The 144,179-nt window shown below is 46.9% G+C and overlaps 2 long non-coding RNA genes and 12 other non-coding genes across 14 annotated transcripts; 9 read left to right on the top strand and 5 right to left on the bottom strand.

Annotated features, from left to right (window-relative positions):
- Window positions 1-8,527: 8,527 nt before the first annotated feature.
- Window positions 8,528-8,600, bottom strand: trnak-uuu (transfer RNA lysine (anticodon UUU)). The gene has a single exon. It is a non-coding gene; the product is annotated as a tRNA-Lys (tRNA).
- A 37,302-nt stretch (window positions 8,601-45,902) lies between these two features.
- On the top strand, window positions 45,903-45,976 carry trnan-auu (transfer RNA asparagine (anticodon AUU)). Its single transcript has one exon. It is a non-coding gene; the product is annotated as a tRNA-Asn (tRNA).
- A 6,694-nt stretch (window positions 45,977-52,670) lies between these two features.
- Window positions 52,671-52,742, top strand: trnap-agg (transfer RNA proline (anticodon AGG)). Its single transcript has one exon. It is a non-coding gene; the product is annotated as a tRNA-Pro (tRNA).
- Window positions 52,743-54,859: 2,117 nt separating this feature from the next.
- trnap-agg (transfer RNA proline (anticodon AGG)) lies at window positions 54,860-54,931 on the top strand. Its single transcript has one exon. It is a non-coding gene; the product is annotated as a tRNA-Pro (tRNA).
- A 15,054-nt stretch (window positions 54,932-69,985) lies between these two features.
- Window positions 69,986-70,058, top strand: trnaf-gaa (transfer RNA phenylalanine (anticodon GAA)). Its single transcript has one exon. It is a non-coding gene; the product is annotated as a tRNA-Phe (tRNA).
- Window positions 70,059-70,167: 109 nt separating this feature from the next.
- trnav-aac (transfer RNA valine (anticodon AAC)) lies at window positions 70,168-70,240 on the top strand. Its single transcript has one exon. It is a non-coding gene; the product is annotated as a tRNA-Val (tRNA).
- Window positions 70,241-71,582: 1,342 nt separating this feature from the next.
- Window positions 71,583-71,655, top strand: trnav-cac (transfer RNA valine (anticodon CAC)). Its single transcript has one exon. It is a non-coding gene; the product is annotated as a tRNA-Val (tRNA).
- A 1,719-nt stretch (window positions 71,656-73,374) lies between these two features.
- Window positions 73,375-73,447, top strand: trnaf-gaa (transfer RNA phenylalanine (anticodon GAA)). The gene has a single exon. It is a non-coding gene; the product is annotated as a tRNA-Phe (tRNA).
- Window positions 73,448-73,556: 109 nt separating this feature from the next.
- On the top strand, window positions 73,557-73,629 carry trnav-aac (transfer RNA valine (anticodon AAC)). The gene has a single exon. It is a non-coding gene; the product is annotated as a tRNA-Val (tRNA).
- Window positions 73,630-74,203: 574 nt separating this feature from the next.
- Window positions 74,204-74,275, bottom strand: trnah-gug (transfer RNA histidin (anticodon GUG)). Its single transcript has one exon. It is a non-coding gene; the product is annotated as a tRNA-His (tRNA).
- A 13,766-nt stretch (window positions 74,276-88,041) lies between these two features.
- On the bottom strand, window positions 88,042-93,431 carry LOC138243318 (uncharacterized). Its single transcript, XR_011192104.1, has 3 exons — window positions 93,109-93,431; window positions 90,294-90,527; window positions 88,042-88,116 (listed from the first exon to the last, which is right to left on the bottom strand). It is a non-coding gene; the product is annotated as an uncharacterized lncRNA (long non-coding RNA).
- On the bottom strand, window positions 90,121-90,203 carry trnal-uaa (transfer RNA leucine (anticodon UAA)). Its single transcript has one exon. It is a non-coding gene; the product is annotated as a tRNA-Leu (tRNA).
- Window positions 93,432-98,747: 5,316 nt separating the features above from the next.
- On the bottom strand, window positions 98,748-98,820 carry trnaf-gaa (transfer RNA phenylalanine (anticodon GAA)). The gene has a single exon. It is a non-coding gene; the product is annotated as a tRNA-Phe (tRNA).
- A 27,649-nt stretch (window positions 98,821-126,469) lies between these two features.
- Window positions 126,470-135,450, top strand: LOC138243245 (uncharacterized). The gene is made up of 6 exons (XR_011192066.1): window positions 126,470-126,556; window positions 128,286-128,359; window positions 129,209-129,279; window positions 133,794-134,847; window positions 135,175-135,230; window positions 135,436-135,450. It is a non-coding gene; the product is annotated as an uncharacterized lncRNA (long non-coding RNA).
- Window positions 135,451-144,179: the final 8,729 nt, after the last annotated feature.

Below are 144,179 nucleotides of genomic sequence, written 5' to 3'. Positions count from 1 at the left end.
CTTTGCTAGTTAAAGCCAACAGTGAGCATCAGCAGCGCACCATCGCAAGCCGCACAGCACAGCCTGGCACGGAGCCAGAGAGCGCGGATTGGACAGCAACAGCCTGCAACTGTTTCTTTGTGCCCGCAGGAGATCTGAATCCCCGGAAATTGGATGAGTATTTAACTTCAATGCATTACAGCTTGAGAATTCAATTGTTATCCCAACCAGTTGATATCAATTTAATTCCTAAGAGTTATGTACTTGTTTTGAGTATCTAATGTAGAAGTTATAACCAAGTTCATTTATGAAACGGTCTTAATGAATGATATATTGAACGTATGTCCTCTTGACATGTGTAACTCTTTGTAACTGACCGAATATACCTTTTGTATTCTGATAACCCTCTCGATAAGATCTGTTAGTTTTACATGCATATTCTATGTATTAATAAATGTATCCTCGTGTATTAGTACCTGTGTGTGTGAGTTGTTTGAGTTATGTCGCATGGTTAGATTCTAAAGCCATCAAAAGAATCAACTTTGTGATTTACTGCTACAATTAATAATTGTCTCAGTAAATGCCCAAACCCTACAGAACTGGTGCCTTCAGAGAGCCACTACATTTACATTTTGGCTATGATTACATATTTGGCGTCCCTGAGCCGGTTTTCTTACAGACGCGAAATGCTGAAATGATCTCTCAGCTCCTCGGTTGTCATTTCTGCTCCGTAAAGGAATCACAGCACGTGTCGGCTTGCAGCACGGTGGGTCGGGACACGATGCCGGGGGTCGGAGAGAGCGATGTCTTCCTCGTTAGTATAGGACCTGTCACGCGGACCTGTCACCTGTCCCCACCTGTCACGTGGGAGACCGGGGTACATCAGGACGCGCATTGAAGTGAAAGCAGGATGCGCTGCGACATGCACTGTGCAGATCCCGCCATACTAAGAGGTGAGTGGGTCTGTTGGATCACAGCGCTAGGCGAATCCCCAATCCCCTTTTGTGCGTGGCGACAAAAGAAGTCTGTTTCCACCCGCTTTCGAACCAGGGACCTGTCGCGTGTGAGGCAAACGTGATAACCACTACACTACGGAAACAGTGGTAAGACGTGCCTAGCGGCCCAGCGCTGAGCTTCACCAATGCGATTCAGCTGCTTCCAGTGCCTTTATTGGAGTGCGCTGATGGACCGTGCTCTCTCTCCAGAGACCAGCACGCCTGTCATGGACAGAGCAGGAAAGGCGGCGCCACATTCTACAGCCCTCTCCACGCAACCGACGAAATCGGGCTACTGAAGTGGAGAAAATCGCCTCTCCAGAAAGTGCAAATATCATCTTGGAGAGTATAAATCCTATTGCCAAAGGTCAGCCCTGTCTACCAGAGTAACCCTCCCACCTCCTGCAGCGATGATCAGCTCGTCTCACACGCGAGAAGTTTCGTCTGGAAACAAGCGCCCCCTCTTCTCGCACGTTTTGCACGTTCGAGTAGTTTTAATGGGGCTCCTTCGTACACGGTGCTGATCTTTTGGAAAGCAGGAGGCAAAACTGACACTTTCCCATACCAGGAGTCGAACCCAGGCCGCTTGGGTGAAAACCAGGAATCCTAACTGCTAGACCATATGGGAGCGCACAACCCCGCTGTTCTGGGCATCATGCAAGCAAACTACATAAATATGAGAAAACATGCAAGAGAGTTGTCACTCAGAGTGTCGAAGGGTCGATGTATACTGGGGCTCAGTTGAAATGCAACGTCAGGACTTTTCTGAATTATGTCACACGAAGAGAGCACAGCCTTTTCCGCCCTGCCACGTGTGTATCAGTAACTCGCCGTGATCGTATAGCGGTCAGTACTTTGTGTTGTGGCCGCAACAACTCCGGTTCGAATCTGGGTCACGGCAAAAAAAGGGCGTCTGCTTTTACTACTTGCACGAATGAAGGCAAAAAAAAGCCAATCGATGTGAACGAACGGCGCTTTACAGAGGAGTACTGCCTGACTGGATCGTTGATGAACGACAGAGGCCACTCCGACCTCTTCTCGGTTTTCTTCAATGACTTACTAAGGATCTTCTTCACATTCGCCCATGCAGGGGAAGCCAGTTACACCAAAGCAAACTCAGGAAAGTGCAATTCAAGCAGTGACCAGGAGGGACTTGTTTACACCGAGAGTGGTCGGAGAATGGAACAATGCGCGCAGCCCTGTTGCTGGAGCCGATTCTTGATGAGATCTTGGGCTCACAAAGAAGCCCCCGCTGGATGCTAATCTTTCTGTTGTTCTTGCAGGTCCTGCGCTGCTTTTGAGCCGACAGAGCTCGTCCTGGTCTGTCGGCACAGCCCAATTGCAAATGATCGGCTCCACGTACAGAAGGAACGTGCGTTTGGTACAAGAGTGCATGAAGGCACCGGAAATACATTGGGAACAAATGACCTGTCGCTCAATACCTCTGTGAAGTACAGGAGCGTGCAAAACGAGGCTGTTTCCGCCCGGTCTCGAACCGGGAACTTTTCGCGAGTTAGGTGAACGTGATAGCCGCTACACTACGGAAACCTGCAGGGACCGCTGCTGGTGTCTCGCTTGCGTTTCGGGCTGAGAAAGGGACGCGTCACTTTAGGCAGGGGGCGCTGGAGAGAGGAACAAAGGGCGCGATGAAACAAAATGCCGAAACCCGGGATCTTTAGATCTTCAGTTTAACGCTCTCCCAACTACGGAAACGGTAAGAATACAGGCCCAGTGGCAGTGAGTATTCAACCTCATTGCATGACTGCTCCCAACAAGTTGATATCAATTTAATTCCTAAGGGTTATGTACTTGGTTTGAGTATCTAATGTAGAAGTTGTAAACAAGTTCAATTACGATACAGTCTAAATGAATGATATACCGAACGTATGTCCTCTTGATGTGTGTAACTTTTTGTAACTGAATGAATTTATATCTTTTGTATTCTGATAACCCTTACGATAAGATCTGTTAGGTTTACATGCATATTCTATATATTAATAAATGTATCCTCATGTATTAGTACCTGTATGTGCGTTGTTTGAGTTATATCGCATGGTTGGATTCTAAGACCATTAAAAGAATCAATTTTGTGATTTACTGCCACAAAAATAATTGTTCCAGTAAATGCCCAAACCCCTACAGAACTGGTGCCTAGTGAGAGCACACTACAACAGTGTGTGATCTCATGTCCCAACCTGAGGAGCAGGCAGCGAGCCTGTCTCTCAATAATACTAATAATACAGTGTGTGATTCCCTGCCCCAGCCAGAGGAACAGACAGTGAGCCTGTCTCTCAATAATAATACAGTGTGTGATCCTCTGTCCCAGCCTGAGGAACAGACAGTGAGCCTGTCTCTCAATAATAATAATACAGTGTGTTATCTCCTGTCCCAGCCTGAGGAACAGTGAGCCTGTCAATCTATAATAATAATACAATATGTGATGTCCTGTCTCAGCCTGTGGAACAGAGAGCCAGACTCTGAGTAATAATAATAATAATAATAATAATAATAATAATAATAATAATAATACAGTGTGATCTACTGTCCCAGCATGAGGAACAGTGAGCCTGTCTCTCAATAATAATAATACAGTATGCGACCAACTGTCCTAGACTGAGGAAAAGACAGTGAGTCTGTCTCTCAATAATAATACAGTGTGATTTCCTGTCCCAGCCTGTGGAACATACAGTGAGCCTGTCTCTCTATAATAATAATATAATGTATGACCTCCTGTCCCAGCCTGGGGAACATACAGTGAGCCTGTCTCACTATAATAATAATACAGTGTCTGATCTCCTGTCCCAGTCTGAGGAACAGACAGTGAGCCTCTCTCTCAATAATAATAATACAGTGTGTGATTTCCTGTCCCGGCCTGAGGAACAAACAGTGAGTCTGTCTCTAAATAATAATAATACAGTGTGTGCTCTCCTGTCCCAGCCTGAGGAAAAGTGAGCAGTCCTAATAGTTACCGCTTTCCTGATTTAGCTCAGCAGCTTTTATTTCGCATGAAGCGCGTCTTCGTGTCGTAGCGCCGCAACGGTGTGTTTTCCTTCCTTCTCTTTTCAGCCCGGAAGAAACATTTTACTTGTTCCTTTTGTAGCCCATGCATGCTGACGCCTGTGTTATGTTGTGGATTTTCTCCTTCTTGAATTTGTACTCCTTCTCCCTCTCTCTACCTCTCCCTTTTCCCCTTCCTACCTCTCTCCCTACCTCTACCTCTCCCTCTCTCTACCTCTCCCTCTCTCCCTCGCCCTCCACCTCTCTCCCTCTCTCTACCTCTCTACCGCTCTACCTCTTTCTACCTCTCCCTACTCCTCTCTGCTCTCTCTCTCTCACTCTGGAGTTTATTTTCCAGACAGAAATCCGGCTCCCTCCCTCCTGTGGAAGATTGATGATGCAGGATGAGAGCCCCTAAGCGAGAGCACTGCAGCGGCAGGTTCTGTGGTCTGTTTTAAATCCGCCCGCGATGAGACACCGAGGAGAAATGAAGAGCCCCAGTCACGCTAGAAAATCACCCAGGAAAGAGACTTTCAATGTAGGAAAAAAAAGTCGTTAGTAACGGACATAATATGTTTGTTATGTTTTTTTAATCGCTGCGATGTGTGACTAAGCTCATACGACTAAGAGTTGCCCCCTTTGTCTAGATCTGGTAACCTGCTCGTCGCTGGTGGGCCGGATCGTGTCCCCCATCACTATACTGGGGCAATAGGACCCACACAGACCAAAAGGTGAGCGCCCCCTGCTGGCCCCACAGAGAGGTAGAGGTAGAGGTAGGGAGAGAGGTAGGGAGGGGAAAAGGGAGAGGTAGGGAGAGAGAGGAGGAGTACAAATTCAAGCAAAGGCCTGAGTGGAGCACTGTCGTATGGCCTTGACATCAATCCCTTAACTCTCTGCATAAAGCAGTGTCTTATGGCCATGACATCCCACCCCCACCACTCTCAGTGGAAAGCACTGTCGTATCCCACCTCCTCCTCTCTCTGCTAAAAGCAGTATCTTCAGGCCCTGATATCCCACCCCCGCCACTCTCTGTGTAAAGCAGTGTCGTATGGCCCTGACTCCCACCCCTCCACTCCCTGCGTTGAGCTGTGTTGTAACGCCCTGACATCCCACCCCCGCCACTCTCTGTGTAAAGCAGTTTCATATGGCCCTGACATCCCAACCCCGCCACTCTCTGTGTAAAGCAGTTTCATATGGCCCTGACATCCCACCCCCACCACTCTCTGTGTAAAGCACTGTCGTATGGCCCTGACATCACACCCCCACCACTCTCTGCAGAAAGCAGTGTCGTCTAGCCCTGACATCCCACTCCCGCCACTCTCTGCGTAAAGAAGTGTCGTATGGCCCTGACACCCACCCCTCCACTCTGTGCTTAAAGCAGTGACGTCAAGCTCTGACATTCCACCCCCTCCACTCTCTGCGTAAAGCACTGTTGTATGGCCCTGAACTTCCCACCCCCCGCACTCTCTGCGTAAAGCACTGTCGTATGGCCCTGACATCCCACCCCCGCCACTATCTGCGTAAAGCAGTATCTTCAGGCCCTGACATCCCATCCCTGCCACTCCCTGCGTAAAGAAGTGTCGTATGGCCCTGACACCCACCCTCCACTCTCTGCATTAAGCAGTGTCGTTAGGCCCTGACATCCAATCCCCGCCACTCTCTACGTAAAGAACTGTCGTCAGGCTCTAATATCCCACTTCCTCCGCTCTCTGTGTAAAGCAGTGTCGTACGACCCTGACACCCACCCCCACCACTCTCTGCATAAAGAAGTGTCGTATGGCCCTGACACCCACCCCTTCATTCTCTGCATAATGCAGTGTCGTCAAGCCCTGACATCCCACCCTTGCCACTCCCTGGGTAAAGAATTGTCGTACAACCCTGACATTCGTCCTCCACCACTCTCTGCGTAAAGCAATGTCGTATGGCCCTGACATCCCAACCCCACCTCTCTCTGTGTAAAGCAGTGTCTTATGGCCCTGACACCCACCCCTCCACTCTCTTCGTAAAGAAGTGTCGTATGGCCCTGACACCCACCCCTCCACTCTCTGCATAAAGCAGTGTCGTCAAGCCCTGACATCCCACCCCCGGCACACTCTGCGTAAAGCAGTATCGTCAGGCCCTGACATCCCACCCCTGCCACTCCCTGCGTAAAGAAGTGTTGTATGGCCCTGACACCCACCCATTGCGTTTAGGTTGCAGCTTTTCCTGGAGACCATTGTTTAAATCCCACTTCTGACAAAGGAGAAACGATAAAATCCCTAGGTAGAAAGCATCTCGCATTTCACGTGTTTAATGTTAATTGTCTCAGTGGTTGCCTCAGTGAATGATGGATCTTCTCTCTTGCAGGGTGACGGCAAACTTCTTCAGAGAGGGAGTCTCCCATTCACGGCTTTTCTTCATCAAGAGCAGAGACAAAAGAAACAGACTTCAAACTGAAATTAATTACTTTTTGAGCGTTTATGACCGTCTTTAAAAAGCTGAGAGCAGGCAAAAACGTCTTTCGAAATCAGGAAATGTCTGCTGACAGTAAACAGAGCTCTTCAGTACAGTGCTAAGTACCCCTGTTTGGTGCGTGGCAGAACGGGGTACGTTTCTGTGAAAGGGCCGTGGTTTATTTTTTTAAATTGTTGAATCAAATTGAAATGTTAAAGAACGGAGAGAAAATTGCTGTTGACCAGGATGGCTGAGTGGTTAAGGTGTTGGATTTAAGATCCAATAAACAAATGTCCTTGTGGGTTCAAACCCCACGCCTGGTATGTTCTTGTAAATATTCTGAAGTGAGAGAGAACTTTGAAGACTTACACTATTTAAATGTCATTTCACTTAATTTCAGTTCTCTTCACTCCCTGGGATAACTGAACTCACAATCGCATACTGAAGGCTTTACATGCATTATCTATGATACAGCTTCTAATAAGAATGGAATTAAAGTGTATTAATAATAAATGACATTGTTTTAAATAAACATGTATTGATAAACTTCATAATTAATAAAAGTGGTGTGACAGGAAAGCAAATTAAATATTACAATGATATTCCAAGCAACTGATGCGTAAATTCATTATGTCGCGACAATTTTATTCCCACTATAAAGGGTAATATTCTAATGTAGATCCAGTGTTCTGCTTAGTCTGCTTCTGAATTTCTTCATTTCAGTCTGTCCTCTATTTCAGTAACCTCAAAAGGGCGCAGAATTGGGTTCCTTGAAGTTAAGAACAGGTTAATTAAGGAGCTGTGGACTGATTTCTGCGGCCGAGTTCGTTGTTGTCTTAAGTTAAAGAATTCTTCGATTTTAAGAAAAAAGACAGGTATGTTTTGTGTCTCATGCCGATCCTGTTCTCGATCCAAATGAAAGGTTTAATATGATCCCTCGAGAAAGAAAAGAGTCAATTTCCGCCTGGAATGATTGATGCCCCACCAAACATTTTGTAATATCCCTGGAAGTGTATACAGTAGAATCCTGGTTCGTAGCTTAAATTCAAGGTAACCAAGACTAAGGAAAAGAGTTGGAAACTTGATGTCTTACTGGGATTTAAATAACCTGGAACATTTCACTACATTGGCCAGTGTGTGCGAGGAAACAGCTCCTGTTATCCCTTCAATAGCTCAGATGGTAGAGTGGAGGACTGTAGTAGGAACACCTGGAAATCCTTAGGTTGCTGGTTCGACTCTGGCTTGAAGAAAGGCAACTTTTGTGTACTTTAATCAAAGACAATAAATAACTATCACTCACAAGTTGATCAGAAGCTCAATAAACGACGAAGCAGAGGCTCCTGTTCCGAATTCCCCTCACGTCTGATGGTCTTGTTCTGACCGAGATCAATCTAAATTGGTGGAAGGGCTTTTAACTAATCTGTTCTTTGAATTCAGGGACTGCTCTGTCTGCTTTGTAATTCAAAAATAGATACATATGTCAAGTTTTTTGTAGATAAAGTGTTGTTTGTTTTCAAAAGTTAGGTACTTAATTGGCTTTATGATTTGGTTTTGATTTTGATTCGTTATATCAGGTTTGTGCTTTCTCTGTTTTTATCGTATTGTGAACTTATTTTTTAAAAATATGACGCAGATCTGTTCAAGACACTTGTAATCGCCTTAAAGAGAGTTTTCATGAAGACGTACGTCAGCTAGCTCTCCACTGTTAATTGACAGGACTTTTGAAGAAAGTGTTCTCATACAACCAACATATAATTTACACGTTAATAAACATGAAGAGAAATCTTTGCTGTGAATAACATAAAATTGTCACTACACATGATTGAGTCCTTGAGTCTGGCACCTAAAACCACTCAGCCCTCCTGACAAGTGGTGAAGGCTGGTGTGTTGAATGCGCCTGTTGGTTTGTTGAAGGATAATTAACTACTGCTGATCGTTCTTTTCCTCTTATTACAGAGATTTCTACATTGCAAGACAATTGACGATATAGATAGTATATCTATATAGAAGTAAAGTCTTGGTAAACAAAACAGGCATAGTTCGAACCCACGATCTTCAGTTTACGAGACTGACACCATAAAGATTTATAATGACATTCACAATAGACTTAAGAAAAGCACAACTGCCTGAACAGGGACTTGAACCCTGGATCCTCAGACTAAAAGCCTGATGCTCTACCAACTGAGCTATACAGGACCTTAAAGAAAATAGACACTGTCGAGATCCTCGCAAGTCACATGTCTCTTCTTGTGCCAAAGCGCAGACATACCTGACCCGTCTGGAATGACCACTGACAGACTTTATCCAGAAGCGACGGCACCACTCCCAGTAGAATGTGAGAGAAATACAGAACGACATGAGGAGTCAAGGGGCTCCCACAATCCATCTTTCCTCACATTACACATTTTTTCACTAACATTTTGACCTTTTCACAATCAGAGTTTTTCACATTTAATAAGATCTTTTAATCAACAACATTTAAGAAAGAAAACAAATTGAACATTTTTTGGAACAATAATAAAAAACTTTCAATGCCATGGTTTTATAAGTGTGCACAACCTTTATAAAGGGGGTTGTAACTGTGCAGAAATGTAACCAGTCACATTCCAGATCATGTACAAAGGTTATTTGCCTTCGCCAGACATCAATTGTATTGATTCTGATTAGTCCGATTTAGTATCAGCTGATCTCATATAACCAACCGATCTGGGAGAACAAACGTTCAAACTGCACAGCGGAACATGAAGAGAAATCCGTCTACTGATTGTCACTAAAGAATGACGTTACAAATTATCCGCCGAGCTGTTTTATGTATCCGCCCACCTCTTTCCTTCCTTCTTTACAGTGAGCACGATTCTTCCAGTTTCTTCTCTTGTATTTTCCTTGCTATTTTACTGTCCCTTCCCCCCATGTGGAGATGGATCCACAACCGAAACCCTGTTTTCACCCTGTGTTTCTGAAGCTTAAGTCTGTATGAGGAGAGTGAGCAGCACAGCTCCAGTTGTGCAATCGGTCTGCGTGCGGTACTTATACAGCCGTGCATTGCGGAGTCATGCTGAGGTTGTGAGTTTGAGCCTCACCTGGAGCAGGGTGGCAATTAGAGTGCTTTTAGGTATTTGCTGGAGATAAGGAAACAAGTAAAGGTTTATTCCGTATCACACCCAAAGAAGGTTCCACAGCCAAAACATTGTTTCCTACACATTTCAGCATGGAATAAACCTTTCCTCATTCTTTTGCAGCCCACACATGCAGACTCAGCTACTTACTTAAATTACTATCAGCTGTGGACCTCCAAATGACCTGAGAGATACCTACTTAGATGAGAGGAGCACGATGGAGTACTGAAAACTTGAAAAAGCTCTCGCAGTTAGATTCTGTATTTTTGTTGTTCCCCAGATATGTTTTTAGTGTTCTTTTTCTTTATGTTTTGAGGTTGTTTCATTTGTTCGTTTGTTTTTTTAGTTGTTAGACTACTAGAGGGATTTACCTAGGTTCCCGGAAGACTTCTCGTTTTGTGGTTGTTGTGTTAACTTTAGGTCTTTCATTCTACCTGAAATTACCTCAATAACTGCAACTCTTTTTTTCTATATTTAACTACAGTTGCTTTCCAGACACCACAACTATTCACGATGAATCTTATGAATGCGCGTCTTTATGAATAATAGTATTATTTATTAATAATTAACTTTAATGTATATCTTTGTTAGTAGCTGTATTACAGGTATGCATGTACAGCCTGTCGGAAAGTTTGACGAAAGGTGTCGCTCTATACTACTGACTATACTATACGCCTTCTCTCAGCTTTTTAAAGACTGTCATAAATGCTCAAGTAGTAATTAATTTCAGTTTGAAGTCCAACCATCCAACGCGTGTCTCTTATACTTAATTATATTTTATTTATTTTTCCTAGTTGATAAGAAAAAAAGTGAAATCATGTAATTAGAGAAATGTATTTTTTTCATGGGGAAAACTAGCACGAGCAAATGTAAAGTTTAGAGCAGTGCTCAATAAAATCGATCAGAAACTGAAAGCGCTTCTTATGCGGATCAGTATATTCCGATACCGCTGGTTCTGCAGAAGAAATAAGAAAAGCCGAACTCCTAACACTGTGTTGCCATTAAGGCTACTTAGTTAAAAAAATTGTTATCGTCGTTACAAATTATCCACCGAGCTGTTTTATGTATCTGGCCACCTCTTTCCTTCCTACTTTGCAGTGAGCACAATTCTTTCAGTTTCTTCTCTTGTATTTTCCTTGCTATTTTACTGTCCCTTTCCCCCATGTGGAGATGGATCCACAACCAAAACCCTATTTTCTTGCTGCGGCAGTCTGTATGAGGAGCGGGAGGTATACAGCTCCAGTGGTGCAATTGGTCTGCGCGCGGTGCTTATACAGCAGTGCACACTGTAGTCATGCTGAGGTTGTGGTTTTGAACCTCACCTGGAGCAGTATGGTCTGTGTCTTTAGCTACTGAAAGCAACTGACGAGTTTAGGTGCTGGAGATGAGGTTTAAATTAATTTGGAAGAAACAAATAAAGGTTTATTCTGTATCACACCCAAAGAAGGCTCCTCTGCTGTAATGTGTTTCCTTCTCGTTTCAGCATGGAATAAGTAGTTGCAAGAAAATCAGCCGCCTGAATAGGGACCCTGAGATGAGAAGTTCAATATTCTACTGACTGGACTATTCCCGTCTACTCAGTTTCTTTCTGAAACAGCGTTTTTCTAGAAATACTTACAATTTGTGAAATTTGAAATACAATCTTGCTTAAAAATGCAGATTATTTTTTTCCCAAAAACTGTAAATGGAGAAAACCAACCTGTTGGAGTCTCTGTGGTACAATTGCTTAGTGTGGTCAGGTCGGGACTAAAATTAAAGTAAGGTGCTGGTTCAAGCACAACCAGGTATGCCTTTCTCACTGATCCAACATGAACATCAGCTAGAGAAAAAGTGGCATGTAATGTTTAATACCTTATTGATAATTGGAGGGAATACATATGCTTTGCATGTATCGAATTACAGCACGTAACAACTGAGTACCTGAGTCGATATCACCGGGTAATTATTTTCTTAGAAAGATATTACCGAGATATCTTATTAGACGAGAGGAGCACGATGCAGTACCAAAAATTTGAAAAGGCTCTCACAGTTAGATTCTGTGTTTTTGTTGTTTCCCAGATATGTTTTTAATGTTCTTTTTCTTTATGTTTTCAAGTTTTTTGTTTGTTTTTATAGTTGTTCAACTACTACAGGGATTTACCTAGGTTCCCAGAATACTTCTCCTTTTGTGGTTGTTGTGATTTCAGGATACAATTATTTTTTTTTCTATTGAAAGGACCCCATGCATTACTGTGGCACTAGTTAACTTTAGTTCTTGCATTCTACCTGAAATTACCTCAATAACTACAACTCTTTTTTTCTATATTTAACTACAGTTGCTTTCCAGACACTACAGCTATTCATGATGAATCTTATGAATACATGTCTTTATGAATAATAGTATTATTTATTAATAATTAACTTTAATGGATATCTTTGTTAGTAGCTGTATTACAGGTAATGCATGTACAGCCTTTAATACGCGATAGTGAATTTGCAGGTATTTTGGGGAGGGAAGAGAACTGAAATTAAAGAAATACATATTTAAAGGGGATGCAAGTTACCCCTGTCACATCTGGGTGTTAACTGAATAGATTTGTGGTATTATTTATTGTGTTTTAACTCTATACTCGTGTTTCTCAGGAAACAGCAGAAATATTGGGGATTTGTGGCTACAGAAAATAGTGTAAACTTTATAGGCAAATGTAAGGCTACGTTAAAGAAAAAAAAAACTTAGTCACCTTTTTCAACGTGATTATTTAAGACAGTTGTTCGGAACAGTATGTCTTCTCATATCTGTGGCTGTGGTCCAACATTAACGGTGGTGAAACAGGCGGAATGAACTGGAGACTCATCCAGTCGATAGTAAGGTTGTGTAGGACCGCACACACTAGGTGACAGTGTTGAGTAGCGTGGTTTAAAAGCTTCACGAGCCAGGCAGGAATCGAACCTAAAAACTTCTGAGCTAGAATCAGACACAGTATCCATTGCGCCACTGTCCCTACTATCCTCTTACTCAACTGCACTACAGTGAGCTCAGAGCCGCTACTAGTAATACATCGCCCCGGTCCACATGTTCTCAATTATATTCACGTGTTTTGTACGTGTCTATAATTATTACGTCTTTCATTTTGTCTGGTTTAAAAAATGTCTCTTTTGTCTCTTCAGACAAAGGGTTTATGTGTCTCCCTGAAATTCACACACGAGGGAAGTCACAAGAGGAAGGAAAGATATCGCGTTCAGAAAGAATCCAGAGTAGAGACGCCGGCGATTGAAAACGACGCTTCATAGAGTACGTGCGCGCTACCACTGAACTAAGCTCCCGATGCCGAGTTTTTTCCGCAGGTCTTTAATTGTGTTAGGAAGAGTGAACAGTCAACAGTGCACATTTTAAAGGTCAAAGCAAGACAATCAGACGTGAGGATAGATCAGAACAGGAGCCTCTGCTTCTCTGTTTGCTGAGCGTTCGGTAAACGTAAACGTGAAAGACAAATTCGATATTCTCACATTTTAATTAAGGAACAAGAAAACACCATCCTTCGAACCGGATTCAAAACAGCGACATAACAATCGCCCGCTGCTCTTTGAAACAGTTTTACGCTGTAGCAACCAAGCTATGGAAAGGTCGACTCAAACGCCTACGTTTTGTCATACGCGTAGCCCAATGTAGTGTAGTGTTTCTGTCTATTTAAATCCCAGTTCGACATCAAAATACTCACTCCCATAGTCTCTTTTAGTAGAAGAAATAGACCTGGATTCTACTGTATATTCTACCAGAGATCTTACAAAACGTTTGAAGGGATATCAGTGCAGGCAGAAATTGACTCTTTTGCTAGTGGGATCAGGATCATAGAAAACCTTTCTTTTGGATTGAGAAGAGGATCATGGTGACACTCAAAACATCCCTGTCTTTGTTTCTTTCGAGGACTAATGGATTATTGAGGTGCAAACATCGGTTCAAATCAAAACTCCGCTACTGGAGTTGCTTCTTGGAGAGTTTCTTCAAATCTTTCAACTGAATGTCCATATCTTGAGATATTAATGATAATGTCATACAGATTGTGGTTTTCTTTTGATCGAACATTTTATTAAAATATGAGCCTCTTTTACCTTTGTCTTGGATGTTTCCCAAGGTATAATACTTTCCCTTGCATCCTCAGATAAACATTGTAAATACCACAAAGTTACAATATATGGAATAGCATTTACTTTTACATATATTTTAAAATTTACTCTTATTTAAAGCTACATTTAGTGCTAGGTAAAGATAATGTTGCTAATACCGATATAGTAGAAATGTAAGATTAATTGATAGCTTTATCTGGGGTAAAAAAAAGTCCTAAAACGCCTCCTGTTACAGGTAAGGACTCGTAGCAAGATTCAACTCCAAACGTTGCTATTGCATTGCGCATTATGTAAACATGACCTGTATCAGCTTCTGGTGAGTGCAGTTTTTCCAAATTGAAATTAACAAGAACATTTTTCAAGATGCACCATGTCCCAAAACCGTTCATCAGGACTACTATTAATATCAGGTGAAAGCAGTACAAAACATAAGTGTAACCTAAATATTAACAACAAGTAATAGGTTTATTCCATGCTGAAAAAAAGAAGAAAGAGAACACAACGTTTCGGCCGTGGAGCCTTCTTCAGGTGTCTTAAATATTAAGAGACTATTGTCTGTCAGCTACTGTTGTAAGCCATGTTCAGCCAACGCTAGAAATATTACTGCTCTACTACAGTAGCAAAAGTGCACAAACCCGACTTAGAAACGGATCACAAGTCAAAAGCTCAAGACGACAAGGATGGGATTCAATCCCATGCATGCAGAGCACAATGGATTAGCAATCCATCACCTTAACCACTCAGCCACCTCGTCGAGGAAGTCAGCCCCTTCGAACATGAGTTGGCGCGCTCAAGATCATCTTTCTTCTTGATGGTCATTTTCCTCTTCCACCTGCCATTTCACTATTTTGCTTGAATGATGTCAATCCACCAGGCGTGTCCTGTGCTTCAGTGGCGAGTATAGAGGACACCCTGTTGTACACGGAAAGCACATTGATCTCCTTGGATATGAAAATGGCCAGATAAAAGCCATTTCTCATCCTGTCTCTTAGTATCAAGGCTGCTAGTGCATGAAAAGGAGGCAACTTGCTCAGCGCATACCGCAGATGTCTCAGAGCGGTATGTCCACGCAGCTGTAAGCATAGTGCTCTGCCGGCGCCGTGGTTTAGCTGGTTAAAGCACCTGTTTAATAAAGAGGAAACTGTGCGTTCAAATTCTAGCGAAACCGTTCTTCCTGTCTTGTTTTACAGAACAGATCATTTGGGACACTCACAGAGGGCTTGATTTGGTTTAATGCATGTATTCATTTCCTTTGTGGAACTTTTTAAAATTTTATATCTTACGAAAGATGAAATGTGAGCGAATTTTGTGTTCACCAAAAGTATGTAAATGGCAAAAAGCGGCAGGTAAGCATTTGTTTGGCGTGTTCGGCTCTTACCCAACGTTGGGTGTTTTGAGCCCACCCAGGGACGCACTTCCTCCCATAGTGAACATCATCACCACAGATATTTAATTTGTCCGCAAAACCTTAACTATTTTGATATTTGCAGTAGTAAACAATTGAGGGTTGGTCAGAGGTAAAGACTGCGGTAGAGTCAACATTACCGGGAATTTCCAATAATTACCGACAAGGGAAACTTTAAAGCAGATAGTATTTACCCATGGAAATTTATGTCCCAATGTGTGGCGGGAAAATTCACTTATACTCCTGTTGCATCCTCAGCTAAAATAATTAAAAATACAATGCAAAATTATCTGAGAACTTGACAAGCAAAAACGACAGATCGCCGGAGTTATATTTTAATATTTTCGTATATTTACCTTAATTTGAATTCTAAATGTTAACCTAGTGCTGTTCAATATAATGTAATTTTGTTGTACTTTTAAAATATTTTAGCTGAGGATGCGAGGGAGGATATTACACCTTGCCAAACATCTATAATAACTGTAAAAGAGGCTGGCATTTTAATAAAACAGGTGATCAAAAGAAAGCTACAGATAGTATGGTATTATGCACAATATCCCTCGATATTGAAAGTCAGATGAGGAATTTGAAGATACTATCAAAGAAGCAACGGCAATAGCAGAGGATGTTGATTTTGAACCAATGTTTACACGTCAATAATCCAGCAGTCCTCGCTTGCCAGACTTCTTCAAGATATTCGAAAATCGAAAATAAAGCGCACATGCGGCAAAGGGGCGGTCCGAAGCAAAGACTGCGGTAGAGGAGGAAAAAGCTCCGCACGATGACTCGTATCTAATATTCGGCCCCTGAAAGGCATCATATTCGTTGAATTGCTTGTGAGCGTTTGATTTCGCAATGCCTGTGTACGGGCTTATAATTCCGGAATATCAATGGTCAGACGCTTACGATGAGTGATTGTGTTTTGTATTATTTAGATAATTGAAAATAAAACATTTTCAAATTTACAGCTCGAATGAAATAAAAAAGTTCATTTGTCTCTTTTTTGTAACAACATTGCCATAACTATTTTTTTTTTGCGCATCTTCGCCTACGATCAGGAATACCTTCCTGTTTTTCGCGTGTTTATTGTTTCTGCCTGTGATCTCGGAAAGAAAGACCCAGTAAATGTTCACCGAGTTTGCTGTGGTTTGAGAGGAGTGTATGAAGGTAATAAAGGAGGGAGGATGCGCGCATTCCGCATGGGGAGCGCAGAGTAATGAGCCGCACCTGCAGCTCGCTGAGTCTTTTCTCATACAGTGCCTTGCGAAAGTATTCGGCCCCCTTGAACTTTTCAACCTTTTGCCACATTTCAGGCTTCAAACATAAAGATATACATTTTTTATTTTATGTGAAGAATCACCAACAAGTGGGACACAATTGTGAAGTGGAACGAAATCTATTGGATTTTTGAAACTTTTTTAACAAATAAAAAATTGAAAGTGGGGCGTGCAAAATTATTCGGCCCCTTTACTTTCAGTGCAGCAAACTCACTCCAGAAGTTCAGCGAGGATCTCTGAATGATCCAATGTTGTCCTAAATGACTGATGGTGATAAATAGAATCCACCTGTGTGTAATCAAGTCTCTGTATAAATGCACCTGCTCTGTGATAGTCTCAAGGTTCTGTTGAAAGCGCAGAGAGCATCATGAAGACCAAGGAACACACCAGGCAGGTCCGTAATACTGTTGTGGAGAAGTTTAAAGCCGGATTTGGATACAAAAAGATTTCCCAAGCTTCAAACATCCCAAGGAGCACTGTGCAAGCGATCATCTTGAAATGGAAGGAGTATCAGACCACTGCAAATCTACCAAGACCTGGCCGTCCCTCTAAACTTTCAGCTCAGACAAGGAGAAGACTGATCAGAGATGCAGCCAAGAGGCCCATGATCACTCTGGATGAACTGCAGAGAACTACAGCTGAGGTGGGAGAGTCTGTCCATAGGACAACAATCAGTCTTACACTGCACAAATCTGGCCTTTATGGAAGAGTGGCAAGAAGAAAGCCATTTCTCAAAGATATCCATAAAAAGTCTCGTCTAAAGTTTGCCACAAGCCACCTGGGAGACACCCCAAACATGTGGAAGAAGGTGCTCTGGTCAGATGAAACCAAAATCGAACTTTTTGGCCACAATGCAAAACGATATGTTTGGCGTAAAAGCAACACAGCTCATCACCCTCAACACACCATCCCCACTGTCAAACATGGTGGTGGCAGCATCATGGTTTGGGCCTGCTTTTCTTCAGCAGGGACAGGGAAGATGGTTAAAATTGAGGGGAAGATGGATGCAGCCAAATACAGGACCATTCTGGATGAAAACCTGTTGGAGTCTGCAAAAGACCTGAAACTGGGACGGAGATTTATCTTCCAACAAGACAATGATCCCAAACATACAGCAAAATCTACAAAGGAATGGTTCACAAATAAACGTATCCAGGTGTTTGAATGGCCAAGTCAAAGTCCAGACCTGAATCCAATCGAGAATCTGTGGAAAGAGCTGAAAACTGCTGTTCACAAACGCTCTCCATCCAACCTCACTGAGCTCGAGCTGTTTTGCAAGGAAGAATGGGCAAGAATTTCAGTCTCTCGATGTGCAAAACTGATAGAGACATACCCCAAGCGACTTGCAGCTGTAATCGCAGCAAAAGGTGGCTCTACAAAGTATTAACGCAAGGGGGCCGAATAATTTTGCACGCCCCACTTTTCATTTTTTTATTAGTTAAAAAAGTTTCAAAAATCCAATAGATTTCGTTCCACTTCACAATTGTGTCCCACTTGTTGGTGATTCTTCACATAAAATAAAAAATTTATATCTTTATGTTTGAAGCCTGAAATGTGGCAAAAGGTTGAAAAGTTCAAGGGGGCCGAATACTTTCGCAAGGCACTGTATAACCGCTCAGCCTGGACACACAGCCCCTCCAGTCAGTGTTGGAGATTTGCAGTTCAGAAAACAGCTGTGTCGAGCAGAAACTGATCTTCCTGCTTTAGTTAAGGTTATTGGAATCGAGGGTTACTGTGGGGGTATAGCGCTTGTATCTCTCTTCTCTGGCTAAACACTATCTACTGTAAAATATAGAAATAGACAGAAGCTGAAATACAGCTACAAATACTTCAGTAAGGCCAGGCACATAGGAAAGTTTAATATAAATGTTCTACTCTGTTCGAGCTCTGATATACTGTTATCATCTCGGCTCTTGCCGCTGTCACTGGGAGAGTGACTGCATTCCGTAGGGCTACAGGTTGATTTCACAATGCCACATTTAGTGAAATACAGGAGAAACTGCAAGGAAAACAATGTTTTAATAAATCTTCTTCTGTTTTTTTTTTTATTATGGTCTCTCACATTTGAATGCATACCTTGCAGTAAATCTTTCCAGATTACAGGCAGCCCAAACAGTTCTTAAGGCAGAATTCGAAGCCTATTTGACTTTCTGCTGATCACGTTGAAGAGTTCACGAAGCATTTCCCTGCCTATCATGTGCCCGCAAACTGGTTTCTCCATTTTTTCCGTGTTAGCGAGCACAACAGTCGGAAAACATGCAAGATAGTAGCTGTAAGGAGTGGGATATGAACCCACCCGTCTATTCAGAGGACCGGGACACCCAAGCAAGGAAAGACAAAAGTTCTTAAATTTGGCACCTTAGACCACTCAGCCATCCTGACGAGCTAAATAAAACGGTCTGTTAAAAGCACCAGTAAAGTAAATGCTTTGCAGGAGAAGCGCCAAGTTCCCTGTTGGAGCCTAAACGGTTCGCGGAAATCAAATTTTCGGATCGATTCAGAGTGTGCTTTACAGCCTTTGTGTAATATTTTGATCTGCTAGGGTGCAGTTGTCTTCACAATCTGGATTATCTCATAAAGAGCGACGTCAGTGTAAAACAACTATCATTTTTAAGAACAGACATTGTTTTGCATTATTCTAATTGGTTTATTTTCCTGATTGCAATGTATTGTGAAGCATAAAAGCCAGCTGCATAAATCTCTAATTCGCGTCTTTGATGAAGGCGTTTCAAATAGCAGCCAGTGCAGGATTAACGCTTTTAGAGCATGTATTACATTGTATATAGTAATACATAAGCTTAAATTCGCACACTGTTATTTAGACAGTGCCAACCAGTCTGACCTCCTACAACTTTCTGTGCCGGCTGACTAGGTCTTACAGCAGCTGCAGCCAGAGTAGCCGTAATGGCAACACAGTGCTTGGAGTTCGGCTATTCTTATTTCTTCTGCAGAACCAGCGGTATCGGAATATATTGATCCGCATAAGAAGCGCTTTCGGTTTCTGATCGTTTTTATTGAGCGCTGCTCTAAACTTTACATTTGCTCGTACTAGTTTTCCCTATGAACAAAAGACATTTCCCTAATTACATGATTTCACTTTTTTCTTTTCAACAAGTAGAAAGAAATAAAACATAATTCCATATAAAAGCCCCAGGCAGGATGGTTGGTGGTCTAAGGCGTTGCATTCAGGTTGCAGTTTCTCCTTGAGGTGTTTGTTCAAATTCCACTTCTGACAAAGAAGTTAGAGTAGAAACGATAAAATCCCTAGGTAGAAAACATCTCTCATTTCACGTGTTTAATGTTAATTGTCTCAGTGGTTGCCTCGGTGATTGATGGATCTTCTCTCTTGCAGGGTGACGGCAAACGTCTTCAGAGAGGGAGTCTCACACGCACGGCTTTTCTTCATCAAGAGCGGAGACAACAGAAACAGACTTCAAACTGAAATGAATTACTTCTTGAGCGTTTATGACCGTCTATAAAAAGCTGAGAGCAGGTGAAAACGTCTTTTGAAATGAGGAAATGTCTGCTGACAGTAAACAGAGCTCACGCTGAGCTGAGGACAAGCGCTCCTCGTTAGTACAGTGCTGAGTACCCCCGCTTGTTGCGCGGGAGACCGGGGTATGATTCTGTGACAGGGCGTTGGTTTAATTTTTTAACAACCTGACTTCACTTAAAAAGTGTGTACTGTGTACTATGTTTCGGACTAGTTAGTGCGGTAGAATATGGAGATCATCTCCAGCTCTGAGCTCAAATGCAACAACAAGTCATGCTGAACAAAGTCAGAGCCCAGCTGAACGTGTGCTCAGTGTAGTGCTCAGGACTCAGGAGCATTGTTGAGTTCTAATTAGTATGAACTGCAGGGGTTCTGAATCAGAACATTTCAATTTATCTGATCAGTAAATTAAAATGCAGGACACTGTAAAATAGGATTATTACTGTGTCTCTGTCTCGTTTGTATATAACCGAATGTCCCTCACAGTTTAAAAGATACCAGTAAGGACACACAACTACTAATGTGATACTTATTGGAAATAGTTCCAAAACAAGCACGTCTGGCAGCTGGTAGACTCCTGTAATTTTGCAGTGACAGAACACTTAGAAGATTTGCAATCTATTTAAATATGAATTTACTAAATTTCAGTTCTCTTCACTCCCAGGCATAACTGAACTCTCACTGTCGCATACTAAAGGCTTTACATGCATTAGCTGTGATAAAGCTTCTAATAAACACATAATGAAACTTAGTTTTGTTCCTCATGGTGATCCTCTACTCGATCCAAATGAAATGTTTAATATGATCCCCCGAGAAAAAAAATGAGTCCATTTCCGCCTGGAATGATTGATGCCTCATCAAACATTTTGTAATATCCCTGGAAGTTTATACAGTAGAATCCTGGTTCGTGGGTTAAATTCAAGGTAAAAAAGACTAAGGAAACAAGTTGGAAACGATGTCGATCTGTGATTTAAATCATCCGGAACATTGCACAACATTGGGCAGTATGTGACAGAGAGCAGCACCTGACATTCCTTCGAAAGCTCAGCTGGTAGAGTGGAGGACTGTAGTGGAAACAGCTGGGAATCCTTAGATTTCTGGTTTGACTCCGTCTCGAAGGAAGGTACTTGAATCAAATAGTCAAAATAGCGAATCTGTTTCATTCAGACGTTGATCAAAAGCTCAATAAATGACGAAGCAAAGGCTCCTGTTCTGAAGTCAGCTCACGTCTGATTGTCTTGTTTTGGCCAAGATCTGGTCTTTGAATTAAGGGACTACTCTGTCTGCTTTGTAATTCAAAAATACATACAAATGTCAAGTTTTTTGTAGATATAAAGGTTTTCTCTGTTTTCAAAGGATAGCTACTTTTGTATCTTGTATCGATGTATTATTAAGTTTGTGCTTTCTGTGTTTTTATCGTATTGTGACCTTATTTTTTAAACAAATGCTTACAAAGGCAGACACGGCACACATCTGTTTATACCAGTGGTGAATTGTACATTTTTATTAAGTACAATCTACTGTGCACTTCTGGGAGTATAACAGGTTCGATATAAAGTGGCAAAAATATAAAAGGGAAAAATACCCCAGACTGCATGTAAAGGCCTCGTTGTGACTGTTTTATTTTTAGATAAAGATGGCGTACTGTGCACAAAATGTTGCAGAAACACAATCTGATATTTAAATAACTATTATTTTAATAATTTGATAAGTATGAGGCCCCAGACCCAAATCCTGATATTAGTCCTGATATTTTTAAAAATGATATCTTCCCTTCCTCTCGTGGAAGTCACACGATGTGAACAATTGTTTTTTTTTTCACGTGCGATCCAAAGAGCCTCAGACGCACAGTCAACAATAACCAAACCAGGATGGATTCTGCTGGGAGCCGGACTGAGCTCATTCTCACTCCCTGTGCTGAAAACAGAATTATCTCTTCCCCGAACATCGTCTACAGCTGCTAGATATTGCTCTGCGTCCTACTGCTCCAGCAATTCCTTTGACCAAAGACAGATCACTTGTGCGCTTTTAACCTTCTTGCAGCTACAGGCGAGACTGAAGCTGGAGATGTGAAGGCACCCACTGGTGCATGTTCTCCAAATTTCACAATCGCGACAGACTTCTCTTTTTTTTTTTAAAGTAGATATAGCCCTGAAAAAAGCATTAGCTTTATCAGTTTTTACATTTATCAAACATGATATTTTTATTGCATTTTACATAATAATAATATTAAACGTATATAGCACTTTTCTGGACACTCCACTCAAAGCGCTTTACAGGTAATGGGGACTCCCCTCCACCAATGTGCAGCCCCACCTGGATGATGCAACGGCAGCCATAGTGCGCTAGAACGCTCACCACACATCAGCTATTAGTGGGGAGGAGAGCAGAGTGATGAAGCCAGTTCAGAGATGGGGATTATTAGGAAGCCATGACTGGTAGGGTCAATGGGAAATTTGGCCAGGATGCCGGGGTTACACTACTACCCTACTCTTTCGAGAGACGGGATTTTTAATGACTACAGAGTCAGGACCTCGGTTTTACGTCTCAGCCAAAGGACGGCACCTGTTTACAGTCCAGTGTCCCCGTCATAATGCTGGGGCATTAGAACCCACACAGATCGCCCAGCGACAGAAACCAGACGGTACCGTGTGTCGGGCTCGGCTGCGAGCAGGACAATGACGTTACGGGGACAAAGTAGAGAAAATCAAAACGGTTCTGTAAAAGACATGTGTCAGCTGTCGGTTCGCAGTCTGGACTCTAAATCCACCGATCCGATTTCAAATCTCTCGAACACCTGAGCTGCGGCTTCTTTCGAGTAGTTATTCAGGAGAACATTATGTTGATCATATAGATGAAACGTTTAATATATTCAGGTATGTAGCTACGTCAGCATTCGTATCTGCAAAGGAACAAGTAATACTGTAGGTTTATTGCATGCTGAAAAGAGAAGAGAGAAAACAAACCTGAAGAAGGTTTCACAGCTGAAACGTTATGTTTTCTCTCTTCTCTTTTCAGCATGGAATAAACCTGTTCCCAGTGGGCAGTGATTCGTCGAATATACCTATATTCACTGCCAAAATACGGCTATACGTATATATACTTCGCCGCGACGTATTGTAACGCAACGGGGGCTCAGGCGGGCGCCCTTGCCGCATCTGGTCGGCCTCATCCTGACTGGAGGCTCGAACCCGGGACTTCCGCGTCTCTCTGCAGCGACCCAGCCCCGTGAGCTAAAGAGAGATCTCTCTACAGCCCAGTAGCTGTGGTCCTGCTATCACAGGGAAGGGCGGTGACGTCACCTGCTCTGGTACGCCGGCTCTTACACACAGTGCTTGTCGGCCATAAGCGTTACAGTATAATCAAAGTCGAATTGCAACCGTAAAATCGACGACATTAATAAACGCATATATAACGTCAAAAACACATCTAACGCAGTGCCTGAGGCTTTTTACTGTATATATCGTGTGTGCCGCAACTAGGAGTATACGGCACTCTGCATAGTGTACGAAGTAAATTTATTTTATTATTTTATTAATAAATATAATAAATAAATTAATTACTGCGAAAGTAATTTACTTCGTACACTGTGCAGAGTGCCGTATACTCCTAGTTTTAAAACTGACAAAAATGTAGAAAATACGTTTCTCACTTAGAAATTTAAGATGGGGGTGGGGTATTACTAGTAGCGGCGCAGAACTCACCATGGTGCAATTCACTTACATGACGGGCTAGTGGTTTAATGGATAACGCGTCTGATTTCGGTTTATAAGATTGTCGATTCGACTTCTACCGGGGTTGTGTGATTTAAATCAGGCTTTTTGTGCAGGGTGCCTTTTCTCTTGTCGTATTAAAGATTATTCGCTGCATAAGCTCCTGACTGGGTGTTCTGTACTGCTTTGTTATTTCATTCGGATTACCTAAGTGGTGTACAGATAAAACCTAACTGCGTGGTGTAGTTTCCAGGTTCGGCACAGCACAGCACCTGCTAACACCTGCTAACCTCGACGTGATTTGAACACGCAACCTACTGATCTGGAGTCAGACACGCTACCGTTGCGCCACAAGTTCACTGGCCACGAGTGCTTTTAATTCCCCCAAAGAGAACAATCAGCGTCCCTGAAAAAGATTTTTTTCATTCTCTCCTGTGAGGAGCGCCGCTCTTCCAACGAGGGTCTCTTCTTCCCAGACCACAGATTATTCTTTCTGCCCGGCTCTCTCACAGAGAGCAGACACACCGTCTCCACTAATGTGTTTACTACATCTATAGATCTGACCCCCTACAGCCCCGATATTCCTGGACAGGATATTTACCACCAGCCTCGTGAACTTCTCATCTTGACCTCTCCCAGGAGGAGCACAATTCACACAGAATCCTCTCTCCATTTAGCAAATAACACAAAACACTGTTTACCTGTCAAGACAGAAAACCAGGCTGCTCCAGGTGAGGCTTGAACTCACAACCTCGGCATGACTCCACTGATTATGTTATTTTACATAGCCTGAACCAGGAAAGCGACTGGAAGTCAAAAAGTTATGGCGTTGTTTTAATACTTGCCTACTCTTTCAATTTTTCGGTCAAATCTTTTATTTGGGAGTACTTTCAATGGATGTTAATCTTTGTCCCGATACACGATTCTGGGCCATGGTGCATGTTGAATAATGTTCTTATAGGCTTCAGTTTGGAAAAGTGCGCTCTTCAGAAGCTCCCGAAACCGCTAATGGTTACATAACACTTAATGCAAAAGGAACGTTCGGGTTTGAAAAAGAATATTACTTGCTATGAATACAAACACTGTTACAGGAGGCGTGTTAGGGCTATTTTAGCTTAGATCATCAACTCATCTTACATTTCTTCTCCATCTATATCAACAGCGTAATCGCTACTGAGCGCTAAAGGCAGGTCCTGGCAATACAATCTTCTTTAGAAAACGTTTTCAAAACTATTTCCACTACCATACATAAAGTAAAAGATACCGATTGCACGCAACTAATAAAATCTCTTTTCCAGGGACGTTGTAGCTAGATGCAAATTACAATTGGAAATTTATCAGCTTTAAAAATTTCTTTTGGATCCACAGGACGATCAGCACGAGACTCAAAATATACCTGTGCTTGACTGTACAGCATAGATTGTACGGCATTTATGTTTATATTTATGTTAAAATGAAGGTAAATATATCAGAATATCAACATCCAACTTCACAGTGCTAACGTAACAATGCTTGTCAAATTCTCAAACAAATCCACGTTGTATTTCGAAACTATTTTAGCAGAAGACGCAACAGGAGTATAAATGATGTCTCCCGCTGGCCCTTCAAAGATACTTTTCCATGGGTGAATATGGTTGTCTGGGGAGTTGCGGTGTTGATCACTATTGGACTTCCCCGGTCTCAAGTGTTGTTGTTGGACACGGGCAAAAGACTTGCATTTTCGGCAAATATAAAGAAGGTTAAGGTTTCGGCTTTAGCGGAGACAGTGTTTACATTGACAATAATAAGAAGCTCGTCCCTGGGTGGGCTTGAATCACCAACCTTTCAGTTAACAGCCGAACGCACTCACCGATTGCGCCACAGAGACTGATGAGAGAGGGTTGCTCCATTCGCACCTTTCCGGTAAAAAAATAAACATTGCTTGCATTTTCTTGCCAGTCGGCAATATTCCTACGGCTCTGATAGCCAAGAATTAAATTTCATTTTTCACAAGCTGTATGAATTTCTTGAAAAACAAGTTGTTGCAGAATGGAAATGCATTCATGCATTAAACTAAATCAAGCCCTATGCGGCTGTCCAAAATGGTAGTTTCGGCACAAAAATACAGGAAGAAAGGTACAGCTGGGATGTGGAGCCAGGATCTCCAGTTAACGAGACAGGTACTTAAACCAACTCAGCTACGGCGCCGGCAGAATTCTCCCATTTTCCCAGGGGGCAAAAGATGTATAATATATGTTTTTTAAACATATACCTTAGATGTATAAATGTGGTCTATAATTGGTCTAGAATGAAATTCTAATATACGTCTATTGTTATACGTCAATTATACGTCTATGATTATATGTTCATTATACTTAAATGGTTGGAGTTCTATTATACGGATAACTGTAGAGGACTATTATAGATATATGGTTAAAGATCTATTATGCATCAAAGATAGGTTTTACAGGTGTAGAAACTAGTAAATCAAGCCAATGATTTGGTTTAGAAATGTATTCTGAAAATTTACAATCATTCACACCTGAGAAATATGTAGTTCAAATTATACATTATATACAATATTGTAATCAACATATGGCTAATCATCATAAAAAAACATAACTTGTAAACTTCAGCTACAAATACTAGTGACATGGTGTAGCGGCGAGGCTTATTAATAAGGCAGAATTAAGTGTTTCTGAGCTTTCCCAAATTAGGCCTCATCTCTCTGTTCATCTCTGTGGTGCAGCCACAGAGAAACTATTCATGCAGGCTGATTTAAGGTTCCTTTGATAAGGACAGCTCCCAAAAGGGGATGCACTTAGCTAAGCCTGGCTATCATGATCAATGGTCATCCATTGGCGCCTATCTGTCTAGGGAGTGCCAGATGGACATCTGGACTACATTCCTAAGTGTCATGAGTAAGTGACTCATATCTCACCTTGATCAACCAATCAGGGACTGGTAGGGCCGAGTAACCCACGTGGGACTCTGATGCCCATGGAACTTTCAGCCAAAGAATGAGCTGAAGTTCCTCCAGGTAAAAACAGGCAACACAGAGAGCCTGGGAGATTCAGTAAGATTCAGGAGAATTCTGTGGACTGTTCTAAAGGGAATTCAAAGGAGAATTCCAGGGCAGGACGGCCCAGGAGCAGAAGGCTCCCAAGGCCAGGACATTCTCGCAGCGCACCTCCTGAGACTCAGCCCGGACAACCACAGAACGGCCAGTGTGTCCGAATGCCAGAACTTTCCTTTGTTCTTAGAGTCTAGAGCGGAGGTTGCCAGAGAGTAACCAGAGGATCCACCCGAGGTTAGCACCAGCAGCAGGCCTCGTGAACAGGTCGGAACTGTGGACAGCTGAATCACTATTCAGAACTAGCTCTTCATCAGGAACGAACCGGTCCTCTTCCTGACTTGCTGGGACCCACAGTCATCTTTTCTCCTGTGTGCAAACTTTGCTAGTTAAAGCCAACACTAACTAGCTGGTCAGTGAGCATCTGCAGCGCACCGTCGCAAGCCGCACAGCACAGCCTGGCACACAGCCAGAGAGCGCGGATTGGACAGCAACAGCCTGCAACTGTTTCTTTGAGCCCGCAGGAGATCTGAATCCCCAGAGATTGGATGAGTATTCAACTTCACTGCATTACTGCTCGAGAATTCAATTGTTATCCCAACCAGTTGATATCAATTTAATTCCTAAGAGTTATGTACTTGTTTTGAGTATCTAATGTAGAAGTTGTAACCAAGTTCATTTACGAAACGAATGACTGTACAGCATTCTTAATGAATGATATACTGAACGTATGTCCTCTTGATATATGTAACTTTTTGTAACTGACTGAATATATACCTTTTGTATTCTGATAACCCTCTCGATAAGATCTGTTAGGTTTACATGCATATTCTATGTATTAATAAATGTATCCTCGTGTATTAGTACCTGTGTGTGTGCGTTGTTTGAGTTATGTCGCATGGTTGGACTCTAAAGCCATCAAAAGAATCAACTTTGTGATTTACTGCTACAATTAATAATTGTTTCAGTAAATGCCCAAACCCTACAGAACTGGTGCCTTCAGAGAGCCACTACATTACATTTTGGCTATGGCAACATTACAATGGCAATATATATATATAAAGACAAACACAAACTAATTACATGAACACGCTAATATTTAACTCAAAAACACACTTCGATTCAAATATAAGTTTCAAAATTTACAAGTTCTATATCTTAAAGAAAAAAATATTACAATGTGAAGTTAAGATGATTTTTGCTGTTCACCATTTGAAAAGCCTTGTGTAATTGTCCTAACAGTTAGAACCAGCATTTTATCATCTTCAGTGTCCAGACTTCTAGGCCCCCTGCCTTGCATATGCATTGTGTGCTCCTTTATTTCTTTTTCTGTTGCTGTTGGATGGGACTTCAGCACCACAGCTAGGAGAAAATTTTAGAATATTAGTGCTCAGATAAATGATGATTAATCTCTTCTTGAATATAATCTCAAAAAAGAACCATTAAGGTTTACTAAGCTCAAAGCTTAATCAATGTATTAAGTTTAGCTCGCATCATAGTAATTGAGCAATTAAGTCTGTCCTAAGTAAAGAGTACCCAAAGTTTGAAAGTACAAGATAGAATAAGAGTACCTTAAATTGCTCTAGAAAGATTTGTGTCTCCCAGGCACCTCTTTTGTCATTGATCTTTCCGGCTTGTGCCAGCGAAGTTGAATTCCATCATCAGTTAATTTGTCATAAGTCTAAAAACCAAATTATCACTGAGCTTAGACATTTTTCAAGTAAGTTTCCACTCAATATTTATTTACTCAAATATTTAGGATCAAATGTACTACTGTAATCCTTATATTTTAAAAGAAAAGTTTGTAGTTTTACACCTTGCAAATTAAGTGGTTAACACATAGGTATCTATAAGCTAAATTTTGTGGATACTTAAACTTGATCAAAGTAAACATTTAATGTAAAAATATCTTAAAAATCAATAAGCTATACCTTGACAACACTGCAAACACACTCTGAGATCACTTCCACCTACTCTCCAAAGCTGGTTTATTTGGAAATAATATTATATTAGAAATAATATTAGAAGCTATTTTTACTACTGGGTCTTCATTAATCAACTAATCAGAGATACACATTACACATGACCATTCAATGGAATGGACACATTTTCACATATTAACTGCACTTTTCTGCAGTATTTGCTCAACCTTAGATTACAAAGTGACCACATGGAGCTTTTTTAAAACACTTTATTTTGGCATTAAAAGATAAGCAAGATTATACATTATAAACTAAAAAAAGAAAGTATGCCAGAGATGGATCATATTAATCAGATGTAGGCTGTCATATTATGACCTATTTGTAACCAAGAATACTAGTAGTGAATATTTTCTACACCACAGAGAGAATATAATATCATAAAAGCAGCAAGGACTCGCTTGCGTGTACAGAACTCTTCCACTGTGCTCAGCCTCTTGATGTGGAACTGGGAGTCCGATGGTTTTGTACACCTTCCCACATGCCTCAATTCATCTCTGATCTCTATAGGAGACTCAATACCCACTTCTGAAACTCTGAAATCATTCACATCTTGTATCAATATTTGAAAGGAATTTGGTCAGGATTTTCTTACACTATTGTTATATTAGCATTACTGTAGTGTTGCTAATGTGCTACATGTAATTTATAATCTTAAAAATTTTAAATTCCCACAGTTGTAGTTGATTTTGTGCCATTTATTGCTTATTAACATACTATTTTTCATTAAATTTATATTAAGTAAGACCTGATGCATTAAAATAGTATTATTATTATTTATACTTACTTGTGAAAAGAGGATTGCTGAGATTTTTGCAGATTTCTCCTTCGTTGAAAAACATGATAGTATTTAACCAAAATGGCGACCAACGAATATCAGCAATGCATTTTGGTATATAACTGGAAAAGATGCAGTGTTAGATATGTTTTCAATTTCAATAATATATGCATTTATTAATGTTGTCGATATTACGGTTGTAATTTAACATTGATAATACATTGTGGCAATGTGTCCCCTGCTATGTGCTGATGTACAAATTTAACGCATGCAGTTAGTAAGGAAATGGTCAGTGTTTTAAGGTATTCTATTATATATAATTACATTATGGAATAGGATGGGGACAGGCCCTCAGAACTGGGCAAAAGGATTTTTGAACACTTTCGCTGACTTAACTTGCAACCTAAAAAATAGTTGTACATTGTCAACGGTCAGTAAACACTAACTGACACTAACACTCGGACTGTTTGATATGCAGGAGGGCTATCTGTCCAGTATCTACAGATACACGATAACTAACATTAACACAAATACCACTCATATTACAACAGTAACACTATCACTAAGACATACACTATCATTATCACTAACACTGTCACAAACTACTTATAATAACAGTAATGCTATTATTAAAAATAACACTACTACTACTGTTAATACTCTAACAGTAACACTATAATTATAATTGATATTAACATGAATATGAACATTAAAACTAAACTATCAGTAGCGCTATCATCATTAATACTCACATGAACACTAGCATTAAAACTACCAGTTGTACTGAATGAAGTTGTATGAATACACTAGTATTAGTATTTGTTGCTACCTGTAATCATTCATAGCCGTTCAGGGACGCCAAATATGTAATCATAGCCACTCAGGGACGCCAAATATGTAACGTTGCCATAGCCAAAATGTAAATGTAGTGGCTCCCTGAAGGCACCAGTTCTGTAGGGTTTGGGCATTTACTGAGACAATTATTAATTGTAGCAGTAAATCACAAAGTTGATTCTTTTGATGGCTTTAGAGTCCAACCATGCGACATAACTCAAACAACGCACACACACAGGTACTAATAAACGAGGATACATTTATTAATACATAGAATATGCATGTAAACCTAACAGATCTTATCGAGAGGGTTATCAGAATACAAAAGGTATATATTCAGTCAGTTACAAAGTGTTACACATATCAAGAGGACATACGTTCAGTATATCATTCATTAAGACCGTTTCGTAAAGTGAACTTGGTTACAACTTCTACATTAGATACTCAAAACAAGTACATAACTCTTAGGAATTAAATTGATATCAACTGGTTTGGATAACAATTGAATTCTCAAGCTGTAATGCATTGAAGTTAAATACTCATCCAATCTCTGGGGATTCAGATCTCCTGCGGGCACAAAGAAACAGTTGCAGGCTGTTGCTGTCCAATCCGCGCTCTCTGGCTCCGTGCCAGGCTGTGCTGTGCGGCTTGCGACGGTGCGCTGCAGATGCTCACTGTTGGCTTTAACTAGCAAAGTTTGTGCACAGGAGAAAAGATGACTGTGGGTCCCAGCAAGTCAGGAAGAGGACCGGTTCGTTCCTGATGAAGAGCTAGTTCTGAATAGTGATTCAGCTGTCCACAGTTCCGACCTGTTTACGAGGCCTGCTGCTGGTGCTAACCTCGGGTGGATCCTCTGGTTATTCTCTGGCAACCTCCGCTCTAGACTCTTAGAACAAAGGAAAGTTCTGGCACCCGGACACACTGGCCGTTCCGTGGTTGTCCGGGCTGAGTCTCAGGATGGTCAGGAGACGCGCTGCGAGAATGTCCTGCCCTTGGGAGCCTTCTGCTCCTGGGCCATCCTGCCCTGGAATTCTCCTTTGAATTCCCTTTAGGATATTCCACAGAATTCTCCTGAATCTTAATACAGGCTCTCTGTGTTTCCTGTTTTTACCTGGAGGAACTCCCGTGGGTTACTCGGCCCTACCATTCCCTGATTGGTTGATCAAGGTGAGATATGAGTCACTTACTCCTGACACTTAGGAATGCAGTCCAGATGTCCATCTGGCACTCCCTAGACAGATAGGCGCCAATGGATGACCATTGATCATGATAGCCAGGCTCAGCTAAGTGCATTCCCTTTTGGGAGCTGTCCTTATCAAAGGAACCTTAAATCAGCCTGCATGAATAGTTTCTCTGTGGCTGCACCACAGAGATGAACAGAGAAATGAGGCCTAATTTGGGAAAGCTCAGAAACACTTAATTCTGCCTTATTAATAAGCCTCGCCGCTACATACCCATGACGTCACATCGCTCGTGGTTACCATACTTATGATTTATAAACACGGGAAAAACTGTTACAAACATTTATCAACTTGGAATATATATTTTTTTAGCTCTAGGATAGTTACCTAAATAATAATATGAATAATCATTGTTTAATTTCGGTTTTAACATTTTTTACACTAAACGCACTATGGTAATTGATCGATACAGTCTTTATTGACTGTTTTCTAGATATTTAAAACAGGGTCAAAAACAGAAAAAGAATCACTACTCACATATCGGTTAAGTTAATTGTTTATTCTACTGTTCTTCAGTTGAATTAATTGGTTTTCGATAGATAAATGATCAATAACTCTCCTCTGTGCGCTCAGCGTGCCTCCCGCGGTCTCGCGCTCTGATCCCGGCGCTCAGCTGGTGTCTGTGACGTCACAGCCCTCTTTCTGACAGAGCAGAGCGCGTCTCCGCTGAGGAGGCTCCTGTCCGGAGCCCGGGGGTCTTTTCTTACAGATATAACACCCCCCCCCCCCCAAAAAGAACACACCGGGCTGTGAAGACAAGCGAATCATAACAGTTGTAAAAGGAGAGCGACAAATCAAGGAATGAAATTCATTAAACACGAAAAAATAGTTAACTTCGCAGATTAATGTTACAAAGCGTACCCGTGTGGAGCAGTAGAGAACGAGCACAAGTCCCTGTAATAAGTGCTTTTAAATGTTTTAAATGAATCTTCAGAGTATAGAAGCCAGGCGGATCAAGAACCTGATCCTGGAGGTTAAAATGTGTATACTGGTTTTATTCCCAGCCTGCTCTCAGTTCCATAGGTAGTCTGATTATTTAAATTAACTGTATAACTGTTACAATAATTCATCTAATTGTAAATTTATAAGACTGTGAGACACTTGTGAGAGACCTATGAGAGCTGCTGATTCCCAGGGCTGGTGTGGAATCACACACAGACAGGTCTTCTTCTGTGTGATCTGAGTCCCACTGCACAGAGCTACAGACTGGTCAACTGGTCACTATTGTAGACACGGCCATTGGCCCATCGGCTACTAATAATCAATATACTGACCAGAGTGTCACTACTTGTGTTTATTACATAAATAGATAATTCCACACTCACTTGTGTTATAAAACATTTATAAAACATGTTTGGAGGCTGACATACAGTAAAGAAAGTAATACTGAAGGGCTGGAGGTCCTGGAAAGGGTTAATAGAAGCTTCTTGCTTCTGACCTGGAACAGAGTCCACAGCACCCAGATCAGTGACCTCTGAGCCCAGTTCACAGAGAGGAAAACCAGGAGCTCTTCTCTGTCACTAAGTGGCTGTGAGGAAGGAGAAAATGGGGAGATGTGACCTGAGTCCAGGCTGTTCTGTCTGATATTATTCATGTAACAGCAATGATTGTCTGAATGTCCTCTGGTTCTGGATTGACGGATAAAAAGAAGTATGGAGCTTCTGTCCAAGTGTGTCTGACCTGTGAATAATACATTATATACAGTATTGTAATCAACAAACGGCTAATCATCATAAAAAACACAACTAGTAAACTACAAATTCTAGTAACATGGCAATTTATATATAGTAATGACAAACACAAACTAATTACATGAACACGCTAATATTTAACTCAAAACCACATTTCGATTCAAATATAAATTCTAAAATTTACAACCTCTATATTTCCACGAAAATATTAATAATGTAGTACAAACGCTACTTTCTAATAAAGACAAAAATAAACTGTTTGTTTTGTGTCTCATGGCGATCCTCCTCCCGATCCTAATGAAATGTTTAATATGATCCCTCGAGGAAAAAAAGGAGTCAAGTTCCGCCTGGAATGATTGATGCCCCATCAAACATTTTGTAATATCCCCGGAAGTTTATATAGTAGAATCCTGGTTCATGGCTTATATTCAAGGTAAACAAGACTAAGGAAATGAGTTGGAAAGTTGATGTCGAACTGGGATTTAAATCACCCGGAACAGTTCACTACATTCGGCAGTATGTGCCAGAGAGCAACTCCTAACATCCCTTCGATAGCTCAGTTGGTAGAGGGGAGGATTGTAGTGGAAACAGCTGTGGGTCCTTAGGTCGATGGCTTGAAGAAAGGTGCTTTTTGTGTACTTTAATCAAAGAGTTAAAACAGCGAAACTTTTTCACTCAGACGTTGATCAAAAGCTCAATAAATTTTGATATTAGACATTTGATATAATTTTTATTGCATTTTACATAATAATTATAATAATAATAATAATTATTGCTTACACTTATACAGCACTTTTCTGGACACTACACTCAATGCGCTTTACAGGTAAGGGGAACTCCCCCTCCACCACCACCAATGTGCAGCATCCACCACAATTTACATTTGTAAAGGGAAACCTTGGCTCTTATAATCTGTTTTCCCAGTGGGTTGCTGTCACTGCCTCTGTGTCTACCAAACACTTGATGATGGAGATAAGCCCTCGGTGGGCACTGACCTACCGCTTGTATTATGATCAAGGGACAGGCTGTGGCTGGATTATTCGGGGTGAGATGGACTGAGATCACCCTCAGTCTGCTGGAACAGTGGAATGAAGGAACAGAACTCTAAAAGATCGACTAGACATCAGACTGAAGGAACGCCATGGAATGCGGGCTGGATCAAACAGAACTGTGTAATAGAGCCTGTTTGATATCATCACAAGCCAATCAACAAAACTTCCTGGAGGGATGAATTTGGCTAATGGATTGTTGAATTTGCTAATTCTCTATTGTAGTATTGTAGGTTGTTAATTGAAGTGGTGCATGGGGCTGGTGAACAGGTGCTGGACACTTGGAGACCTCCAGTAGAGGGAAGACACGACCTGATACCTGGCGAGTGGGTATGGTGAGGAAGATATACCCTGCCAGATGTTGCAACCCTGCTGGGAAGGACCATATCAAGTGCAACTGACTACCGACTCTGCCATCTGAGTGACAGGACGAGATCGCTGGATCTACGCATTGCGCCGACACCGAACCACTGCACCAGAGACTGAGTGAACATTAATTATTATATTGTAACTGTTTCTGTGTTTGTTGAGCTTCCTGAGGGGGGGCGACAGTGTACCTGTTAAGTGTAATGAGTTTTACTTTGATAAAATGGGGATATGGAATCAATACTTTATCAGTCAGCCACAAATAATAATCAGAGCTCATGTTGGGATTGTATTGCTATAGAAGATGCTCATGGGAGTAATCCCCTTTGATAGAGGTGATTATTTAGGTTTATTGGCATGGGTAAATAGCCCTGCTTTTAGTCTGAGTGTAACTCAGATATATTAAAATGGAAATAACTGTATGCTCCTCACTATAATCACAGTTTTAGGCCATTCTCTATTAGGGTGATAGACAGCTGTTTAGGTGAGCAAAGACTAAACAGTACTTGTATTCTAGACAATTATTAGCAAATGAATGACTTAGCAAAGCACATCTATGATGAAGAAAATATATATCATAATTATAATCCAGATAATTGGGGCATTGGTGCATGGCTACAGTCTGTGCTAGGAACCTGGAGAGGGTCTCTGGTTCAATACATATTTGTGTGTCTGGTATTATTCGTTATGATCATACTGTTAATATCCTGCTTGAAAAACATGTGGACTAAAGCTGCTGCTTCTGTGCTAATTGTACGCCCTGAAGGGATCATGAAGGTCAAAAAATGATTTCATGGGAAAGGTTCTCTTATCTAGTGGCAGAACCTGATGGGTAGAACAATATAGTTTTAAGGGGGGTTACCCTTGGGAGTGATTCCCATAGATGCACATTATTATTATGGTTTGTTTGTTTATAATAAGATGTTTTGCAGGAACGGACCAAAGAGAAATTTTACAACTTCAGCTAGAATTGTTCTGCAAAACGGCACAGCTGAGGCAGTGGAACAATGTGTAGATTTTTCTAAGAGTTATTACCCAGCTGTTGACCAATCTTGTAAAAAAAACCCTAAGAAAAATGCTGGGCTCCAGCCCACAGGGATTTACCTGTGCTGTAAGAACTAATGCGTGAATAAGGAGACTGGATTCTGGTGAAAGACAGGAAAAAGAGGTGGTGTTCGCTCAGGTGGAGGGGGCCGTGCCAGGTGCCCTGAATTCATGCTTCCCACTGTAAAAAGGTCACAAACGAACTGAGCAAAGAGCAGGAGTGATGTCTCCACAGGGATAGATGGGGATCACATGCTTGGGACTGATGTGCACAGCCTTTTTCCTTTTTATGTGGAAGCCTGTCACCACCCAGAAAGAGGAAGAATCTAAATGCGAAGCCTCTTTGTATACAAACTCGCTGAATGAAACTGATAATGAGGGGGATATGAGTAATTTGTGGTACAAATTTATAAATCATACTGTAAAGTTAAAGAAATTTAATGCATCTTGTTATGTATGTGCTTTAATGCCTCATTCTACAGCCTCACCCATGCAACTTTTCCCCCGACCAGTTGATAGTCACATTTCTGAATGCATAAGTCTAGTGGCAGGATTTCCAAAGCCAGATCCTAGATCTTTTCCCACCTTCACCATAACGTATTTGACCTACTCAAAGGGGCATCCATATGCAGCCGGCCTGAAGATAAATAAGTCTACTACAGTAGCATTAGGCTTCGTTTCTCCCAAGAGACCCAGCAGTGCATTTTGCTATTCACTTCAATGTTACCAGTAAAAAAGCAGAATGTCCTCCTTTGTGGGATTACCTAAAGAATCACATTACCTGGACTGATTCTCCTGTTAAAGTAGCAGTTTACCTGCCTTCTAAGGTTAATCACTCTTATTGCTATGAGAATAAAGGTCGTGGCCCCTCAGTAGGAAGAACAGGAGGCTGTAGCTCCACGGTTACTAACCATACTTTATCTAATGGAACTATGGTTTTGATGGATTGGTATTGGCAATGTGGTACAAAAGTTTATGATAGCCTTCCTCCCCAGTGGAGAGGAGTGTGTGCTCTAGTCACGCTACACCACTCCATTCTCATTGTCCCAGTAAACTCTTACTTGTTAAATTCAATGAAGCCCCTTCAGAGGGAGTCAAGGGTTAAACGCGCTCTCAGTTGGGCTGACAGATATGGTCCAGATATTTCTAAAGTACCAGAAGACCATAGACTATTTACTGCAGCTGAAATGATTTTTTCCTCAGGACTGAGTATTCAGGCAGTAGCTAATGCCCGCTGGTTACAAATTACTCGCTATGAAATGTACTCGTTTATTAACATCACGTTAGAAGGCTTAGACGCTATCAAACAAGAATTAAGGGGAGTTAGATTAATGGCACTTCAGAACAGGTTCGTGCTGGACCTACAAAATGCAGCATCTGGAGGAGTCTGTGCTTTAATAGGAGACTCCTGTTGCACATTTATTCCAGCAAATGACAATGATTACGGAAATCTTACGCTTGCTATTCAACATTTGAAAGAACTGAGAGACAAGGTGGACAAAGAAAGAGGCATTAAAGATACACCTGCTTTTCTCTCTTGGTTAGAATCACTGTTTGGGCCGGGGGGAATGTTTTTTTTCAAGTTACTAACACCGATTATAGTAGCTGTGATACTTGTCTTCCTGTTTTTGTGTTGCTGTTCGACTTGTATTATTCCAATGCTTCGAAATATGATAATGAATATGTTTGCGCATCAGTATGTTCTGATAAAAACGGAAGAATCTGAAGTATGGGAGCCTCCTGGGAGTCCATATGAAGAATCTAACTTTTAATCATTTTCAAGAATAAAAAGGAGGGAATTGTAGTGGAAATCTAATGAGTTAATTGATTCTTAAAAATGTAGAGAGCTTTACAAAAAAATATATTGGTGCTTTTAGATAATATTTCAAGGATATAACTGCTATGCTACAGTACGTGCAGAATTTTAGAAAACAGTTCGTCAACAAAGTACACTGTTTAGGTTAGTTTAGAAGACAATGTACCAAAACAATATATGCTGTCTGGGTCATTAGAATTAGCTGAAAATAACTGATAAACTTTGAATAACAAATCTAGTGTTTTTCTCTCGCTCTATGATGTAATTTGTTTTCTTTTAGAGAAAGGGGAAGTTTTAGAAAGGACCAAGTGCTGAACTTTTTTACAGCGCAACGTCTTATAAAAACCCTGTACTGCTTGTAACAAATTGAGTCTCTGATGCACTTTGCGAAGTGGCAGCAGGGCTCCCAATATTGCAATATTGAAATAAAGACCTTACTCAGGTGAGAACTCTCTCTTGTGGCTTCCTTGATAGTTAAATTTCCATGACACCACAGAGAGTCAGGACCTCAGTTTTACATCTCAGCCGAAGGACGGCGCCTGTTTACAGTTTAGTGTCCCCATCATTATACTGGGGCATTAGGACCCACACAGACCGCAGGGTGAGTGCCCAGCGACAGGCCCAGCGACAGAAACCAGATGGTACCGTGTGTCGGGCTTGGCTGCAAGCAGGACAATGATGTCACGGGGACAAAGTAGAGAAAATCAAAACGGTTCTATAAAAGACCTGTGTCAGCTGTCGGTTCGTACTCTGGACTCTAAATCAACCGATCCGATTTCAAATCTCTTTAATACCTGAGCTGCGGCTTCTTCCGAGTACTTATTCGTATAATTAGCACGAACTGCACAGGCTATGAATCAGACCATTTCAATTAATCTGATCAGTGTAGGACACGTTAATGTAGAATTATTAATAGGTTTGTTAGTTCAGGTTTACCCACCTGAACTAATGTAGAATTATTACTTGGTCTGTCTCTTGTTTGTATATAAATGAATGTTTCTGACAACTTAATGTTAGTTTTACGATGTAGGTCAGGCGTTGACATATGCACGAGTATACGAAATGTCTCACTCCTGATTCAACTCATGTTCTATAGGAGATTGGCAATTCCTCCTTTGCCAATCTCCTATAGTTTCTCGTACAACCATATCAGAACAGAAGCCCGAGTCACCCAGCTGTGATTTAAGATCGACTGGCATCTTTATCCCTTTTTTGTTCGTGATCATTATTTTCTTTAGTTATGATCAATATTGAACTTTTTCTAAATGAAATGACAATAATCAAACGTGCAGGCAGATTTTTGAAAAGTATTCGGAATTGACAGGGTGCCCCTTTGGAACAGTGTTCAGAAAATGTGAGAAAATGAAAGTTATGTAAGCTCTCACATAAAGCTACCCGAGTGTAAAAAAGCTACCCGTCTCCCAATGATAGGCAGGGATACACACCATGACTCGAATAGACTCAGCGAACTTTAACACCTATGATATTACGAGTGCTTTGCACGTGTCGAACTTCAAGAAGGAACTACTACAACAGTTGTGGACATAATTCAATACCACCGGCAAAGTCCAATGCTGGCAACTTCTGAGAAAATAATGTTCACTCATGGAATTTGGTCTTTGAATGGCTGGCGGGAAAATTCATTTATTCTCCTGTTGCACCCTCAGCTGAAACATGTTAAAATAACAACGCAGATTTGTTGGAGAACCTGACAAGAATTATTGGGCTAGCACTGTATGTATTCTTGTATATTTACTTTAATTTTAATATAAATGTAAACATGCATGCTGTATAATCTATTGCAATTTTAAAATATGTTAGCTGAGGATGCGAGGGGGGCTATTATACCTTGTGAAACACACAAGGAACTGTAAAAAAGGCTGGTATTTGAATAAAATTGGCGAAAACCACAATTTATGTGGTATTATCATCAATATCCTTCAAAATCTGCGTTCAAATGGAGGATTTGAAGAAACTATGAAAAAAGCAATAGCAGTAGCAGAGGATTTTGATTTTTGCTCTTCAAGTCAGTAGATCACCGTAGAGTTGCGCCCCTACAAACAGCACAAAGGATGAAACTCACCTCCTTCGTTATTGCTATGTTTGTGCCGGTGAAAGTAGCGTTTGTGCTATTGAAAGCATCTCGGAAAATGAAGGTGCAGTCACTTCCACATGTCATGATATCATTAGATCCGACGACAAGAGCTGAAGCCTCCGGCATTTTCCAAGTCAGCAATGTGAGGAAGATGGAGCTGGTGGAAGGTAGCGTGGCTGAGCGGTCTAAGGCGCTGGATTTTAGGCTCCAGTCTCTCTGGGGGCGTGGGTTCGAATCCCACCGCTGCCAAATGTTAATGCTTTAAGACCTGCAATACGATCAGTAAAAGCGCTTTTTGTTAGGCTGCGGGAGGTGTTTAGAGATAGACTTTCTAAAAGACAGGCTTAACATCAAGGCAGAAAAAATATTTTGTTTTCTCAACAGAAATTCTCTTTGGCACATTCAGCTTTATGTAGGGAACAACATCTGCCGAGATCACTTTTGAGGTAGTGCACATGATAGTGTACCGGCAAGTACATTTAATATTGGATGTGGTGGTGAGCTGCTTTTGTCTGTGAAACTTTTAATTCTTCACGCCGAATCATTGGCAAGGGTAAAGCTTATTAAATCTTTGAACATAGCGCTCCATCAGAAGTACTTTGTTCGTGATCAAAAGAGATCAGAGGATTAACTTCATGAATTCACATAGCATACCTTACAGGAAAGATTTAAAAGGGGAATTGATTGTGCTTCCTGATGTTGTTCCTGTGGTTTCTTTGGATACAAAGGTGAATGTTCTTTGACGTTCTGCTAGAGTATCCACTGGGTGGGTTTTATCGATTAGCTCGGATAGGTCATCAGTGCTCCGTCTCCGGAAAATAATCAGCACTGTTTTTTCCTGTGCTGTCTTTTAAAACATATAAGATCACGAGTTTACAGATTTCTCCAAATAACAACTATACATTTTTACCCAGCGGTTAGCATTCCTTCAATCCAATAGTTTTACTCTGGGTTAAAAGCAGCGCAATATACAGAGAGATGATATTCAAATATTTCAAAGTTCTGTTGGATTACCTGTATGGAGATATCGCTCATAATTCCTAATATGATTTTGAGTTCAGTTTTGCTTTACTACTTTCAGAGTCTTTTATTGACCTTGCTGAAGCAGAGAAGTGACATAATCACAAATGCGACCTACCTGTACTGCTGTTTCTGGTTAATAATTATTATTGCGAGGAAAAAAAAACAGCTTCTTGCATTAAGAGCAAGAGCAACCAACGCGCTCTCTTGTTGAGTTGGGTTTTTTCCGTGGTGCTCTTCCTCAGATGCAAAGTTATTTGGCGAGCAAGGACCTCTGAGAAGGAGCCTGAATCCGTCAAGAACTCTGAAATTCTAATATCGCACTACCGTCTTGTGTACAGAGATCTGCTTCTTCCTTTTTGAGTGTTTTGTTGTTTAAGAGCACACTTCCTACCTCGAATGTTAGTTTCAGGATATGTGTTACCAGATCACAGATCATCTTGAAAAGATTTGGGGATGCACTGGCTCAGTTATTTGAAGGAACCTATACCACCAACGCACTTCTGAGAAGCACCTGCACATTTTCGCAATCCTCTCTCTCACCTACAAAGTTATGAAGACACAGATGACCAACAAAAACTAATTTGATTCACTCAAGGCTTCACTCTTCTGTTGTGATGTCGTTTTAATTAGTGTTAGCTGTGATGAGGTGTTGTTTCTGTCTCTTAAAGTTTAAGAGTCTGCTCCTTTCTTCCTGGTATAGAAATAACATGTTCCATCTTTGTTTACAAACACCACTGTAAATTATTTGTCCATCTATAAAGCCTGTGTGTATTGACAAGGCAATTCAAAAGCACATATTAAATAAGAACACGATCCTTCTTGTTACCATTCACGTGGTTGGAGCGTTGTTTCGCCCTTTAACGTTCTTCTACAATATTTACAAAAGGGCTTTATCACTGGAGTTGTGTGCATCGGTCCATGAACATCAACTGTACTGCTGTTTTTCTATGCGTAATTTAATCACAAGCACTTAAAAGATGCAAAAAGGTTTCAAAGAAAACATAATTGAAAGACAGTTGAGTAAGGAGGTAGAAAAACGCACTCCCCCGTTGAAGAATCAACCACCGTCGCCCATGTGACTGGATATAAAAATAAATTATTCATTTCAATTATTCATGAAGGGTGGATTGTGGTCAGTGAACATATGCACATCTTTAAGTCAGTTCCACCATCTGTGCAATAGGGGATGTAGCTCAGTGGTAGAGTGCATGCTTTTCATGTATGAAGTTCTTTCAATCTCTGGCATCTCTAGATGTCTTAAATTATTGTGCTCACATTGCAATCTTCTGTTGAGTAAGAACTCTTTGCTCGTGTTCATAGAGACCCAGGTTTACACAATTAAATTCAGTCACACACGCAGTGCTACAGTCTTGCTCTGCTGTTTTAAATGTACCTCCAAAGCATTTCGTTCTGTTAACTACCAAATGATTTGAACTAATTTTACGTCATATTCAGGAAATCCAGAGAAGGTCATCAGACTTTTAGTGGCTGTTGAAGAAAACACCTGTTGAATCTCACCAGGGATTTCTTGAGAGATCATTCAGCGAGCAAGTCCTCCCTCTGGACTCCAAACATTTTGGGTTAAACCGTTATTCACATACTCTAACGAAGAGAAATGTTAGTGTCTTCCGGTGTGTGAGCCCATTTCTCAAAAAAAAAGTTAAATAAATTGAATTGTTCTACTTTTTAGGCTTGCATAGTCTTATTCATATTTCAGTTAAATCTTTTTTTCTGTCGTAACATCAGTTGATATTAATATTAGCCCTGATTTATAATTGTTTGTAATGGTTGATCTTAAGTAATTTTGTAATTAGTTTCAGTTTTGAAAAATCATGCAGAGAAGCTACCAAAACTGGTAATGTTCATATAATGTGTAATGCAATAGCAGCATTTTGGGTTGAAAACAAAAAGTATATCTTGGTATGAATCCTAACACTTCATAGGCAGCATTCTAGGACTTCTCGCTTCAGATAAAGTTGTCAATACATCATAGATTTCTACTCAATCAATATCAGCAGTGTTATCGCTACCGAATGCTAAATATAGATCCTGGCAATACTTCGTGAGATCTTCGTAAGAAAATCCCAATACTACGGAAGGAATCAAATTTATATGTTTCTTTGGATCGAGAAGATGATCATTATGAGACTCAAAACATGCCTGTCTTTTCTTTTTTCGAGAATTATTGAGGTGTAAAAATGGGTTCAAAACCAAAATCACCTGCTATTGCCGCTGTTTCTTCAAATCCTTCAACTGATCATCGATATCGAGGAATAATATATAGTTTCTTCAAATCCTTCAACTGATCATCGACATAGAGAAATAATATTATACAAATTGTGGTTTTCTTTTAATTGCCAATTTAACTGTAATTACATCTTCGTTTACAGATGTCTTGCATGTATCACAAGGTATAATAGTCGTCGTGCGTCCTCAGTTAAAATGTTTTAAAAAGTACGACAAAAGTACAACATTTATGGTTACATCCATATTAAAATGAAGGTAAATATACCAAGATATTAAAATACAATTGTACAGTCCTAACTTAATAATGCCTGTGAAGTTTTCCAACAAATCCGAACTATAATTTTGAAATATTATAGATGAGAATGAAAAGAGAGTACAAAGATCAAATTCAATGAGTGAAAATGCACCAGTAGTTCTCTAAACTGAGTTTCTTCCCTGAAATGACTTGCTTGCGAAGCACCAAGCAGCCTTGAACAGTTCGCGGAAATCAAATATACAGTACAGATGGATTCAGAGTGTGCTTTCCAACTTTTGTGCAACATTTTCCTTTGATAGGGCAGAGTTGTCTTCACAATCTGGGTTAAATAAAAAGGTGTGTCATCAGTGTTAAACAGCTTTCCTTCTTGGGGAACAACGGTTGTGTTCCATATTTCTAACTATTTTGGTTTCAAGATCGCAATTTAGTGTGAAACATAAAAGCCAGCTGGATAAGCTTGATTAATTTCCCTCACGGGATCAATAAAGTATCTATCTATAAATCTCTTACATGTCATTTACAATGACCTTTCAACTAATAGCCCGTGTAGGGATCAAACCCCAGCTGTTGGTACGAGTTGCATAAGGCCCTGTAACGCGCAGATAAGAAACTAACCTCTGCTTCTTCATTATATACACAGTGAGCTATATATGCGAGCTTACTGACCCCTGCGGGCTCTGTATTTGATTGCGGTGGAGACCGGCTGTGGAGATAAAGTGAGACAGGTGTGTACATTAAAAGGCTCATAGCGTCCCTGGAAGGGCTCAAACCACCACCATTTTTGTTAACAACCGAGCCACAAAGACTCATGTACAGCTTAACACTCCTCGGTCTCAGTGAAAGTGATACACTCCGTAAAATTTCAGGAGATAAATTTTTAAAGGAAAATCACCAACAGTGGCCGAGATCTACTTGAGTTTTTCATTCTATACTGCGATTTCTGTAGGGTACTCTGTGAAAATATGAGTTTTGACGAGAAGGGATGGACATATAAGGTCAGAAGGCTTGGGGAATTGAACTTTAAGGTGAAGACTGCGGGTTCAGTAGCAGCAAAACCTCATCAGTATCAGTTGACTCTGATATACTTTGAAAATGAACTTGGAGATTTAGAGTCAGACGTGCTACCGTTGCACCATGGGGTACTTAATTAAAAAAAATAGAAAAACAGTCAGTGTTCCTGGATCTGTTATTGAGAACAACACCTGCACATCAGCTGCGCAGGAAGAATAAAATGTGGTCTGGGATGAAGAGACTCTCTTCAGAAGAGCGGCGCTCTTCACAGAATTTTTTGTGAAGCTGATTTGTCTCCTTTCGGGAATTCAAATTAGCTGATAGTCGTGACCTCGTGGTGCAAAGGTAGCGTGGTCTGATTAAAGATCAGAAGGCTGCGTGTTCAAATTGCATTGAGGTCTACTTTTAGTTTTTCAGGTTCTGCTCGTCCTGAACACAGAATTCACACCATGCAGTTGAGTTCTATCTGTACACAACATAATCTAAACAAAATAGAGCCCTACTGGACATACAGTTAGGATCTCACACAGCGAATACCCTTGAACACAAGAGAGAAGGCACAGTTCACATCTGCGAAACATCACATCCGTCTTTAGAGACAGCTACATCAGAGAATGGGATCCCGGAAGTTTCAAATAACTTCTTTTAATACAGGTTCAAGCAAACCTGAAAGTTAGGGAGTTTCCGGACACTTTTGTTTTATTAAAAAGTGTCTGAAGCCTGAAAATGTAATTTGAAAAAAAAAACGCTATTGGACATTAGCAGGTACTTTTTGTAACGATTTGCTATTTCATGCTGGAAAACAAAGGAAACAGACCCAATGTTTGCTTTCAGGTGCGGTTCATTACATAATAGACATCTATTACTGTGGAGCTTGAATAAAATTTACACGAGCCAGGTAGAAGTCGGACCTACAATCTTATGATCCAAAATCAGATGCGTTATTTATTAAACTGCTGGTATTTCACATAACCGGAATTCCCCCATAGTGTGCTCAGTGTCGCTACTAGTAATATACCGCCCCGTCTAAAATTTCAAAGTGAGAAACGTGTTTTCTGATTTTTTATGAGTTTTAAAATATTATCTCTTTAAATCACACAAAGGGTTTATGTTTCGCACTGAAATTCCGATTGATTGAGAATTCAAAGAAAGACTGTTTTCTTCCACAACACCGTATAATTATCACATCCACCAGACTCTCCAACTTCTCCAGACCTTGCTGGGTGAGCATTTGCTCCGATAAATTAGGTCACGTATCATGTTAAATCACTTCTTCTCAATACAACACTTCCCGGTCCACGTTTTCTCTATGAAAAAAAGACATTTTTCCCTTGCACGATTTCTAGTTTTTTATCAAAGCGTACAGAAATAAAAAAGAAGAAGAAATAATGTTGCAGAAGAACTTTGTCGCCCTTGTTAGATGTCAAACGCATTGGACATGAAAAATGCCAGATAAAAGCCAGTTCTCTTCGTTTCTCAGTGTCGGGGCTGCTACTGTATGTAAAAGAGGCAATTTGCTCTGAGAGCAGGTTCAGCGCTTTCTGAACGCAGATGTCTCAGAGCGGTGTGTCCAAGAGGCTGTAAAAGGTGATGGTGGTCCTGTCACCGTAGCCTAGTTGGTTAAAGTGCCTCTTTATTGAACAAAAGAACTGTGATTCAAATCCCAGCCGTGTCTTTCTTCCTATCTTGTAATACAGAACGTACCATTTCGGGCAATCACAAAGGGCTTGATTTTGTTAAATGCATGTGTTCATTTCCTTTCAAAAACTTGTTTTTGATTAAATTCACACAGCTTGCGAAACATGAAATTCAGTTCTTGGTTATCAGTGCAGAAGAAATATTACCGGCTGGCAAAATAAACGGTAAGAGATTTTTTTTTTTTGATTCGAGAAAAGACTCCACCAGTCAGTCTCTGTGGCGCAATCGGTTAGCGCGTTCGGCTATTAACTGAGAAGTTGGTGGTTCAAGTCCACCCAGGGATGGGTTTCTTCTGCGATGTAAACATTGTTTTCGCATAGGTCGATTGGATTTCTCAGCTAAACCATAGCCATTTTAATATTTGTAGGAAATGTGACTGTTCAACACTTGTCAAAAATGTCCAATAATGCCCAACATCGCAACTCCCCAGAAAACCATATTCACCCAAGAAAAATGATCGTCGAATCGTCATTTATACTCCCATCACATCTTCTGCTGAAATATTTTAAAAATACAATGCAGATTTGTTTGAGAAGTTGACAAGCATTGTTTTGTTAGCACTGTGCAGTTGGATTTTGATATTTGGACATATTTACCTTAATTTTAAACTGTAAATACTGTACAATCTATTGTAATTGTGTTGTAATATTAAAATATGTTAGCTGAGGATGCAAAGGGGTGAAAGGGAAAGGTCAGAGAGTATAGTAACAACAAAGTTAGGATTGGTGGAGGTGGTAGGGGTGTTGATGGTTTTTCTCTGTTGAGGATGATTGAGTTTTTTATCCTTCTCTGAAGTGAGAAACTGGAAGAGTGCAGTTGAGAGAACTGATGAGGTTAGTTATAAAAGGAAGTTGATGTGGAGCTGTTAGCCGTAAGAATTCCTTAATGTCTTTGATGTTGTCATCAAAGATAAACTGCAGTCAGCAAAGATAAAAAGAAAATTATCTTTGCATACTGCCCTGTCTTTCTAACACCTGAAGAAGGCTCCACGGCCAACACGTCGTGTTTCCTTTCTTCTCTTTTCAGCATGGAATAACCCTTTACTTGTTCCTTTGCAGCCTACGCATGCTGACGCAGCTACTCACCTGATATTTAACATTCCTATAATCACAACTATGAATGTCCACTGTGGGTATTTTTTCCATGATTATTTATTCTGTCATTGAAGCATATTTTATGTCATACCGAAGTGTCATAATCATCGAAAAAAATTGTTTTTCATTTAGAAAGTCAGAAAATGATAAATCACTATGAATTGCATTTAGCCTGTTCTGATCTAGATTTTCTATATACTTTAACATGCCATGTTCACAATGTCACAACTCAGAAATGCAACAGTGAAGTGTTGTAATTACCAATGTACATAGTGTCGGAACATTGAGATGTTTTGGTAATGAGGAAGGAGGGACATGCCATGTTCACAGGGTCATATTTGAAAAAATGGTACTGTAAAATTTCCTAAAGTTCAGGATTTTGATAGTCTGTTCCATTGTCTCTCACACCTCAGTGTCATAATTTTTAGATGTTTTTATAACCAGGGGGTAGGTTTATAGCAAGAAGCAGAAAGTACCATCACCCGTTGCTCATCCTCGGTTAACCATATATTCTCATATGCCATGTTCTAAATGTCCCATTTATATTAAAAAGTTCTTGTAAAATGCAAGATTTTAAGACTTTTGATGATCAGAAGGTAAGGTCGTGGTAAATATGTAGAAAGTGCCTGTGAACTTATGTTTTGCCTTTGTCTTATTTACTTATTGTGTTTGTGTTATTGTGAGTTTTGAAAATTGGTTTACAATTTTCTGAAATGTGTTTCACACAAAAATTATATTTGGATAGTCACTTACATATTCCCCTTTACTGAGGATAAATACAGTAATCCATCCCGATTAGTACTTTTAAAAATTACTGTAAAGAGCCATCTACAGGTGAAAGGCGGCATAACATCACAGCAGCAGCATTTAGGGCAGAAGAAGAAGCTGGCGAATAAGAAGCCAGATTCAGCCTCGTTAATGCAATACCATTGGGTGAGGTGGAAAAATATTTCTTGCTCTGAATCCTAACATTTTTATAGGAGGTGTTCTAGTACTTCTTGCCTCAGATAAAACTACCAATACACTTAATTTCTACTCCATCAATATCAGCAGCGTTATCGGTACTGAGTCCTAAATGTACGTCCTGTCATCATATAAAATGTCAAAAGTTTTGACTGCATTCAACTGATCAAATTTCTCTTCGATGACAGTTATAATGTTATCCAAAATACATCCGAAACAAATTTGCACTGTTTTTTTTTATCCAGAAGAGCATCATCATGAGACTCAAAACATACCTGTTTTTTCTTCTTTCCAGGAGGAAGGATTGTTCAGATGCAAACATTGGTCCAAAATCAATGTACTCTCCTATCGCTGTTGCTTCTTTAAATCCTTCATTTGAACGTCGATATTGAGGGTTGATATCGTACAAATTGTAGTTTTCTTTTAAAGCAAATTATATTAAAATATGAGCCTCTGTTATAGTTGTCTTGGAAGTTTCGGAAGGTATAATAGACCCCCTTGTGCCCTCAGCTAAAATATGATAAAATACAACAAAATGTATTTACATAGAACAGCATTTATGGTTACATGTATATTACAATTAAGATAAATATACAAAAGTATTAAAATACAAATGTACAGTCCTAGCATAATCATGCTGTCCAATTGTCTTTTTTGCTTGTCAAGTTCTCCAAGAAATCTGTGTCGTAATTTTAAATATTCTAACTAAGGATGCATCGAGAGAATTCTTCTGCTAGCCATCGAAGATCAAAGTCCTTACCTGAATATGATGTCCTTGAATGTTGGTAATTATTGGCCATTCCCAGTGATATTGACTTACATACTTAATTGTTTATCAAAAACATTCACATTTCTTGCAAATATCAAGTGGGTTAAGGTTTTGCTAAGAAATCCGAATAAGTAGAGATGAGGTTTACATTGCAATAATGAGAAGTGCATTTCTGGGTGGGCTCAAACCACTGACCTTTCAATTAACAGAGACTCACGTGTGTCCCTTTTCTCCATTTGCAAGCTTAAAAAAAAGAAAATAATGCTTTTTTCTTACCAGCCTGCGATATACAAGGCAATATTTGTATATATCTTTCACAAGCTGTATGGATTTCATGAAAAGCAAGTTGTTCCAGAAAGAAAATGAAAACTTGCGTTAAACAAAATCAAGCTGTACGTAATCATCCATAGTGATACATTTTGTAAGACAAGACAGGAAGAAAAGCACTGCTGGGATTTGAACTCAGCATCTCCTGTTTAAGAGGAAAGCATGTTAACCAAATCAGCCAAAGTGCCGTCATTGTATCAACACCATGTCTGAGTCAGTGATTGCAGCTGACTGTCACTGGAGGACAGTTCATCGTGAACAAGTCAGCCTGCATAATGAGGGGGAAGAGACTGACTTCTGTGATGCAGTATCAACAGATACTAACCTTCTGTCCAACTGTTCTCTGCTGCATACTGGATTAGCAGGTAAATATTGGTTTCCATGCGTGTGTAGGGGTTTTGTGTATTTACTGGGACAATTATTAATTGTAGCAGTAAGTCACAAAATGATTCTTTAATGGCTATTAGAAAACCGACCTTGCGGGTTAACTCATTAACGCACACACACAGATACTAATACACTTATTAATACATAAAATGTGCATATAAACATAACAGATCTTAAGAGTGTGGGTTAGCAGAATACAAAAGGTATATATTAAATCATGAAGAGTTCCAAACCAAGAGGGACATACATTCAGTATATCATTCATTTAGACCGTTTCATAAATGAACTTGGTTATAACTTCTACATTAGATACTCAAAACAAGTACATAACTCTTAGGAATTAAATTGATATCAACTGGTTGGGATAACAATTGAATTCTCGAGCAGTAATTCAGTGAAGTAATAAGTGAATACTCATCCAATCTCTGGGGATTCAGATCTCCTGCTGACTCAAAGAAACAGTTGCAGGCTGTTGCTGTCCAATCCGCACTCTCTGGCTCGGTGCCAGTGCGGTGCCTGTTGCCTGTACTGTGCGGCTTGCGATGGTGCGCTGCAGATGCTCACTGACCGGCTAGTTAGTGTTGGCTTTAACTAGCAAAGTTTGCGCACAGGAGAAAAGATGACTGTGGGTCCCAGCAAGTCAGGAAGAAGACCGGTTCGTTCCTGATGAAGCGCTAGTTCTGAATAGTGATTCAGCTGTCCACAGTTCCGACCTGTTCACGAGGCCTGCTACTGGTGCTAACCTCAGGTGGATCCTCTGGTTATTCTCTGGCAACCTCCGCTCTTGACTCTTAGAACAAAGGAAAGTTCTGGCACTCGGACACACTGGCCGTTCCGTGGTTGTCCAGGCTGAGTCTCAGGATGGTCAGGAGGCGCTCTGCGAGAATGTCCTGCCCTTGGGAGCCTTCTGCTCCTGGGCCGTCCTGCCCTGGAATTCTCCTTTGAATTCCCTTTAGAAAAGTCCACAGAATTCTCCTGAATCTTACTACAGGCTCTCTGTGTTTCCTGTTTTTACCTGGAGGAACTTCAGCTCGTTGATTGGCTGAAAGTTCCATGGGCATGAGAGTCCCACGTGGGTTACACGGCCCTACCAGTCCCTGATTGGTTGATCAAGGTGAGATATGAGTCATTTACTCCTGACACCTAGGAATGCAGTCCAGATGTCCATCTGGCACTCCCTAGACAGATAGGCGCCAATGGATGACCATTGATCATGATAGCCAGGCTTAGCTAAGTGCATCCCCCTTTGGGAGCTGTCCCTTATCAAAGGAAACCTTAAATCAGCCTGCATGAATAGTTTCTCTGTAGCTGCACCACAGAGATGAACAGAGATGGGGCCTCATTTGGGAAGGCTCAGAACACTTAATTCTTTCTTATTAATAAGCATCGCTGCTACAACACATATGCAGTTTGAGCAAACATAAGACAATAACCAAGTACCACAAACTACCAGGCATCTAGTATCATTTGCAGTTTAGGTGGGGAGCTGCATCACCATGTGTAGGCTGCAAAGGAACAAGTAATAGGTCTATTCCATGCTTAAAAGAAAAGAAAGAAAACACAACATTTCAGCCGTGGAGCCCTCACACCTGAAGAAGCCTCCACGGCTGAAATGTTGTGTTTTCTTTCTTCTCTTTTCATCTAGTGTCATTAGCCTTTTAACAGTTCCTGTCAAAATAAAATAGAAATGGATAACATTCTAGACAGAGTATGAAATACCAAGGTACAATTTAAAACATATCTCTTCCACTACAACCACAATATTTTGGAGAGATCGTTGAACCTCACTGTTCTGACATGTCCGTTAGCATCCGTCCTGCTTCAGCAATGAATGTGGCGGGGCACATTCTGAGGGAGATGAGGTCAATCAGGTGGCAGGAAAACCACACTATGCTTTTTTTTGAGATCCTGAAAAGGAAAGAAGGGCCATGTATATGTGTGCAGCTGGATATGTAATTGCAGGTGGCGTAGCAAATTCTGCTGAAGCCCCACTGCCTGGTGTGGACGGTAGCTGTGCATGTTGCAGCAGAATTGTGCATGTGAGATCAAGGGGGCATGTCATGTGTTTCAGCACTTCACTCCATTCAGTAGCACATGATTCCCCGAGTTCTTTGGAAGACCTGTGGACCGATCTTTCACGATGAAGAATTCCTTAAGAAGAATAGATCTCGGCCCACCATCCCAATGCCTCCATCTCAAAACAGCAACCTCCCACTGCCCTTAGTCTGCAAGGCAGTCCTTTCAAGAGCGATGACAACGCCGGGACCTTCGTTGCCTATTGTACGAGCTTAACTTTTGTGCTCATCAATTCAACGCTCTTTCCATCAACTCATCTTGTCTTTTGACGCTTCGTGTTTTGCGCTCCTTTGACTATCGGCATATCGGGTGACTGCAAACACTGAAGTTCTTGCTTACGGAGTGTGGAACATTGTTTTCAAGTGATCGCTGTTCTGTCATGTTGACGCCGAGTGAATCTTTCTTTGGCAACATGGGCAGGCTGACAGCAGTGCGAGCGAAAGTAATGGCAAATTTCTTGACTTATTTCTGAATGTGAATGTTCTTTAGAAAAGGGATGCGGCGTTGCTTCTCACCCGTGTAAAGGACACGCATTCCAGAAGTGGTTATGAGCGAACCGTTGCCGCAAGTGTTTGAAAAGAGCAAGAGAGGAATCAGCCCCGCCCCGTGTGAGGATCAAACTCAGGCCCTTCAGATAACGAGACTGACGCACTACCAATTACGCCAACAAGCCCAGCTGCAGTACACACACCGGAAAGTTTGCCTCACATGGATTTCAGTCGCCCGTTCCCTAATCTTTAGACGCCCTCTGCTGAATGTTGCATTTGCCTTTTGATCTCACCGATACATTTTTGGTCTGTTTCTGTTGGGAGTCCGTCTTTCAGATCTCACCTAGCACAAGTCTCTGTGGCTGAAGTGGCCTCTCTACTTCAGCATCGTGCCCTCACTCAGCCATTAAAAATGTCACTCGGACTTCTGACATGCTGACATGAAATGTCAAGAGAGAGGGGCGGAGTGACGCTTAAGCCAGAGAGAAGATGAAAAGGGGGCGTGGCTGCGAAACGCTTGACAGCTGCACGATGCTCTCCATGTAAGGCGGGACCACAGGCTAAAGGACACCTTTCGGCACATCAAGCTCTAAGCACACACCTGGAGGATGCGGGAATTGATCCAGCTATCTCCCACATGCAAAGCAAGCGCTGTACCATACAAGCCAACCCCCCTCGCTGGGACTTATGCCTCGGCGTCACCTAGTGCCGCTTGTTCCCCTCTTACCGGGCACAGTTCACTGCCCTTCGTCTGAAAGGCAGTCGTGTAATTGCAGCTTTCTTGACTTATTGATGAAGGTCTGACTGGACGAGCGAATGGCGCCTCTCCCCATCCTCAAGCTCGCTGACAGATTGAAATGGAAAGTGCTGCTGTGGCTCGTTGGTCTAGTGGTATGATTCTCACTTAGGGTGCGAGAGGTCCCGGGTTCAACTCCCGGACGAGCCCTCGTGTGCTCTTTTCCTCCTCTTCCACAAGACTGGGAACTGATATCCACATCACTTCGCAGCGTCTGCTCATGGCAAACGATGGAATGTAACTAATGACTGAACGAGCCTGGTGAATTCTCATCACGTGGCACAATGAGAGCGTGCAGTCAGCTATCCAAGGCGGCAACCTCATTGCTCGTTCAAAAGAACACGTACTGAAAACTCATCACCACTGTGTCGTAGATGAGCACCGCGATCGCTTGTTGTCATGCGTCCTTACTTGGGAAATGCAGAAGCAAAAACTGCCCTCTCTCAGCCACCGAAACGTGTGCGGCTCGCCTTGCGCTCTCTGCGCCTCACATATTTGTCGAGCTGTCTGCTCTTCTTTCTGTTGAAGTAATCAAGTTACGGGGCGTCCTGCAGCCTATGATGTTCTCACTGAGAGCTTTCAAGATTTGAAGGAAAACTACGAGCTTGATGGCTCAAGTCGAACGAATGTGATTGTTAAGCAATCGATGATCAAAAGCACGTCTTCTAACAATTCGTGAGAGTATTATCACCACTGTTTTCACTCGGATATACTTTTCACTTGCTAAGCTGACAAATTGGACGAGAAAATGCCGGAGACGCACTCAGTGCAGACTGAGGTTGGGAAGGAGGTGTGGCCCTTCAACGCTTGACAACTGAAGGACATTCTCTCCGCAACGGAGGAGCACCTGTCAGAAGTCGCAGAAGCTTAACAAGAGCACCGGGCTTCCGGAGATCCAAAATCAGACCTGGAGGATGCGGGCATCGATCCCGCTACCTCTTGCATGCTAAGCGAGCGCTCTACCATTTGAGCTAATCCCCCTCGCTTCATGCGTCTCGGCATCATGTCTTACCGCCTCTGCCCCTCTTACCGGGCACCGCCCACTGCCCTTGGTCTGCAAGGCAGTCCTTTCAAGTGCGATGACGACGCTGAGACCTTCGTTGCCTATTGTACGAGCTGAACTTTTGTGCTCATCAATTCAACGCTCTTTCCATCAACTCATCTTGTCTTTTGACGCTTCGTGTTTTGCGCTCCTTTGACTATCGGCATATCGGGTGACTGCAAACACTGAAGTTCTTGCTTACGGAGTGTGGAACATTGTTTTCAAGTGATCGCTGTTCTGTCATGTTGACGCCGAGTGAATCTTTCTTTGGCAACATGGGCAGGCTGACAGCAGTGCGAGCGAAAGTAATGGCAAATTTCTTGACTTATTTCTGAATGTGAATGTTCTTTAGAAAAGGGATGCGGCGTTGCTTCTCGCCCGTGTAAATGTCACGCATTCCAGACGTGGTTATGAGCGAACAGTTGCCGCAAGTGTTTGAAAAGAGCAAGAGAGGAAGCAGCCCTGCCCCGTGTGAGGATCAAACTCAGGCCCTTCAGATGACGAGACTGACGCACTACCAATTACGCCAACAAGCCCAGCTGCAGTACACACACCGGAAAGTTTGCCTCACATGGATTTCAGTCGCCCGTTCCCTAATCTTTAGACACCCTCTGCTGAATGTTGCATTTGCCTTTTGATCTCACCGATACATTTTTGGTCTGTTTCTGTTGCGAGTCCGTCTTTCAGATCTCACCTAGCACAAGTCTCTGTGGCTGAAGTGGCCTCTCTGCTTCAGCATCGTGCCCTCACTCAGCCATTAAAAATGTCACTCGGACTTCTGACATGCTGACATGAAATGTCAAGAGAGAGGGGCGGAGTGACGCTTAAGCCAGAGAGAAGATGAAAAGGGGGCGTGGCTGCGAAACGCTTGACAGCTGCACGATGCTCTCCATGTAAGGCGGGGCCACAGGCTAAAGGACACCTTTCGGCACATCAAGCTCTACGCACACACCTGGAGGATGCGGGAATTGATCCTGCTATCTCCCACATGCAAAGCAAGCGCTGTACCATACAAGCCAACCCCCCTCGCTGGGACTTATGCCTCGGCGTCACCTAGTGCCGCTTGTTCCCCTCTTACCGGGCACAGTTCACTGCCCTTCGTCTGAAAGGCAGTCGTGTAATTGCAGCTTTCTTGACTTATTGATGAAGGTCTGACTGGACGAGCGAATGGCGCCTCTCCCCATCCTCAAGCTCACTGACAGGTTGAAATGGAAAGTGCTGCTGTGGCTCGTTGGTCTAGTGGTATGATTCTCGCTTAGGGTGCGAGAGGTCCCGGGTTCAACTCCCGGACGAGCCCTCGTGTGCTCTTTTCCTCCTCTTCCACAAGACTGGGAACTGATATCCACATCACTTCGCAGCGTCTGCTTATGGCAAACGATGGAATGTGACTAATGACTGAACGAGCCTGGTGAATTCTCATCACGTGGCACAATGAGAGCGTGCAGTCAGCTGTCCAAGGCGGCAACCTCATTGCTCGTTCAAAAGAACACGTACTGAAAACTCATCACCACTGTGTCGTAGATGAGCACCGCGATCGCTTGTTGTCAAACTACGAGCTTGATAAAAGAATCAATTTAAATGTTTCTTGAAAAACGGATCCTTCTAAATATCGGAAGTCCAACGTCTCATGGAAACTGTCTGTGTAACGGTCTAACGTGATAACGTGATAACCACTACACTCTGGAAACGGTGGGAAATTGTGCCCAGTGGCCCAGTGCTGAGCTACGCCAATGCTATTCAGGGGCTATTCAGGGGCCAATGCTATTCGATGTGAATTGAATGCTATTCAACTCGCCAATGCTATTCAGGGGTGGAAAAGGGTGGAGCCGTGTGTGTCTTTTGTTCAAAGACACCCCCATCTCAGAGCCGGAAGTACAGGCCTTCCTCCCGCAGGTCCACAAAGATGTTATTTTTTAAGAAGATCCTGCGAAAGTCGGCCATCCGCCTCTCAGCCCTGCAGTAGGCCAGGCTGAGAGAGAAGCAGTCCTTCACCCTGGCAATGCACAGCCTGACAAGGTCTGGCTTCAGGCCATTGTACATCATGAGGTTCCTCCTCTCCCAGACAGCTGTCCTCGTTAGGCTGAGGAGGAGGTTCACTAAAATGGCGTTAACCCCCCTCTCAGACCCGCGGTACCCAAAGAGGAACAGCTCTTTCCAGGGCACCCCGTCAAGAACAGCTCCTCGAACAGAGCGAAACAGGCCATCCAGCAGATCCGTCAAGTACGCCCTGGCTCGAGCTGGGGGAAGATCTTACCCCAGAACACCTCTGAGACCGGCACTCTGAAGCGTTTCGCCACCATCAGCCTGTAGAACATGCTGGTGGTGAACCCCAGGAGGTCCACCCCACGGTCCCCCCACTTCACCCTCAGCTCCGGCCAGGCCGGGCCTGCTGCCCCGTCTTGTAGATGGAGCTTCTCCAGCCAACTGTCCGGGAGACCGAGTTTGAGCTGCTCGTAATCCTGACGGATCTTACTGACAGGCAGCTCGTCGTCGACCTCTCGCACAGCGTCGACAATAGCCTGGGTGGGCAGAAATCCGTCCTTTACTTCATAAAGAAGATCCTTGACCTTGGATATGCCAGCCTCGTAGAGCTGCCTGTTCCATCGAGACACCAGCAGGGGGTCGAGGAACAGAGGCTGTTCCAGAATCTGGGCCCGGGTCTCCGGCGTGTAGGAGACATGCTGGGACATGAACTACCCCCTCGCCAGCAGGACCTCCCTGTAAAAGGAGGGCAGATGTTTTATCAACCCCGGAGTCAGCCTCACCAGGAGAGTCTCCTGCACCAAGCCCCCGCAAGTCTCGAGGTAGCTTCCCATACCAATCTTCCAAATGCTGACATTATCCAGGTCAAGGAACTTCTTCACTACTTTCAGCCTAAAGCTTTTCAGCTTCAGGCCTACATCACACAGCTTCAGCCCACCCCTGGAGATTTCCCCAATGAGGGTGTCATGAGTGACCCGCGGAGGCTTCCCCTCCCACACGAATCCCACCACCAGTTGCCTAATCTCATTCTCTACCCGTTCAGGAAGAGGCATCACAGACAGTGGGTACCACAAGAGGGACAGGCACAGTGTGTTAACGAGCAGGACCCTTCCCTTTAGGGTCAGGGACCTGTGTCTCCACCGATTTAATTTGCCCTCATCTTAATGAGCTTCTCCTTCCACAGGAGAAGCTCAGTGGCCTGCTCATCAGCGTTAATGTAGATGCCAAGGACCTTCAGGTGACCCGTCTCAACCCTGAAAGGGTAACCGAAGAGCGGGGCAAGGTCTGCCCTCCCCACCGGCATGACCTCAGACTTCTCCAAGTTTACCTTGGCGCCCGAGGCAGCGCAGTAGGCCTGCACCACCTCTAAAATGGCCGAGATCTCCGCCACCTCTGCCAACGTCAGTCTGGTGTCGTCAGCATATTGGTAGATCAACGAGGTGGCGGTGCCCCCAGGCAAGGTCACTGGAAAGAAGCTCGTGAGGGAACCATTCACCTTGACACAGCTCACGATCCCCTTGTACACGAGCCTCACCCAGGAGATGAAGGCCTCGCCGAAGCCAAAGCTCTTCAAGACCTCAAACAGGAAGGAATGCTCCACCCTGTCGAAGGCCTTCTCCTGGTCCAGTTTCAGGACGTATCCACCCCTCGGCTGCTCCCGCATAAGGTCCACAACATCTCTGATGGAGCACACCGTGTCCGCGATGTCTCTCCACTTGACGCAGTAGGTCTGCGAAGGCGACAGGATCCTGGGCAGAACCTTCCCGAGCCTGAGGGAGAGAACACAAGTTAGTATCTTATAGTCTGTGTTCAACAGACTGATCGGGCGAAAGTTTTTCAAAAGGGAGGGATCCCCCTGCTTTTTGTAGACAAGAGAGATCACCCCCCTTCTCATAGATGGGGTCAGAGCGCTGGTCCTGGCAATCTCCTGGAACACCTCCAGAAGGAGGGGCCCCAGGGACTGCTGAAAGTGTCTGTAGAGCTTGGAGGAGAGCCCGTCCCACCCAGGGCTCTTGTTAGGAGACGAGCCCCGAAGTGCTTCAAGCACTTCCTCCAAGCTCAGCGCACTGTCACAGAGCTCACGATCGCTCTGTGACAGGCGGGTACTCACCCAAGCCAGCATGGCCCGGGTCTGCTGCTCATCCACCACTTCGGCCAGAACAAGGCGCTATAAAAAGAAAACACCTCATTCCTAACGGCCTCGGGGGCAGAGAGCCGCACACCGTCCTCTCCCACCAGCTCCTCGATGAAGGAGCTGCGCTGCCTCTCCTGCTCCAGGCCGAAAAAGAACCTCGTGCTCTTCTCACCCTTGGCAAGATACTGGGCTCTGCTGCGCACCCTGGCTCCTCTCCACTTCTCCTCCTCCAGGGCTTGCAGCTCACCCCTCAGCTCCAGCAAGAGCTCGCAGCCCCCGCCGTGATCTGCCAGGAGCCCGAGCTCTGAGGTGATCCGAGCCCGAAGCTGTCTCTCCCGCCTGGCCTTCTCCCGCCCCCGGGACAGGCCATACTAGATACTGAACTCTTTGATGGCGTACTTGAGATTATCCCACCAGACCAGCTTTTCTGACCTATACAGGGGACACTGCAGCTGCTGCCGGATAAGGTCTTCTATGCCCTGACAGAATGAAGCCTCCCCAGGAGCGCCTTATTAAAGCACCAGAGGCCGGGGCACCGGTCCTCCTGTGCCCCTGCTAGAGAAAAGTGAAGCACAGCATGGTCGCTCAGGGTCATGAACACATAGCGCATCTGGCTCAGGCACGGGAAGAGACTCATGTGCCCCTGCAACAGGTCGATCCGGCTCTGTCTCAAGACACCTTCGACGACCTGCCGCCGAGAAAAGTCCCTCCGCGCACACTAAGCCTGACGCCACGCATCCACGAACCAGTGAGCTTCCGCACTGCGCTCCAGGAAGCTGCGAGCAGCACTGCTCTTAAAGGTCATCCCAACCGCGACATCGAGCGCACTCAGTGCACAGTTAAAATCTCCGACGACCAGCCCTGGGTGCTGAAAGCAGCTCGCCTCCAGCTGCTTGAAGAAGGCGAGCCGCTCAGCTTCCCCATTGGGGGCGTAGATGTTGCTCAGCAGCACGGACTGTCCAGGAAACCCGAGACAGACCTGCAGGAGCCGGCCCTCCGTGTCCCGGTGCAGGAGCCTTACGCTCACGTACACTCCCCTCCTCACCAGCACAGCCACCCCCCTCCTGCACAGGCTGGAGGTGTTGCTGTAAAACAGCTCCCCGTCCCACTGTGCTCCCACCTTCCGGACACACTCCTCGTCCCAGAAGGTCTCCTGGAGGCAGACAACATCCGTCCGCCCCAGCAGAGCTAACACTGCCCCCAGCTTTGCTCAGTCCCTCAGCCCGTTGGCGTTTAAAGAGGCGAAAGTTGCCATCACGCATATGGCCATAAGAGTGAAATTAATTCTCCGGCCCGCGCGACAGTTCCCCCGCCCTTTCTGCCACATTCTCATTGCCAACACTTGCCGCTTCCTCCCCACCTCCTGTCTCCGCCACCGCAGAGACATCAGGGATGGGTCTGCGGACAACTCTTGAACTGGGCTTCAGGTTGGGCTGAGGCCTGACGTGGTGCCACTGGATCCCAGCCTTCGAGGGCCCAGGCGGTTGTACCCCGGCTTGCCCACTCCCCTCCCCCTCCTCCCTGTCCTCCCTCTCCACCCCATCCATCTCCACCACCTCCCCTTCCTCCTCCATCTTCATGCCCTGTAATACCCCTCCTCCGTCCCTGCCCCATCCATCTCCAGACACCCATCCTCCATTCCTACTTCCACCACTTCCCCTACCTCTCCTCCCACGACCATATCCAACTACCCTTCCTCAGTCTCTGCCAACGGTGCCTGACCGAGTATTGAAGAGGCTCCCTCACCTGGCAGGCCGGTGTCTTGTGGCCGCTGCAGGGCAACCGGGCGCTTCCCCTCAGGCTCCTCTGGGTCCTCGGGCGTCTTTTCGTCTGGGCCTATGTACACCTTGCCAGGCTCTTGTCGCCGTTGCCGCTGCCGCTTGGTCACACGCCTCGCAGCAGCGCCTTTGCTGACCCCAGCAGGCTTCTCATCCCTGGACCCAGAAGAGGGCCCTGCTGGCTCACTGGTAAGCTGGGGAACCGCTGACGGTGATGGTGGTGGTGGTGCTGGTGCCGTCGCCTCCTCCCTCTGCCTCTCTCCCTGCACAGGCTGGGGTGTCAAAAGCCCACTGGTACGCTGAGGGGCCGCCTCTGGTGGTGGTGGTGCCCGTAGGATCTCAGCTGCACCACGCTGCACCGCCGCATGTTGTGGAGCAACCTCCCTCTGCTTCTCTTGCGGCACAGAGTGGGATGCAGCAGGATTGTTAGGGCAACGGGGCGCCCCTGCTGGTGGAGATGCTGGCTGGTCCCCGGCTCCTTTCTGCTGCGCTGTACCCAGGATTGGAGGGGCCTCCTCTGCCTCTCCCCCATCACCGGCTGGGGCGTTGCTGGCTCACTGGGGTCCTGGGGCGCCGCTGCTAGCAACTCTCCATGCTCAGCTGCAGTGGCCACTCGTAGTCCATCTTCAACCCCCTCAGCGTTGCGGGCAGCTGCTCCTGCGGCGGCTGGATCTTCCGGCTCTGGCTCGCAGTTGCAGCTCATGAGCGCATGGAGGCAGTCCGGGCACTTGGCAGCGGTGCAGTTCCTGGCGCAGTGGCCGGGCTGTCTGCACTCATAGCAGAGGAACTCGGGGCAGTCCTTGGCAATGTGCCCCGAGTCCAGGCAGACATGACACACCCTTTGTTGCTGGTCGTGGAGGACCCTGAAGTACTGGTCCCCCTCTACCGTGGCGAAGCGGGTGCTGTATGGCAACGAGGCTACATGCCATCAGCAATGGTGGTCCCAGGGCAGTGGCGCATCCTGATGTCCGAAATCACTCTCACCCCCCAGCTACTCAGCTTCTCCTTGATAGTCTCGTCTGAGATATATGCCGGGAGGTGGAGGAAGGAAACCACTACCTCCTTCTGCTCCAGCCAGCGGCAGGGTCCGCGTGTTCTTTTGAGTACAGAGTCAGTTCAAACTCTTTTGGCGTCTGGGGGCGGCAGGCAAAAAGAGAGCCCTCCCCACAGACGCCGTACACAGCTGCGATAATAGCACCCGCAGATGGTTTCTCCACACCGCTCACATCCACCACAACAGTATGCGCCCTTGCAAAAACCCGCCGGGGGGGTCGATCCGAATTCCTCATCCTTCTCTTTCCTACACCACTCTCCTCCTCCACTACAATAACATTCTCTGCCTCCATGTTTTTTCCTTCCATTAAAACACAAACAGGACTCAGAAAGCAACAAAAAAGCAATAACAAAAAACCAAAAGTCTCTCCACTCCCCAAACAGCGCTAGGCTGAAGGGGAGGGCTTCAAAAATCAACCAAAAATTCACAAAAAAACACAAAAATTCACAAAAAACAAAGTCTTACTTGAGACAAACAAATGCTCTATTCCTTTCCTTCTTCCTGCTCTCACGCTGACCACGGCCCCTGTGACGTCAGAGGGCCTGCTCAAGGGAGTGTGGCCGTAAGCGAGAGCAGGGCTCAATGGCACCTTTCTTATAGAGAGGACAGCTCCGTCACCTCTTTTACGATGCTGATTTTTTCCCTTGCGTTTTTCTCTTCTTCCCACGTTCTCTCTCTTCACTGCCTTCGTCCCCACTCTATTTCACTTCAGTCTTTCACTTGTAGCGGCAATGCTTGTTAATAAGACAGAATTAAGTGTTGCTGTGCTTTCCCAAATGAGGCCCCATCTCTCTGTTCATCTATGTAGTGCAGCCAATGAGAAGCTATTCATGCAGGCTGATTTAAAGATGTTTTCTATTGATAAGAGACAGCTCCCAAATGGGGATGCACTTAGCTAAGACTGGCTATCATGATCAATGGTCATCCATTGGCGCCTATCTGTCTAGGGAGTGCCAGATGGACATCTGGACTGCATTCCTAAGTGTCAGGAGTAAGTGACTCATATCTCACCTTGATCAACCAATCAGGGACTGGTAGGGCCGAGTAATCCACGTAGGACTCTGACGCCCATGGAACTTTCAGCCAATCAATGAGCTGAAGTTCCTCCAGGTAAAAACAGGCAACACAGAACTATTCAAAGGAGAACTCCAGGGGTGCGAGACAGTTCCAGGGCAGGACAGCCCAGGTGCAGAAAGGCTCCCAAGGGCAGGACATTCTCGCAGCGCGCCTCCTGACCATCCTGAGACTCAGCCCGGACAACCACGGAACGGCCAGTGTGTCAGAGTGCCAGAACTTTCCTCTATTCTAAGAGTCTAGAGCGGAGGTTACCAGAGAGTAACCAGAGGATCCACACGAGGTTAGCACCAGCAGCAAGCCTCGTGAACAGGTCAGAACTGTGGACAGCTGAATCACTATTCAGAACTAGCGCTTCATCAGGAACGAACCGGTATTCTTCCTCACCTGCTGGGACCCACACTCATCTTTTCTCCTGTGCACAAACTTTGCTAGTTAAAGCCAACACTAACTAGCCGGTCAGTGAGCATCAGCAGCGCACCGTCGCAAGCCACACAGCACAGCCTGGCACGGAGCCAGAGAGCCCGCAGGATATCTACATCCCCAGAGATTGGATGAGCATTCAACTGCACTGCATCACAGCTCGAGAATTCAATTGTTATTCCAACCAGTTGATATCAATTTAATTCCTAAGAGTTATGTACTTGTTTTGAGTATCTAATGTAGAAGTTATAACCAAGTTCATTTACGAAACGGTCTAAATGAATGATATACTGAACGTATGTCCTCTTGATATATGTAACTCTTCGTAACTGATTGAATATATACCTTTTGTATTCTGATAACCCTCTCGATAAGATCTGTTAGGTTTACATGCATATTTTATGTATAAATATTTTATGTATAAATATTATATTAATAAATATTTCCTCGTGTATTAGTACCTGTGTGTATGCGTTGTTTGAGTTATATCGCATGGTTGGATTCTAGCCATTAAAATAATCATTTTATTATTTACTGCTACAATTAATAATTATCCCAGTAAATGCCCAAACCCTACAGAACTGGTGCCTCGTGAGAGCACACTACAACTGTATTATTATTATTATTATTATTATTATTATTATTATTATTATTATTATTATTATTATTATTATTATTATTATTATTATTGAGAGACAGGCTCACTGTCTGTTCCTCAGGCTGGGACAGGAGATCACACACTGTATTTTTATTATTGAGAGACAGGCTCACTGTTCCTCAGGGTGGGACAGGAGATGACATACTGAATTATTATTATTGAGAGACAGGCTCACTGTATGTATTTTTATTACTGAGAGAGAGGTTCACTGTCTGTTCCTAATGCTGGGAAAGGAGATCACACACTGCATTATTATTATTGAGAGACAAGCTCACTGTTCCTCAGGCTGGGACAGGAGATCACACTGTATTATTATTATTGAGAGTCTGGCTCACTGTTCCCCAGGCTGGGAGAGGAGGTCACACACTGTATTATTATTATTGAGAGACAGGCTAACTGTCTGTTCCTCAGGCTGGGACAGGAGATCACACACTGTATTTTTATTATTGAGAGACAGGCTCACTGTTCTTCTGGCTGGGAGAGGAGGTCACACACTGTATTATTATTATTGAGAGACAGGCTCACTGTCTGTTCCTCAGGCTAGGACAGGAAGTCACACACTGTATTATTATTATTGAGAGACAGGCTCACTGTCTGTTCCTCACGCTGGGACAGGAGATCACACATTGTATTAATATTATTGAGAGACAGGCTCACTGTTCCTCAGGCTGGGACAGTAGATCACACTGTATTATTATTATTGAGAGACAGGCTCACTGTCTGTTCCTCAGGCTAGGACAGGAAGTCATACACTGTATTATTATTATTGAGAGACAGGTTCACTGTCTGTTCCTCAGGCTGGGACAGGAGATCACACACTGTATTATTATTATCGAGAGACCTGCTCTTTCCTGACTGTTCCTTAGGCTGGGACAGGAGATCATAATCTGCTTTATTATTATTGAGAGACTGGCTCACTCCTGTCTGTTCCTCAAGATGGGACAGTGGATCACACACTATATTATTATTACTGAGAGACAGGCTCACTTTCTTTTCCCCAGACTGGGACAGAAGATCACACACTATATTATTATTGAGAGACAAGCTCACTGTCTGTTCCTCATGCTGGGACAGTAGATCACACACTGTATTATTTTTATTGAGAGACAGGCTCACTGTCTCTTCCTCAGGCTGGGACAGGAGGTTACACACTGTATTATTATTATTATTGAGAGACAGGTTCACTGTCTGTTCCTCAGGCTGGGACAGGAAATCACACTTTATTATTATTATTATTGAGAGACAGGCTCACTGTCTGTTCCTCATGCTGGGACAGGAGATCACACTCTGTATTATTATTATTGAGAGATAGGTTCACTGTCTGTTCCTCCGACTGGGACAGGAGATCACACGGTTTATTAATATTATTGTTGAGAGACATGCTCACTGTCTGTTCCTCTGGCTTTGGCAGGAAATGACACACTGTATTATTAGTAATGAGAGACAGGCTCAGTGTTCCTCATGCTGGGACAGGAGATCAAAAACTGTATTATTATTATTGAGAGACAGGCTCACTGTCTGTTCCTCAGATTTGGACAGGAGATCACACACTGTATTATTATTATCGAGAGACTTGCTCTTGCTTGACTGTTCCTTAGGCTGGGACAGGAGATGATAATCTGCTTTATTATTATTGAGAGACTGGCTCACTCCTGTCTGTTCCTCAAGATGGGACAGTGGATCACACACTATATTATTATTACTGAGAGACAGGCTCACTTTCAATTCCCCAGACTGGGACAGAAGATCACACACTGTATTATTATTATTGAGAGACAGGCTCACTGTCTGTTCCCCAGGCTGGGACAGGAGATCACACAATGTATTATTATTATTATTGAGATACAGGCTCACTGTCTGTTCCTCAGACAGGGACAGGAGATCACACAGTTTATTAATATTATTGTTGAGAGACATGATCACTGTCTGTTCCTCAGACTGGGAAAGGATATTCCACACTGGATTATTATTATTGAGAGACAGGATCACTGTCTGTTCCTCAGGCTAAGACAGGAGATCACACACTGGATTATTATTATTGAGAGACAGGTTTAGTGTCTGTTCCCCAGGCTGGGACAGGAGATCAAAAACTGTTTTATTATTATTGAGAGACAGGCTCACTGTCTGTTCCACAGGCTGGGACAGGAGATCACACAGTTTATTTATATTATTGTTGAGAGACATGCTCACTGTCTGTTCCTCTGGCTGGGGCAGGAAATGACACACTGGATTATTATTATTGAGAGACAGGCTCGCTGTCTGCTCCTCAGGCTGGGACAGGAGATCACACACTGTATTATTATTATTGAGAGACAGGCTCACTGTCTTTTCCTCAGGCTGGGAAAGGAAGTCACACACTGTATTATTATTATTGAGAGACTGGCTCACTCCTGTCTGTTCCTCAGGTTGGGACAGGAGATCACACACCGTATTATTATTATTGAGAGACGGGCTGACTGTCGTTTCCTCAGGCTGGGACAGTGGATCACACGACGTTGCGCTGCTGATGCTCTCTGAAGACCGACTAGTTAGTTTTGGCTGAAACTAGTGAAGTTTGTGCACAGGAGAAAAGATGACTGTGGGTCCCAGCAGGTCAGGAAGAAGACCAGTTCGTTCCTGATGAAGCGATAGTTCTGAATAGTGATTCAGCTGTCCACAGTTCCGACCTGTTCACGAGGCCTGCTGCTGGTGCTAACCTCGGGTGGATCATTTGGTTAATCTCTGGCAACCTCTGCTCTCGACTCTTAGAACAAAGCAAAGTTCTGGCACTCGGACACACTGGCCGTTCCGTGGTTGTCCAGGCTGAGTCTCAGGATGGTCAGGAGGCGCGCTGCGAGAATGTTCTGTCCTTGGGAGCCTTTCTGCTCCTGGGCCGTCCCGCCCTGGAATTGTCTCACAGCCCTGGAATTCTCCTTTGAATTCCCTTTAGAATAGTCTTGGAGCTCTGTGTTGCCTGTTTTTACCTGGAGGAACTTCAGCTCGTTTATTGGATGAAAGTTTTATGGGCATCAGAGACCCACGTGGGTTACTCGGCCCTACCAGTCCCTGATTGGTTGATCAAGGTGAGATATGAGTCACTTACTCCTGACACTTAGGAATGCAGTCCAGATGTCCATCTGGCACTCCCTAGACAGATAGGCGCCAATGGATGCCCATTGATCATGATAGCCAGACTTAGCTAAATGCATCCCCATTTGGGAGCTGTCCCTTATCAAAAGAAAACATCTTTAAATCAGCCTGCCTGAATAGCTTCTCTGTGGCTGCACCACAGAGATGAAGAGAGAGATGGGGCCTCATTTGGGAAAGCACAGCAACACTTAATTCTGTCTTATTAACAAGCATTGCCGCTACAATTAGTAGGAAGAAAGATACAATATTTTGAAAATGTAATATGTTTTAAAGGATTAAAGGGAAAAGAAATACTTTATATACGCAAACTAATACTACTGAGCTCCTCTAAACAATATCGCCTGAAGAATTGTCAAAGCACAGTGTATCAATTTGGGTGACAGTGGGGGAAAAGGATCACAACATTGAAAACCACAAGGCTTATTTTCAACAAAAAAAATTGTGCTTGATAATATTTGACAAAAAAATTAATATTACACGCACGGAAATCAATATTTACCATTAGGGTAGAATGCAGCATAGAACAGTTGGATAGAAGGTTAGTGTAACTCTATAGTGCATCACAGAGGCTGGTCTCTTCCCCTCATTATGCAGGCTGACTTGTTCACAGTGAACTGTCCTCCAGGGATAGTCAGCTGTAATCACTGATGCAGACATGATGTTAATACTCTGACAGCATCTTGGCTGATTTGGTTAAAGTGTTTTCCTATTAAACAGGAGATTCTGCGCTCAAATCCCAGCAGTGTCTTTCTTCTTGTCTTGTCTTACAAAATGTATCACTATGGATGATTACATGCAGCTTGATTTTGTTTAATGCAAGTTTTCATTCCCTTTCTGATGGCTCTCTACAGTAATTTTTAAAAGTACTAATCGGGATGGATTACTGTACATATCCTCAGTAAAGGGGAATATATAAGTAGTGACTATCCAAATTGCATTTTTGTGTGAAACACATTTCAGAAAATCGAAAACCAATTTTCAAAACTCACAATAACAAGACAAAGGCAAAACATAAGTTCACTTGCACTTTATGCATATTTACCACAACCTTGCCTTCTGATCATAAAAAGTCTTAATTTTAATATAGCAGTTTTAAATGGGACATTCAGAACATGGCATATGAGAATATATGGTTAACCGAGGATGAGCAAAGGATGATCGCACTTTCTGCTTATTGCTATGAACCTACCCCTGGTTATAAAAATGTCTCAAAATTCTGACACTGAGGTGTGAGACACAATGTAACAGGCTCTCATAATCCCGAAATACAATAAATTTTACTGTAGCGTTTTATAAATTTGACCCTGTGAACATTGCATGTCCCTCCTTCCTCATTACCAAAACATCTCAATGTCCCGGCACTATGTACATTTGTAATTACAACACTTCACTGTTTCATTTATGAGTTGTGACATTGTGAACATGACATGTTAAAGTATATAGAAAATCTAGATCAGAACAGGCTAAATGCAATTCCTAGTGATTTATCATTTTCTTACTTTCTAAATGAAAAAAATATTTTTTCAGTGATTATGACACTTCAGTATGACATAAAATATGCTTCAATGACAGAATAAATAATAATAATAAATAATCATGGAAAAAATACCCAAAGTGGACATTCATAGTTGTGATTATAGAATGTTAGATATCGGGTGGGTAGCTTTCTTCAGGTTTGAGAAAGACAGGGCAGTAAGCAAAGATAATTTTCTTTTTATCTTTGCTGAATGCAGTTTATCGCTGATGACAACATCAAAGACATTAAGGACATTAAGGAGTTTTTACGGCTAACAGCTCCACATCAACTTCCTTTCATAACTTTCATAACTAACCTCATCAGATCCTTCAACTCTTTTCTTGGGTGAATATGGTTTTCTGGGGAGTTGCGACGTTGGGCATACAGTAACATTTGTTGACATTTCCCGGTGATTCTGACACGTGTTAAGCACTCGCATTTCCTGCAAATATTAAAATGGTAAAGGTTTCGCTGAGAAATCCAATCGACCTTTGCGAAGAAAATGTTTACATCGCAACAGAAACCCGTCCTTTGGTGGACTCAAACCACCGACTTTTCAGTTAACAACCGAATGCGCCACACAGACGGAATGGTGGGTTCGTGTCTCACATCACAACTTTCCGGTTAAAAAAATATATTTTTTTGCCAGCTGGCAATATTTCTTCTGCACTGATAATCAAGAATTGAATTTAATTTCTCGCAAGCTGTGTGAATTTCTTGAAATACAAGTTTTCCAGAAAGGAAATGAATACATGCATTTAACGAAATCAAGCCCTTTGTGATAGTCCGAAATGGTACGTTATGTACCACAAGATAGGAAAAAAAACATGATTGGGATTTTAAGCTACTGTACGTGACCTATGGTACCAGACCGGGGTAAAGTTAGCTTGAAGTTCGAAAACGATTTTGGCACGCCTGTAGCGTTTACACGAAACCTCTTAGAATCGCGAGAATAATGGCTTTGTGCATAAAATACATTGTGAATGCTTTCTCAGCCTTTACTTTTTCGTTTATATTACATTTTTTTGGACCAAGCACGAATATTCTTTTGTCCATATCTTCGCAACGGAAGCACAGAACGCCTTCAAACCAAATGCATTTTAAAGACAACGACGTGGATATTTCCACAGCCTCTACATCAAAGTATCAGTGAGCTAATTATCTTTTTTTAAACCTCCGGTTTTTCATCGATGAGTAATTACGCACTAACTGGAACCCGGGGGACCGCTGTATACACAAGTTCACAACGCGAGAAATACTGTTCAATACGGCTTCATGCGAAAAACCCGTATATGACCATAGGAAGCATAACTGTGCAGTCTCCAATTACCCAGACTGTAAGCACGGGAATAAGGCTTTGTCTGAATTCTGAAACCCTTCCTTTACGTCCTGTTTTCATTCAGGTAAGAGTCAACTATATGCAAAATACTACTGACAGCAAGAAGATTAAAATATTCTTTACTCAGCAGCTTATTAAACACAGCTCCCATGATGTTCAAACCGATTTTTTACACAGAACACTGACACAGCTTTGCGTTCTGAATCTCTTTTTCTCGTGTGTTTATTTAATGTGGCACAATGTACTGGGATAGGGGTATTCTGTTCACAAACCAATAGCATTTAAACCACAGCACCCACAATGCTGCAAGTAAGTGTTTTGCACACTAAGCAGAGAGCGATGTCTTCCTCATTAGTATAGTGGCAAGTATCCCCACCTGTCACCCGGGAGACCAGGGTTCATCAGGACATGCATTGAAGTGAAAGCAGGATGCGCTGCAACATCCACTGTGCAGACCCGCCACACTAAGAGGTGAGTGGGTCTGTGCGATCACAGCGCTAGGCGAATCCCTAAACAGTGTGCGTGGCAACAAACGAAACGGGCCTGTTTCCGCCCGGTTTCGATCCGGGGAAATCGGGCCCAGTAGTGGCGGGATCTGTACAGTGCATGTCGCAGCGCTTCAATGTGCTTCCTGATGTCCTACCCCGAGTGCAGAAAAGACAGCATCCACAGCAACAACAGCTCAGGTCTCTGCACAGGAGCTAAGCTGCCCTCATCTCCTCTGCTCTGCGGCTCCTGCAGAGTGGAGTCCCGCCTGGAGCCGTGTTTGCAGGCGGCGGCTCCCCGCGCCCTGTCTGTGCGTCGTGTCCAAGAGCTCCTGGGAGGAAGAGAGAGCCCTCCCACTCGGGGGCTTTTCCACGGTCTGTGTGAGGAGGGGCGGGTGTGTCCAGTAGCTTATCGAGCGGAAGCCTGGGGCGGCGGAGAGCTGTGATCGTGCAGACCTTGAGGTGTCACCTCTTTGTCTGCCCCCCTCCCCCCAAGCTCTGCTCCAAAGTAGCCCGGCAACCCCTCACACCTGCACGTGTCACAACCTAAGGTGCGGTCATGAGACACCCATGGGGTGTCGTTCTGTTCTTGCTAATTGTTTCCTGCCCGTCGCAGGCAGGAGTCCATGCGAGGAAGATGCGCTGGACAGAGCTCAGAGGGCGCAGCTGGGTGGCTTTCCTTCTGAGTGACGTTCCTGCAACACTCTCCCGCTACTCTTGGTGCGCTCATGTCACAACACAGGAAGGCTGGAGCAGGTGGCTGTGGGCTTTGCACCCCGCCGAAATAGCTCAGTTGGGAGAGCGTTAGACTGAAGATCTAAAGGTCCCTGGTTCGATCCCGGGTTTCGGCATTTTGTTTCATCGCGCCCTTTGTTCCTCTCTCCAGCGCCACCTGCCTAAAGTGACGCGTCCCTTTCTCAGCCCGAAACGCAAGCGAGACACCAGCAGCGATCCCTGCAGGTTTCCGTAGTGTAGCGGCTATCACGTTCGCCTAACACGCGAAAGGTCCCCGGTTCGAGACCGGGTGGAAACAGTCTCGTTTTGCACGCTCCTGTACTTCACAGAGGTCTTGAGCGACCGCTCATTTGTTCCCAATGTATTTCCGGTGCCTTCGTGCACTCTTGTACCAAACGCACGTTCCTTCTGTACGCGGAGCCGATCATTTGCAATTGGGCTGTGCCGACAGACCAGGACGAGCTCTGTCGGCTCAAAAGCAGCGCAGGACCTGCAAGAACAACAGAAAGATTAGCATCCAGCGGGGGCCTCTTAGTGAGCCCAAGAGCTCATCAAGAATCGGCTCCAGCAACAGGGCTGGGCGCATTGTTCCATTCTCCGCCCACTCTCGGTGTAAACAAGTCCCTCCTGGTCTCTGCTTGAAATGCACTTTCCTGCGTTTGCTTTGGTGTAACTGGCTTCCCCTGCATGGGCGAATGTGAAGAAGATCCTTAGTAAGTCATTAAAGAAAACCGAGAAGAGGTCGGAGTGGCCTCTGTCGTTCAACAACGATCCAGTCAGGCAGTACTCCTCTGTAAAGCGCCGTTCGTTCACATCGATTGGCTTTTTTTTTTGCCTTAATTCGTGCGAGTAGTAAAAGCAGACGCCCCTATTCTGCCGTGACCCAGATTCGAACCGGGGTTGTTGCGGCCACAACGCAAAGTACTGACCACTATACGATCACAGCGAGTTACCGAGACACACGCGGCAGGGCGGAAAGGGCTGTGCTCTCTTCGTGTGACATAATTCGGAAAAGTCCTGACGTTGCATTTCAACTGAGCCCCAGTATACATCGACCCTTCGACACTCTGAGTGACAACTCTCTTGCGTGTTTTCTCATATTTATGTAGTTTGCTTGCATGATGCCGGGAACAGCATGGTTGTTCGCTGCCATATAGTCTAGCGGTTAGGGTTCCTGGTTTTCACCCAGGCGGTTCCACTCGGTTTTGCCTCCTGCTTTCCAAAAGATCAGCACCGTGTACGAAAGAGCCGCATTAAAACTACTCGAACGTGCAAAACGTGCGAGAAGAGGGGGCGCTTGTTTCCAACCGAAACTTCTCGCGTGTGAGACGAGCTGATCATCGCTGTGGGAGGGTTACTCTGGTAGACAGGGCTGACCTTCGGCAATAGGATTTATAGTCTCCAAGATGATATTTGCACTTTCTGGAGAGGCGATTTTCTCCACTTCAGTAGCCCGATTTCGTCGATTGCGTGGAGAGGGCTGTAGAATGTGGCGCCGCCTTTCCTGCTCCGTCCATGACAGGCGTGCTGGTCTCTGGAGAGAGAGCACGGTCCATCAGCGCACTCCAATAAAGGCACTGGAAGCAGCTGAATCGCATTGGCGAAGCTCAGCGCTGGGCCGCTGGGCACGTCTTACCACCGTTTCCGTAGTGTAGTGGTTATCACGTTCGCCTCACACGCGAAAGGTCCCCGGTTCGAAACCGGGCGGAAGCAGACATCTTTTGTCGCCAGGCACAAAAGGGGATTGGGGATTCGCCTAGCGCTGTGATCGAACAGACCCACTGGACCCACCTCTTAGTGTGGCGGGATCTGCACAGTGCATGTCACAGCGCATCCTGCTTTCACTTCAGGGCGCGTCCTGATGTACCCCAGTCTCCCGCGTGACAGGTGGGGACAGGTGACAGGTCCTATACTAACGAGGAAGACATCGCTCTCTCCGACCCCCGGCATCGTGTCCCGACCCACCGTGCTGGAAGCCGACGCGTGCTGTGATTCCTTTACGGAGCAGAAATGACAACCGAGGAGCCGAGAGATCATTTCAGCATTTCGCGTCTGAACGGAAAACACAAACGACCAACTCGGAATGACTTGCCTTTGACGCTTCTCCAAGCGTTCTTTGTGCATCGAACAGACCCACTCACCTCTTAGTGTGGCGGGATCTGCACAGTGCATGTCGCAGCGCTTCCTGCTTTCACTTCAATGTGCTTCCTGATGTCGAGTCGTGTGCCGTGCGGAGGCTCTGAAAGGGAGAGCAATGAAAAGGTGCACGACGCTGTGAAAGAAAACAGAGAAGTGAAAGGCAGTCATTTCTCTAAGGAGGTGAAAGAAAAGCTACTCCCCGTCGGGGAATCGAACCCCTGTCTCCCGCGTGACAGGCGGGGATACTTGCCACTATACTAACGAGGAAGACATCGCTCTCTTCAACCCCCGGCATCGTGTCCCGACCCAGCATGCTGGAAGCCGACGCGTGCTGTGATCCCTTTACGGAGCAGAAATGACAACCGAGGAGCCGAGAGATCATTTCAGCATTTCGCGTCTGAACGGAAAACACAAACGACCAACTCGGAATGACTTGCCTTTGACGCTTTTCAAAGTGTTCTTTGTGCACGACGACTGCGACGCCTAGCAGATATAAATGGGTTGTACAACTTTGAACTAGCAAATGGAAGAGGGCTAAGCCCCCTCTCTTTTAGCCCAGGTTCGATCTGTCTCCCAGAATCACCAGGGCGCACACACACACACACACCCGTGCCGTTGAAGTGCTCTGCTTCATTTCTAAGGGCAACTCAACATTCACTCCTACCCCGAGTGCAGAAAAGACAGCATCCACAGCAACAACAGCTCAGGTCTCTGCACAGGAGCTAAGCTGCCCTCATCTCCTCTGCTCTGCGGCTCCTGCGGAGTGGAGTCCTGCCTGGAGCCGTGTTTGCAGGCGGCGGCTCCCCGCGCCCTGTCTGTGCGTCGTGTCCAAGAGCTCCTGGGAGGAAGAGAGAGCCCTCCCACTCGGGGGCTTTTCCACGGTCTGTGTGAGGAGGGGCGGGTGTGTCCAGTAGCTTATCGAGCGGAAGCCTGGGGCGGCGGAGAGCTGTGATCGTGCAGACCTTGAGGTGTCACCTCTTTGTCTGCTTTCCCGCCCCCCCTCCGCCCAAGCTCTGCTCCAAAGAAGCCCGGCAACCCCTCACACCTGCACGTGTCACAACCTAAGGTGCGGTCATGAGACACCCATGGGGTGTCGTTCTGTTCTTGCTAATTGTTTCCTGCCCGTCGCAGGCAGGAGTCCATGCGAGGAAGATGCGCTGGACAGAGCTCAGAGGGCGCAGCTGGGTGGCTTTCCTTCTGAGTGACGTTCCTGCAACACTCTCCCGCTACTCTTGGTGCGCTCATGCCACAACACAGGAAGGCTGGAGCAGGTGGCTGTGGGCTTTGCGCACTGCTGAAATAGCTCAGCTGGGAGAGCGTTAGACTGAAGGTCTAAAGGTCCCTGGTTCGATCCCGGGTTTCGGCATTTTGTTTCATCGCGCCCTTTGTTCCTCTCTCCAGCGCCCCCTGCCTAAAGTGACGCGTCCCTTTCTCAGCCCGAAACGCAAGCGAGACACCAGCAGCGGTCCCTGCAGGTTTCCGTAGTGTAGCGGCTATCACGTTCGCCTAACACGCGAAAGGTCCCCGGTCCGAGACCGGGCGGAAACAGCCTCGTTTTGCACGCTCCTGTACTTCACAGAGGTCTTGAGCGACAGCTCATTTGTTCCCAATGTATTTCCGGTGCCTTCGTGCACTCTTGTACCAAACGCACGTTCCTTTTGTACGCGGAGCCGATCATTTGCAATTGGGCTGTGCCGACAGACCAGGACGAGCTCTGTCGGCTCAAAAGCAGCGCAGGACCTGCAAGAACAACAGAAAGATAAGGATCCAGCGGGGGCCTCTTAGTGAGCCCAAGAGCTCATCAAGAATCGGCTCCAGCAACAGGGCTGGGCGCATTGTTCCATTCTCCGCCCACTCTCGGTGTAAACAAGTCCCTCCTGGTCTCTGCTTGAAATGCACTTTCCTGCGTTTGCTTTGGTGTAACTGGCTTCCCCTGCATGGGCGAATGTGAAGAAGATCCTTAGTAAGTCATTGAAGAAAACCGAGAAGAGGTCGGAGTGGCCTCTGTCGTTCATCAACGATCCAGTCAGGCAGTACTCCTCTGTAAAGCGCCGTTCGTTCACATCGATTGGCTTTTTTTTGCCTTCATTCGTGCGAGTAGTAAAAGCAGACGCCCCTATTCTGCCGTGACCCGGATTCGAACCGGGGTTGTTGCGGCCACAACGCAAAGTACTGACCACTATACGATCACAGCGAGTTACCGAGACACACGCGGCAGGGCGGAAAGGGCTGTGCTCTCTTCGTGTGACATAATTCAGAAAAGTCCTGACGTTGCATTTCAACTGAGCCCCAGTATACATCGACCCTTCGACACTCTGAGTGACAACTCTCTTGCGTGTTAGTAGTATAAAGCGACACCTTTCGTCAAACTTTTGACAGGTACCACGCCCCCTTTTCCATCCAATGGTCGTCCGCGGTGTTTGGTTGTCCCGCCCCCCAGCCATCCAATGGCGTGTTGTTATTTGTGCATGTCCCGCCCCCTCAGGAGCCAATGGTGTGGTTCGGAACCCCCACCGGCCGGTCGCCCCGGCGCCTCGGGGTCCCAAAGCCCCCAGCCGGCGCATCCCTGGGTGTGTGCGAGTGTGTATTGGTTCGGAATGGGGAGCATGTCTGCCGCGGGGTTGAGTGCGCTCTTTTATAACCCTAGGAAATCGGGCAGTTACGGCGGCGCAGGGGGTCTGTTGCGGGCCGCGAGATCCCGGGGTGTGCGCGGCGCCAGCCGTGGCCGGGTGGTCGAGTGGCCGTCCGGCCAGGCTGCTTATACGCTGCACAAGCTGGCGCGCGTACGTTTTAAGAGAAACAGGACGCTGGTGTCCGAAATGGACTGGCAGTGGCAGGCCGACTTGGTGGACATGAGAGAACACCACGCGTTCAACGACGGTTTCTGTTACATCTTAATGTGTATAGACATGCTGTCTAAATACGCTTGGGCCGTGCCGCTGAAAACCAAGACTGGTGGGGCCGTGACAGGCGCTTTCCGAAATATACTGCAAGAGGGGCGTGCTCTTAAAAAGCTACAAACGGACGAGGGTAAAGAATTTCTTAACAGGACCTTCCAAAATTTTCTCAAACGTGAGAATATTGAACATTTCAATATGGCCAGCGATGTGAAGGCTAGTGTGGTCGAGAGGTTTAACAGAACTATTAAAACAAAAATGTGGAGGTACCCGACACACAAAAACACCTTTCGTTATATCGACGTCCTTTCAGATCTTATTTACGCTTATAACCATAGTTACCACATGACTATTAAACGAACCCCGGCTTCTGTTACGCCCGACAACTCCCTTGAGGTGTGGAGAACGGTCTATGACGCGCACTTTAAGAGAAAACCGTCAAAGTTTTCATTTAATGTGGGTGATCGCGTGCGGGTGTCCAAAATAAAGGGAGTGTTTGAGAAGGGATATGAACAGACCTTCACAGATGAAATTTTCATTGTCAAAGAGCGGTCCGCGGCTCTGAGACCCTATTACAAACTGCAGGACTACGCAGGCGACGATATTAAGGGTTCCTTCTATGCCGAAGAGCTACAGAAGATAAACCCGGATGTTGAGAACGTCTACCGCATCCAAACGATTTTAGCAACCAGGGGTCGTGGCAAAAACAAACAGCTTTTGGTAAAGTGGCGTGGCTGGAGCGATAAATTCAATAGTTGGGTGAAGGCTTCTGAGGTCCGAGACATATAGAGGTGGTGAAAAATGAACCCCAATGGTTTCTATGTGACGCTGGCCAGTAATTCATCCTCAAAGATGTTTCCAAAGAACACTAACGCCTGCTTCACAGAGCATCTGGCAAAGGCGATTGACCTGGACGGGGGCTGGGAAGTGGGCCTGGTCGAACTACACTATCCGAATACACTAAACACTTTTGATGAAGACGAAGTTTTTCTGTTCATCAGCGAGGAGCTCAAGACTATCTGGACCTGTACCTTACCGAGAGGGTACTACGGCAACATCGAGCAGCTCTTGCATGAAATGAAACGGGCTGCTGAAAAATCCAAGTTATCGGCTGTAAGTCTTAAATACAACCCCATTAGCCGGTCGGTAAGGATTGTTAGTGATAAACGGTTTGTTATGCAGCTGCGTAATCGCCTAGCGCGGATGTTGGGTTTCAATTCGGGTGTAGCGGGTGTAAAATCACCGCACCCCGTCGATATGACTGGCGGATTTAACACCATGTATATATACACCGATATCATAGAACACCAGTTAGTAGGCGACGTCTACGCACCGCTTTTGCGTTGTGTGCCCTTCAGAGGCGTGGATGGTGAATTCGTCACAGTATTGTACGACAAACCCCATTACGTGCCGGTGAGCATCGACCATTTTAACAACATCACTATTGAAATAAAGACGGATCAAAACGAACACGTGTCATTTGCATTTGGAAAGGTCATCGTCAAGCTGCATTTCAGACCTGTGAAAGCGTCAAACATCTAAAAGGATGACGGTCATCAAGAGCTAGGGGATCCTTCTCTGTATACGCACTACTACAAACAACAGGCTGGTTATGGATTACCAGGATTTTCAGGGCTACCGGTTCAGTACGGCGCTGGTATCGGGGGTATTTTCAGAGCGCTATTTAGAAAAGCCGTGCCTTTTCTGAAACGCGGGTTTGAAATAGCTAAGCCGCACATGGCATCGGCAGCTAAAAACATCGCCAAAGACGTGGTCGGCAACGTTACAAGCGCGGTCATGTCTAAGGTGGCTGCACATCAGCAGGAAGGTTCGGGTCTAGCATACATCCGCAGGGGTGTCAGTAGAAAAAGACAGACGTCATCATCCCACCGTTGGGGGCCGCCGAAACCTGATAAAAGAACAGCTAAGCGCAGACAGGCAACTCATAGAAGCTTCAGGTCGACCAAGAAGAGCGTGACACACCGCAATCAACGCGACACGAAACGAGACATATTTTAAACATGGCTTTTGTTCACGGCGGGTCTGCAGAATGCGCCAAGTCGGAGCTGGACATATTTCAATTAGCACCTACCCAAACAAGCGTCGAGAAAAGCTTTTACATAGAAGTTCCACCCCTCACGGCCCTCACGGAAAACGCACCTCTGGAGTTCTACGTCGCAGGCAACGGTGAAGATTATTTAGATTTAAACAACACGCTGCTCTATTTGACCTGTAAAATAACGGAAGCAGACGGTCGGGACATTGATGCGGCAGCCCGTGTGAGCCTGGTGAACTACCCCATCGCTGCCATCTTCAGCCAGGTTGACATCACCGTAGGAGACCGATTGATCAGCCAGAGCAACAACTGCTATCCTTACAGAGCCTTTATAGAGTCGGTCCTGAACTACAGTGAAGAGACGCTGAAGACGCAGTATTCAACAGGTCTCTTTTACAAAGACACAGCCGGGGAACACGAGTCCACAATTTTGGATGGTCCCAATCAGGGGTTCCGAAAAAGAGCATCATTCACGGCGCAAAGCCGAAAACTGGAGCTCCTGGGTCACATTCAAGCTGACCTGTTTTTTCAGGACAAACTACTTCTGAATGGCGTAGACCTGAAAATAAAACTCACGCGAAACAGAGATGCTTTCTGCTTAATGAACAACGCCGGAGAACACAAACTGAGCGTACTCTCTGCATCTTTGTTTGTGAAAAGAGTCAGAGTGTCACCCGGGGTCAGACTGGGACACGCCGAAGCACTCCTGACGGCCAACGCTAAATACCCCATAGACCGCGTACAGATGAAAGTCTTCAGCCTGCCAGCAGGGAGCCGTGTGTGTAACCAAGAAAACCTCGGGCAGTTACCCAAAGTGGTCATTTTGGGGTTTGTGGACAACGCGGCATTCAGCGGCAGTTTTACCCAAAACCCCTTCAATTTTAAACACTACAACGTTAACTTTCTGGCTCTCTACGCGGACGGGGAATCCCCACTAAACCGCTTCAACCAGACTTCCAGAATGGACATTGCGTCCGTGAATATTTTAATCTGGTGGAAACAGCCGGGAAGCGTCTGAAAGACAAACCAGTTCTGGTGGACCGCGAGGAGTACGCGCGCGGTTACACATTGTTCGCTTTCAACCTCAGCCCCGACGACGAGTGCACAGGACATTATTCACTTATCAAAACGGGTAATCTGAGAGCTGAAATACGCTTCGCGCTCCCGCTACCCACTACAGTTAACATGGTTGTGTACGCGCTGTTCGACAACGTGATAGAGCTGGATATGAGACGTCAAGTCATTTACGACTTCAGCTAAAAAGCACTGGGAGACCACACAACCTGCACATAAAGATGAACACCAAACAGCTGGAAGACATTCTAACCCGAGACCGCTATACCCGAGACAGTTTTCTAGGCGTGTTCCCCAGTGATGCCCTACCGAGCGAGAGACTGGCGCGGCGCCCTCTGAGTTTAATAGTTAATACTCACCCACACGACCGCCCCGGTGAACACTGGCTGGCTATTTACTTACCCGACGACGAGGGCGCAGAATTTTTCGACTCCTACGGATTTTCACCCCAAGCCTTTTTCTTTCCCAAGAACATTAATGATTTCTTAAACAGAAATGCTAACTCCATATTTTACAATAACAGATAATTGCAAGATTCTTTTGCAGTGACCTGCGGTCTACACTGCGTCTTTTTTCTATACCATAGATGTAAAGGTTTATCTTTTAGAAACATTTTAGAACTTTATTCTACGGATGCAATCCAGAATGACCGCATGGTGGAAATGTTTCTGAAAAACCGACGTCGTGTCGTGAGACGGAGACCCCTGTACCCTTTCAAGCCCTTTGAAAATACGAATGTTCAATTATGCGGGTGTTTACGACAATTTAAAACATGTCATAAATGTTAATCGGTCGTCTAAAATAAAAATGAAATCGAACCATTTCGACGTCTGTGTGGTTATTATTTAAAAAGAACACAAAACATGGATGAAAATCAACACAATATTTTTATTATACATTCGCTGTTACAGCGCTCAAGCTTTTTTTAATACATGTTACAGACAAACCATTTTTAAACATATTGCGCACGCTTTTTAATATACATTTCAAGTCATTTAACACAAATACACAGACCCAGAGAAAAAATTGTTACAAAGACAGCCATGTGGGTCTAGGTATTAATGATCGTCTCCTTTCAGCGGTTATCTTAGAGACCGGGTCGACCGTCGACAACTCTACCGGTTGTTTTAAAGTTTTGGCCGACGCGGCACACCCCGCGGGGCAGCCTTGAATTTTTCAAGTAGCTCTCGGTTACCAGCGTTGGCTAGCAAGGTGCCCGGCACGTTGATTTCAGCCATAGCCTCCATGAACACATCCCAACCTTTTGGCTTCTTACCGCCAGCAACTGCTTGCTGCTGCGTGAGAGCCCTGACAAGATCAATCATGTGAGAGCCCTCAACGGGTGCCCCCTTGTACACAAATTCCCCCTTTTCATTCCAGGCTATTAGTGGTTCATTGCGGGCCATGGTCTTTAACAATATCTCGGCATTTCTCCGGAACCTCTGAGACACGCTGTCCAAAATATACTCAAAGTCAGCCTCGCTCGATGACGGCGGTTGCGCGAACGTACGTGATAGTTCGGTGGGTGCATTTTCCGGTAGTACAACGGTTAATGTCCCCTTTTCGGAAGTCTGCTGGCGTACTAATGTCAAATACCGTTGCAACACCTGGATGTACAATTTCACTTTTTCATATTCGGCCAGATGCGAGTTCTGCAGAATGTCACGCATTTCATCATCCAGGCGACGGGCGGTTATTTTTCTTACATCGCTTTCGAACCCAGACCGCTCTCGGAGTCGATCGAGCTGTTTCTGAGGTACCAGGTACATTTTTTCAGCGTGCTCCATTATCGACGTTGTAGAAGCCCCGTAATCAGTGGTACTGCAATACTCAACAGGGCCCCGATAAAACCACCGGACTGGTTCACCAAGAGTCTCTTTCTTTTAAGAGAAAGACCCTTTCGACTCAAAGTCTTTATAAGCTTACGCTTTCTCTTCAGGGTCCCAAACTGCTTAGCAGATAACGGTATGTTCCCTTTCAAGGTATTCAAGGCGATTTCAGCTATGGCCTGTACAAGATCATTTGTAGCCCCGCAGAGAATAGCTTTCCGCTGTTTGGGGGTGGCTTTTACCAGAAAATTTAAGAGAGTCAGGTTTCTCCGAACGCGTGAAGACATGACGACGCCCCGAACGTGTTTTTTCGACTGAGTCGGTGGTTGTGAGATCACCGACTTTTAGATTTTTTAAACACATAAGCCGTGGCTACATCTGTGGGGAAAAGACCTGTTCGCAAGCGATAGTCATCTGGGGTGTCGGCATTTAAATCCACCAACAAGTAACCGAAAGGTTTTTTAGTAGCGTCATCGAACGCTTCCAAAAAAAATTTGGCTTTACCGGGGTACATCTGCCGGGACAGGGTTGTAATCTGTAGTTTATCTCTAGGGTTTTTAAACAGCACCATGTACTTTGTATTTAACGCGATGGTTCTACTTTTCCGGCCTTGACAAAACACATTTTGGACGATATACATGATGCTGAGGTTTCGGTGGTGTACGTATTTGGTAAAAGCTTTTTCTATCTCATTATTTTCACACGCAGACTCCATCAAATCATCCACTATAATCAAATTTACTCTACCCGGCGGCAGTAGCTGGTCGTCGGAAAACGACGTCGGTAGTCCTTCTATAAACTGAATGTATGGAAATTTCACAAGCAACTCGTCGTATAGAGGTTGCCAGCAGCTGTAACACCAGACTATGTTTTCGGGTTTACGAGTCATAACGGTATCACCGCTCTCCAAGAGCTGTTTTATAAAATAACTTTTACCGCAATTCGAGGGTCCGGACAAAATGCACGAAAAAGGGTGTTTTAACCTGACATCCATCGTGTTAATATCCGTAGGGCAACGATGTCAAATTTTCTTGCAGCACCCGCTTGTCGTACACCACCTTCTGGGTTTTCTTTAAGGTCCGGGTCTCAATGCGCCAATCCTTTTTAACACGCACGATCATCGGCTGTTGAATAGAAATGTGTTTAAATTCCCGGCACTCTGCATAAGGGTTAACGCCATAGTCAAAAACCAAGTCCCGCAGACTCTCAAAGTTAACTTTTTCACAATTGTTCACATTGAGCGTAATGCCTTTTACCTTTAAACAGGCTTTCCCTCCAGACAGTTTGTACCCGTATGACTTGGGTCCTGTTGACACAAACTCGGTGATGTGTTGACCAGCATCGATTTCGCTGGTCAACACACCCAAGTAGTCGCCCAGTTCCGGATTCCACTCACCCTCCCGGCTCACAAAGATAACGGAATCTGTGTCATAGTAGAGACAACGGCCTTGCAAAGCATTTAGCAGATTGTATAACTCCAAGCGGGCATAGGCGGTTGTAAAGCTAGCGATGAAAATGTTAGTGTTTGAATGGCCCGTATAGTGGTGTTTAGTGTGTTTCCACGTAACACAGGCTGTGTTTTCATCGATAAACTCGCAGGCTGACACCTCATGATATGGCGTAAATAAGTACCTGAACAATTCATCGGGGTTTCTCACAATGGTGGTCTGTGGTAAATTGTCTCTTTGCCCATACTTGCCCCACAAACTGTTCAAGGCAATTTTTGAAAGCTGTATTTTGGCCGGATTCTTTTTAATGTTGCCGGGGTCCAGCCGGACACCCTCTTTTTCATAATATTCGCAGATATATCTTTGTTGTTTCGCGACATCTGTACACCACTCTGGAAACCCCGAAGCTTCCTGCTTCCCTTTCAGATGCAGTTTGATGTAGTCGGTAAAAAGATCGTGTGAGGCCTTTTCGAAATGCCAAATTTCGTAAATTTTACACACTCTATACCCCAGGTCTAAGGCCTTCTGTAATTCGGGGGTGCACCAGACACCAGTCAAGGCGCGATCTTCATCACCGTGCTCACAGGGGGTGGTCTGTTTTGTTTCAGCACACGTACGACACAGCGTGAAAAACAGTTTTTTGTCAATTTTGGTTGGAAGAACTGGAAAGTACAAACGTCTGGGTGGGTAAACTTTCACCTTCGCTAAACCGAAATACCGTTTTAAATCTCCAAAGTTGTTATAAATTATTCAGGGGTGCCCCAGTGGGTATTTTTTAGTTTTGTTCACAAACGGATACAGACTGGTTAAATCATAGTAATGAATTTTTTCACCGGGCTGCGCTGTGTAATGCAAACAAATAGCATTTGTTCTCCCCGAAAAAGCGAATCGCGTGGTTGCAGAGGCTCTGGTAACTGCGCAGCTGTTAGAAATTTACCCAAGTCTCCATTTTCAACAAGCATGTCTCTGAACTCATGCTCCCACAAAACACGCACGTTAAAACCTCTCATTTTGAGAAAATAAATTTTAACCATCGTCTTTCTGTACAACCAGCCAAAAGTAGCGTTTGTCAGCGGATTAAAATCGTTTTCACAATAACAAACGCTACAACCGTGAAAAAAGCAACCGTTGAACTCAAAGGCTGTCGGCACTCTGTCAATTACAGCATAACCATCCAGAAAATATGGGCCAACCTTGAACTCACAGGCCGTGGTTAACGTGTGTTGGATTTTAACGGGCTCTGTGTGTTCGATGTACATAAGCCACTTTAACTAACCCCCCCCCCCCACACACACACACCGCATGTCTCCAAAACATCTCAAATTATCTCTAATACGTGATTTTAAAACTTTAAGACCAATCCGTTAAAGTATGAAGAACAACACCCCATCATTTGTTGCCTATTAATACCTTAAAGACTTTTACGCTTGCGATGTGTGGAAATTTATCTCAAACTTTCGAAAAAGCTGTCGCGAATGTGTTATTAAAAATAAACTGTGTCTTATTACATTATTTTAAAAACTTTAAGACCAACCCCGTGTGTTTAAAATTTCTTTTCTGGGCAAACCCATCATTTGTGTTTGCGTTGTGTGTTAATACTTTTAAAGTTTAAAACTTTTAAACTGATATGTGAATACTTTTCGCTCTCGATAAAACAAGGGGGGGGGGTCATCACAACATTGGTTGTGATGCGTTTTAAAGCATCACAACCAATTGAAAAATGTCTTGTGTTATGTAGGCGTGGTTACACCATTGGCGCATATTCTTAAACGCTCCGGACTGACAGGGTCGCAGCGCGTCCTTGGAGCTGTCAGACACCGCCCCTTGTTAGGAGCTGCGGAGATGGCTTCTTTGTGTGGAGAAACAACGGGGTCTGCTACTCTACAAAGTGAAGAGGTAGGCGGCTAAAATATTTTTTCTGATCGTGGAATTGTTGTATCGGTGCTTAGCGTATGTCATTTTAATACTTGGTCTTCTTTTTAGTAAAACCTGACCCCACCCTCTGCACCCTGTGACAGCAGCGGGGGTGTGAGTTCAGCTGGGGTACCAGATGTTGAAGAACTGCCGGGTGCTAGCGATGATACCACGCTACAAATGGTAAATATTAACGAAAAACCTTAGCTCAAAAGTTTTTTAAGCCTTTCTTTTCTTTTTCCTTTAATAGAATAAAGAGGATGTGGACGGGTCAATCTTCAGCCTACCGGCACAACTGAATGTTTCGTGTCTATGCTTGTGTGTTCGGCCAAATGTTAATAAAGCTGATGCCCAACCAGGTTTAGCTAACGATGTCCCTAATGAGCCCGATGTTATGCCCCAGATTGTGAAAGCAGTAGTTTATTGCATCTTCAAACACTGTTTAAAGAGGGTCCTGGTTGATGACTGCCCGGCCTGTTTGATTGACCATCCTGGGCAGCGGGGTCACACATGCCTGTCTGTCGGCTACACAGATGGGTTTGAAGATGTGACGTTTGCCGCTTTAGAAATTTATAAGTCTCATAGTTTAGCCTGAATTTTATCGACTGTTCTGTACACCGCCAGGTGTCTGGGTTCGTACACCATTAGAAATGACACTGAGCGGTGCATAAAACAGTTGCTGAAAAATATAATTGAGGACCGCTCCCCATACGAGCATGTACACACCATACTTGAACAGCTGGATGAAAAATTAGTAGATGTGACTCTTGATGCGTTGCAAAAGAAACACTATTCTTATTTTTACAGACGCAAAAAAAAAGATCTATGTAAAATGTGAATACAGATTTCACTCTGTTTTACAGACCCGGGTGTGCCATCGTCCGAAGAGTGAAGAATTTTGAATGTATACGTCTGAATGCTTACTAAGAGTGCTTTACACACTTCTCTCTACAAAGCTTGATATGCAAAACAAAGAGTCGAATGCTAATATCCTTAAATTTGTTAAAGAGATAGATGTGTATGTCAAGAACTTGAGTGAAATTATTGCAGATCTGATTTTTTCAGATCAGAAATGGAAGCCTGGGGTGTAGGGGAAGCCTACAGTGTGTATTCCAAAATACAGTGTGTTTTGCACAGAACCTGTGGTAACACCATCCCGCTGATTACGCAGGCAAATGTTTTTGCTCTGCTAGATCGGATCGCCCAGTGTGGTTCGCATGGCTTTAGACATGGGGAGCGGAAGGGGGTTATGAATGCTTTTTCAGATGCCTCAAAGTTTCTCAGCAATGTTGGGGTGGTGGTTACATGTACCGAACTAATTTTCCGCACCAACATTTAATTGTTGAATGCAAACAGGAGCCGGTAACGCGTGTGTGCTGCGTTGTTTAGTGTTTGAAACACCTACTGTTGAAATAAATCGGTTCACATTTCACATGGTGTTTGTCCTGCGAGTTCTTTCCGTGAGACTTTACGCAGTCAGTGTGTGTGTGCTTACAACCCTGCTACTTTTGAGACACGGCTTGTGCAGCGTATAAGCAGCCTGGCCGGACAACCACTCGGCCACCCGGCCGTGGCTGGCGCCGCTCACACCCCGGGATCTCGCAGCTCACACCAGACTCTCCATGCCGCTGTAACTACCCGATTCCCTAGGTTTATAATAGAGCGCACTCAACCCCGCTGCAGACATGGTCCCCTTCCAAACCAATACACACTTTCACACACCTAAAGCGAGGGATGCGCCATCTTTGGGCTTTGGGACCCTGAGGCTCCGGACCGACTGGCCGGGGGGGAAGGCGGGAGTTCCGACCCTTAACAACACACCATTGGCTCCTGAGGGGGCGGGACATGCACAAATAACAACACGCCATTGGCTGGCAAGGGGGCGGGACAGCCAACCACCGCTGACTCCCATTGGCTGGAAAAGGGGGCGTGGTACCTGTCAAAAGTTTGACGAAAGGTGTCGCTTTATACTACTCAGAACACATGTAAGACTTACACACAGCTTTTAATATGCTATAGTGAATTTGCAGGTATCCTGGGGAGGGAAGAGAACTGATATTAAGGAAATACATATTTAAAGGGGATGTAAGTATTAAATGTGTTTTGTCACATCTGGGTGTTAACTGAATAACTTTTTAGCATTATTTATTGTGTTTTGACTCTATACTTGTGTTTCTCAGGAGACAGCAGAAATATTGATGTTTACATTTATATTCACATATAAATGATATTGACTTAGGTACTCCACTATTTACTTGTAGTTTGACTGGTGTCAAAAGTTGAAAATCTCTGCAAACATCAAGATGTCTAAGGACGTGGAAAGAAACTCAATCACATTTAGAGAAGGTAATGTTTAGATCGGATTAATTCGAAGTGTGTCTCTGGGTGCGTTTGATCTACCAACGTTGTGTTTAACTGAAGGACACCCTGACTGAGTGTGCCATAGAAACTGACATTTTTTGTATTTTTTCTACATTCACAGATTTTTGGCTAAAGTAAAAAAAAAAATCATTGTCATTTTCTTGCCAGCTGGCAGTAATTCTTTTGCACTGATAAGAAAGATGAGCATTTTATCTTTCGCAATGTGTGGATTTCTTGAAAAACAAGTTGTGCCAAAAGCGAAATGAAAACTTCATTTAAACATAATGCAGAAGCATATTGTCTGTAACAATAAACTGAGGGTGAAGACAGGAAGTAAGGCACTGCTGGGATTTGAACCCAGGATTTCCTGTTTACTAGATTGACATTTTAACCAACTAAGCCACAGCGCCGGCAAAGCACTGCCCTTTTTCAGCCAGTTGGACACACTGCTCTGTTATATCTTCGTTCGGTGTGCAGTGAGCCTGCTCACTGAGCAAGTTGAGAAAGGATGTGAAATGGCTTTTATCCGCCAATTTCATTACCAGGGAGCTTAATATGCTTTTGATTATCTACAGGGTGTCTAGTGCAACACAGGCGATGGACTGCTGGGATTTGGAGCCAGGATTTCCCGTTAACTAGACAGGTGCTTTAACCAACTAAGCCACGGCACCGGCAGAATTCTCCTCTTTTACTGCCCCTTGGACACACCGCTCGGAGACACCTGCGTTCAGTAAGCTGAGTCGGCTGGCTGAGCATGTTGCCTCCTTTACATTCGGGCCCCGACACTAAGAGAAACGTACAGAAATGGCTTTTATCGGGCACTTTTCATGTCCAATGCGCTTGACATCTCCCACGGGCGACAGAGTTCGACACTTTTCCTTTCTTTCTTTCTTTCTTCTTTCTGTACTCTTTGATGAAAAAAAAAAACGAGTAATCATGTAAGGGAAAATGTCTTTTTTCATGGAGAAAACGTGCACCAGGAAATGTTGTGTTTAGAAGAAGTGAGTTAACATGAAAAGTGACCTGATTTACCGGAGCAAATGCTCACCTAGCAAGGTCTGCTTTACTACTAGAGAGACGTAGAGTGAAAGACGTGATAATTTCACGCCATTGTGGAACAAAACGCTATTTTCTTTAAATTATAAATCAATTAGAAATTCAGAGCGACACATAAAGGCTTTGTCTGCTTAAAAGTGATGATTTTTAAAAACTGATAAAAATTTGGAAAACATGTTTCTCACGTAGAAATTTAAGATGGGGGTGGGGTATTACTAGTAGTGGCGCTGAACTCACCATGGTGCAATTCATTTATGTGACGGACTAGTGGTTTAATGGATAACGCGTCTGATTTCGGTTTATTAGATTGTCGATTCGACTTCTACCGGGGTTGTGTGATTTAAATCAGGCTCCTCAGAAATAGATGTCCGTTATGTAAATAGACCGCACCTGAAAGCAAACGTTGGGTCTGGTTTCCTTTCTTTCCTGCATGAAATAGCAAATCGTTACAAAAAACACCAGCTAATGTCCAATAGCGTTAGTCATTTAAGCAAACATGAATATACTGTAAGGTCTTGGTACATGGGAGTGGATTTCAACCACAATTAAAAAAGGACAAATTATAATTACAGGCTTCAGACACTTTTTCATACAAAAGTGACCAAACACTCCCTAACTTTCAGGTTTGCTTGAACCTGTAACAAAAAAAGCAGTCTGAAACTTCCATTCTCTGATGTCACTGTCTCTAAAGCCGGACGTGATGTTTCACGGATGTGTAGTATGCCTTTTCTCTTGTCATGTTCATGATGATTCACTGAATAAGCTCCTGACTGGGTGTTCTGTACCGCGCTGTTACTTTGTTCGATTACCTATGTGGTGTACAGCTAAAACCCAACTGCGTGGTGTAATTTCCAGGTTCAGCACCAGCAGCACCTGCAAACTCATCAGCTGACCTTGACGTGATTTGAACATGCAACCTTCTGTTCTGTAGTCAGACACGCTACCGTTGCGCCACGAGGTCGCTCGCCGCAAGTGCTTTTAATTCCCCCAAAGAGAACAATCAGCGTCCCTGAAAAAGATTTTTTTTTAATTCTCTCCTGTGTGGAGCGCCGCTCTTCCAACGAGGGTCTCTTCTTCCCCGACCACAGATTATTCTTTCCGCCCGGCTCTCTCACAGAGAGCAGACACACCGTCTCCACTGATGTGTTTACTACATCTATAGATCTGACCCCCTACAGCCCCGATATTCCTGGACAGGATATTTACCGCCAGCCTCGTGAACTTCTCATCTTGACCTCTCCCAGGAGGAGCACAATTAACACAGAATCCTCTCTCCATTTAGCAAATAACACAAAACACTGTTTACCTGTCAAGACAGAAAACCAGGCTGCTCCAGGTGAGGCTTGAACTCACAACCGCAGCATGACTCCACTAATCATGTCATTTTACAAAGCCTGAACCTGGAAAGAGATTGGAAGCCGAAAAGTTATGGTGTTTTTTTAATACTTGCCTACTCTTTCAATTGTTCCGTCAAGTCTTTTATTTGGGAGTACTTTCAATTGATGTTAATCCTTGTCCCGATACACGTTCTGGGCCATGGTGCATCTTGAATAATGTTCTTATAGGCTTCAGTTTGGAAAAGTGCGCTCTTCAGAAGCTACCAAAACCGCTAATGGTTACATAACACTTAATGCAAAAGCAATGTTCGGGTTTGAAAAAAAATATTACTTGCTATGAATACAAACACTGTTACAGGAGGCGTGTTAGGGATATTTTAGCTTAGATCATCAATTCATCTTACATTTCTTCTCCATCTATATCAACAGCGTAATCGCTACTGAGTGCTAAAGGCAGGTCCTGGCAATACAATCTTCTTTAGAAAACATTTTTAAAACTATTTCCACTACCATACGTAAAGTAAAAGATAGCGATTGCACGCAACGAATAAAATCTCTTTTCCAGGGATGTTGTAGTTAGATGCAAATTACAATAGAAAATGTATCAGCTTTAACATTTTCTTTTGGATTCACAGGACAGTCAGCATGAGTCATCAAAGAGCCTGTAGTGGCAAAAAGTTTAAAAGCGCACAAGTGATCTGTCTTTGGTCAAAGGAATTGCTGGAGCAGTAGGACGCAGAGCAATATCTAGCAGCTGTAGACGATGTTTGGGGAAGAGATAATTCTGTTTTCAGCACAGGGAGTGAGAATGAGCTCAGTCCGGCTCCCAGCAGAATCCATTCTGGTTTGGTTACTGTCAGACTGTGCGTCTGAGGCTCTTTGGATCGCAACGTGAAAAAAAAAGAACAAAAAACATTTACTCACATCTTGTGATTTCCACGAGAGAAAGAGAAGATATCACTTTAAAAAAAATCAAAACTGAAGATTTGGATCCGGGACCTCATACTTGTTAAATGATTAAAATAATAATTATGAAAATATCATGTTGTGTTTCTGCAACATATTGTGCACAGTATGCCATTTTTTTCTAAAAATACAGTAGATTGTACTTAATAAAAATGTACAATTCACCGCTGATATAAACAGATTTGTGCTGTGTTTGCCTTTGTTAGCATTTGTTTAAAAAATAAGTTCACAATACGATAAAAAACACAGAAAGCACAAACGTAATAAAATAATGATACAAAATCAATACCAAATCATAAAGCCAATTAAGTACCTATCCTTTGAAAACAGTGACATTTGTATCTACTTTTGAATTACAAATCAGACAGCGTAGTCCCTTAATTCAAAGATAAGATATTTGCCAAAACAAGACAATCAGACGTGAGCTGAATTCGGAACAAGAGCCTCTGCTTCATCGTTTATTGAGCTTTTGATCAACGTCTGAGTGAAAAAGATTCGCTATTTTAACTATTTGATTAAAGTTCACAAAAGCACCTTTCTTCGAGCTGTAGTCGAAACAGCTACTTAAGGATTCCTAACTGTTTCTAATACAGTCAACCGCGCTACCAACTGAGCTATCGAAGGGATTTAAAGTGGTCCTCTCTGGCACATATTGCCCTATGTAGTGAAATATTCCGGGTACTTAAATTCCAGTTCGACATCAAGTTTCCAACTCGTTTCCTTAGTCTTGTTTACCTTGAATTTAAGCCACAAACCAGGATTCTACTGTATAATCTTCCGGGGATGTTACAAAATGTTTGATGGGGCATTAATCATTACAGGCGGAAATTCACTCCTTTTTTTTTCTCGAGGCATCATATTAAACATTTCATTTGGATCGAGAAGAGGATCACCATGAGAGACAGAACAAACTGTTTGATTCCGGCTTTATTGGGAGCTGTATCACAGCTAATGCATGTAAAGCCTTCAGTATGCGATAGTGAGAGCTCAGTTATGCCAGGGAGTGGGAGTGAAGAGAACTGAACTGAAATTTAGTAAATTCATATTTAAATAGAGTGTAAATCATCAAAGTGTTCTGTCACTTAAAACTTATTACAACACTACCAGGAGTGGGGATTGAACCCACGTGGACATTTGTCCATTGGATCTTAAGTCCAACGCCTTAACCACTCGGCCATCCTGGTCTCCAGCGAGGTGCTGTTCAGTTGTTTAACATTTAAATATGATTCAACAATTAAAAAAAATTAAACCAGCGCCCTGTCACAGAAACGTACCCCGGTCACCCGCGCAACAAGCAGGGGTACTCAGCACTATACTAACGAGGAGCACTTGTCCGGAGCTGAGCGTGAGCTCTGTTTACGGTCAGCAGTCATTTCCTCTTTTCCAAAGACATTTTCGCCTGCTCTCAGTAATTAATGTCGGTTTGAAGTCTGTTCCTGTTGTCTCCACTCTTGACAAAGAGCAGCCTTTCGTAGGAGACTCCCTCTCTCAAGAAGTTTGCCATCACCCTGCAAGAGAGAAGAGCCAACCGGGATAAACAGCTTGAAGTTTGAAAAATATGTTGGCACGCCTGTAGCGTTTACACGAAACCTCTTAGAGTTGTGAGAATACTTCCTTTGTGTATAAAATACATTGTGAATGCTTTCTCAGCCTTTACTTTTTCGTTTTTATGATATTTTTTTACCAAGCATGAATATTCTTTTGTCCATATCTCCGCAATGGAAGCACAGAATGCCTTCAAACCAAATGCATTTTAAAGACCACGCCTTGTGGATATTTCCACAGCCTTTACATCAAACTATCAGTGAGCTAATTATCTTTTTTTAAACCTCCGGTTTTTCATCGATGCGTAATCACGCACGAACTGGAACCCGGGGGACCGCTGTGTGCACACGTTCACAATGCGAGAAATACTGTTCAATACGGCTTCATGCGAAAAACCCGTATATGACCATAGGAAGCAGAACAGCGCAGTCTCCAATTACCCAGACTGTAAGCCCGGGAATAAAGCTTTGTTTGATTTCTGAAACCCTTCCTTTACGTACTGTTTTCATTCAGGTAAGGGTCAACTATATTCACAATACTACTGACAGCAGCAAGATTAAAATATTCTTTACTCAGCGGCTTATTAAAAACAGCTCCCATGATGTTCATACCGACTTTTTACACAGAACACTGACACAGCTTTGTGTTCTGAATCTCTTTTTCTTATGCTTTTATTTAATGTGGCACAATGCACTGGGATAGGGGTATTCTGTTCACAAACCAATAGCATTTAAACCAAAGCACCCACAATGCTGAAAGTAAGTGTTTTGCACACTAAGCAGGTCCTCTGACTTTTCCCAGCTTTGTTTTGGGTTGTGGAACCTTTATTTTTTTATGATTTTCTGAAGATAACAATACAGGTAATACACTGGGATAGGTGGGTTGACTTCATGGCTCAATAGCATTTCTAATACAACAGCCATACTGCTGAAATCAAGTGTTTTACACACCAGACAGGCCCCCTAACCTTATACAACCTTGCTGTGGCTGGTCAATATAGTTGACCCTTTTTGGAAAGCTTTCTCAGCCCGAAACGCAAGCGAGACACCAGAAGGGGTGTGTGCAGGTTTCCGTAGTGTAGCGTCTATCATGTTTGCCTAACATGTGAAAGGTCCCTGGTTCAGAACCAGGTGGAAACAGCCTCTTTTTGAGTTCACAGAGGTCTTGAGCGACCGGTCATTTGTTCCCAGTGTATTTCTGGTGCCTTCATGCACTCTTGTACCAGGACCTGCAAGAACAACAGAAAGATTAGCATCCAGCGGGGGCTTCTTAGTGAGCCCAAGATCTCATCAAGAATCGGCTCCAGCAACAGGGCTGGGCGCATCGTTCCATTCTCCGACCACTCTCGGTGTAAACAAGTGCCTCCTGGTCTCTGCTTGAAATGCACTTTCCTGCATTTGCTTTGGTGTAACTGGCTTCCCCTGCATGGGCGAATGTGAAGAAGATCCTTAGTAAGTAATTGAAGAAAACCGAGAAGAGGTCGGAGTGGCCTCTGTCGTTCATCAACGATCCAGTCAGGCAGTACTCCTCTGCAAAGCGCCGTTCGTTCACATCGATCGGCTTTTTTTTGCCTTCATTCGTGCAAGTAGTAAAAGCAGACGCCCTTATTCTGCCGTGACCAGGATTCGAACCGGGGATGTTGTGGCCACAACACAAAGTAATGACCACTTTACGATCACGGCGAGTTACCGAGACACACGTGGCAGGGCGGAAAAGGCTGTGCTCTCTTCGTGTGACATAATTCGGAAAAGTCCTGACGTTGCATTTCAACTGAGCCCCAGTATACATCGAACCTTCGACACTCTGAGTGACAACTCTCTTGCGTGTTTTCTCATATTTATGTAGTTTGCTTGCATGATGCCGGGAACAGCGTGGTTGTTCGCTGCCATATGGTCTAGCGGTTAGGGTTCCTTGTTTTCACCCAGGCGGCCCGGGTTTGACTCCCGGTATGAGAACGTGTCAGTTTTGCCTCCTGCTTTCCAAAAGATCAGCACCGTGTACGAAGGAGCCGCATTAAAACCACTCGAACGTGCGAGAAGAGGGGGCGCTTGTTTCCAGCCGAAACTTCTCGCGTGTGAGACAAGCTGATCATCGCTGCAGGAGGTGGGAGGGTTACTCTGGTAGACAGGGCTGACCTTCGGCAATAGGATTTATACTCTCCAAGATGATATTTGCACTTTCTGGAGAGGCGATTTTCTCCACTTCAGTAGCCCGATTTCGTCGATTGCGTGGAGAGGGCTGTAGAATGTGGCGCCGCCTTTCCTGCTCCGTCCATGACAGGCGTGCCGGTCTCTGGAGAGAGAGCACGGTCCATCAGCGCACTCCAATAAAGGCACTGGAAGCAGCTGAATCGCATTGGCGAAGTTCAGCACTGGGCCGCTGGGTACATCTTACCACCGTTTCCGTAGTGTAGTGTTTATCACGTTTGCCTCACACGTGAAAGGTCCCTGGTTCAAAACCGGGTGGAAACAGACTTCTTTTGTCGTCACGCACAAAAGGGGATTGGGGATTCGCCTAGCGCTGTGATCGAACAGACCCACTCACCTCTTAGTGTGGCAGGATCTGCACAGTGTATGTCGCAGCGCATCCTGCTTTCACTTCAATGCGCGTCCTGATGTACCCCGGTCTCCCGCGTGACAGGTGGGGACAGGTGACAGGTCCTATACTAACGAGGAAGACATCGCTCTCTCCGACCCCCGGCATCGTGAAAAGGTGCACGACCATAGTGCCTTTAGTGTAAATAATGTTCAATCTGAAATTAAAGAATTATTATTCAAATGATTGTTTAGGAATTGTATGCTAGAGCTTAAAAAGTATGTTCCAAGGTGCTAAATTTGTGTAGGTAACAGTTTAAATGCATTTTTCCACTGTTTACAAATCATCAGTATGGTAACCACAGCAACAGGCGCCACGTCACTGTCCACGGCTAGGTGTCTCGCCTTCGTCACAATGAGCGGTGTGACGTCACCGACAGCAACTAATACTAATATTAGTGTCTTCATGTTAATATTAGTGTGAGTGCAATCGGTAGTTTTAATATTAATGATAGTTTTCATGTGAGTATTAATGATGATAGTGCTATTGATTGTTTTAATGCTAGTATTCCTGTTAATATTAGTGATAATTACAGAGAAAAGGTTAGATTATTTACACTAGAAGTCATGTTAGTTTTAGTAATAGCATTACTGTTATTATTAGTATTATTAGTGTGGCAGTATTTTGTGTCAGTGTTAGGATGATAGTGTAAGTCTTAGTGATAGTGTTACTGTTGCAATATTAGTGGTATTTGTATTAGTGTTATTTATAGTGTATTTGTAGTTATGAGTGTATGTGTCTGTTTGTGTGTGGTGTTTGTGAGGAGTGTGTGGTGTCCGTCAGTGTGTGAGTGTGTGTTTGTGGATGTGTGTCTATAAGTATTCGTAGTGTCTATGTGTGTGTCTGTGAGTGTGTGTAGTGTCTGTGTGTGAATATTTGGATGTGGGTCTTTCAGTGTGTGATAATGTGTGAGTGTGTGTGCATATATCTGTCAGTGTGTGTGAGTATGTGTATAGGTGGGCTTGGGCTCCACTGCTGTGTCTGACAAAGGTGACCCATCAACAGGTGTTGAGGTCCAGAGTCACTTGTGAGCGCTTCCTGCTTTCACTTCAATGCGTGTCCTTATGTCGAGTCGTGTGCCGTGCAGAGGCTCTGAAAGCAAGAGCAATGAAAAGGTGCACGGCGCTGTGAAAGAAGACACAGAGAAGTGAAAGGCAGTCCTTTCTCTAAGGAGGTAGAAGAAGAGTGACTCCCCGTCGGGGAATCAAACCCCGGTCTCCCGCGTGACAGGTGGGGATACTCACCACTATACTAACGAGGAAGACATCGCTCTTGTCGACCCCCGGCATCGTGTCCCGACCCACCGTGCTGGAAGCCGACGCGTGCTGTGATTCCTTTACGGAGCAGAAATGACAACCGAGGAGCCGAGAGATCATTTCAGCAATTCAGCATTTCGAAAACACAAACGACCAACTCGGAATGACTTGCTTTTGACGCTTTTCAAAGCATTCTTTATGCACGACGACTGCGCCGCCTAGCAGATACAAATGGGTTGTACAACTTTGAAGTAGCAAATGGAAGAGGGCTAAATCCCCTCTCTTTTAGCCCAGGTTCGATCTGTCTCCCAGAATCACCAGGGCACACACACACACTGTCTTGTTTCTCGTACACGTATAGTGTAAAAATTAAGAACCCAGGACGAAGATGTGACACTCGAACAAACTCTTTATTATTTAACCTGTAACTCCGAACCAGTTAGCTCCTAAATTCACTATGGCCTGTGACCCTGAGCAACCGTTATTCCCCGCTCAGCCCTCCATCAATCAACATGCAGTTTCACTGCTGACGCACACAAATATTACACCTTCTCCAGCTGTTATGAATCCCCTCTCTTCAAAGCCTGGTGTGTTTTTTTTTTGGAGATGTTATATATTTTAGAAAGAGCACTGTGACGTCAGAGACACCAGCCAGAGCGCCGGGATCAGAGAGCGAGACCGCGGGAGGTGCGCGGAGCGCACTGCGGAGAGTTATTGATCACTTATCTATCGACAACCTATTATTTCAACTGAAGAACTGTAGAATTAACGATTAACTTCACCGATTGGTGAGTACTGATTCTTTTCCCATTCTTGACCCTTTCCTATTATTTAGGAATTTAATCCTAGAGCTAGATAATTATATTCCAAGTTGATAAATGTGTTTGAGTAACAGTTGAAATGCATTTTCCATTTGTTTACAAATCATAAGTATGATAACCACGGCAACACGCGCCACATCACTATGCCCGGCTAGGCGTCTCGCCTTTGTCACAAAGAGCGGCGTGATGTCACTGACAGCTACTAATACAAGGGACATTTAGCCTCTGACTGTTCAATGCTGCCAAAGTGCAATTTATGTGGCTCGGAAGGACACGTTTTTAAGAACTGCCCTCACGCCTACGCCAATAAACTCAAAATGAGAAAGGATGAGGCAGTGCTTGTTTCAGCCAAACCGGCCCGAAAAGCCAAAGCAAACAACAAGTCAAACAAAGAACCCTTGTTGGACAAAGACTCTCAGCCTCCAGCCAGGATCTGTCCTGCTGAGGCTCCGGGGCCAGTGGAAGAGAAATCCACTACGCCCCCACAACTGCAGACTGCACCAGACAAGCACGAGGGTTTGAAAACCCCCGAGAACAGCGAGGACCCCTCCCCCACTCCTGCTCCTCAGAACAAGGGCCAGTGTGGGGCCCCCCGGTGGAGCGGGTCCAGCGAGGATACCCAGGATTCAGCGGAGCTGCTTTTCTCAGACTCTGCAAGTCCTACAGATGCCCTCCTCTCCTCCATCCAGTCCATCACGGAGGATCTGCAGCAGCTGGTGGGTGAGGGGGAAGAGGAGACTGGTGCATCGGCTGCACCCCTTTCCCCCAGGAGCTGGACTTGAGGAAAAGGAAAATGACTCTGTTTTCTCCCCGAGCGAGGAGGAAGGAGAGCATGGTGATGGGGACAGCTGGAACCCCTCCACCCCTCCCTCTACCCCCTTCCTTGAAATGGACTCCGTGAACGCTTTTACTGCTGCCACCCTGATGAAGGCTCATTCAGAGGATGGCTGGCAGGAAATTGGTAAGAAGAAAAAGAAAAAGAAGAAGGTAACAGGTGAGACAGAAGAGAAATGTGTTTTGTAAAGACTGGTTCCACTTTCTTATGTAATATGGCTCTAAACATAATTTCTCTTAACACCAGAGGTATCAATGACAGAGTTAAATGCCAGTCTGTCTTTGATCACCTCCAGCAGAGAGAGGGAGATGTGTTGATGTTGCAGGAGTGTGCTTTAGCCTATCAAGAGAGGTATAAAAGCTTTGAAGATAGGTGGGATAAAGGGCCTTCTGATTGGTCAGGGGACAATAACAACAGAACCTCTGGCGTGGCCATTCTTTTCAAAAGATGGGCATTCAAATTGAAAAGTATTCAGAGGGTCATAGATGGCAGGTTGCTGTGTGTGGATGTCGAATGGGGGACCGTTAACCTGCGTCTAATCAATGTGTATTGTCCTACTGACGTGGGAGGAAGGGTGGAGCTACTCAAAGCACTCTCTTCCCTATTGTTATGTAGCACTGACGTGATAGTGGGAGGGGATTTTAATTGTATCTTAGAGCACACAGACAGGCAGTCTAGCTCTCCGATAAAATTGGATTCCAGCTCACTGGCCCTGCAAAACTTAGTTCAAGACTTTAAACTCTCAGACACATATAGATGTATATATCCCACAACAGCAGGATATACACGGTCAGGGAGGAATAGCAGCTCCAGAATTGACTATTGCTTTGTCTCAGAGAGAGTGAAAGTTGTTGGGGTCACTCTTCAGCCTGTCTTCTTCTCAGATCATCAGGCTTTAGGGTGTAGAGTGGAACTCCAGGGCGGGACTGTCTTTGGCCCAGGCCTCTGGAAACTCAACACAAAGCTGCTAGAGAACGAGGGGGTAGTATCCTGCTACAAGGAGAAACTATCACAGTGGCTGTCCTTGCAGTGTCTGTACGGGTCAGTAGGAGAGTGGTGGGAGGAGGTGAAGGTGAGGACAAAGGTCTTTTTCATGGCTGAGGGAAGGAAGGCTGCTGCCAGACGGAGAGGAGTGCTAGCCAGGAAACAGAGGCAGCTGCAGCGTCTCTACACGATGCTGCACAGTGGCTTCGATGTGCTCGAGGATATCACCCTTTTAAAAAAGGACATCCGGAGCATAGCCGAAGAAAGCAGTCGAGGAGTGCTGTTAAGAAGCAGAGTGCAGTTCTTGGAAGAAAATGAGAAGTGTACTCGCTTCTTTTTCAGGAAAGTGGTAGGCTCCAAGTCTGTCATGGAAAGTGTAGTTGATGAGGAGGGAAGAGAGAGTACAGAGCTGAGTGCTATCCTCTCCTGCATCGAGGCCTTCTTGTCACGGACGTCCAAGGGGACTAACCGTGGGGAGCAGGAGGGCGGAAAAAGACCCATATGCGTAGCGGCGAGACGGGAAAAAGGCCCGGGCTCATTAGTGCAAAGAGTTCAGGAATGCCGTATAGAAACCTGTGCGCCCTGGTGCTAGGCGGGTCTCAGGACATCCGAACGTCAGTGCTGAGCGAGGACAGAGCGCAAGACCCGGAAATATATAGCCTAAGGGAAAGAGAGGGACAGGAAGGACAGCAGACCAGAAACTAGGGACAGGACAGAGAATACCGCCCACTGGCTGCAGAGGGCATGACACTTCTACTTAAGACTGTACAGCTCTACAGAGGTAAAGGATGAAGAAATTCATTTTTTTACCTCAAAGCTAGAAAACCTTTTGAGTGAAGAAGATAGGGAAGTACTTGAGAGGGATTTGACAGTAGAAGAGCTGAGAGGCTATGGAGAGCTTACAGAAGGGGAAAACTCCGGGTGCTGACGGGCTCCCTAAAGGGGCGTCTGCTTTTACTACTTGCACGAATGAAGGCAAAAAAAAGCCAATCGATGTGAACGAACGGCACTTTACACAGGAGTACTGCCTGACTGGATCATTGATGAACAACAGAGGCCACTCCGACCTCTTCTCGGTTTTCTTCAATGACTTACTAAGGATCTTCTTCACAATCGCCCATGCAGGGGAAGCCAGTTACACCAAAGCAAACGCAGGAAAGTGCAATTCAAGCAGAGACCAGGAGGGACTTGTTTACACCGAGAGTGGTCGGAGAATGGAACAATGCGCCCAGCCCTGTTGCTTTAGCCGATTTTTGATGAGATCTTGGGCTCACTAAGAAGCCCCCGCTGGATGCTAATCTTTCTGTTGTTCTTGCAGGTCCTGCGCTGCTTTTGAGCCGACAGAGCTCGTCCTGGTCTGTCTGCACAGCTCAATTGCAAATGATCGGCTCCGCGTACAGAAGGAACGTGCGTTTGGTACAAGAGTGCACGAAGGCACCGGAAATACATTGGGAACAAATGACCGGTCGCTCAATACCTCTGTGATGTACGGGAGCGTGCAAAACGAGGCGGTTTCCGCCCGGTCTCGAACCGGGGACCTTTCGCGTGTTAGGTGAACGTGATAGCCTCTACACTACGGAAACCTGCAGGGACTGCTGCTGGTGTCTCGCTTGCGTTTCGGGCTGAGAAAGGGACGCATCACTTTAGGCAGGGGGCGCTGGAGAGAGGAACAACGGGCGCGATGAAACAAAATGCCGAAACCTGGGATCAAACCAGGGACCTTTAGATCTTCAGTCTAACGCTCTCCCAACTGAGCTATTTCGGCGGTGCGCAAATCCCACAGCCACCTGCTCCAGCCTTCCTGTGTTGCGGCATGAGCGCACCAAGAGGAGCGGGAGAGTGTTGCAGGAACGTCACTCAGAAGGAAAGGAACATGTGACCGGTCGCTCAAGACCTCTGTGAAGTACAGGAGCGTACAGAAAGAGGCTGTTCCCGTCCGGTTTCGAACCGGGGATTTTTCGCGTGTGAGGCAAACGTGACAACCGCTGCACTACGGAAACGGTGAGAAAAGGGACCCACTGGCAGTGAGTATTGAACCTTATTGCATTACTGCTCCCAACCAGTTGATATCAATTTAATTCCTAAGGGTTATGTTCTTGTTTTGAGTATCTCATGTAGACGTTGTAAACAAGTTCAATTACGAAACGGTCTAAATGAATGATATACTTATGTTCCCTTGATATGTGTAACTCTTTGTAACTGAATGAATTTATATCTTTTGTATTCTGTTAAGCCTTACGATAAGATCTGTTAGGTTTGCATGCATATTCTATATATTAACAAATGTATCCTCGTGTATTAGTACCTGTGTGTGCATTGTTTGAGTTATGTCGCATGGTTGGATTCTAAACCATTAAAATAATCAATTTTGTGATTTACTGCCACAAAAATAATTGTCCCAGTAAATGCCCAAACCCCTACAGAACTGGTGCCTCGTGAGAGAACACTACAACAGTGTGTGATATCCTGTCCCAGCCTGAGGAGCAGACAGCGAGCCTGTCTCTTAATAATGCTAATAATACAGTGTGTGATTCCCTGCCCCAGCCAGAGGAACAGACAGTGAGCCTGTCTCTCAATAATAATACAGTGTGTGATCCCCTGTCCCAGCTTGGGAAACAGTGAGTCAGCCTCTCAATAATTATAATACAGTGTGATCTACTGTCCCAGCCAGAGGAACACACAGTGAGCCTGTATCTAAATAATAATAATACAGTGCGTGATCTCCTGTACTAGCCTGAGGAACAGACAGCGAGCCTGTCTCTCAATAATGATAACCTAGTATGGAATGTCCTGTCCCAGTCTGAAGGACAAACAGTGAGCATGTCCCTCAGTTATAATAGAACAGTGTGTGTTCTCCAGTCCCAGCAGGAGGAACAGACAGTGAGTCTGTATCTCAATACTAATAATACAGTGTGTGATATCCTGCCCCAGCCTGAGGAACAGACAGTGAGCCTGTCTCTCAATAATAATAATACAGTGTGTGATTTCCTGTCCCAGCCTGGGGAACAGTGAACCAGATACTCAATAATAATAATACAGTGTGTGATCTCCTGTCTCAGCCTGGGGAACACTGAGCCTGTCTCTCAATACTAATTATACAGTGTGTCATTTCCTGCCCCAGTCAGAGGAACAGACAGTGAGCCCGTCTCTCAATAATAATAATACAGTGTGTGATCTCCTGTCCCAGCCTGAGGAACAGACAGGAGTGAGCCAGTCTCTCAATAATAATAAAGCAGATTATGATCTGCTGTCCCAGCCTAAGGAACAGTCAGGAAAGAGCAGGTCTCTCTATAATAATAATACAGTTTGTGATCTCCTGTCCCAGCCTGAGGAACAGACAGTGAGCCTGTCTCTCAATAATAATAATACAGTGTGGGATCTCCTGTCCCAGCCTGAGGAACAGTGAGCCTGTCTCTCAATAATAAAAATACAATGTGTTATCTCCTTTCCCGGCCTGGGGAACACTGAGGCTTTCTCTCAATACTAATAATACAGTGTGTGATATCCTACCCTAGCCTGAGGAACAGACAGTGAGCCTGTCTCTCAATAATAATAATAGAGTGTGTGATTTACTGTCCCAGCCTGAGGAACAGACTGTGAGCCTGTCTCTCAATAATAATAATAGAGTGTGTGATCTCCTGTCCCAGCCTGAGGAACAGACTGTGAGCCTGTCTCTCAGTAATAATAATAGTGTGTGATTTCCTGTCTCAGCCTGAGGAACAGACTGTGAGCCTCTCTCAATAATAATAATCCAGTGTGTGATCTCCTGTTCAAGCCCAAGTGAAGACACAGTGAGCCTATCTGTCAATAATAGTAATACAGTGTGTGATCTCCTGTCCCAGCCTGAGAAACAGACAGTGAGCCTGTCTCTCAATAATAATAATACAGCGTGTGATCTCCTGTCCCAGCCTGAGGAACAGACAGTGAGCCTGCCTCTCAATAACAAGCCAATGTGTGATCTCCTGTCCCAGCCTGAGGAACAGAGAGTGAGCCTGTCTCTCAATAATAATACAGTGTGTGATCCTCTGTCCCAGCCTGAGAAACAGACAGTGAGCCTGTCTCTCAATAATAATACAGTGTGTGATCCTCTGTCCCAGCCTGAGGAACAGACAGTGAGCCTGTCTCTCAATAATAATAATACAGTGTGAATTCCTGTCTCAGCTTGTGGAACATACAGTGAGCCTGTCTCTCTATAATAATAATATAATGTATGACCTCCTGTCCCAGCCTGGGGAATATACAGTGAGCCTGTCTCACTATAATAATAATACAGTGTCTGATCTCCTGTCCCAGCCTGAGGAACAATGAGCCTGTCAATCAATAATAATACAGTATGTGATGTCCTGTCTTCGCCTGAGGAACAGAGAGTAAGCCTGTCTCTCAATAATAATAATTCAGTGTGGGATCTCCTGTCCCAGCCTGCGGAACAGTGAGCCAGACTCTCAATAATCTTAATAATAATAATACAGTGTGATCTACTGTCCCAGCCTGAGGTACAGTGAGCCTGTCTCTCAATAATAATATAGTGTGTGACCATCTTCTGTGGTCTGTTTCAAATCCGCCCGCGATGAGACACCGAGGAGAAATGAAGAGCCCCAGTCGCGCTAGAAAATCACCCGGGAAAGAGACTTTCAATGTAGGAAAAAAAAGTCGTTAGTAACAGACATAATATGTTTGTTTTGTTTTTTTAATCGCTGCGATGTGTGACTAAGCTCATACGACTAAGAGTTGCCCCCTTTGTCTAGATCTGGTAACCTGCTCGTCGCTGGTGGGCCAGATCGTGTCCCCCGTCACTACACTGGGGCATTAAGACCCACACAGAGCGCAGGGTGAGTGCCCCCTGCTGGCCCCACTGAGAGGTTGTATCCCACCTCCTCCGCTCTCTGCGAAAAGCAGTATCTTCAGGCCCTGACATCCCACCCCTGCCACTCTCTGCGTAAATAAGTATCGTCAGGCCCTGACATCCCACCCCCGCCACTGTCTACGTAAAGTAGTATCGTCAGGGCCTGACATCCCACTCCCGCCACTCTCTGTGTAAAGTAGTGTCATATGGCCCTGACACCAATCCCTCCACTCTCTGCATAAAGCAGTGTCTTATGGCCCTGAAACCCTCCCCTCCACTCTCTACATAAAGCAGTGTTGTCAAGCCCTGACATCCCTCCCCCACCACTCTCTGCGTAAAGCACTGCCGTATAACCCTGACACCCACCCCTCCACACTCTGCGTTAAGCTGTGTTGTCAGGCCCTGATATCCCACCCCCGCCACTCTCTGTGTAAAGCAGTGTCATATGGCCCTGACATCCCACCCCCACCACTCTCTGTGTAAAGCACTGCTGTATGGCCCTGACATCACACCGCCACCACTCTCTGCGGAAAGCACTGTCATATAGCCCTGACACCCACCCCTCCATTTTTTGCATAAAGCAGTGTCGTCAAGCCCTGCCACTCTCTGCGTAAAGAAGTGTCGTATGGCCCTGAAATCCCACCCCCACCACTAACTGTGTAAAGTAGTATCGTCAGGCCCTGACATCCCACCCCTGCCACTCCCTGCGTAAAGAAGTGTCATATGGCCCTGACATCACACCCCCACCAGTCTCTGTCGAAAGCACTGTCGTATAGCCCTGACATCCCACCCCTCCACTCTCTGCATAAAGCAGTGTCGTCAAGCTCTGACATCCCACCCCCACCACTCTCTGTGTAAAGCAGTGTCATATGGCCCTGACATCCTAGCCCCGCCACTCTCTGTGTAAAGCAGTGTCATATGGCCCTGACATCCCACCCCCACCACTCTCTGTGTAAAGCACTGTTGTATGGCCCTGACATCACACCCCCACCACTCTCTGCGGAAAGCACTGTCGTATAGCCTTGACACCCACCTCTCCACTCTCTGTGTAAAGCAGTGTCATCTAGCCCTGACATCCCACCCCCTCCACTCTCTGAATAAAGAAGTGTCGTATGGCCCTGACATCCCACCCCTCCACTCTCTGCGTAATACGGTATCGTCAGGCCTTGACATCCAACCCCCGCCACTCTCTGCGTAAAGCAGACACGTTACAGACATTTACAACAAAGACATATTATAAAATATTGACATATACTGTAGGCGGCTGGAGCATTATTGGGAGACAAACTCACTGTTCCTCAGGCTGTGACAGGAGATCACATACTGGGCTGCCAGATCAACTGAGTTCACTCCTCCCTCTCCCAGTAGGATTGGGACCCGTTGTGATTCTGGCAGGTGTGGGAACTCTGGGATTAGATTTCTGAATTTCGGGAAGAATGTTTCTCTAATCCCAGAGTATCTGTCACAGTGCAGTAGGAAGTGCACCTCTGTCTCTATTTCTCCCCGCTGGCAGTGGGAGCACAGCCTGTCCTCTCTGGGCAGCCAGGTCTGCCTGTGTCGCCCAGTTTCTATGGCCAGGTTGTGGTCACTGAGCCTGTACTTCGTCAGGGTCTGTTTCTGTTTGTTATTTTTTATTTTGGTCAAATATTCAGCTAGTGTGTATTGTCTGTTTAAGGTTCTGTAGCATTCCAGTTTATGTTGTGTTTGTGTGTGTGTGTCCCAGTGTGTGAGATATTGCTGTTTGATCTGTGCTGTGATGTGGTTGAGTCTGGGTTGTGGTGCTCTAGCAGTGCTGTCCTGAGGCTGGTTAGTGTCGGTGTCACTCACTGCGAGTGTGATCTCAGCAGAGTCTCTGTACTCTTGGGACACTTGACTCACCTGTCTCTCTCTTTCTCTCCCTGTGCTGTCCCTCTCCTGCCCCCTCTCTCCCTCCTCGGACTCCAGCTGGAGGAGGTCCAATCACCACCTCCTGTGAGACAGCAGAAAAATAAGGTGGGTAATGCTCTGATCCTCTCTTTACATCTGTCCAGTGTCCAGTCAGTATCCAGTCAGTGTGTCTGTATGAACCCCTCTCTCTCTCTCAGTGCAGTGTTCATGTACTGGAGTGTCCAGTCAGTGTGTCTGTATGAACCCCTCTCTCTCTCAGTGCAGTGTTCATGTACTGGAGTGTCCAGTCATGTGTCTGTATGAACCCCTCTCTCTCTCTCAGTGCAGTGTTCATGTCCTGGAGTGTCCAGTCCGACTCTTAACGTGACTCTCCTGTCTCTGCTTCAGAAGCACTGGTGCGTCTTTTTAAAGTCCCTGAGCTGCGTGTCGGTGGAGACAGATGATCAGGACGAGCTGATGGAGGCGGCGGAGACCGTGGGTCAGGAGAGGAAGAGCGAGGGAGAGGAGGAGCAGGATGCCGGGAAGGACAAGTAGAGGAAGAGGAGGTGCAGGTGAGCAGACAGGGGGGCGCCGCCCGGTCATGTCTGTGATTCAAGGAGGAGTCTCCTCTTGCTGTTTGATGTCATGGTGACGTCTGTGTCTGTGTCCCTCACACCTGCAATAACAATATTCTTTCCAGGTTCCTTTCCTGGTTCTGTGCCAGCTAAGATCTGGACTGGACTGGAGTGGAGCTGAGGGACGCCAGACTGGACTGCACTGAAGCTGAGGGGCCCCAGACTGAACTGGACAGGAGCTGAGGGACACCAGACTGGACTGGACCGGAGCCTAGGGACACCAGACTGGACTGGACCGGAGCTGAGAGACACCAGACTGGACTGCACCGGAGCTGAGAGACACCAGACTGGACTGGACTGGAGCTGAGGGACCCCAGACTGTGCTGGACCTAAGCTGAGGGACCCCAGTCTGGACCGAAGCTGAGGGACCCCAGACTGTGCTGGACCGAAGCTGAGGGAACCCAGTCTGTGCTGGACCGAAGCTGAGGGACCCCAGTCTGGACTGCACTGGAGCTGAGGGGCCCCAGACTGGACTGGACTGAAGCTGAGGGGCCCCAAACTGGACTGGACTGAAGCTGAGGGACCCCAGACCCCAGTCTGGACTGAAGCTTGTAATTTTTGTTCTTTTGTTAAGCATCAATAAATTTTTTAAAAAAAAAAATCTGTTTAGCTTTTGGTTTTTTCCCTCCCCCCCCCCAAAGTTGCTGCTGGGAGAGGTGTGAGTGGGGCCAGCAGGGGGCGCTCTCACCCTGTGGTCTGTGTGAGTCCTGATGCCCCAGTATAGTGACGGGGGACACTGGACTGTAAACAGGCGCCGTCCTTCGGATGGGAGGTCAAACCAAGGTCCTGACTCTCTGTGCTCATTAACAATCCCGGGGTGTCTCTGGAGAAGAGTAGGGGTGTTACCCCAGTGTCCTGGCCTGATCCCCCCCTGGTCTTGACCCATCATGGCCTCCTTATCACCCCCCTCTCTGAACTGGCTCCATCCCTCTGTTCCCTCTGCTGTGTGCTGAGCGGACTGGAGCATCATCCAGGTGGGGGCTGCACACTGGGGGGGCTGGAGGGGATCCCCCTGACCTGGGAAGAGCTCTGAGTGGAGAGTCCAGACGAATTAATTATTATTATTATTCGTGCTGCACTGGGCTTCAGTCCTGGCAGTGAGAGGGGGACTCTGTGATCAGTACAGATACTTATGACTGTATAATAATACACGATAGAAATGGAAAACAGGGTAGCGCTGTAGTCTCTTCGAAACGTTTTGAACTGTCAGAAGAAGTTTTCACAACCCGGACTCGTGAAGGTACAGGTCTTCTCCCATCGTCCGGAGCAAGGTGTATCGTGTCCTGGTGATTTCTCCCGTTTCGAACGGAGTTTAATGTCGCGTTTCTACTTTATTAGAGAGAGGCACTGAACATCCTGTGATGGACTGGTGTCCTGTCCAGGGTGTGTGAGGGTGTGTGTGTCCAGTGATGGACTGCTGTCCTGTCCAGGGTGTGTGTGTGTCCTGTGATGGACTGGTGGATCACAATATTAATTCTCCTCCTTGATTCCCTCCTTCATCGCCAGAGTGAAAGCGGGACACGGCAGTAAAAGCTCAGCCCTGCGGGTGGTGGTCCTCTCGGCCACACGGGGGCGCTGTGGCTCCACGGGGGGCGTTATGTTCAAGTCCCGCTGGGAATCGCACCGACGCGGCGGAGTTCGTGAACGTCCCAGACACCAAGAAAACGAGAGAGAGAAAAAAGGTCGTTTTCGGGGTTCAAGAAGCAACCCCGAGATTCAGGGAGTTTCCCCGCTGAGCTTACTCTGCCGAAAACACGCAGGTTTTATTTTTTTCCCGTGCCCCCCCCCCCACACACACAGGCCGTTTCTGTAGCGTGAAGTTGTGTTTTTTTGCACGGCGGTCGGTGAGGGGCGAAATTTAATTTATTTTTTTCTCACGGTTTGAAACAGAAACAGCCGGGTGGTGTTGTAGAGAGGTCGACGTGCCCGGTTTTCCTCGTCTGCGAAGCCCGTTTTTTTTTGGGGGGGGGGGGGGTCGTGAGGTCCCACGCAGCGCTCGGAAAAGAAAATGACGTTTCTTTTCCCCGCAGGACGGGGGGGAACCCGTGTTTTTTGGACGTGGCGTGGCCCGAAATTTCCGCCCTTGGGCGCTAGAGGGGGGTGGAGTTTGGTCTTTCTTTGATTTGGGGGTCGGCGGGGGGGGTCTAATTTCACTGAACCAAACCCCACGGAAACCCGTGTTGGACGTGGGGGTGCTGAATGCGCCCTCGACGTGATTTTGTCTTTAAATTCAAGTGCAGCTTTTGTCACCCTTGGGCCGGAAACAGCTGGACCCGTTTCCCCTGCCTGTCCGAGGTGGCGACTACCGGGGTCGTACAGGGACACCCGGCTGGCCGCCGAGAGTTGGGAAAAATAAAATGTCCACCCAAAAAAAACAACAACCGTGAAAAATGACGGCCATTTTTGTTTCGCGGCCGAGCCGTGAGCGCGTCGGGGGTGACGTCACGGTGGCGTCACAATGAGCCGCCTGACGTCACAGAGCGGCGGATTCTAGCGGGGGGGAGGCGCCGGAGCCCCATGAGCTCAGAGGAGTGAAGAGAGAAGAGGAGGAAAGCGCTATATAGTCTTTTCTAAACACGTGTTTCTTCCAATAAAGTTACTTCGACTTAGATCGTTAGTTTCAACTTCAGAAACGGTCTTCAGAATCCCCGTGAAATCGGTAAGTCAGTCAAAAGTGAGAAATAACAAAATAAGTGGAGAAATACGTTGTTTTTTTTACCGTTACTCAACTCTTATGGGTGTGATCGTGCTGTAAAAAGATATTGAGAGGAGGTGCACCTCTACTCAGAGAGTGGTGGGGGTGGGGAACAAGCTGCCCAGCCGTGTGGTTGAAGCCGATACCCTGGCTTCTCTCCAGACACAGCTGGGTGAGCTCCTCCAGTCAGGACAGGAGGCTCTTCTGTACACAGAGGGTGGCGGGGGTGTGGAACAAAGCTGATACCCTGGCTCCTCTCCAGACAGAGCTGGGTGAGCTCCTCCAGTCAGGACAGGAGGCTCTTCTCTACACAGAGGGTGGCGGGGCTGTGGAACAAAGCTGATAACCTGGCTCCTCTCCAGACACAGCTGGGTGAGCTCCTCCTGTCAGGACAGGAGGCTCTACTGTACACAGAGGGTGGTGGGGGTGGGGAACAAGCCGCCCAGCCCTGTGGTTGAAGCCGATACCCTGGCTTCTCTCCAGCCACAGCTGGGTGAGGTCCTCCAGTCAGGACAGGAGGCTCTTCTATACACAGAGGGGGGCGGGGGTGGGGAACAAGCCGCCCAGCTGTGTGGCTCCGCCCCCTCCCCTCCCCTCTGTGACTCTGCTTGTCTCGGCAGGACGATGGACCGACAGAGATGCCGCACGGCCGTGCGCGGTCGCAGCAGGACCCGGGCCCGGCGAGGCGTCGTAAGTCCACCCCTCCCGCCCGCCGTCCAGCGTCCAGCGTCCAGCCCTCCTCCGACTGGCCTCTCCGCCCCCAGCAGTGCTCGCTGTATTATAATAATAATAATAATAAACTTCACTGATAGAGCACCTTTCACACACATAGCAGCGCAAAGCGCTTGACAGACCAGGTCTCACGGTAACACCTCTAGACGAGGAGAGACACTTCCAGTGGTGATCTTGACTGAGGACACGTCTCGGCTCAAGAGACAGGGTCGCGGGTCCGAGGAAAACCAAGCTGCAGGTCCATTATGGCCTTCTGAGAGCACAGATTGCCTCTGGACGTCCCACACTCTTCCTGGACACACTGTAGAGACTCACCTGTCCAGACTCTCACTGGACACACTGTACACACTCACCTGTCCACACTCTCACTGGACACACTGTACACACTCACCTGTCCACACTTTCACTGGACACACTGTACACACTCACCTGTCCAGACTCTCACTGGACAGACTGTAGAGACTCACCTGTCCAGACTCTTTCTGGACACACTGGACACACTCACCTGTCCAGACTCTCACTGGACACACTGTACACACTCACCTGTCCACACTCTCACTGGACACACTGTACACACTCACCTGTCCACACTCTCACTGGACACACTGTACACACTCACCTGTCCACACTCTCACTGGATACACTGTACACACTCACCTGTCCACACTCTCACTGGACACACTGTACACACTCACCTGTCCAGACTCTCACTGGACAGACTGTAGAGACTCACCTGTCCAGACTCTCACTGGACACACTGTACACACTCACCTGTCCACACTCTCACTGGACACACTGTAGAGACTGCCCAAGGCCTCTAGTCTCGACACGACTGGGCTGGGCTATGTGGTCAGAGCTGTCTCGGAGATGGGCTGTTTGGCGTCTTCACAGGTCACACCGGTCAGGCCGAACCCGGACTGGCAGCGGGAGAGGTCCCGGCCCAAATCCCGGTGCTTTTCCGTAAGTCTGACCCGGTCGCCTTCCGCGAGACTGGACCGGCCGCCCTGTGGTGGGCCCGGTGCCCCACATCTACCCTACAGCTCCCCACACTGACCCCTAAACTCCCGATACCCTACAGCTCCCCACACTGACCCCTAAACTCCCGATACCCTACAGCTCCACACTCTGACCCCTAAACTCCCGATACCCTACAGCTCCCCACACTGACCCCTAAACTCCCGATACCCTACAGCTCCCCACTCTGACCCCTAAACCCCCGATACCCTACAGCTCCACACTCTGACCCCTAAACTCCCGATACCCTACAGCTCCCCACACTGACCCCTAAACTCCCGATACCCTACAGCTCCCCACTCTGACCCCTAAACCCCCGATACCCTACAGCTCCCCACTCTGACCCCTAAACTCCCGATACCCTACAGCTCCCCACACTGACCCCTAAACTCCCGATACCCTACAGCTCCCCACACTGACCCCTAAACTCCCGATACCCTACAGCTCCCCACACTGACCCCTAAACTCCCGATACCCTACAGCTCCCCACACTGACCCCTAAACTCCCGATACCCTACAGCTCCACACTCTGACCCCCACAGTCCTGATGGCCGAGAGGTCTCTGCTTGCTGTAGTGATTGAGTGAGCTCTGTGGACCTGACCTCTGTCTTGTGTCCTCGTTTCCAGCGTCTCCTAGTGGTCCGTCATTTCTCAAGACCTGAAGGTGAGATCTGGGGAGGAGACAGAGCACCCCCTAACACCCCTGAGCTGGGTTACAGGGTAAGACAGCTTCTTACTGTTGGACACACCTGTCCACACTCTTACTGGACACACTGTCCACACTCGCCTGTCCGGACTCTTACTGGACACACTGGACACACTCACCTGTCCAGACTCTTGCTGGACACACTGTACACACTCACCTGTCCAGACTCTTACTGTCCACACTCACCTGTCCACACTCTCACTGGACACACTGTACAGACTCGCCTGTCCACACTCTCACTGGACACACTGTACACACTCACCTGTCCAGACTCTCACTGGACACACTGGACACACTCACCTGTCCAGACTCTCACTGGACACACTGTACACACTCACCTGTCCAGACTCTTTCTGGACACACTGTACACACTCACCTGTCCAGACTCTCACTGGACACACTGGACACACTCACCTGTCCAGACTCTCACTGGACACACTGTAGAGACTCACCTGTCCACACTCTCACTGGACACACTGTACACTCTCACCTGTCCAGACTCTCACTGGACACACTCACCTGTCCAGACTCTTACTGGACACACTCACCTGTCCACACTCTCACTGGACACACTCACCTGTCCAGACTCTTACTGGACACACTGTACACACTCACCTGTCCACACTCTCACTGGACACACTGTCTACACTCACCTGTCCACACTCTCACTGTCCACACTCACCTGTCCAGGCGTAGTCTCATCCCCCCTGCGTTGTGTCTCCCCCTCTCCCCGCTGGACAGAATCCCGAGGTGTCTTCGTGTCTCCCCGAGCTCGTCCAGAAGCTGGAGAGGGCGGCCGAGCTGCATCTGGAGCTCCCAGAGTCGCCCGGCTCGTCCCGCTCGGGCTCGCCCGGCTCGTTCCGCTCGGTGTCCCCCCCGTCCTCGCCCGAGAGCCCCCTCCGGCCCCCTCCGGCCCCTGACCGCCCCGCCCCGCCGCCCCCCCTTCCTCGCCGCCATGCCCCTCGAGCCCCCCCTGCTGCCCGGGGCGGTGCCCCTGCCCCTGCCCCCACCCGTCCTGCCCCCCATCGCCCGCCCGCCCCCGCCAGGCCCCGCCTGGGGCTCCCCGGTGCGGAGGGCAAGGAGAGAGGCGGAGATGTCTGACGAGGCAAGTGGGGCAGAGTCTGTCCGTCTGTCTGTCTGTCTGTCTGTCCGTCCATCTGTCTGTCTGTCCGTCCGTCTGTCTGTCTGTCTGTCTGTCTGTCCATCCGTCTGTCCTTCTGTCCTTCTGTCCGTCCGTCTGTCTGTCTGTCCATCTGTCCTTCTGTCCGTCTGTCCGTCTGTCTGTCCATCCGTCTGTCTGTCTGTCTGTCCATCCGTCTGTCTGTCTGTCCGTCCGTCTGTCCGTCCGTCTGTCTGTCTGTCTGTCTGTCTGTCTGTCCATCCGTCTGTCCTTCTGTCCTTCTGTCCGTCCGTCTGTCTGTCTGTCCATCTGTCCTTCTGTCCGTCTGTCCGTCTGTCTGTCCATCCGTCTGTCTGTCTGTTTGTCTGTCTGTCCATCTGTCCGTCTGTCTGTCTGTCTGTCTGTCTGTCCATCCGTCTGTCTGTCTGTCTGTCCATCTGTCCGTCTGTCTGTCTGTCTGTCTGTCTGTCTGTCCATCCGTCTGTCTGTCTGTCTGTCTGTCTGTCCGTCTGTCCATCTGTCTGTCTGTCTGTCCATCTGTCCTGCTGTCCTTTTCTCTGTCTATCTTTCCTTCTGTCCATCTGTCCCTTTCACTGTCCTTCTGTCTTTCTGTTCTTTTCTCTTTCCATCTGTCCTTCTGACTTTCTGTTCTTTTCTCTGTCCATCTGTCTGTCCGTCCATCTGTCTGTCTGTCCATCTGTCCGTCTGTCCTTCTGTCCTTTTCTCTGTCCATCTTTCCTTCTGTCCATCTGTCCCTTTCACTGTCCTTCTGTCTTTCTGTTCTTTTCTCTGTCCATCTGTCCTTCTGACTTTCTGTTCTTTTCTCTGTCCATCTGTCCTTCTGTCCATCTCTTTCTGTCCGTCTGTCTTTCTGTCCGTCTGTCCTTCTGTCCTTTTCTCTGTCCATCTTTCCTTCTGTCCATCTGTCCCTTTCACTGTCCTTCTGTCTTTCTGTTCTTTTCTCTGTCCATCTGTCCTTCTGACTTTCTGTTCTTTTCTCTGTCCATCTGTCCTTCAGTCCATCTGTCTTTCTGTCCTTTTCTCTCTTTCTGTCCATCAGTCCATCTGTCCTTTTCTCTGTCTTTTTGTCCGTCTGTACTTCGCTCTTTCTGTCTTTCTGTCCTTCTGTCTGAGTCTCTGTGTTTGTCCCTCTCTCCCTGTCTCTCTCCCTGTGTCTCCCTGCTCTCTGTCTGTCCTGCGTTGTCCCAGCTGGGTCTCTCTCCGTGTGTCTCCCTGCTCTCTGTCTGTCCTGCGTTGTCCCAGCTGGGCCTGTCTCCCCGGCTCTCTGCCTTCAGCTCTGTTCGCCGATGTCCCGCCAGCCCGTCTCTCTCTCAGCCTGTCTCTTGACTTGCAGGAGGAAGAGGAGGTGGAGACAGCTCTTCCGGCAGGAGAGAGGAAGGAGGTCAGTGCTGGTCCCACCCTGCCCCCTGTCCTGTCTGTGGTGGAGTTTCGCCGTCTTGTCTGTCCCTGGGTCTCAGTGTCTCTCTCTCTTTCAGCCCTGTCTGTCAGTGTCTCTCTCTCGGCCTGCTGTCTGTCTGTCCCTGCCTCTCTGTCTCTCTCTCTTTCAGCCCTGTCTGTCAGTGTCTCTCTCTCGGCCTGCTGTCTCCCTGTCCCTGGGTCTCAGTGTCTCTCTCTCTTTCAGCCCTGTCTGTCAGTGTCTCTCTCCTCCTCCTCTCTGTCCTCAGTGTGTCTCTCTCCTCCTCCTCTCTGTCCTGTGGTGTCCAGGCAGTGTGTCTCTCTCCTCCTCCTCCTCTCTGTCCTGTGGTGTCCAGGCAGTGTGTCTCTCTCCTCCTCCTCCTCTCTGTCCTGTGGTGTCCAGTGGGTCAGTATTAGTGGGCTACACCCAGGCTCACTCCCTGCGAGTGTGATCTCAGCAGAGTCTCTGTGCTCTTGGGACACTTGACTCACCTGTCTCTCTCTTTCTCTCCCTGTGCTGTCCCTCTCCTGCCCCCTCTCTCCCTCCTCGGACTCCAGCTGGAGGAGGTCCAATCACCACCTCCTGTGAGACAGAAGAAAAAGAAGGTGGGTGATGCTCTGATCCTCTCTTTACTCCTGTCCAGTGTCCAATCAGTGTGTGTGTATGAACCCCTCTCTCTCTCAGTGCAGTGTTCATGTCCTGGAGTGTCCAGTCAGTGTGTCTGTATGAACCCCTCTCTCTCTCAGTGCAGTGTTCATGTCCTGGAGTGTCCAGTCAGTGTGTCTGTATGAACCCCTCTCTCTCTCTCTCAGTGCAGTGTTCATGTACTGGAGTGTCCAGTCAGTGTGTCTGAATGAACCCCTCTCTCTCTCTCAGTGCAGTGTTCATGTCCTGGAGTGTCCAGTCAGTGTGTGTGTATGAACCCCTCTTTCTCTCAGTGCAGTGTTCATGTACTGGAGTGTCCAGTCAGTGTGTCTGTGTGAACCCCTCTCTCTCTCTCTCAGTGCAGTGTTCATGTACTGGAGTGTCCAGTCAGTGTGTCTGTGTGAACCCCTCTCTCTCTCAGTGCAGTGTTCATGTCCTGGAGTGTCCAGTCAGTGTGTCTGTGTGAACCCCTCTCTCTCTCTCTCTCTCTCAGTGCAGTGTTCATGTACTGGAGTGTCCAGTCAGTGTGTGTGTATGAACCCCTCTCTCTCTCAGTGCAGTGTTCATGTACTGGAGTGTCCAGTCAGTGTGTCTGTATGAACCCCTCTCTCTCTCAGTGCAGTGTTCATGTACTGGAGTGTCCAGTCAGTCAGTGTGTCTGTGTGAACCCCTCTCTCTCAGTGCAGTGTTCATGTACTGGAGTGTCCAGTCAGTGTGTCTGTATGAACCCCTCTCTCTCTCAGTGCAGTGTTCATGTACTGGAGTGTCCAGTCAGTGTGTCTGTATGAACCCCTCTCTCTCTCAGTGCAGTGTTCATGTACTGGAGTGTCCAGTCAGTGTGTCTGTGTGAACCCCTCTCTCTCTCTCTGTGCAGTGTTAATGTACTGGAGTGTCCAGTCAGTGTGTCTGTATGAACCCCTCTCTCTCTCAGTGCAGTGTTCATGTCCTGGAGTGTCCAGTCAGTGTGTCTGTATGAACCCCTCTCTCTCTCAGTGCAGTGTTCATGTACTGGAGTGTCCAGTCCGACTCTTAACGTGACTCTCCTGTCTCTGCTTCAGAAGCGCTGGTGCGCCCTTCTTAACTCCCTGAGCTGCGTGTCGGTGGAGACAGAAGACCAGGACGAGCCGATGGAGGTGGCGACCGTAGCTCAGGAGAGGAAGAGCGAGGGAGAGGAGGAGCTGGCTGCCGGGAAGGACAAGAGGAGGAAGAGGAGGTGCAGGTGAGCAGACAGGGGGGCGCCGCCTGGTCGTGTCTGTGATTCAAGGAGGAGTCTCCTCTTGCTGTTTGATGTCATGGTGACGTCTGTGTCTGTGTCCCTCACACCTGCAATAACAATATTCTTTCCAGGTTCCTTTCCTGGTTCTGTGCCGGCTAAGATCTGGACTGGACTGGACTGGACTGGACTGGACTGGACTGGAGCTGAGGGACACCAGACGGGACTGGACAGGAGCCTAGGGACACCAGACTGGACTGGACCGGAGCTGAGAGACACCAGACTGGACTGGACTGGAGCTGAGGGACCCCAGACTGTGCTGGACCGAAGCTGAGGGACCCCAGTCTGGACTGAAGCTGAGGGACACCAGACTGTGCTGGACCGAAGCTGAGGGACCCCAGTCTGTGCTGGACCGAAGCTGAGGGACCCCAGACTGTGCTGGACCGAAGCTGAGGGACCCCAGTCTGGACCGAAGCTGAGGGACACCAGACTGTGCTGGACCGAAGCTGAGGGACCCCAGTCTGTGCTGGACCGAAGCTGAGGGACCCCAGACTGGACTGGACTGGAGCTGAGGGACACCAGACTGGACTGGACTGGAGCTGAGGGACCCCAGACTGTGCTGGACCGAAGCTGAGGGACCCCAGTCTGGACCGAAGCTGAGGGACCCCAGTCTGGACTGCACTGGAGCTGAGGGACACCAGACTGGACTGGAGCTGAGAGACACCAGACTGGACTGGACTGAAGCTTGTAATTTGTATTCTTTTGTTAAGGATCAATAAAAAAAAAATTAAAAAAAATCTGTTTAGCTTTTGGTTTTTTCCCTCCCCCCCCCAAGGCTGCTGCTGGGAGAGGTGTGAGTGGGGCCAGCAGGGGGCGCTCTCACCCTGCGGTCTGTGGGGGTCCTGATGCCCCAGTATAGTGACGGGGGACACTGGACTGTAAACAGGCGCCGTCCTTCGGATGAGACGTCAAACCAACTCTCTGCGCTCGTTAACAATCCCGGGGTGTCTCTGGAGAAGAGTAGGGGTGTTACCCCAGTGTCCTGGCCTGATTCCCCCCCTGGTCTTGACCCATCATGGCCTCCTAATCACCCCCCCCTCTCTGAACTGGCTCCATCCCTCTGCTCTCCTCCCCACTGAGAGCTGCTGTGTGCTGAGCGGACTGGAGCATCATCCAGGTGGGGGCTGCACACTGGGGGGGCTGGAGGGGATCCCCCTGACCTGGGAAGAGCTCTGAGGGGAGAGTCCAGACTTATTAATTATTATTATTATTGGTGCTGCACTGGGCTTCAGTCCTGGCAGTGAGAGGGGGACTCTGTGATCAGGACAGATACTTATGACTGTATAATAACACACGATAGAAATGGAAAACAGGGTAGCGCTGTTGTCTCTTCGAAACGTTTTGAACTGCCAGAAGAAGTTTTCACAACCCGGACTCGTGAAGGTACAGGTCTTCTCCCTTCGTCCGGAGCAAGGTGTATCGTGTCCTGGTGATTTCTCCCGTTTCGAACGGAGTCTAATGTCGCGTTTCTACTTTATTAGAGAGAGGCACTGAACATCCTATGATGGACTGGTGTCCTGTCCAGGGTGTGTGAGTGTGTGTGTGTCCTGTGATGGACTGGTGTTCTATCCAGAGTGTGTGTGTCCTGTGCTGGACTGGTGTCCTGTCCAGGGTGTTTGAGTGTGTGTGTGTCCTGTGATGGACTGGTGTCCTGTCCAGGGTGTGTGAGTGTGTGTGTCCTGTGATGGACTGCTGTCCTGTCCAGTGTTTGTATGTGTGTCCTTTGATGGACTGGTGTCCTGTCCAGGGTGTGTGTGTCCTGTGATGGACTGGTGTTCTATCCAGGGTGTGTATGTCCTGTGATGGACTGGTGTCCTGTCCAGGATGTGTGAGTGTGTGTGTCCTGTGATGGACTGGTGTCCTGTCCAGGGTGTGTGAGTGTGTGTGTGTCCTGTGATGGACTGCTGTCCTGTCCAGGGTTTGTATGTGTGTCCTTTGATGGACTGGTGTTCTGTCTAGGGTGTGTGTGTCCTTTGATGGACTGGTGTTCTGTCCAGGGTGTGTGTCTCCTGTGATAGACTGGTATCCTGTGAAGGACTGGTGTCCTGTCCAGGGTGTGTGTGTACTGTGATGGACTGGTATCCTGTGAAGGACTGGTGTCCTGTCCAGGGTGTGTGTGTGTGTCCTGTGATGGACTGGTGTCCTGTCCAGGGTGTGTGTGTGTCCTGTGATGGACTGGTGTCCTGTCCAGGGTGTGTGTGTGTCCTGTGATGGACTGGTATCCTGTGAAAGACTGGTGTCCTGTCCAGGGTGTGTGTGTGTCCTGTGATGGACTGGTGGATCACAATATTAATTATCCTCCTTGATTCCCTCCTTCATCGCCAGAGTGAAAGCGGGACACGGCAGTAAAAGCTCAGCCCTGCGGGTGGTGGTCCTCTCGGCCACACGGGGGCGCTGTGGCTCCACGGGGGGGTTATGTTCACGTCCCGCTGGGAATCGCACTGACGCGGCGGAGTTCGTGAACGTCCCAGACACCAAGAAAACGAGAGAGAGAAAAAAGGTCGTTTTCGGGGTTCAAGAAGCAACCCCGAGATTCAGGGAGTTTCCCCGCTGAGCTTACTCTGCCGAAAACACGCAGGTTTTATTTTTTTCCCGTGTCCCCCCCCCCCACACACACAGCCCGTTTCTGTAGCGTGAAGTTGTGTTTTTTTGCGCGGCGGTCGGTGAGGGGCGACATTTTATTTATTTATTTTTTTTCCCACGGTCTGAAACAGAAACGGCCGGGTGGTGTTGTAGAGAGGTCGACGTGCCTGGTTTTCCTCGTCTACCGAAGCCCGTTTTTTTTGGGGGGGGGTCGTGAGGTCCCACGCAGCGCTCGGAAAAGAAAATGGCGTCTCTTTTCCCCGCAGGACGGGGGGGACCCGTGTTTTTTGGACGTGGCGTGGCCCGAAATGTCCGCCCTTGGGCGCTAGAGGGGGGTGGAGGTTGGTCTTTCTTCGACTTGGGGGTCGGGGGGGGTGCTACTTTCACTGAACCCCACCCCACGGAAACCCGTGTTGGACGTGGGGGTGCTGAATGCGCCCTCGACGTGATTTTGTCTTTAAATTCAAGTGCAGCTTTTGTCACCCTTGGGCCGGAAACAGCTGGACCCGTTTCCCCTGCCTGTCCGAGGTGGCGACTACCGGGGTCGTACAGGGACACCCGGCTGGCCGCCGAGAGTTGGAAAAATAAAATGTCCGCCCCCCCAAAAAAAAACAACCGCGAAAAATGGCGGCCATTTTTGTTTCGCGGCCGAGCCGTGAGCGCGTCGGGGGCTGACGTCACGGTGGCGTCACAATGAGCCGCCTGACGTCACAGAGCGGCGGATTCTAGCGGGGGGCGGCGCCGGAGCCCCGTGAGCTCAGAGGAGTGAAGAGAGAGGAGGAGGAAAGAACTATATAGCGCTTAATAAACAGAATCGCTCTTCAGTATCCCCGTGAAATCGGTAAGTCAGTCAAAAGCGCCGCTGGCAAGAACTAACAAAGTAAGTGGAGAAATAAGTTGGTTTTTTTTTACCGTTACTCCACTCTTATGGGTGTGATCGTGCTGTAAAAAGATATTGAGAGGAGGTGCACCTCTACACAGAGGGTGGTGGGGGTGGGGAACAGGCCGCCCAGTCCGTGTGGTTGAAGCCGATACCCTGGCTCCTCTCCAGACACAGCTGGGTGAGATTCTCCAGTCAGGACAGGAGGCTCTACTGTACACAGAGGGGGGTGGGGGTGGGGAACAAAGCCGATACCCTGGCTCCTCTCCAGACACAGCTGGGTGAGATTCTCCAGTCAGGACAGGAGGCTCTACTGTACACAGAGGGGGGTGGGGGTGGGGAACAAAGCCGATACCCTGGCTCCTCTCCAGACACAGCTGGGTGAGCTCCTCCAGTCAGGACAGGAGGCTCTACTGTACACAGAGGGTGGTGGGGGTGGGGAACAAAGCCGATACCCTGGCTTCTCTCCAGACACAGCTGGGTGAGCTCCTCCAGTCAGGACAGGAGGCTCTTCTGTACACAGAGGGTGGCGCCCAGCGGTGTGGCTCCGCCCCCTCCCCCTCCCCTCCCCTCCCCACTGTGACTCTGGTTGTCTCGGCAGGACGATGGACCGACAGAGATGCCGCACGGCCGTGCGCGGTCGCAGCAGGACCTGGGCCCAGCGAGGCGTCGTAAGTCCACCCCTCCCGCCCGCCGTCCAGCGTCCAGCCCTCCTCCGACTGGCCTCTCCGCCCCCAGCAGCGCTCGCTGTATTATAATAATAATAATAATAAACTTCACTGATAGAGCACCTTTCACACACATAGCAGCGCAAAGCGCTTGACAGACCAGGTCTCACGGTAACACCTCCAGACGAGGAGAGACACTTCCAGTGGTGATCTTGACTGAGGACACGCCTCGGCTCAAGAGACAGGGTCGCAGGTCCATTATAGCCTTCTGAGAGCACAGATTGCCTCTGAACGTCCCAGACTCTTACTGGACACACTGTACACACTCACCTGTCCAGACTCTCACTGGACACACTGTACACACTCACCTGTCCACACTCTTACTGGACACACTGGACACACTCACCTGTCCAGACTCTCACTGGACACACTGTACACACTCACCTGTCCACACTCTCACTGGACACACTGTAAACACTCACCTGTCCACACTCTCACTGGACACACTGTAGAGACTGCCCAAGGCCCCTAGTCGCGACACGACTGGGCTGGGCTATGTGGTCAGAGCTGTCTCGGAGATGGGCTGTTTGGCGTCTTCACAGGTCACACCGGTCAGGCCGAACCCGGACTGGCAGCGGGAGAGGTCCCGGCCCAAGTCCCGGTGCTTTTCCGTAAGTCTCACCTGGTCGCCTTCCGCGAGACTGGACCGGCCGCCCTGTGGTGGGCCCGGTGCCCCACATCTACCCTACAGCTCCCCACACTGACCCCTAAACTCCCGATACCCTACAGCTCCCCACACTGACCCCTAAACTCCCGATACCCTACAGCTCCCCACACTGAACCCTAAACTCCCGATACCCTACAGCTCCCCACACTGACCCCTAAACTCCCGATACCCTACAGCTCCCCACTCTGACCCCCACAGTCCTGATGGCCGAGAGGTCTCTGCTTGTTGTAGTGATTGAGTGAGCTCTGTGGACCTGACCTTTGTCTTGTGTCCTCGTTTCCAGCGTCTCCTAGTGGTCCGGCATTTCACACGACCTGAAGGTGAGATCTGGGGAGGAGACAGAGCACCCCCTAACACCCCTGAGCTGGGTTACAGGGTAAGACAGCTTCTTACTGTTGGACACACCTGTCCACACTCTTACTGGACACACTGGACACACTCGCCTGTCCGGACTCTTACTGGACACACTGGACACACTCACCTGTCCACATTCTCACTGGACACACTGTACATACTCACCTGTCCACACTCTCACTGGACACACTGTACACACTCACCTGTCCACACTCTCACTGGACACAGTGTACACACTCACCTGTCCAGGCGTAGTCTGTGCTCCTCATCCCCCCTGCGTTGTGTCTCCCCCTCTCCCCGCTGGACAGAATCCTGTGGTGTCTTCGTGTCTCCCCGAGGTCGTCCAGAAGCTGGAGAGGGCGGCCGAGCTGCAGCTGGAGCTCCCGGGGTCGCCCGGCTCGTCCCGCTCGGGCTCGCCCGGCTCGTCCCGCTCGGGCTCGCCCGGCTCGTTCCGCTCGGTGTCCCCCCCCTCCTCGCCCGAGAGCCCCCTCCGCTCCCCGCCCCCGGCCCCCCCCTCCGGCCCCCTCAGGCCCCTGACCGCCCCGCCCCGCCGCCCCCCCTTCCTCGCCGCCATGCCCCTCGAGCCCCCCCTGCTGCCCGGGGCGGTGCCCCTGCCCCTGCCCCCGCCCGTCCTGCCCCCCATCGCCCGCCCGGCCCCGCCAGGCCCCTCCTGGGGCTCCCCGGTGCGGAGGGCAAGGAGAGAGGCTGAGATGTCTGACGAGGCAAGTGGGGCAGAGTCTGTCCGTCTGTCCGTCTGTCCGTCCATCTGTCCGTCTGTCCATCTATCCTTCTGTCCATCTGTCCTTTTCTCTGTCCTGTCCTTCTGTCCTTTTCTCTGTCCTTCTGTCTTTCTGTTCTTTTCTGTGTCCATCTGTCTTTCTGTCCTTTTCTGTCTTTCTGTCTTTTTCTGTCTTTCTATCCATCACTCTATCTATCCTTTTCTCTGTCCATCTGTCCTTCTGTCCATCTGTCTTTCTGTCCTTTTCTGTCTTTCTGTCCTTTTCTCTGTCTTTTTGTCCATCTGTACTTCTCTCTTTCTGTCTTTCTGTCCTTCTGTCTGAGTCTCTCTTTTTCTCTGTGTCTGTCCCTCTCTCCCTGTCTCTCTCCCTGTGTCTTTCCATGTCTCCCTGCTCTCTGTCTGTCCTGCGTTGTCCCAGCTGGGTCTGTCTCCCTGTGTCTCTCCGTGTGTCCCCCTGCTCTCTGTCTGTCCTGCGTTGTCCCAGCCGGGTCTCTCTCCCTGTGTCTCTCCGTGTGTCTCCCTGCCTGTCTCTCTGTCTGTCCTGCGTTGTCCCAGCTAGGTCTCCCTCCCTCCTCTCTCTCTCCGTGTGTCTCCCTGCTCTCTGTCTGTCCTGCGTTGTCCCAGCTGGGTCTCTCTCCCTGTGTCTCTCCGTGTGTCTCCCTGCTCTCTGTCTGTCCTGCGTTGTCCCAGCTGGGCCTCTCTCCCTGTGTCTCTCCGTGTGTCTCCCTGCTCTCTGTCTGTCCTGCGTTGTCCCAGCCAGGTCTCTCTCCCTGTGTCTCTCCGTGTGTCTCCCTGCCTGTCTCTCTGTCTGTCCTGCGTTGTCCCAGCTAGGTCTCCCTCCCTCCTCTCTCTCTCCCTGTGTCTCCCTGCTCTCTGTATGTCCTGCGTTGTCCCAGCTGGGTCTCTCTCCCTGTGTCTCTCCGTGTGTCTCCCTGTCTGTCTCTCTGTCTGTCCTGCGTTGTCCCAGCTGGGCCTGTCTCCTCTGCTCTCTGACTTCAGCTCTGTTCGCCGATGTCCCGCCAGCCCGTCTCTCTCTCAGCCTGTCTCTTGACTTGCAGGGTGAAGAGGAGGTGGAGACAGCTCTTCCGGCAGGAGAGAGGAAGGAGGTCAGTGCTGGTCCCACCCTGCCCCCTGTCCTGTCTGTGGTGTTTTGCCGTCTTGTCTGTCCCTGGGTCTCAGTGTCTCTCTCTCTTTCAGCCCTGTCTGTCAGTGTCTCTCTCGTCCTGCTGTCTGCCTGTCCCTGCCTCTCTGTCTCTCTCTCTTTCAGCCCTGTCTGTCAGTGTCTCTCTCCTCCTCCTCTCTGTCCTCAGTGTGTCTCTCTCCTTCTCTCTGTCCTGTGGTTTCCAGTGGGTCAGTATTAGTGGGCTACACCCAGGCTCACTCACTGCGAGTGTGATCTCAGCAGAGTCTCTGTGCTCTTGGGACACTTGACTCACCTGTCTCTCTCTTTCTCTCCCTGTGCTGTTCCTCTCCTGCCCCCTCTCTCCCTCTTTGGACTCCAGCTGGAGGAGGTCCAATCACCACCTCCTGTGAGACAGAAGAAAAAGAAGGTGGGTAATGCTCTGATCCTCTCTTTACTCCTGTCCAGTGTCCAGTCAGTGTGTGTGTATGAACCCCTCTCTCTCTCAGTGTAGTGTTCATGTACTGGAGTGTCCAGTCAGTGTGTCTGTATGAACCCCTCTCTCTCTCAGTGCAGTGTTCATGTACTGGAGTGTCCAGTCAGTGTGTCTGTATGAACCCCTCTCTCTCTCAGTGCAGTGTTCATGTACTGGAGTGTCCAGTCAGTGTGTCTGTATGAACCCCTCTCTCTCTCAGTGCAGTGTTCATGTACTGGAGTGTCCAGTCAGTGTGTCTGTATGAACCCCTCTCTCTCTCAGTGCAGTGTTCATGTCCTGGAGTGTCCAGTCCGACTCTTAACGTGACTCTCCTGTCTCTGCTTCAGAAGCGCCGATGCGCCTTTTTAAAGTCCCTGAGCTGCGTGTCGGTGGAGACAGAAGATCAGGACGAGCCGATGGAGGCGACGGATACCGTAGCTCAGGAGAGGAAGAGCGAGGGAGAGGAGGAGCAGGCTGCTGGGAAGGACAAGAAGAGGAAGAGGAGGTGCAGGTGAGCAGACGGGGACGCGGCCCGGTCGTGTCTGTGATTCAAGGAGGAGTCTCCTCTTGCTGTTTGATGTCATGGTGACGTCTGTGTCTATGTCCCTCACACCTGCAATAACAATATTCTTTCCAGGTTCCTTTCCTGGTTCTGTACCTGATAAGATCTGGACTGGACTATACTGGACTGGACTGGACTGGACTGGACTGGACTGGACCGGAGCTGAGGGACACCAGACGACTGGACTGGAGCCTAGGGACAATAGGCTGGACTGGACCGGAGCTGAGAGACACCAGACTGGACTGGACTGGAGCTGAGGGACCCCAGACTGTGCTGGATCGAAGCTGAGGGACCCCAGTCTGGACTGAAGCTGAGGGACCCCAGACTGTGCTGGACCGAAGCTGAGGGACCCCAGTCTGTGCTGGACCGAAGCTGAGGGACCCAAGTCTGTGCTGGGCCGAAGCTGAGGGACACCAGACTGTGCTGGACCGAAGCTGAGGGACCCAAGTCTGTGCTGGACCGAAGCTGAGGGACCCCAGACTGTGCTGGACTGAAGCTGAGGGACCCCAGACTGGACTGGACTGAAGCTGAGGGACCCCAGTCTGTGCTGGACCGAAGCTGAGGGACCCCAGACTGTGCTGGACTGAAGCTGAGGGACCCCAGACTGGACTGGACCGAAGCTGAGGGACCCCAGACTGTGCTGGACCGAAGCTGAGGGACCCCAGTCTGGACTGCACTGGAGCTGAGGGACACCAGACTGGACTGGAGCTGAGGGGCCCCAGACTGGACTGGACTGGAGCTGAGGGACACCAGACTGGACTGGACTTTTGTAAAGCATCAATAAAATGTTTTTTAAAAAAATCTGTTTAGCTTTTGGTTTTTTCCCTCCCCCCCCCCAAGGTTGCTGCTGGGAGAGGTGTGAGTGGGGCCAGCAGGGGGCGCTCTCACCCTGCGGTCTGTGTGGGTCCTGATGCCCCAGTATAGTGACGGGGGACACTGGACTGTAAACAGGCGCTGTCCTTCGGATGAGACGTCAAACCGAGGTCCTGACTCTCTGTGCTCTTTAACAGTCCCGGGGTGTTTCTGGAGAAGAGTAGGGGTGTTACCCCGGTATCCTGGCCAAATTTCCCATTGGCCCTTACCCATCATGGCCTCCTAATCACCCCCGTCTCTGAACTGGCTCCATCCCTCTGCTCTCCTCCCCACGGAGAGCTGCTGTGTGCTGAGCGGACTGGAGCATCATCCAGGTGGGGGCTGCACACTGGGGGGGCTGGAGGGGATCCCCCTGACCTGGGAAGAGCTCTGAGGGGAGAGTCCAGACTTATTAATTATTATTATTATTGGTGCTGCACTGGGCTTCAGTCCTGGCAGTGAGAGGGGGACTCTGTGATCAGTACAGATACTTATGACTGTATAATAATACACGATAGAAATGGAAAACAGGGTAGCGCTGTAGTCTCTTCGAAACGTTTTGAACTGCCAGAAGAAGTTTTCACAACCCGGACTCGTGAAGGTACAGGCTCCCTTATTCCGGAGCAAGGCGCAGTATCCCCGATGCACCCCCCCGCACCACCCAAAACGACACACACTTCTGTGACGATTGGGAGACCCCGGTTCGACCAGCCCCTGTGGTGGAGGAAACGACCCGCTGGAGAGAACACGCAGACTCCACACAGAAGGGTCACCTCGGCATTTATTCCAACAGCAAAACAACACCAGAGAGAAACGGTCTCCGAAAGAGAAGCGTACACCGGGAAAAACACGACGGGGTCATTACAAATGGGAATAGGAGTTCTTTTTTTCTGTTCCGGACGTCAGTTGTATCGTGTCCTGGTGATTTCTCCCGTTTCGAACGGAGTTTAATGTCGCGTTTCTACTTTATTAGAGAGAGGCACTGAACTTTGGGGAACGTGACATCCACCCAGTATTACTAGTAGGTTGATAAATATAAATGTTCTTTTTCCCCCAGTATTATACCTCGCGAAATATAACGACGGCCAACTCCTTAAGTCGAAATTTAAACCCTTCTCACGCTACAAGACAGTCCGTCAACATCGCCGCGGCCCGAAGCGCGACCTTCGGTATGACGTTGGCCGAAGGGGGTAGGGTAAGTACGTCACAGCCGGGGGAAGCCCCTATCACGTGAGAGGGGTGCGGCGGGCGACGAGCCCCCGGGAGCGAAGAGAAGCTGATTTGCGTGGGGTGTGGAAACACTACACGACCGGGCAAGCGAGCCGTTTTTTTTTTTTGTTTTTTCCAGAACATCAGAACAACCGCAGAGATGACCATCGATCCACCTCCGGACGTTTCCTTTTTTGTCCTCTTTGGCCTCCAAAATAAAAAAAAAACTGGGATCCATCGTGGCGTTGCCAAATTAAAACGTCAACCACTTTTCGGGCTTTCGTGCTGTCCATGATGAAACCGTCATGGTTGTGTAAGGATACGTTACGTCACAGACTGGCGGCGCTCGGACGTGAGGAGTGTCGTTACGTTTTTGAAACCCAAACCTGTAAGATTCAATTTCAATTCAGTTTTTTTTATATAGCGCCTTTCACAACAAGAATGCCCCAAGGCCCCGAACAAAGGAGTTGTTTCACACCCCCGCCACCCTCTGTGTACAGTAGAGCACCCCTGTCCTGACTGGAGGAGCTCACCCAGCTGTGTCTGGAGAGAAGCCAGGGTATCGGCTTCAACCACAGGGCTGGGCAGCTTGTTCCCCACCTCCACCACCCTCTGTGTACAGAAGAGCCTCCTGTCCTGACTGGAGTGACAGTAGAGACGGGGTTCATGGGTTATCTGGAGGGGGACTTCGCTCCAACAAAACGCCCAGCCCTGCTGCTCCTACCTCGGACGGAAGACACTTTCCCCAGCTGCTCCATCGTCTTCTCCCTGCGGGAGACCGGCCGCCTGCCGGATCGGGGGGCGCTGTCGCCGGGGCGGGCCGCGGCCCCGACGTCGAGGGGCTCACGGGGGGGGGGGCGCCCTGGTCGTCGTCGGCACCGGCTCGGGTCTGGACCCGGGGGGGGGGGACTGTCTGTGTGGAGTCTGCATGGTCTCCCTGTGTTCTCCGGGTCCAAAGACAGGCTTTTGGGCTAATTGGCTTCTGGGAAAACTGGACCTGGTTTGTGTGTGTCCTGTGATGGACTGCTGTCCTATCCAGGGTGTGTGTGTCCTGTGATGGACTGGTGTCCTGTCCAGGGTGTGTGAGTGTGTGTGTGTCCTGTGATGGACTGGTGTCCTGTCCAGGATGTGTGTGTGTGTCCTGTGATGGACTGCTGTCCTGTCCAGGGTGTGTGAGTGAGTGTGTGTGCGTCCTGTGATGGACTGGTGTCCTGTCCAGGGTGTGTGAGTGTGTGTGTGTGTCCTGTGATGGACTGCTGTCCTGTCCAGGGTGTGTGTGTGTGTGTCCTGTGATGGACTGCTGTCCTGTCCAGGGTGTGTGAGTGTGTGTGTGTGTGTCATGTGAGGGACTGGTGTCCTGTCCAGGTTGTGTGTGTGTGTCCTGTGAGGGACTGGTGTCCTGTCCAGGGTGTGTGTGTGTGTCTGTGTGTCCTGTGAGGGACTGGTGTCCTGTCCAGGGTGTGTGAGTGTGTGTGTGTGTCCTGTGATGGACTGGGGTCCTGTCCAGGGTGTGTCAGGGTGTGTGTGTGTCCTGTGATGGACTGGTGTCCTGTCCAGGGTGTGTGAGTGTGTATGTCTGTGTGTCCTGTGATGGACAGATGGTACCCAGCCTGGACACCCATGAGACACTGGCTTCCTCAGAAGACTCTCACGGAGGGCACACTGTCCCTAACCCGGGTCTAGAAGAAACTACAGTGATCTATATTTCCTGCGCCTCGGAAGGGGTTAAGACGTCTATGTCCGGCGCCCGCGCCCGCGGACCGACGGTTCGTCGTCGAGCTCCGCAGCTCGAGCTTCGGTGCGAGGCAGGGCGGGAGGGAGTCGATGTGGCCTCGGCGCCATCTTTGCTGGTGAGTCAATTGTGACCGTTGCGGTACAATAAACCATCAATAAATCTTTTCCCACCCAGGCCAGTATTTCTGTCGCGGCCCACGTCCCTTACAATCGACAAACTATAAAAAACTGTAGCCCTTCGCAACATTACACGCCATTTTTTTTTATTTTAAACGTCCGTTAGATACGCAGGTGGCTCGATACCTGTCTTAACCTCGCCGGCGTCTTTATACCGGCAAGTGAATTTTATTTGTGGTCCCTCAGAATTGTGACAGAAATGTCAGTGAACCACAATAAAAAACGAAACTTTTTTTTAAAGGCGATCAATGGATTTTAAGAGTAACCGTGTAGCGACTGACGTAAGGAAAAAAAAGTTGTCTTTCCCTACGAAGACGTTTTGGTACAGGACTTTCTTTAAATATCAGTTGTGCATAGCGTTTTACAAAACGTTGATGATGATCTTGGAGATAATTGCAAAGGAAAATTGAGATAACTACCAAAACATTACGTGTGAAACGACAGGACAGAACTTTGAACCCACAAAGACACAAAGGTATGAAATATTGCCTCGTCATGGGGGGTTGATAATTGTAATAAGTGTTCCTAATTTTCGTAAAGAAATGTATATTATGGGAGTCACACGTGAGATTTAGTGTATATACGTTTCATATTGTGCATATATACGGGGTTAAAAAGTGGAATGAGTATGATTATAAACTCGTGTGTCCTATAATCAGATAATTTTTGAACAAGCTTTGATTAGACAGGTGAAAAACAACACCAGATCCTTTTTTTAAATATATTCTCACGTCTGAATATCAGCTTCTGCCCTCTGGCCAACATTTCAGGGCTCCCAGATGTAGATCCCAAATTGAAACAAATATTCATTTGTTACCCTTATTAAAACAGTTAATAGAAGTGAGTGACCAGGGTAAATAAAGGTGGGTCAGTGTAAACTGTTTATTCTGGACCAGACTTCGTCATGTGTGATATGTCATGACTTCTTATATTAAGTTTTATCTTTATATTTAGTTATACATGTGTAATAGATGCGATGTGTGTCCATAAAAATGTTTCTCCAGGGGAAAATCAAGTTGGTTTTAAAACCGTGTTTCCTTTTTAGGGTACGTTTGCATTCCAAGTGTGGGGTTTTTGCCTTTTTATCATATTTCGGATGTGAATCCGTGGTATTTTTGCTGAGACAAGTTGCCTTTCTTATACGCGGAGGGATCTGCTCGTGAGATGTCCGCTCGGTCCATTTCTGAGCTCAGTATAAGGTGTAGAAAGCATGACTGTCATCATAACCCGCCTCTCACCCTGGCCCGAGCCTGAAGCACGCCCCCTAGTGCAGGGTTAGAGGTGTGGAATAATGTTGTGACTATTGCTTCATCAATAACATGCTGATTGCATGTTTCTAGATGGGTATAACAGAGATCTCAACTACTGAGGGGCCTTATTAATAATTGCTTACACTTATATAGCGCTTTTCTGGACACTCCACTCAAAGCGCTGCACAGGGAATGGGAAATCCCACTACCGCCACCAATGTACAGCCCCAACCTGGATGATGCGACTGCAGCCATAGTGCGCCAGAACGCTCCCCACACAGCAGCTCTCAGTGGGGAGAAGAGCAGAGGGATGAAGCCAGTTCAGAGAGGGGGGTTATTAGGAGGCCATTATTGGTAAGGGCCAATGGGAAATTTGGCCAGGACGCCTGGGTTACACCCCTACTCTTTTCGAGAGACGCCATGGGATTTTTAATGACCACAGAGAGTCAGGACCTCGGTTTTACGTCTCATCCGAAGGACTGCGCCTGTTTACAGTATGGTGTCCCTTGTCACTATACTAGGGTATCAGACCGCAGGGTGAGCGCCCCCTGCTGTCCCACTAACACCTCTTCCACCTCTTATTAGCCAGTGAAAAATGGTAGCTTCCTCAGAGACACCGCAGGAAGACAGGAGTTTGTGATGAAAGTTCGAGAGGGATGGCCACACCCTAGTTCGGTCAGACTCGGCTGTCGATATTTTAGCAATCACTCCTGACTCCTCTCCTGAAACACTGTCAATACTGCACGTGATCCCCCTCTCTCCCTCGCGTCCCTCTCCCACCCCGTCTCCACCTGTGTAGCTGCCCCCCCTGGTCACTCCTCCTCGCTGTGCAGGGGGGGTCCCAGCCTCCTCGTCCTCTGGCCAGGAGCCCTCAGCCAAGAGGGTTCAGCCAGATCATCACTCCATGATCCTTTCAGTATGCTAAATTCCTGGTGTTGTTTTTTTTCTCCCCAGAAAACTGACTGTCCGCCCCACCTCTGCGCTAAGTGGACGATGAAATCAGGTTCCAGTGTGCCTGGTGTTTACAGGTAATACTTCAGACTGGTCGGCCTCACCTCAGGGTGTCTGGGCGTTTGATATTATACAGTTGCAATGCTGAGGCCTGTGACTGTGATGCTGTAAGGCTACAGGAGTCTCTCTGGAGATCCTGAGTGATTTTTGGCGTTCGTGCGGAAACACAGCCCCACCCTCCCGCAGTGTCCAGTCCGCAGAATTTCCTGGAGACGTGGTCTCGCCGATGGGCGACCCCGCCAGCGAGAGACTAGCTTTAGGCAGGATGTTCTGTACGGTTCAGTTAATTAGACGCGCACAGATGTTGAGCTCATCATCCTTTTAATTGTGCCATCTATGCTAACTGTAGCCGAGATCGAACTATCAAGGTGACAGATCAATAATTTTAAATTAAATAGATGCATGATATTGCTAGCGCTGATGCAAGAGGCAAGTCAGAGGAACTGAACACAGAATGGATAGGAGTCGCAGTGAGTGAGAGAGGAATGAGCTAAATTATTTAAGAGGATTAAAACACTGAAGAACAGGAGACACAGTGAGAGAGAGGAGATCACAGGAAATACCTCAGTAACAAACATACTAACACACAGGACAGGAGACACAGCGAGAGAGAGGAGATCACAGAGAATCCCTCAGTAACAAACCCACAGGACAGGAGACACAGCGAGAGAGAGGAGATCACAGGAAATACCTCAGTTTTAAGTGCAGACAACCGGACAGGAGACAGAGTGAGGTAGAGTAAATGAAACACAGTAGGATTGATAGGAGACGGGTTATGAAGAGATGGGACACACAGAGATGGAAAGAAGGGAGGCGACAGTTGAACTCGCTGGCTGAGTTAATTGACGCTGCTGTTTCTTTGGCAGATGAAGTCGGGGTCCAGAATTTCGCTGACGTGGCAGAACCGTCCCAGATCGGTCTCCTCCCATTCCTGCAGGTCAGTGCCCCTTCAGTCAGACCCTGTGTTCGGGGAGACACACAGGGAAGTCGCACACTGTGACAAAAGGCTCCAGAGACATCGCTGAACCACAGAATAGCTCTTGAGCATTTGTGCACCTTTTGGAATTCTTCACGTATAGTGAAAGGTGAAAATAAAACCAAGAATGGGTGACGCGTCTTTACACAGAGGCGGGTGGGGAACAAGCTGCCCAGCCTTGTTGTTGATGCCGATACCCTGGCTTCTCTCCAGATACAGGTGGATTAAATCATGGGTCCAATTAATCACTAACTACTAGACAGGCTTGAAAAACCGAATGGCGTTCTCTCGTTTTTAACCTTTCTTCAGTTCTTAGAAAACCTGCACGCAGAAAAAAAATAATTTGCATTGTTTTACTACTTCCAACGGTCAGGTCTGTGGGTATTTAAATCTGACTAGAATGTGTATTGTTCAAAATCTCTTGTTCACTATCAGTGTTGTTGTTTTTAGTGTCATTCTCATTACTCCTGTGGGTTTTATACTGTGGTAAAGAGTTAAAAAAGTCCTCACTTTGTGCTGCTCTCGGTTTGTTGACGGTGGCGTACTCCACATCCCTGTTGGGTAGTGTGATGTCTGTAGAGAACAGGATACGGGTCAATACTTATGTTTACTTATACTATACAGGATAAGACTTACATTAACACCATACTGAACAACAGGGCTCACTGTTCACACGCGTATTGACACTGTTCAGACGACAGGACTCACTGTTCACGCTTGTTTTCACGCTGTACACAACAGCAGGACTCACTATTATTACAAATGTTCACACTTGTGTTAAAACTGGACAGAGCAGCAAGAAGTTATCATGATGTTTTATTTCTGCTAGTTTAATAGATAGAAGTAAAAGATCCTCACTTTGTGCGGCTCGGGGTTTGTTGACTATGGAGTATTCAACAGCAGTATCTGTCTGTGTTAATTCTGCAAAGAATAAAACACATGTTCTCACCCGTTAACACTGTGCAGAGCAAGAGGGAATTCAATGAGTTAACACTGTACAGAACCGGACTCACTGTTCACACTCGTATTGACACTGTACAGAACCGGACTCACTGTTCACACTCGTATTGACGCTGTACTGAACAACAGGACTCACTGTTCACACTCGTATTGACACTATACTGAACAACAGGACTCACCGTTCACACTTGTATTGATACTTTTTTGATCAACAGGACTCAGTGTTCACACTCATGTCGACACTTATCACACTCGTATTGACACTGTACTGAACAACAGGACTCATTGTTCACACTCGTATTGACACTATACTGAACAACAGGACTCACCGTTCACACTTATATTGATACTTTTTTGATCAACGGGACTCACTGTTCACACTCGTGTCGACACTGTTCACACTCGTATTGACACTGTACTGAACAACAGGACTCATGTCGACACCGTTCACACTCGAATCGACGCTGCTCACACTCGTGTCGACACTTGACACTCGTATCCAGTAATGATTGCCCAACCCACCACTTAGCAGAGCTCCCATTGAACTGGCCCTGATTATACAATGCAAGGAGAAGTCTTCTAAGCCAATACTTGTAACCAGAAAGAGGCTGTATTTCAATTATACAATATACAAAGCAATACCATTTAACACAAAGATATATTCCACAGCTCAGCATGCACATGATGAGATTCTTGATATTAGATTAGTAAAAACGATATCAATGCACTGAGAGACGCTTAAGAATAAAGATGCATCTACCTGACTGCATATTAGTTTTAAAAGGTTATCAGCAAATGCATTTAAAAGTAAAAATGTAGTCTTACCTCTTGATCGTAGTGGTGATTCAATATCCAGGACCTTAGTCAAGTCTCAGAGTTACTGTACCTCCTGTCTCGATTGCAGGTGAAAAGTGAAAGGTATATTGCACTCAGCAGAAAGTGACACCGAGCAAAGACTCCACCCCTCCCAGAAAACAGCACTTCCCTTTGGCAAAGCAGTGGGTGGAGGAAGCCTTTGCTACCATTATCAAACACAGAAATCGTTATAATTTAATTTTAAAAACATGGCTAAGCATGGGTTTAAAGTATATTCAACAGTGCAGGTGCATTCAAAGAAATAGAGTTTCCCAAGCCCTCGGAAAGAATTACCATTTCCAAAGATGTCTAGTCTCAAGCATTAACATCCAAAGTACCTGTCTTAGCTGGGGCAGGAAGTTTGCCAAGCCACCTGAAAGAATTACCATTTCAAAAGATGTCTGTTGTAAGCCAGGTTCAATCATTACCATCCAAAGTATCGGTCTTCCCTTGGGGCAAGAGGGTTTCCTGTGTGTCTAGGATGTGTACTTCCCTTAAATAAAGGATGAATATGGGTACCATAGGTATTAAATCTCCCAAAGCTCAGAGTTAAACTAAAAAACCCTTGGTGAGTGTGTTATAACATGGATGGGTATTTATAGTCCAGTGCCTCCTATTTTACTAGAGATTCTGTTTGGGATTCAGAACTCGGGATCAAACTACTCCTAGGTACAGAGTAATTTACACACCTTCCTGCTACCATGATCAGAGCAGTATTAGATTAAATTTGTCATTTATTGAAAGCCCAGTTTTTAACAATCATTTTCATTTGAACTTACTTTTTTCAAAGAAGGATCTGAGGTTCACTTCTTGAATTAAATCTTTTGACAAGAGGTAAGACTTCTATTTTACATTTAAACCCATGTTTAGCTGTGTTTTTTAGATTTAACTGAACCAATTTCTGTGTGTGATAATGTCCTTGAATTCTGACAACATCACACTAAATTACATGATATAAAACAGCTAATGTTTCTAGAGATAAAGTTTCTGGGATGCTTCTAATTACTTTGCATTGCCAGGGACAGTTTAATTCACCTTGTACAGTACTGAAAGACCAAAATGCTTTTTTTTAAAGTTATTTAACATTTTATAGAACTTTGTCTACTATGGCAACATGATGAGCTTGGTGAAACTTGGAAAAATACTGCTTGGCCACTTATCTTAGGATAAAGATAGGATAAAGGTTTATCTTTTGCACCTACCTGCCCCCCAGGGAAGGCCAATGCTTTCTACGTTGATGGTTCCCTACAGTAGACTGTACCTTATCTTCAAAGGTAATGTATATTGACCCAAATCAGGTTTGGAATCCAATCTACTGACGAGATGGAGCACATCCTTTTTTCAGGATTTTAGCATCATACGTTTAGTATATTTAGTCCCTAATGCTGAAAGAAATGATCATTTGTTTAACACGCACGGGTCTGTCTCAAAGGATGCAGTGCTCCTGAAAGGGCTCTCAAACCCTGCATTTCAGATGCCTAGCTGTATCCCTCACATGTGGCACCTCAGAATGACTTCTAACCTTACCTGTGGTGTCTTCAGTCCCTATTGCTCAATGCATGGTGTACGTACTACATACATGTGTCTTGAGAATGAGGAATGGGCCCCTGAGACAGTCATTTGCCTGTTTCACAAATGATCGTATTTTACTAGAGATTCTGTTTGGGATTCAGATGTGCATTCGGATTTATTGGTACATGCCCAGGGCAGTAAGCAGTCTGAGGATTTATTTCCAGACAGCATAGAGCAGTGAAGCAGTGAAGTAGTGCATAAAGCATAAGAAATCATTTATTACATTAATATATGTGAAAATAACATTTTAGCATCATACGTTTAGTATATTTAGTCCCTAATGCCAAGGACTCCAGCAGTCTTACAACCACTGCCCTGTTTGCCTCGCCAGACACGATCTCTATTCTGTTGTAATCCACGATGTTCTTCAGGTGATTTATCATGTCCTTCCTCGCCTGTTGAGAGGCCATCCTGATCTCTTCTGCCGTGGCGTGCTTCATACACACCCTCTTCAAGTGAGCAGGAAGCTGATCAAAAGTATTCAGGCACATCTTGCACACCAGGGGAATCCTCGTGGGTTTCCTTTGAGAATAAATAATACCATCTGTGTATAGAAACAAGCTAAGACTGATTTCTTAAATTATCCTTAATTTTCTCTCTCATAGTTTGAGCATAATGATTTTATTATATTTATATAAGAATTGCTCATTGCTCCAAAATAAATAATGGTTTCATAAAAAAGTGAACACTTACTTGGTCTCAGTCACAGACTTTCCAATAGAAGCCATTGTGGAGTTCAGCAACTGCAGGTCCAAGAAGTGGGAAAGGAATTTTAAAAGAGAAATTGAATTACAAAACAAAAGGTATGGCTGAGGGATCACTGAAATATATATATACAAATTCCAAAGACTGAGTCTATATCTCCTTTAGGTGAGGACAGACTGGGTCAAACAAAAACAACATTTGAAGTGAATTACAAATGTATTGAGTTGTGATGCAACTGTAACTTGAACCTAACATGACTGGGGCGTGCATTTTTTAAATTGCATTTTCACAGCTGAAATACAAAATGAAGCTGATCGCAGTCCAAACTCAAGGTATTGTTGTAAAACTAAATATTCAACATGTTTCTACCTGTCCCTTTTCAGCTCACTCAGAAGTCCATAGCCTGCAGCCTGGTGCCTCTCTGTCTCTCCCCCTCCACACTGCTGGTCCAGTGGAGGTGCTGTTTGATCCTGCAGGATCTGTCCAGTCTCGTATAGTCTTACTGAGCAGCGCAGGGCTCCCTGGCCCCAGGTACGAACAGTGAGTGTCAGTGCAGAACAGTTCTCTGACACTCCGCTCCCTCACTCCAGCTGATCAGGGCAACTACACAGTGAGGGACCTTAAGGGAAGCAGTATCAGCACTGTGATCGTCACTGTGGGCGGTGAGCAGGTCTACAGTAGGGTCACTAGAGGGCTCTATATTCTTGACAGAGTGTGTTCTTCTATCATCCTCTGTCCTGATTGTCTTTCAGCTCACAGAGACACTGTCACCCTGCAGCCTGAAGCCTCTCTGTCTGTCCTTCTGTTCACTGGAGAGCCAGTGGGGGTGCTGTTTGATCCTGCAGGAGGTGGAAACTGGACCTCAGTGTGTTCTGTCCAGAACAGCACAGCCAGCTGTTTCCCCCAGTACAGTTTTTTTTATTTTTGATGATTAGCCATATGTTGATTATAATATTGGACATAATGTATAATTTGAACTCGATATTTTTCAGGAGTGAATGATTGTATATTTTCAGAATAAATTTCGAAACCAAATTATTGTCCCTCGATCTCTGTCTCTCTCTCACCCTGCTGTCTGTCTGTCCCTGCCTCTCTATCTCTCTCTTTCAGCCCCATCTGTCAGTCTGTCTGTCCCTCGATCTCTGTCTCTCTCTCTCTCCTTCCTCTTTCTCTCTCGGTTTGTTTGTCCCTCAATCTCAATCTTTCTCTTTGCCCGTTGTCTTTCTGTGCCTTCATCTTTGTCTCTCTCTCTCTCCTTCCTTTCTGTCTGTCACTCTGTCTGTCCTGCGTTGTCCCAGCTGGGCCTGTCTCCCCGGCTCTCTGCCTTCAGCTCTGTTCGACGATGTCCCACCAGCCCGTCTCTCTCTCAGCCTGTCTCTTGACTTGAAGGAGGAAGAGGAGGTGGAGACAGCTCCTCCGGCAGGAGAGAGGAAGGAGGTCAGTGCTGGTCCCACCCTGCCTCCTGTCCTGTCTGTGGTGGAGTTTCGCCGTCTTGTCTGTCCCTGGGTCTCAGTGTCTCTCTCTCTTTCAGCCCTGTCTGTCAGTGTCTCTCTCCTCCTCCTCTCTGTCCTCAGTGTGTCTCTCTCCTCCTCCTCCTCTCTGTCCTGTGGTGTCCTGTGGGTCAGTATTAGTGGGCTACACCCAGGCTCACTCACTGCGAGTGTGATCTCAGCAGAGTCTCTGTGCTCTTGGGACACTTGACTCACCTGTCTCTCTCTTTCTCTCCCTGTGCTGTCCCTCTCCTGCCCCCTCTCTCCCTCCAAGGACTCCAGCTGGAGGAGGTCCAATCACCACCTCCTGTGAGACAGAAGAAAAAGAAGGTGGGTAATGCTCTGATCCTCTCTTTACTCCTGTCCAGTGTCCAGTCAGTGTGTCTGTATGAACCCCTCTCTCTCTCAGTGCAGTGTTCATGTACTGGAGTGTCCAGTCATGTGTCTGTATGAACCCCTCTCTCTCTCAGTGCAGTGTTCATGTCCTGGAGTGTCCAGTCCGACTCTTAACGTGACTCTCCTGTCTCTGCTTCAGAAGCGCTGGTGCATCTTTTTGAAGTCCCTGAGCTGCATGTCGGTGGAGACAGAAGATCAGGACGAGCCAATGGAAGTGGCGGAGACCGTATCTCAGGAGAGGAAGAGCGAGGGAGAGGAGGAGCAGGCTGCTGGGAAGGACAAGAAGAGGAAGAGGAGGTGCAGGTGAGCAGACGGGGGCGCCGCCCGGTCGTGTCTGTGATTCAAGGAGGAGTCTCCTCTTGCTGTTTGATGTCATGGTGACGTCTGTGTCTGTGTCCCTCACACCTGCAATAACAATATTCTTTCCAGGTTCCTTTCCTGGTTCTGTGCCTGCTAAGATCTGGACTGGACTGTGCTGGACCGGAGCTGAGGGGCCCCAGACTGTGCTGGACCGAAGCTGAGGGGCCCCAGACTGGACTTAATCTGTATTGTAATTTTTGTTCTTTTGTTAAGCATCATTAAAATGGTTTTAAAAAAAATCTGTTTAGCTTTTGTTTTTTTCCCTCCCCCTCCCTGAAACGAACGAACAGAGTCTGTCCTTCTCTTTCATCCCGGAGAGTTTGTGGTTGACGGATTGAGGCCGAGAGCCCTCGTCGTCAGCGTGCCACCAGTTGGCGGGGATATAGCAGGGGGGGCATCGTGTCCAATACTCTTTGAAACGAGACAGATTTCAAGCCACCTCCGTCTGAAGAGAAGGAAGTCGACCACGAAGTCCAGGGTGTCCTAGGAAGATCTTTAGCCATCGTTTGCCCAGCAGCCATCTCACCCTGCAGCTCCCAGCTGGCAGCCCCCTCCCCACTGGAGCCCAGCAGGTGGGAGCCTGGTCAGTACCAGGAGGGGAGACTCCTGGGAAAAACTAAGGTTGCTGCTGGGAGAGGTGTTAGTAGGGCCAGAAGGGGGCGCTCACCCTGCGGTCTGTGTGGGTCCTGATGCCCCAGTATAGTGACGGGGACACTGGACTGTAAACAGGCGCCATCCTTCAGATGAGACGTCAAACCGAGGTCCTGACTCTCTGTGGTCATTAACAGTCCCGGGCTGTTTCTGGAGAAGAGTAGGGGTGTTACCCCAGTGTCCTGGCCTGATTCCCCCCCTGGTCTTGACCCATCATGGCCTCCTAATCACCCCCGTCTCTGAACTGGCTCCATCCCTCTGCTCTCCTCCCCACTGAGAGCTGCTGTGTGCTGAGCGGACTGGAGCATCATCCAGGTGGGGGTTGCACACTGGGGGGACTGGAGGGGATCCCCCTGACCTGGGAAGAGCTCTGAGGGGAGGGTCCAGACTTATTAATTATTATTATTATTCGTGCTGCACTGGGCTTCAGTCCTGGCAGTGAGAGGGGGACTCTGTGATCAGGACAGATACTTATGACTGTATAATAATACACGATAGAAATGGAAACAGGGTAGGGCTGTAGTCTCTTCGAAACGTTTTGAACTGCCAGAAGAAGTTTTCACAACCCGGACTCATGAAGGTACAGGTCTTCTCCCTTCGGCCGGAGCAAGGTGTATGGTGTCCTGGTGATTGCGCCCGTTTTGAACGGAGTTTAATGTTGCGTTTCTACTTTATTAGAGAGAGGCACTGAACATCCTGTGATGGACTGGTGTCCTGTCCAGGGTGTGTGAGTGTGTGTGTGTCCTGTGATGGACTGCTGTCCTGTCCAGGGTGTATGAGTCTGTGTGTGTCCTGTGATGGGCTGGTGTCCTGTCCAGGGTGTGTGAGTGTACTGTAATGGACTTATATCCTGTGAAGGACTGCTGTCCTGTCCAGGGTGTGTGTGTGTCCTGTGATGGACTGGTGGATCACAATATTAATTCTCCTCCTTGATTCCCTCATTCATCGCCAGAGTGAAAGCGGGACACGGCAGTAAAAGCTCAGCCCTGCGGGTGGTGGTCCACTCGGTATTTTTTTCCCCACGGTTTGAAACAGAAACAGCCGGGTGGTATTGTAGAGAGGTCGACGTGCCTGGTTTTCCTCGTCTGCGAAGCCCGTTTTTTTTTGGGGGGGGGGGTCGTGAGGTCCCACGCAGCGCTCGGAAAAGAAAATGGCGTTTCTTTTCCCCGCAGGACGTGGCGTGGCCCGAAATTTCCGCCCTTGGGCGCTAGAGGGGAGTGGAGGTTGGTCTTTCTTTGATTTGGGGTTCGGGGGGGTGCTAATTTCACTGAACCAAACCCCACGGAAACCCATGTTGGACGTGGGGGTGCTAAATGCGCCCTTGACGTGATTTTGTCTTTAAATTCAAGTGCAGCTTTTGTAACCCTTGGGCCGGAAACAGCTGGACCCGTTCCCCCTGCCTGTCCGAGGTGGCGACTACCGGGGTCGTACAGGGACACCCGGCTGGGTGCGACGTCACGGAGGCGTCACAATGAGCCGCCTGACGTCACAGAGCGGCGGATTCTAGCGGGGGGCGGTGCCGGAGCCCCATGAGCTCAGAGGAGTGAAGAGAGAAGAGGAGGAAAGCACTATATAGTCCTTTCTAAACACGTGTTTCTTCCAATAAAGTTACTTCGACTTCAATCGTTAGTTTCAGCTTCAGAATCGCTCTTCAATATCCCCGTGAAATCGGTAAGTCAGTCAAAAGCGCCGCTGGCGAGAAATAACAAAATAAGTGGAGAAGTAAGTTGTTTTTCTTACCGTTACTCCACTCTTATGGGTGTGATTGTGCTGTAAAAAGATATTGAGAGGAGGTGCACCTCTACACAGAGAGTGGCGGGGGTGTGGAACAAAGCTGATACCCTGGTTCCTCTCCAGACACAACTGGGTGAGCTCCTCCAGTCAGGACAGGAGGCTCTACTGTACACAGAGGGTGGCGGGGGTGTGGAACAAAGCTGATACCCTGGCTTCTCTCAGGACACAGCTGGGTGAGGTCCTCCAGTCAGGACAGGAGGCTGTTCTGTATACAGAGGAGGGCGGGGGTGGGGAACAAGCCGCCCAGCTGTGTGGCTCCGCCCCCTCCCCTCCGCTCTGTGACTCTGCTTGTCTCGGCAGGACGATGGACCGACAGAGATGCCTCACGGCCGTGCGCGGTCGCAGCAGGACCCGGGCCCGGAGAGGCGTCGTAAGTCCACCCCTCCCGCCCACCATCCAGCGTCCAGCGTCCAGCCCTCCTCCGACTGGCCTCTCCGCCCCCAGCAGCGCTCGCTGTATTATAATAATAATAATAATAAACTTCACTGATAGAGCACCTTTCACACACATAGCAGCGCAAAGCGCTTGACAGACCAGGTCTCACGGTAACACCTCTAGACGAGGAGAGACACTTCCAGTGGTGATCTTGACTGAGGACACGCCTCGGCTCAAGAGACAGGGTCGCGGGTCCGAGGAAAACCAAGCTGCAGGTCCATTATGGCCTTCTGAGAGCACAGATTGCCTCTGGATGTCCCAGACTCTTCCTGGACCCACTGTAGAGACTCACCTGTCCAGACTCTTCCTGGACCCACTGTAGAGACTCACCTGTCCAGACTCTTACTGGACAGACTGTACACACTCACCTGTCCAGACTCTTACTGGACACACTGTACACACTCACCTGTCCAGACTCTTCCTGGACACACTGGACACACTCACCTGTCCAGACATTCACTGGACACACTGGATACACTCACCTGTCCGGACTCTTACTGGACACACTGTACACACTCACCTGTCCAGACTCTCACTGGACACACTGTACACACTCACCTGTCCACACTCTCACTGGACACACTGTAGAGACTGGCCAAGGCCTCTAGTCTCGACACGACTGGGCTGGGCTATGTGGTCAGAGCTGTCTCGGAGATGGGCTTTTTGGCGTCTTCACAGGTCACACCGGTCAGGCCGAACCCGGACTGGCAGCGGGAGAGGTCCCGGCCCAAATCCCGGTGCTTTTCCGTAAGTCTGACCCGGTCGCCTTCCGCGAGACTGGACCGGCCGCCCTGTGGTGGGCCCGGTGCCCCACATCTACCCTACAGCTCCCCACACTGACCCCTAAACTCCCGATACCCTACAGCTCCCCACACTGACCCCTAAACTCCCGATACCCTACAGCTCCCCACACTGACCCCTAAACTCCCGATACCCTACAGCTCCCCACTCTGACCCCTAAACTCCCGATACCCTACAGCTCCCCACACTGACCCCTAAACTCCCGATACCCTACAGCTCCCCACACTGACCCCTAAACTCCCGATACCCTACAGCTCCCCACACTGACCCCTAAACTCCCGATACCCTACAGCTCCCCAGACTGACCCCTAAACTCCCGATACCCTACAGCTCCCCACACTGACCCCTAAACTCCCGATACCCTACAGCTCCACACTCTGACCCCCACAGTCCTGATGGCCGAGAGGTCTCTGCTTGCTGTAGTGATTGAGTGAGCTCTGTGGGCCTGACCTCTGTCTTGTGTCCTCGTTTCCAGCGTCTCCTAGTGGTCCGTCATTTCTCAAGACCTGAAGGTGAGATCTGGGGAGGAGACAGAGCACCCCCTAACACCCCTGAGCTGGGTTACAGGGTAAGACAGCTTCTTACTGTTGGACACACCTGTCCACACTCTTACTGGACACACTGTCCACACTCGCCTGTCCGGACTCTTACTGGACACACTGGACACACTCACCTGTCCAGACTCTTGCTGGACACACTGTACACACTCACCTGTCCAGACTCTTACTGTCCACACTCACCTGTCCACACTCTCACTGGACACACTGTACAGACTCGCCTGTCCACACTCTCACTGGACACACTGTACACACTCACCTGTCCAGACTCTCACTGGACACACTGGACACACTCACCTGTCCAGACTCTCACTGGACACACTGTACACACTCACCTGTCCAGACTCTCACTGGACACACTGGACACACTCACCTGTCCAGACTCTCACTGGACACACTGTAGAGACTCACCTGTCCACACTCTCACTGGACACACTGTACACTCTCACCTGTCCAGACTCTCACTGGACACACTGGACACACTCACCTGTCCAGACTCTTACTGGACACACTCACCTGTCCACACTCTCACTGGACACACTGGACACACTCACCTGTCCAGACTCTTACTGGACACACTGTACACACTCACCTGTCCACACTCTCACTGGACAAACTGTCTACACTCACCTGTCCACACTCTCACTGTCCACACTCACCTGTCCAGGCGTAGTCTCATCCCCCCTGCGTTGTGTCTCCCCCTCTCCCCGCTGGACAGAATCCCGAGGTGTCTTCGTGTCTCCCCGAGCTCGTCCAGAAGCTGGAGAGGGCGGCCGAGCTGCATCTGGAGCTCCCGGGGTCGCCTGGCTCGTCCCGCTCGGGCTCGCCCGGCTCGTTCCGCTCGGTGTCCCCCCCGTCCTCGCCCGAGAGCCCCCTCCGCTCCCCGCCCCCGGCCCCCCCCTCCGGCCCCCTCAGGCCCCTGACCGCCCCGCCCCGCCGCCCCCCCTTCCTCGCCGCCATGCCCCTCGAGCCCCCCCTGCTGCCCGGGGCGGTGCCCCTGCCCCTGCCCCCGCCCGTCCTGCCCCCCATCGCCCGCCCGGCCCCGCCAGGCCCCGCCTGGGGCTCCCCGGTGCGGAGGGCAAGGAGAGAGGCGGAGATGTCTGACGAGGCAAGTGGGGCAGAGTCTGTCCGTCTGTCTGTCTGTCCGTCCATCTGTCTGTCTGTCTGTCTGTCCATCTGTCCGTCTGTCCGTCTGTCCGTCTGTCTGTCTGTCTGTCTGTCTGTCTGTCTGTCCATCCGTCTGTCCTTCTGTCCGTCTGTCTGTCTGTCTGTCTGTCTGTCCATCCGTCTGTCCTTCTGTCCGTCCATCTGTCTGTCTGTCCATCTGTCCTTCTGTCCTTCTGTCCGTCTGTCCGTCTGTCCGTCCATCCGTCTGTCTGTCTGTTTGTCTGTCTGTCCATCTGTCTGTCTGTCTGTCCGTCTGTCCGTCTGTCTGTCCGTCTGTCTGTCCGTCCATCTGTCTGTCCGTCCATCTGTCCGTCTGTCCGTCTGTCTGTCTGTCTGTCTGTCTGTCCATCTGTCCTGCTGTCCTTTTCTCTGTCTATCTTTCCTTCTGTCCATCTGTCCCTTTCACTGTCCTTCTGTCTTTCTGTTCTTTTCTCTTTCCATCTGTCCTTCTGACTTTCTGTTCTTTTCTCTGTCCATCTGTCTGTCCGTCCATCTGTCTGTCTGTCCATCTGTCTGTCTGTCCTTCTGTCCTTTTCTCTGTCCATCTTTCCTTCTGTCCATCTGTCCCTTTCACTGTCCTTCTGTCTTTCTGTTCTTTTCTCTGTCCATCTGTCCTTCTGACTTTCTGTTCTTTTCTCTGTCCATCTGTCCTTCTGTCCATCTCTTTCTGTCCGTCTGTCTTTCTGTCCGTCTGTCCTTCTGTCCTTTTCTCTGTCCATCTTTCCTTCTGTCCATCTGTCCCTTTCACTGTCCTTCTGTCTTTCTGTTCTTTTCTCTGTCCATCTGTCCTTCTGACTTTCTGTTCTTTTCTCTGTCCATCTGTCCTTCAGTCCATCTGTCTTTCTGTCCTTTTCTCTCTTTCTGTCCATCAGTCCATCTGTCCTTTTCTCTGTCTTTTTGTCCGTCTGTACTTCGCTCTTTCTGTCTTTCTGTCCTTCTGTCTGAGTCTCTGTGTTTGTCCCTCTCTCCCTGTCTCTCTCCCTGTGTCTCCCTGCTCTCTGTCTGTCCTGCGTTGTCCCAGCTGGGTCTCTCTCCCTGTGTCTCCCTGCTCTCTGTCTGTCCTGCGTTGTCCCAGCTGGGCCTGTCTCCCCGGCTCTCTGCCTTCAGCTCTGTTCGCCGATGTCCCGCCAGCCCGTCTCTCTCTCAGCCTGTCTCTTGACTTGCAGGAGGAAGAGGAGGTGGAGACAGCTCTTCCGGCAGGAGAGAGGAAGGAGGTCAGTGCTGGTCCCACCCTGCCCCCTGTCCTGTCTGTGGTGGAGTTTCGCCGTCTTGTCTGTCCCTGGGTCTCAGTGTCTCTCTCTCTTTCAGCCCTGTCTGTCAGTGTCTCTCTCTCGGCCTGCTGTCTGTCTGTCCCTGCCTCTCTGTCTCTCTCTCTTTCAGCCCTGTCTGTCAGTGTCTCTCTCTCGGCCTGCTGTCTCCCTGTCCCTGGGTCTCAGTGTCTCTCTCTCTTTCAGCCCTGTCTGTCAGTGTCTCTCTCCTCCTCCTCTCTGTCCTCAGTGTGTCTCTCTCCTCCTCCTCTCTGTCCTGTGGTGTCCAGGCAGTGTGTCTCTCTCCTCCTCCTCCTCTCTGTCCTGTGGTGTCCAGGCAGTGTGTCTCTCTCCTCCTCCTCCTCTCTGTCCTGTGGTGTCCAGTGGGTCAGTATTAGTGGGCTACACCCAGGCTCACTCCCTGCGAGTGTGATCTCAGCAGAGTCTCTGTGCTCTTGGGACACTTGACTCACCTGTCTCTCTCTTTCTCTCCCTGTGCTGTCCCTCTCCTGCCCCCTCTCTCCCTCCTCGGACTCCAGCTGGAGGAGGTCCAATCACCACCTCCTGTGAGACAGAAGAAAAAGAAGGTGGGTGATGCTCTGATCCTCTCTTTACTCCTGTCCAGTGTCCAATCAGTGTGTGTGTATGAACCCCTCTCTCTCTCAGTGCAGTGTTCATGTCCTGGAGTGTCCAGTCAGTGTGTCTGTATGAACCCCTCTCTCTCTCAGTGCAGTGTTCATGTCCTGGAGTGTCCAGTCAGTGTGTCTGTATGAACCCCTCTCTCTCTCTCTCAGTGCAGTGTTCATGTACTGGAGTGTCCAGTCAGTGTGTCTGAATGAACCCCTCTCTCTCTCTCAGTGCAGTGTTCATGTCCTGGAGTGTCCAGTCAGTGTGTGTGTATGAACCCCTCTTTCTCTCAGTGCAGTGTTCATGTACTGGAGTGTCCAGTCAGTGTGTCTGTGTGAACCCCTCTCTCTCTCTCTCAGTGCAGTGTTCATGTACTGGAGTGTCCAGTCAGTGTGTCTGTGTGAACCCCTCTCTCTCTCAGTGCAGTGTTCATGTCCTGGAGTGTCCAGTCAGTGTGTCTGTGTGAACCCCTCTCTCTCTCTCTCTCTCTCAGTGCAGTGTTCATGTACTGGAGTGTCCAGTCAGTGTGTCTGTGTGAACCCCTCTCTCTCTCAGTGCAGTGTTCATGTACTGGAGTGTCCAGTCAGTGTGTCTGTGTGAACCCCTCTCTCTCTCAGTGCAGTGTTCATGTACTGGAGTGTCCAGTCCGACTCTTAACGTGACTCTCCTGTCTGTGCTTCAGAAGCGCCGATGCATCTTTTTGATGTCCCTGAGCTGCGTGTCGGTGGAGCCAGAAGACCAGGACGAGCCGATGGAGACCGTAGCTCAGGAGAGGAAGAGCGAGGGAGAGGAGGAGCTGGCTGCCGGGAAGGACAAGAGGAGGAAGAGGAGGTGCAGGTGAGCAGACAGGGGGGCGCCGCCTGGTCGTGTCTGTGATTCAAGGAGGAGTCTCCTCTTGCTGTTTGATGTCATGGTGACGTCTGTGTCTGTGTCCCTCACACCTGCAATAACAATATTCTTTCCAGGTTCCTTTCCTGGTTCTGTGCCGGCTAAGATCTGGACTGGACTGGACTGGACTGGACTGGACTGGAGCTGAGGGACACCAGACGGAACTGGACAGGAGCCTAGGGACACCAGACTGGACTGGACCGGAGCTGAGAGACACCAGACTGGACTGGACTGGAGCTGAGGGACCCCAGACTGTGCTGGACCGAAGCTGAGGGACCCCAGTCTGGACCGAAGCTGAGGGACCCCAGACTGTGCTGGACCGAAGCTGAGGGACCCCAGTCTGTGCTGGGCCGAAG

The sequence above is a fragment of the Lepisosteus oculatus genome, chromosome 14 (genome assembly GCF_040954835.1).
Source record: "Lepisosteus oculatus isolate fLepOcu1 chromosome 14, fLepOcu1.hap2, whole genome shotgun sequence".
NCBI lineage: Eukaryota > Metazoa > Chordata > Actinopteri > Semionotiformes > Lepisosteidae > Lepisosteus > Lepisosteus oculatus.
Note: the sequence above shows the minus strand (reverse complement) of the source record. Positions and strands in the feature narration are given on the sequence as shown.